The 114783-nt window shown below is 38.6% G+C and overlaps 2 protein-coding genes across 2 annotated transcripts; one reads left to right on the plus strand and one right to left on the minus strand.

The window, feature by feature from the left end:
• Nucleotides 1-17700: 17700 nt before the first annotated feature.
• LOC127617885 (tumor-associated calcium signal transducer 2-like) lies at nt 17701-20326 on the plus strand. Its single transcript, XM_052090024.1, has 10 exons — nt 17701-17862; nt 18003-18069; nt 18514-18615; nt 18722-18980; nt 19105-19170; nt 19284-19347; nt 19436-19534; nt 19620-19817; nt 19914-19958; nt 20040-20326. The coding sequence occupies exons 2-10, from the start codon at nt 18015-18017 to the stop codon at nt 20064-20066; spliced, it is 915 nt and encodes a 304-aa protein (XP_051945984.1). The 5' UTR covers nt 17701-17862; nt 18003-18014; the 3' UTR covers nt 20067-20326.
• Nucleotides 20327-22094: 1768 nt separating this feature from the next.
• Nucleotides 22095-81507, minus strand: LOC127618206 (pleckstrin homology domain-containing family H member 2-like). The gene is made up of 30 exons (XM_052090526.1): nt 81362-81507; nt 80321-80458; nt 67510-67572; nt 64351-64500; nt 61113-61196; nt 58561-58642; nt 57993-58181; nt 55286-56097; nt 54726-54801; nt 51659-51753; nt 51284-51461; nt 49795-49931; nt 49602-49715; nt 48754-48840; nt 48492-48650; nt 44932-45012; nt 44689-44841; nt 43489-43597; nt 43238-43350; nt 39486-39665; nt 39213-39310; nt 38932-39109; nt 33788-33943; nt 33600-33697; nt 32702-32843; nt 28916-29061; nt 28698-28827; nt 27839-27925; nt 27571-27720; nt 22095-27043 (listed from the first exon to the last, which is right to left on the minus strand). Exons 2-30 carry the CDS (start codon nt 80438-80440, stop codon nt 26858-26860), a joined length of 4353 nt encoding a protein of 1450 aa, XP_051946486.1. The 5' UTR covers nt 80441-80458; nt 81362-81507; the 3' UTR covers nt 22095-26857.
• Nucleotides 81508-114783: the final 33276 nt, after the last annotated feature.

A 114783-nucleotide genomic window follows, 5' to 3' on the forward strand; every position in this document is an offset into this window, starting at 1 on the left:
GCATATGAAATATACTATAGAAAACTATAACCAAATTCTATCATATTAAAATCAAAAGGTCTTTCAGCTGCCTTTTAAAGACAAACAAGGAAGACATAGATCTTAGGGACAAACTTAACTTACTCCATAATTGAGGACCCCTAAAGCTGAGGTCAGTTTTATAGCCTGAAGTTCTAGAGAACGGTAAGACAAGATTTATTTCACTATGCTTGTTTGATGGATATGAGTATCAGAAATAAAAGTAAAAAAGTGTTGTAATGTTGGTGGAAATTCTTCTCTCTTGTAAATAAGCTTATGAATAAATATGCATGATAAATAAACATTGACTTTCTCAATTGGTAAAATCTTGAATCTAAGAAATAGCGGTGCCGAAGGAGCATATTTAGACAAGTATGAAATCATCCGCAAGAACTTCTTTTGAATTTTAGAAATTTTTTCAAGATAAGTGGGAAAAGTAGCACCCAGACAATATTGCAATAATTCATAAAGGGGAATAAAAAGCTATAATAAAGCGTTAAATGAGCAGATGAGTGAATTGAAGGTAAAACAATTCTTAGAATATTTAACATTTTAGAGGATCTTGTACAAACTAGATCAAAATTGATGAGGTTAAACCCTCATCAATCAGGACACCAACAAATTTTGTTGAAGCCACTTGGATAACTGGAGCTCCATCAATTTCTATACAAGCATATTCTCTGGGATAGAATTTATTAATATTGTGAAAAATCATAAAGTTACATTTTTTGACATTTAGCGTTAGCTTGTTAGTGCGAAACCAATTTGATAATATTTTTAACTCGTCATTAACATGATGTATCAAGGTGACAAAATCCTTGTGCACTGCAATGAGATTGGTGTCATCAGCAAATAATATGGGTAAGAAATGTTTACAACAAAGGAATAAAGCATTAATATAAATTAGAAACAATAAAGGACCCAAAATAGAACCCTGAGGAACCCCCAATGAAATTTTAGAAGTTTTAGAAAAGAAACCATTAAATAAACAAATTGTTCTCTATTAATAAAGTAATTGCGTAACCAAACTAAGGCAGTACCCTCCACACCATATCTATTAAGCTTTGAAATCAAAATATCATGTGAAACAGTATCAAAAGCCTTACTTAAATCAAGAAAAACACAGAGAGCACATTTTTTTTTATCAAGGGCATTTGATATATAATTTACAAGTTGTATTAATGCATGTTCTGTTGAATATTTTTTCCGAAACCCATATTGGTGTTTATATATTATGTTATTAACAATTAAATGTTTATTTAATCGTTCATAGACGAGTTTCTCAAATATTTTAGAGATACAGGGCAGAATGGATATAGGGCGATAATTGCTAAACACCTTTGTATCACCTGATTTAAAAATGGGAATAACTTTTGCAATTTTAATAGCTTGTGTTGTGTACATGGTGTTTGAGCCAGCACTGGAGAGGACTCATGTGTAGAAGACCTAAGGGTATGATGCTATAAGATGCTGCTGCCATAAAACCCAGCATTTTCTGAAAAGACTATAGTGGAAATGCTTTCCCCAGTTGGAACTCAGACAGACACTGGTGAATGGTCTGGACACATTCTATTCTTTCTTAGTTTGGTGGCCTTGATTTCCTTTTGTTATGTAACTACAAAATTGAAAAATGACCAGCAACATTATCAGCTTTTCATAAACAGACTCTTTTGGCTTGGTCTTTATATTTGATATAAAGACCATCATATTTATTTAATATTTTATTTGGGATAACTGTAATAATTTATACAAGAATAAATCTATATTTTGTTCAGAATTGGTTTGATAAAAATATGTTGTTAGTTAGTCAATTAATTTATTCTCAATGGTTGTTGTTTTCATATAAGGAATTTCTAGATCATTTTCAGTTTCCTGTTTCTCCTAAAGAATTGTAAATAGTTATGCGTTCAATCCCATCAGGTGTTCTTGTTTTATTGAGAGATGCTCAATCTCAACTTCCAGTCTCTTTGAGTGTGGTTAATACTCCTTATGGTAAATTGTGTTTTGCTTCATCCTACAAAAATAATAATAGCTCAGTCCATAAATTTTTCTAGCAGGACATTGTTACTTTACCACCTGTGACTGCTTACTGGAATAATGCAGTAGGTAATATCTGTTGGAAAAATGTGTGGATGCTTCCACATCTCTTTTGTTTAACCAATAAAGTAAAAGAGATTTATTTTAAAATAAATCATAAGTGCTACCCTGCAAACTACTACTTAAAAAAGTTCAAAAAGGATCTTCCCTCCAGTTGCTCTTCCTGTGTCAACTCTGACTAAACTGTAGTTCCCCGTCTGTCGCTCACTTCGACGTTGTGTCGAAGAAGCGACACTAGGGGTCTCTCTTGAGCGCCGAATATGCCTCTGATCTATGAAAAAAGGCCAATGAGAAGTTGGCTGATAATATCTGCATACCCCGCCCCCGGACATACGGGTATAAGGGGCAGTGGTGGCTCAGCGGTTAAGGCTCTGGGTTACTGATCAGAAGGTCGTGGGTTCAAGCCCCAACACCACCAAGACACCACTGTTGGGCCCTTGAGCAAGGCCCTTGAACCTATCTGCTCCAGGGGTGCCGTATCATGGCTGACCCTGCACTCTGACCCCAGCTTAGCTGGGATATGTGAAAAATAAATAATTTCACCATGTATATGCAGAAATGTATGTATAATGTGTGACAATTGGTCAAATTAAATTAAAATTAAATTATAAAGGCGAGGAAATATTATGAGTTCATTCAGAAATTTTCTTGGGAGCCGATGGTCATGTATGCAGTCATCTGTGAGTTACACACCCGTTCCTGTTCCTCTGACGCTGCCTGCTGTTGGATTCTACGGCGCATTACAGCGGCTTTCTCCTTCTCTGCACGGCAGTGCAGTTGCCCCTGGGTGCATCGACAGCGCAGTTAAAAGAGTTATTTTCTCTAAAAGAGCAAATACACAGCTGGCGTTGAACGTCCTTTTCAGGACGCATCTTTTTCTACACCGCATCTGTGTAGTTTCTGGATGCGGTTGATATCTCCCCTCCTCTGACGGTCATAAAAGCTGCCTTGCGTGCCTGAGCTGCAATTACACGCAGGCAGCGTTTTATGAATGGTCTATGTTCTCATTGCGAGAACCGGGTAAATCCCCTCGAACCACCCGCCTCCTGGGAGTTTGGAGGCGTGGCTTTCACTAACCAACCCGTCTCACTGGCTGGGCCGGACCATTCGACTCTGTTACGCAATTCCGTTTGCCAGGCCCCTGCCCCCCTTCGCGGCCGTCGGTTTTTCTGCAGTACACGCCGAACATGCCAATTTCCTGCGCACGGAAAACGCTACTCTTTTACTCAAAGACGTGATAGAGCCTGTCCCTCCAACCGAAATGAAGAAGGGACTCTACAGCCCTTACTTCGTTGTACCCAAGAAAGATGGCATCCCTTGCCCCGCTCCGAGAAGCCGGCATCCGCATACTCAACTACCTCGACGACTGGCTCTTCCTGGCCCCCTCGCAAGAGTTACTATGCGTGCACAGAAACCAGGTGCTCAGGCACCTCAGCCGTTTGGGGCTTCGGGTCAACTGGGAAAAGAGCAAGCTCACCCCGGTTCAGAGCATCTCTTTTCTTGGCATGGAGTTAGACTCAGTCTCAATGACAGCACGACTCACCAACGAGCGTGCGCAGTCAATGGTGAAATGCCTCGCTTCCTTCAAGCCAGGCGCAATGGTCCCTTTAAAACTTTTCCAAAGGCTCCTGGGGTATATGGCATCCTCAGCAGCGAGGATGAGTCCACTTCAGCACTGGCTTCAGACTCGAGTCCCGAGACCAGCATGGCGCCGCGGCATGCACTGTGTGATGATCCCCACCGCCTGCCGCTAGACATTTAAAACCCTGGACAGACTTCTGCTTTTTACGGGCAGGAGTACCCTTGCAGCAGGTGTCCCGACGCGTCTTGGTCACGACCGATGCCATTGGAAAGGGGCTCCGCTGTGCTGGCACATCAACTGCCTAGAGTTGTTGACTGTTTTCCTTACCCTGAGGAAGTTTCTCCTACTAGTTCGGGACAAACATGTCCTAGTCAGGTCAGACAGCACCGCGGTGGTAGCATACATAAATCGCCAAGGCAGCGTACACTCCCCCCACATGTCACGACTCGCCCGTCGTCTCCTCCTTTGGAGCCAGCAGTGACTCAGGTCACTGCGTGCCACTCATATCCCCAGCGACCTTAATGTGATAGCAGACGCGCTGTCATGACAACGCTTGCCCAGTGGAGAGTGGAGGCTTCACCCCCAGTGGGTCCAGCTGATTTGGGAACGGTTCGGCAAGACCCAGGTAGACCTGTTTGCCTCCCAAGAATCCTCCCACTGCCCGCTCTGGTATGCCCGAACAGAGGCTCCCCTCAGGGCAGACACACTGGCACACAGCTGGCCCACGGGGCTGCACAAGTATGCATTTCCCCAGTGAGCCTTCTTGCACAGGTGCTGTGCAAGGTCAGGGAGGACGAGGAGCAAGTCACCCTAGTGGCTCCGTACTGGCCCACTTGGACTTGGTTCTCGGACCTTACGCTTCTCACTCTCTCTCTCACTATCTCTTTCACTCACTCACTCACTCACTCACTCTCTCACTATCTCTTTCAGTCACTCACTCACTATCTCTTTCACTTACTCACTCTCTCACTATCTCTTTCAGTCACTCACTCACTCACTCACTCACTCTCTCTTTCACTCAATTCAATTTTCAATTTTCAATTCAATTTCAAATTTGCTTTATTAGCATGACTGTGTAACACAATGTTGCCAAAGCATCAACGTATTATATATAAATAATAAAACAAACAGACAAACAAACAAAACATATATGTATAAATCATGTCACATGTAGCATTGTATATAGATGGATAAATAAATATACACACACTGCATAAATAAATACATTGGGTCAATCTAGAGAATTAGCTGTCTCTGGCGTTGTGAATAGCTAGCACATATTTAGCCGCTAGTGCAGCTGTATTATCATCTTCTCCGAGTAAGAAGGACTTTTTTTCAGTGTCACTCAGTTCATAGAATGATGGGATCAAGGCTTCAAATTTGGGCAGAAACGTTTCTCTTATATTGTTATATTTCGAGCAAAAGAGCAGAAAGTGTTCCTCATCCTCTATGTGCTGTAGATCACAGTGTCTACAGATCCTCTGCTCTCTCTCTGTCCATGTTTGTCTACGTCTTCCTCTCTCTATCTCTAGGTCATGGTCACTTAATCTGTATTTGGAGAGGATTTGTCTTTCTTTAAAATGTTTAATAAATAGATAACTGGCCAATTTAGTGGTTCTATTGAGGGTCGAGTAACATTGGAGTTTATTCTGGAGGTCAAAATGTGCTTTTAATGATTTATCATGAGTGTCTTTTAGATTTGTGTGGATTTCTTTAATAATAATTTTGGGGCTGTAGCTGTGGTCAATAGGGAGTATAGTCTGATGGACGAGTTGAAGAGCGAGTGTGTTCAGAGGATGAGGTTCTGCTGAGGATTCATTGGCGAGGAGGGCTTTATATTGCACTGACTCTGGATCAGACTGATGGAGGTGATGCCAGAACTGAACACATCTCTTCTGGATCTCAATGTTCAGCGGGTACAGGCCTAGCTCGGCCCTGCAGGCGGCGTTGGACGTGTTTCTGTGGACCCCTAAAATATTTTTGGCAATTTCCAATTGTAATTTTTCTACTGGTGTTTTATCCCAATTTTTTAAATTTAGTACTGGTCCCCAAATTTCACATCCATATAAAATAATTGGTTTTATTATTGAATTATATAATTTGATCCAGGTTTTAATGGGTAATTTTAAGTGTCCGCGATCGTGATTTTATGGCATAGAAAGCCCTCCGTGCCTTTTCACTCAGAGTTTTAACAGCCAGACCGAAGCGTCCCGAGGCGCTGATGTCGATACCCAGATAGCTATAGCTCGTGCTGTGCTGCAGGACCTGGCCTTTATACAGGAACTGGTGTTTGTGTGCCTGAGATCGGGCCTTCTTCTGGAACACCATGACTCTGGTTTTGTCCAGGTTGACTGTCAGGGCCCAGTCTTGACAGTACTGTTCCAGCAGGGACAGGCTCTGCTGAAGGCCCTCAGGTGTGCAGGACAGCAGGACCAGATCATCTGCGTACAGCAGACATCTGATCTCTGACCCCTGACCCCTGGCCTGTGTGTGGTGTAGAGTGAGACCGGGTACAGTCGAGCTCTCCAGCGCTGATGCCAGATCATTGATGTAGATGTTGAATAGAGTCGGGCTCAGACTGCAGCCCTGCCTCACTCCACGGCCCTGCTGGAAGAACGCACTTCTGTGGTTACTGATTTTCACAGCACTTTTGCTGTTGCTGTACAGAGATTTTATAATATCAAATGTTTTTCCGCCGATGCCAATTTGTAGGATTTTGTATAGTAGACCATCATGCCAAATTGAGTCGCTTTTTTAAAGTCTACAAAACATGCAAATATTTTTCTTTGTTTGTCCTTGATGTTTTTGTTGATGAGAGTGTGAAGGGAATAGATGTGGTTGGATGTGCGGTGTTTTGGTAAAAAGCCAATTTGTGCTTTATTTAAAATGTTGTGGGATGAAATGTGTGAAACGATGCGTCTGTTTATGATGCTGCAGAACAGTTTTCCTAAAGCATTGCCCACACTGATGCCGCGATAACTATTGGGGTCGAATCGATCACCTTTCTTGAATATGGGTGTGATGAGTCCCTCAGACCAGCTCTCAGGGACGCTTCCGGACCACAACACCAAATTAAATAATTTGGCTAAAGTTTGAATCATGCTGGGACTGCTGAGTTTAAGCATTTCGTTTCTAATGTGATCTTGTCCACATGCTTTCTTTAATTTAAGATTTTTAATATGTTCTAATATTTCAGATATTGTTATATATTTATCTAATGGATTTTGATAATTCTTAATTGTTTTCTCCAAGTCTTCTAATGTTTTCTTTATTTTACTCTGAGGTTGGTTAAGGTCAGCTGGTGCAATTTTTCGATACAAATTTTCAAAGTAAGATTTCCAAATTGTGCCATTCTGGAGTGACATCTCTAGTTTGGGTTTTTCTAGTTTTTTATAAAGGTTCCAGAAAGTATTTTGATCTACCGAATCATCAATTTCATCGATTTTGGCTTTAAAATATTTTTCTCTTTTGTTCCTCAAAATTCTTTTGTAATTTTGCAGACAGTCTGAATAAGAGAGCCGTAATGTCTGGCTGGATGGATCTTTGTGCTTTTTGTTAGAGAGTCTCCTCAGTTCTTTTCTGAGACCGGCACATTCATCATCGAACCAGACATCCTTTCTCATTCTCTGTTGATGCGTTTTATGTTTGCTTTTGCGGTTTAATGTTAGATAGAGTTATCAATGTTTTGAATATGTAATTTACGCTTTTTGTTGCTAAATTTATTCCATTAATATCTAAAGTGAAATCAATGGACATAAATTCATCCAGCATTTTTGATATAGTAGGACTGTTCATAATTTCTTTGAATTGATCCAAGTTGGATTGATTCCATTTAAGTTTAGGTTTCAGAGGAAACAGTTTTCCAGATTCAAGTGGAGAAGTTTGAGTTATTTCATACGGGGGTTTCAAATAAAGCACAGTTTGGCAGTGATCGGAGATCGGGAGCTGAGGTCTGACTGTGAAGGCATTACTCACTCACTCACTATCTCTTTCACTCACTCACTCACTATCTCTTTCACTCACTCACTCACTATCTCTTTCACTCATTCACTCACTCACTATCGCTTTCACTCACTCACTATCTCTTTCACTCACTCACTATCTCTTTCACTCACTCACTATCTCTTTCACTCATTCACTTTCTCACTATCTCTTTCAGTCACTCATTCACTCACTCTCTATCTCTTTCACTCACTCACTCACTATCTCTTTCACTTACTCACTCACTTTCTCACTATCTCTTTCAGTCACTCATTCACTCACTCTCTATCTCTTTCACTCACTCACTCACTATCTCTTTCACTCATCACTCACTATCTCTTTCATCACTCACTCACTCACTATCTCTTTCACTCATCACTCACTATCTCTTTCAGTCACTCACTCACTCACTCACTCTCTTTCACTCACTCACTCACTCACTCACTCACTCACTCACTCACACACTATCGTTTTCAGTCACTCATCACTCACTCACTCACTCACTCTCTCACTATATCTTTCACTCACTCACTCACTCACTCACTATCTCTTACACTCATTCACTCACTCACTATCTCTTTCACTCATTCACTCACTCACTATCTCTTTCAGTCACTCATTTACTCACTCACTCACTCTCTCACTATCTCTTTCACTCACTCACTCACTCTCTCACCATATCTTTCACTCATTCACTATCTCTTTCACTCACTCACTCACTCACTCACTCTCTCTTTCACTCACTCACTCACTCACTCACTCACTCACTCACTCACTCACTCACTCACTCACTCTCTCACTATCTCTTTCAATCACTCACTCAAATTCAAATTCAAATTCAAATGAGCTTTATTGGCATGACTGTATACAGTGTACAATGTTGCCAAAGCATTGAGTAATAAACACATTACAAACATAAAATCAACAACATGTATATACAATAAAAAATAATAATGATAATAATAAACAAATAAAATAAATACAAATGACAAAGTAAAAAACAGAGCAATGAGGAAGGGAGGAGAAAAAAGTCAATTAAAATATCAGTTTGAATAGAGCTGTAATATGATGAGGGGTCAGTCTCTCGCCCTCATGTGATGACAGGACGACACATACTGCGCTGCCAGCTGAACACACTCTACTTTCTCTCCCATTAGATACTAGAGTTTGTCTAAGTCATTTATGTCCAGGAATTCAGGTAGAATATGAGCTATTTTTGTAAAGTGTGTGTTTCTAATGGTCTCATATTTACTGCAGTGAGTGAGGAAGTGAAGTTCATCCTCCACAACTCCTTCAGTACAGTCTGTCCTCTCTGGGTCTCCGGTTCTGTCTGTGTCGACCCGTCTCTACAGACAGACTGTGCTCACTCAGACGATACTTTGACAGTAGCTTTCTTTGTCCATAATCTTTAATATGGATCAAATATGGTGCCAATTTATAATCAGTCTTAATTATGTGGAAGTAGTTTAATTTATGTACTTGTGTGACTTTGTGCTGCCAACCATGAATTTATTCTTCCTGGGTTATTCTTTCTGTCTGTTTCAGTTTGGCCAATCTGAACTGGATGGATGAATTTAGCTGATATTTTTCTACTATATAGTGCATAGGGTCACTCTCTGGGTGTCCTGTCCTGTGTGTAAAGGCACAGTGATGGTAATTATCTGGAGGTGCATCTGACAAATGGAACCAGAATTTAGCTGCTCTCTTCTGGATTTCAGTGAGGAGAGGGAACCGGCCCAGTTCTGATCTACAACCCAGATTCGGAGCACTTCTGTGAATTCCCAGGATGTTTTTGCAGAATTCTAGGTGGAAAATTTCAACAGGGCTTTTGTCCCAAGATTCATAATTTAATTTATATTTGAGGCCCCAGATTTCACAGCCATATAGGAGTATAGGTTTGATGATGCTGTCGAAGACTTTCAGCCACAGTTTAATGGGGGGGTTGAATTTAAATAATGATTTTCTTATACTATAATATGTCCTATGGGCTTTGTCAGTCAGATCTTTTATTGTCAAATCAAACTGTCCTGAAGCAGAGATTGTAAGACCCAAATAATTATAGTGGTTGGCATGATGAAGGATTGTTCCCCCGATTGTGAATATAGATTTATTGCTCATAATGCGATTTTTTTTCTGAAAGATCATGACTTTGGACTTCTCCATGTTTAATGGTAAAGCCCAATCACTGCTATATGTTTCTAAAATGGAGAGGCTTTGATGTAGTCCCTCTTCATTAGGGGACAGCAGCAAGAGGTCGTCAGGAGGCATTTGATTTCTCTGCCATCTAAGATCAGTCCAGGGCAAGATGACTCTTTCAGTCACTCATCACTCATTCTCTCACTATCTCACTCACTCTCTCACTCACTCACTCACTCACTCACTCACTCACTCACTCACTCACTATCTCTTTCACTCACTCACTCACTATCTCTTTCACTCACTATCTCTTTCACTCATTCACTTTCTCACTATCTCTTTCAGTCACTCATTCACTCACTCTCTATCTCTTTCACTCGCTCACTCATTCACTCACTCACTCTCTCACTATCTCTTTCACTCACTCACTCTCTCACTATCTCTTTCACTCACTCACTCACTCACTCACTCACTCACTCACTCACTATCTCTTTCACTCACTCACTCACTCACTCACTCACTCACTCACTATCTCTTTCAGTCACTCATCACTCACTCACTCTCTCACTATCTCTTTCACTCATTCACTCACTATATCTTTCACTATCTCTTTCACTCACTCACTCACTCACTCACTCACTCACTATCTCTTTCACTCACTCACTCACTCTTTCACTATCTCTTTCATTCACTCACTCACTCACTATCTCTTTCAGTCACTCATCACTCACTCACTCTTTCACTCACTCACTATCTCTTTCACTCATTCACTCACTATCTCTTTCACTATCTCTTTCACTCATTCACTCACTCACTCATTATCTCTTTCACTCACTCACTCACTCACTCACTATCTCTTTCACTCACTCACTCTATCTCTTTCACTCATTCACTCACTCACTCACTCTATCTCTTTCACTCGCTCACTCATTCACTCACTCACTCTTCACTATCTCTTTCACTCACTCACTCTCTCACTATCTCTTTCACTCACTCACTCACTCACTCACTCACTCACTCACTCACTCACTATCTCTTTCAGTCACTCATCACTCACTCACTCACTCACTATATCTTTCACTCACTCACTCACTATCTCTTTCACTCATTCACTCACTATCTCTTTCACTCATTCACTATCTCTTTCAGTCACTCATTCACTCACTCAGTCACTCACTCACTCTCTCACTATCTCTTTCACTCACTCACTCACTATCTTTCACTCACTATCTCTTTCAGTCACTCATCACTCACTCTCTCACTATCTCTTTCACTCACTCAGTCACTCTCTCACTATCTCTTTCACTCACTCACTCACTCACTCACTCACTCACTCACTCACTCTCTCTTTCACTCACTTACTCACTATCTCTCACTATCTCTTTCACTCACTCACTCACTCACTATCTCTTTCACTCACTCACTCACTCACTCACTCACTATCTCTTTCACTCACTCACTCACTCACTCACTCACTCACTCACTCACTATCTCTTTCACTCACTCACTCACTCACTCACTCACTCACTCACTCACTCACTCACTCACTATCTCTTTCACTCACTCACTCTCTCTTTCACTCACTCACTCACTCACTATCTCTTTCACTCACTCACTCTCTCACTATCTCTTTCACTCACTCACTCTCTCACTATCTCTTTCACTCACTCACTCACTCACTCACTCACTCACTATCTCTTTCAGTCACTCATCACTCACTCACTCACTCACTATCTCTTTCACTCACTCACTCACTATCTCTTTCACTCATTCACTCACTATCTCTTTGACTCATTCACTCACTATCTCTTTCACTCATTCACTCACTATCTCTTTCAGTCACTCATTCACTCACTCAGTCACTCACTCTCTCACTATCTCTTTCACTCACTCACTCACTCACTCACTATCTTTCACTCACTATCTCTTTCAGTCACTCATCACTCACTCTCTCACTATCTCTTTCACTCACTCAGTCACTCACTCACTCACTCATCACTCACTCTCTCTTTCACTCACTTACTCACTCACTATCTCTTTCACTCACTCACTCACTCACTATCTCTTTCACTCACTCACTCACTCACTCACTCACTATCTCTTTCACTCACTCACTCACTCACTCACTCACTCACTCACTCACTCATCTCTTTCACTCACTCACTCACTCACTCACTCACTCACTCACTCACTATCTCTTTCACTCACTCACTCACTCACTCACTCACTCACTCACTATCTCTTTCACTCACTCACTCACTCACTCACTATCTCTTTCACTCACTCACTCACTCACTCACTCACTCACTCACTATCTCTTTCACTCACTCACTCTCTCTTTCACTCACTCACTCACTCACTCACTATCTCTTTCACTCACTCACTCTCTCACTCACTCACTCACTCACTCACTCACTCACTCACTCACTATCTCTTTCACTCACTCACTCTCTCTTTCACTCACTCACTCACTCACTCACTATCTCTTTCACTCACTCACTCTCTCTTTCACTCACTCACTCACTCACTCACTCACTCACTCACTCACTCACTCACTATCTCTTTCACTCACTCACTCTCTCTTTCACTCACTCACTCACTCACTCTCTCTTTCACTCACTCACTCATTATCTCTTTCAGTCACTCATCATTTATATTTTTTATATACTGTACAACTTCCTTTATACAGTTTAATGCAAAAAGTATTGTGATGTATATGATCAAAGTCTAGAAAATGTTCCTTCATTATTACAAGGAAGAAAATGTTCAAAAATTGCTTGTTAATAATTTTATTGCAAAATTTTCAAAATATCATTGGTATTGATTATTGGTATCATTGGCATCCCCATTTCTGAATGTAATAGCAATGTTCTCTAATAATATCTTTTTCCATTAAATGTTCATCCAGCCTCTTTGGGTATTCTTTGAGCAGCTTTTTTTAGTAGTTTAGAGGGATGTATGGATGCGACTCTCCCATTCACTGTTATAATGCTATTTTCAGGTATTCAGAGTATGACCAAAGTTTTCCATTATATGTCCAATTTTAATGTTTCCCATCCCCCAGTTTTATAAAGTTTAAAACCAGCAGATCATACAGAAAAACACTTTGTCCATACCACCCTGTCACAGTGAACCACCCCGCCACATCAGCAACCACCCCGTCACAGGGTCATTTTGTTAAAATTTTATGGAAAGGAAAGGAAATGTTACATAAATGAATGTTAAATGATGTTCTTGTTGTGTGGACTAATCAGAAAAATGTAACTTTATTTGTATTTTTTAAGTGAATTAGTTTTTTCAGTACAAACAATGAGGCCATTGAAATGTCGAATTCATATTTCAAGATTAAAAATCTAAGAATATTTTTTTTTATTAAAATACACACTTTGTATTGATGGTTTCCAATAATAGGGACATTTTACTATTAGGAAAACATTAGATTTAAAAAATCTATTTCTTGTTTTACTACTCTAATGGCGCACATATTGTCCGTAACGGGGTGGTACAACAAAGACCTGAATAAAAAGGATAATATTAATAAGGATTTTGTGAGGTGGGAAAATATGTTTTTTTGGAGGATTAACATATCTTTCAAGTTGTACATTTTTGTTCTTAATGAAAATTTTGAAAATGGCGAAGTGGAAATGGCACCTGTTTGGTAGAATGACTCATTATCTCATATAACAAGTCTCTTTTCTTATTTATCTGGCCCACCATGTTAAAATAAATAAATGTATATGTACTTACATTTTTATCTGAAATAAGTCCTCCTGAACAAAGCAGGCTTTAAGTTTACCTTACAATGATTGTTTTTATCACAAATGCCTTATTATACTGACAGAACGTTACTTTATCATTCAGATGCTTTTTACCAATCTGCAAAATAAAACATTTATTTGGATTTATACCAGCATCTTAAAATCTTGCACCTCTGCCACAATCGTTCAGATTTTAAGGTGTCTTCCTCAAGAGGACGCTTATCTGCCGAAAAAGCAGAATACCCCAAAGGGCTTCATGCAAGACTTTTTTTTACAGGTAACGTTTTGTACACAAAAAGTATGCTTGTTTAAATCTACTAATTTCAAGAATTGGATGTATGATGCCAATGGAAATCCGCCTGCGTAATCTCCAGAAAATAATTAAAATTCATAAAAAATAAATAAAAAAAAAAAACAGTCCTCCCAAAGGACTGTGATTACAGCGTCCTCAACAGCGCTGAGAAAAGTAACAGGTGCCACACGACTACACATTTTATGCGCCGCTTCAGAAGAGAAAGGGTAATCATTTACACATTAATAATTATACGAATGACCAATGAAATGATGACCCAAATGAAAATAAAAACACATTATAAATTTAAAGTATTTTCTGTGTGGCAAAATTGCCCAATGTTGGTCGGGACATTTTCGATTACCTGAACGTTTATATCAGCCCTACCTAAAACTACGCCAAAGGCGATTTGGCGCGCGCGCGCGGGGGGATTTTGGGTTCAGCATGAAGCATTAACATGTTTCCGTTGATCATGGTATAAACATTTTACTTGCTAGTTTTGATTGTTGGCGGGTATTATCAAATAATCCATAAACTCTGTTGTTACTTAAGAGATAACTACAGAGAGTATGACGTCAGTTTCGATGTTGTTGTGGGTATCAGTCTGGAAGGGTGCGTCATTACCCAAATTGCTGAGCTTTGATGGTGCTGTGCTTTACATCATTGGTCATCATGATGATACCTGTGGCCTATATGCATGTGACAAAGATGTAATTTTCAGCATAGTTACAAATCGGACAAATATTTGATAAAAAAAAAAAAAAAAAAGCATAAATAATTCAGTGTAAAGAGTTTCCTGGTTGTGAAAAGCTCAGACAGTAAGGACAGGGGGTTGGGCCACCTCTGTCCAAACCTGTTCACCTGGTTTTCTCTGTATACTTACAGTAAGAGAAGTGTTGATGCCTTATTGAACGACTTTACCTGTAACATTGAATGCTCCATAACTGAACACATATAACACCCGTATTGTTTGTTTATCTTTCATCATATTGTGCTTCTCATTCACTACCTGTCTACTTTAAAAGATTCAAAGAATCTTTATTGACATGCTTTTGTAAAAATAAACATTTATACTCACGTATACTTGTATACTCACTCTGTACATATGATAACGCAATTATAAGTATTTGAAATATTAAATTACTATGTAGACCTACATAAAAGTATTTTTAATTTGGTCCAAAGTTTTCAGGTCTCCTTCAATTTGGTGCTTGTGTCACTCTGGTTGCCTTTGGCACGTCATATAGAGTACAACAGGGTCTTAAGGCACATTTTATGGAAAATGTGCTTTTTTTCTGGTCACAGAGTGTTTTAGGAGTGAGAAAATACATTTGATGTACACTCGACAACGGTTTATTGCCCATAATCCACTGTGGGGAAGATGTACGAGCTGGGAGTTTACTGCTTCCTTCACTCCAGCAATGTTTTATTTTATGTTGAAGGTAGTAAATTACTTTTTGACAAATCATTACTTGATTAAAATAACATAACAACATATAGAGACAAAACATACAGATACATTTTAAAATGTACTCTATTTATATTTATACAGAATTTTGCCATTAAGCTGAAGAATTATTTATTTACTAAATAATTCACTGAGGTGATTTTATTTTTATTTAGGAGACTGCACACTGTGGATGATTGAAATATTCAGTTTAAACATGTAGGTTATGATAACTTTGGTGCTGTTTATGGTCAGATTAGAAATGCTACCTAGCTTGAATTGGAGTTTAAAGATACTAAAGTATAACATATAAATACAATAATGTGCATTTTATTAAATGTGTTTACAATTTATATTAGCATATATTAAAAATTACAAACAGAATGAAGATTTATTGTATTAATATATTATTTATAAGAATAACAACTAAGGCCCGTATTTTAAAAGTTCATATGTGACGTTGTTTCTGTGACAGCCCTGGTGTTCTGTGTATATGTCAGCGTCCAAATTCACTCACACATTTTGTTCACTCACTACTGAGATATAGTCCACTCACTGCCATTCACTATATAGGAAAAAGTGAATGAGTGAACGATTTCAGACACAGTTTATAACTTATCCATTGAGATGTGCTTCAGGCTGTAGTCTGTAAATTATGTTATAATTTTCATCTATAACATGTCTTCTGTAACATTGATATCATAAAAATGTTGTAACACATGTTTATGTGAACCCAAAATGATTATGTTGTATTTTTGTATCAACGCTAGTATGAATCAGTGGTGCCTGCAAGTGATAAAAATTTATCTCATTTAATCTGAATGACTGTTTTTCAGCACTTTGGTGCAGAAATCTCATCTTCCACTAAACATAAACCTAAGGGCGTAAGTTTACCTTGAAAATGCAGCATGAAGCATTAACAATTTTCCATTGATCATGGTATAAATATTGTACTTGCTAGTTTTGAATATTTGGGGGGAGGGATGGGGGGGTCAAATAATCCATAAACTCGGTTGTTGAGATAACTAAACTACAGAGAGTATGACGTCAGTTACGATTTTGTTGTGGGTATCAGTCTGGAAGGGTGTGTCATTACCCAATTTGCTGAGCTTTGATGGTGCTGTGCTTTACATCATTGTTCATCATGATGATACCTGTGGCCTATATGCATGTGACAAAGATGACATTTTCAGCAGTTAAAAATCTGACAAAGCTTTCAAAACAGTTCAATTTCAAAATTAGTTAAAATATGTCTGAAATCATTCAGTGTAAAGAGTATCCTGGTTGCGAAAAGCTCCGACAGTAAGGACAGGGGGTTGGGCCACCTCTGTCCAAACCTGTTCACCTGGTTTTCTCTGTATACTTACAGTAATAGAAGTGTTGATGCCTTATTGAACGACTTTACCTGTAACATTGAATGCTCCATAACTGAAGACATATAACGCCCATATTGTTTGTTTATCTTTCATCATATTGTGCTTCTCATTCTTTACCTGTCTACTTTAAAAGATTCAAAGAATCTTTATTGACATGCTTTTGTAAAAAAAACAATTTATACTCACTTATACTTGTATACTCACTCTGTACATATGATAAGGCAATTATAAGTATTTGAAATATTATATTACTATGTAGACCTACATAAAAGTATTTTTAATTTAGTCCAAAGTTTTCAGGTCTCCTTCAATTTGGTGCTTGTGTCACTCTGGTTGCCTTTGGCACGCTCATATAGGGTACAACAGGGTCTTAAGGCACATTTTATGGAAAATTCATACTGTTTTAACATTGAGAAAATACATGTATTTTTATTGAATATTGATAGAGCAACATTGTATGTTTGAAAATAAGTTTTTAATAGGGCCCTTAAGGCCCTGCAACAGGGGGGCCTTTTACCCCAAATACTAAATGTGATAATTTCAGGGATTTCCATTAGCTACATATATTTGCAACATTTTTAGAAATATAAGATCAAATTTCCTCAAAATCAAACTTGAGACAAAACACACAGGAATATTTTGCAGTGCATAGTGAAAAACAGGTCTTTAGGTAAGTCATGTGGTAGTTTTTGACGCTGTTTAGTATTTTGGGAAAAATTAAAACTAAAAGTATATTTTACTCCAGAGAGCCTTAGACCTTTTGTACCCTACACCTTGCAGATATATACTTGCTATTGCAGCAGTTTCACCAAGGTATTCTGAGTCTGTATGCTAAGTGTTTAACGTCAACCGAAAACCTTGTTTAGTTGTTGACATTCACCAAACAAAGAGCGGAAGTGTCTATAATTGGTTCGTTGGCTCTCGATGCGTCAAGTGGTTCTGCCAAATATGGCCATGGGCGGAAAAAAGGTGAGTCGGCCTCCGAGTTAATCCCGCCCACACCGTAATGCCACCTGACTTCCCGTTTCTCAAACAGGTATACATAATTTGTCACCTGTGTGGAGTTTACAGTAGTCGTTTGGCGGGGTTGTGAGAACATCTCTGCCTGATCTATCCTTTATTAGGTTCCTGGTTGGATCATACTTGTCTTTGTATTTTGTGGACTGTCTTTCTGGGTAAGAACAATGCTCAATGTTGTGTGGTTAAATTGTAGTTGAACTGCGCGCAACGGAGCTCGCGGAGTAAACGCCACTTCGCGTCAAATCTTCGCACTAAGTGTTTTATAACGCTGAAACATCAATCTCTTGTTTTCCAGTTCTTCCCCACGATGAAGGTTTTAATCGCCTTGTTGGTTGTGACTTTTTTGGACGTGGTCGCCGCATGTAAGTGTTCATTTTATCTATTTAACTTTCAAATTGCGAGAAAGGTGCCTCCAATTTAAAATGGAGGGGAATTAAATTGAATAAATGGTGACCTTCAACCGTTTATGCCTTGTTTTGTATTACACGGAATATTTGAAGGATAACAAAACAATGAGATTCAGGGTGTGGTTCAGTATGTAGGGGGATGGGGCAAACTCTCTTTCTCTCTGAGGAGAGGAGTGGTTTTTAGTCTACATTTGAACTTGTTCCCGTCCCGCTGAGGTGGAAAAAATACTGCTTAAACCAGCCATAGCTGGTCTCCCAACCTGGTCTGTTGCTCGTTTTAGAGCTGTTTTTTGGTACATTTAGGTGTTAATATTGTTCCTTCAGCTGGTGCCTAAAAAAAAAAAGTTTGTTTTTACCCAAGCTATTGTCTTGATATACTTTGGTGTTTTAATCGAACAGGTGAATGCCCCACCATGAAATGGGCGGTGTGTGATGGAACACCATGCAAGTGTACACTTGCGCTTGGTGAAACTAATAGGCAGGAGCTTGATTGCACAAAGTGTAAGTTTCCCCTTGTATGCAAATTGTTAATTTTGAACCACACAGTGTTTCTATGCTAGTTTAATTTGAAGTGCATTAACTTTATAATCTCCCTTCCTCCCCACAGTGATTCCCAAGTGCTACCTCATGAAAGGGGAGATGTATCGTGCCAGAACGGGCCAGAGCACACGTTCAATTGGAGGGAAGCCAGTAGAGACCGCCTTTGTGGACAACGATGGCATTTATGACCCTGAGTGTGAGAACAACGGGAAGTTCAAAGCTGTCCAGTGTAATGGCACCGATGTATGTTGGTGTGTCAATGCTGCCGGTGTGCGCCGAAGTGACAAGGGAGACAAGAACATCAAGTGTGAGCCTGTGGATACTTAGTGAGTGCACCTTGTGATGTTCAAGTGTTTTAATGCTAACAGGACACACCTGGTATAATGTGGTCAGTGTGTACCATAGTTTGTTGAAACAACTCTGTTCTGACAATGCTTTTTTCTCTCTCAGTTGGGTTCGACTTGAATTGAAGCATAAAGAAGGTGTTGGAGCTTTGGATCCTATCAAGTTGAAGACGTATGTTAAATTTTATGTCTGACCCTTTGAAGTGTACTTGATTGCTTGATGTTTGGCCATTGAGATTGGAGTTCCATTTTGCAGAACCTTTATTCTCTTGTTCAAATTTGCAGTGGGATTCAGAATGCATTGCTTGAGCGTTACCATCTCAGTAAGGCACTTGTGACTGAGGTTGCTGTAAGTAAATTCACCCCTCTTTTATTTTTTATTTTTTTTTGAGCCAGTTGGTTGCTTTTGTGTAGACCTAATGACACTTCTTTTCCAGTATGATGACAAGAGCCGTTTGATTATCGTGGATGTCCAGAAGCCTAAAGGAGACAGTACTGTAGACCTGTCCCTCATGACCTATTACATGGAGAAAGATGTAAGAATTTCATCACCACAATTATCCATCCTAATAGTACAGTTTCTCAATGTGTTTTAATTTGATTTGTGCACTTATTTTCTAGATCAAGGTTTTGCCCCTGTATAAAAACCCCTCACCATTTGTGGTCAAAGTTGAGGGAACTGACGTGTCCATGGAGAACATCCTAGTATACTATGTAGATGAAGTGCCGCCCACCTTCACCATGCAAAAGCTGACTGGTGGTATAATCGCTGTCATCGTTGTGGTCAGCTTGGTTGTGATTGCAGGACTTCTTGTTCTTGTAAGTGCATATATTTGCTTTATTTGTATTTTCTTTGTACACAACCTAAAATGTGCATTTCATGTTTGGATCTAACTCCCGCTCCTTTTATATTAGTTCTTCTTGAGGCGACGAGAGAAGGCCAAGTACAGCAAAGCACAGGTAATTCTCAATTATGATGTTTGTATGTGTTTTCCCAGCAAGGAGCAAGCTTATGTTTAATTACTTTTGTTCATTTTTCAGCCAAAAGAGATGGACACCATGTCTTAAGCCATGAATCGCATGTACTGAAGTCTAACACTGGGATGTACCATATGCTAAAGCACAGACCTGCTGTGAATTTTCTTGACAATTTGTCATATTGGGGAAATTAAGTGTCTGTTACATGAGAGCACATTTTTGTTTTAAATTGTTACTGTTGTTTTTTTTTTTTTTGCCATTTTAATGTGGGCTCATTTTGAATTTGACATTTTAACATTGTACAGTTTGTGTGTAACTTGTAAGTTTTAATAAATTTTGTTTGTTTTAAACTTTTGGCTCATTACTAAAACGAGACCTTTGCCATATGCATGAAAGCAAAACCTATGGACCTACGTTGGTCAGTATGATTCCAGGAACATGATCTGATGTTCGACGGCACTGCATTTACTTAACTGCACTTTTGGCATTTCATGTCAATTTGAAAGTTGTTTCAAACTGAAGATGACTTAAAAACAAGGAACAAAATTACAGCATTTCAACCAGAATGGCTCATCACGAAAGCACCCATAAGATTGGAATGTTTTGTCAGCTCTGCAAACAGGAATCCGTAGTGCCACACCTGTTCCCCTGGCATATGAGATTTGAATAAGCTTGGTTTTTCTGTGGTAAAGTGCATGAAGTCATGGCAACACTTTTGAAAGACTAGTTTGAATTATTTATTTCAGCTTTCTCATTGCTGCTTGCATTAAGGTTGAGTAAAAATATTTTAATTGTAGCTGAAGTCCTTTTAATTATTGACTCTCTAAACCTTTTAACATTTGTTTTTAAATGACAAAGGGGGTGTTCATTAAACTCCAGACCAAAATGAGTGCTTCACCGTATAAGACTAATAATTAAACCCTTGAGAGCCCAATGCATAGGACTGTTCTAAACGCAGGTCGGACCGGTTTCTCGAGTTTCAGGCAACAATGTTACTATACTTGTGCTGTGACTAATACAAAGACAACCTTTTCCCACAAACTGGGAAGTTGTGTTTTGGTTCAGTAGTTTGTCCTGTTTTAAAAGGCATATAAATGAATGGCCAGCTTCTTCGCAGTTATGCAAAGCTTACCCACATTTAAAAAGATAGTCACCCAAAATTGAAAATTCTAATTTACTCACCCTCATACCATCCCAGATAAGTATGACTTCTGCAGAACAGGAATTATGATTTTTAGGTTATTTCTGCTGTGTCTATGCAATGTAAGTGAATGGGTGCCAAAATGTTGACGCACTTAAAGTCACAAAGATAGGATAAAAGTAATCCATACGACTCCAGTGTTTGAATCATATCAGAAGTGATATGATAGGTCTGGGTGAGAAACACACATCACTTCTGAACACATCTATTTAACCATTGGAGTCTTATGGATTACTTTCATGCTGATTTATGTGATTTTTATTTGGAGCTCCAAGATTTTGGCACCCATTCACTTGAATTGTTTGGCACCCATTCACTTCAAATTTTTCAAAAAAATCTTCGTGTTCAGCAGAAGAAAGAAAGTCATACACATCAGGGATGGCATAAGGGTGAGTAAATGATGAATTTTCATTTTGGGGTGAAATATATCTAACAAGGTGGAAACTCCACATATACAGTATATATACTAGTGCAAATGAAGTTGCTGTATTTTCCATGATCCAATCAAGTAAGCCATATTACACAAGATTTAATAGAAGCAGATGGGGAAAACACTGCTTATGTTTTTGAAATGGACAGGCATTTCAATGTAATAAATCTGACTTGAGAAACCTCCAAACAAAAGATTGGTCAGCACTCCCTGTTTTATCCAACTGCGGTTCTTTGTTTTGCCATTTAGTCTAGTTTTCCAGTCATTTTCACAGAGAGCATTTGTTCCTCAGACTAGTTTGGACAGGTTTGGGTAGATCACATTTAGCCCTCCCCCATCCGCACACACACACCTGAGAGTCTCGCACACAACCAGTATGTTTCCATGGAGGGATTAAATAACAAAGCCTGTCACAGGAGGGAGGACGTTTCTGTGACGATGGTTTCCCTCGATGTGCATATTATCGACGATACTCCAAAGCCAGTCTAAACCTGTATGACTTTCTTCCATGGAACATAAAAGGAGATGTTTGGCAGTCACTATTCACTGTTAATGCATATAGAAGAAAAAAATGAAGTAAATGGTAACACACTAGAAACAAACTTCACACAGGGTTTGGAACGGCATGTAGTCAGCATTTGTATTTTTTGGTGAACTATCCCTTTAAAGTGTGGGTTTTACAGAAGCTATAATAAAAATGACTATATTTGACAGGGAAATAACGCCATATATTTTAAAATAGTTCTCTCATATCATGTATTCTTTATTGAGATCACGTTCACATGGCCATTTGCTCTGCATTCCTGCTGTAATAATAAAATGAGTCAGGGCTGGTGAAAAACATACCAAAGTAATTGAAATAAATACTTTGATTCTGTGTAATGATTTGAGGCAATCTCTCAATAGAACCAGATGAAACACTCATAACATGACAAAAACAACTCTTTGCCAAGTGGGAGGATATGGGATTTGCAAAATACCTAGTTCTTAATTTCAGTGAATTGGGAATTTAAAGAAACTTTGGAACAAATACAGAAAACCTGCCAAAACAGACATTTGGATAATATAGAAAAAGAGTTTGCGTGAAGAAAATACTGATTACAAGAAACCCAGTGTGAAAGCGAATCCAATATTCATGCAAAAAGAGCAAAATCCTTCATCCAGCGCAAAGACAATTTCAGGATTTCTGGCCTACTGATAGGTTGAACTGTTTAAATATGATATGGCATACGGACAGAGCATACATAATCATGCTAACCAAATCTATTTAGTATTCACGATAAAAGATCAATATATACAGTATATCTATAATGTGATAGAAATTGTGGAATAAGTGTAAATTTTTTATTCAAATAAATTACATAAAATGAATTGCATGTATTAATATTTACTGAGAAAAGCCCCCAAAATCAAGATAATTTAGTATATAATAATATAAATATAACATTTTAATAAAATCATAATGAATATTTATAATTATAATTCAGATATTTCAAATACATTACATCATATTCATATATTGTTTGTTTTATTTCCATTTCATTAAACTTAACCCTTTTATTGGCCTATTTCCTTTACGCTATTTTTATTGGTCTATGTACTCATGTTTCACTTTGGTTGCATCGTGCTTCGCTAGTTTTCACCGTCTCGCGATGTTTTTAGAATGATATGCCAAGCTATATGTAGTTTGAAATGTAAAAAAACACATTCTGTAGTGCTCAGTCCATCTGACTTTAAGTGTAAAAGTGTGTCAGTCAAAGACGATATGCTGCCCGATGCTCGTGTTGGTTTGACGAGGCGTGTTCATTGTACAGCTGTAGCGCTGACTGCCCCCTGCTGCGACATCAAGGTGGTACATCAAGCTTAAATTGCTTTCATGGTAGAAACATTCTTATTACAGAATTAATGTACAGTTCAGGGGTATGATTCATGTTTTAACATATTCTTTTTCATAGGCTTAATTGCACTGAATTAAAGTGTTAAATCGATAACCCTAATTTAAATGTATTTATGAATGTTATACGGCCTGTCCAGTATTAATCATCCCATTGAAATCTACCAGCCAACGTATAATAACCTTAAAACCATCACTAGACTCTTTCGTTTTTCCCCCCACAAAACCCACACATTCTGTTGTTACAATGCACTTCCTAGATTACAATCCTTACATTCTCTCTGTACATGCTTAAACATGCTCAAAAATGTGTGGGGAGAATTCTTTGTGGGAGGTTAAATAACTACGGAACTGCTCATTCTCTGATCAGAGTTCACTTTCATTTACTGGAAACACATCTTTGCTGTTTGTATATCAAGAGAACTGATGATAAAAAAAATAAAAAAAACGTCTTTGTGTCTTTTCATGAAATTAGATTGCTTAGGTTCTTACACAGAGCCTGAAAAACAAAACTTTTTTCAGTCTAATAACATTTAACAATAACTTTAAATAGAAATAATACCAGACCATATTAATATGACAAAGTGTATTTGGGCGAATCTCACAAAAGCTGTCAAAAACATCATAATAAAACCAAAAAATAGAAATAAGAAACTATGTTTTGTTTAAGTCTATTTTATGACCATTATGGCTTTTACATTTTGATATTATTAACACTACAATTAAAGAAAAATTTAAAAACAAAACAATTATATATTATTTAAATTGTAAATATTTATACATCATGGATGTATTTATTGTTTGCCCTTTAAATTATACTGATTTCAAAATGTATTAGTCATTTTGTGGTTTAGTTGTCAGAAAAATAATGTGCAAAAACTCAAATCAATGTTCGGGTTTAATACAAGTTAAGCTCAGCTCAACAGCATTTTTGGCATAATGTTGATTACCACAGAAAATTATTTTGACTCGTTCCATGATTATTTAAAAAGTAAAATAATCTGTGTTACAGTAAGGCAGAGGCCAGTTCATGGACGCTAAAATACTCACTGTTAAAAAAGTATAGCCACAATACGTAAACAATATACTGTACATGTTAACATGATTTTAGAGTGATTAAACCACTTACAGTCTCCTGGTGGTGCGTCATCATGGCAACAAAGTTGTAATATAGAATACATTTTTTTATTTATTTAAAAATCACCCAAAAATAATGTTACAGCAAATAATGTTTTTGTCTTGTGACTGCACTTTTGAAACTGGCCTTATTCACTTCCATTGTGAGCTCCTTCCTGTCTCCATGATTTTTGCTTTTTTTGTTATAAATATTTTTTTGTATTAATCAACATAATACCACTAATGCTGTCGAATTATGAACTTAACTTGTATTGAACCCTCAACAATCCTTTAGAGCAGGGGTGCCCACACTTTTTTGTGTGATGATCTACTTTTAAAGGCACCTATTATGCAATTTTGAAAATTACCTTTCATGTAGTGTGTAACATAGATTTAAGTGAACAAAAACATCCTGCAAAGTTTTATATATGAAAGTTCACCGTAAAAAAAGTTATTGTCTCTCAAAAGTAGGAGTCGACTCTGAGTCAATTTAATGAATCGTTTTTCCAGTGAGTCATTTTCCTTTTCGTTGTGACGTCAAGCGTGCGCAGACACCAGGGAAAACTTGAAAACATTATGTCGACAACAAGACGCTGTGTTCTGAAGTGCATATCAAAAGCGACCTTTTTTCACTGCCCTGGGACGAGCATGTGAAGAATCAGTGGCTAGAGTTTATATTTACAACTATACCACACAAGTATAGCCCGAACCTTGTGCTGTGTTCGCGTCATTTTAATGACGATTGCTTTACGAACATGAATGCTTTCAAGTGTGGATTCAGCGAGCGGTTGATACTGAAGGAAGGTTCAGTACCAAGTTTATTTGGATCAGCTTCCTCCTCCAAATCACAACCTGTAAGTATTATTAATAATTGTTGCTTTTATGTGTTTTTTAGCATGCTTAATAAGTATTTGTGTGTGTTGTGTAAGTTACGCTCAGCGCAGCTTCTAGGTCTCCAATGTCAATTTTTTTGAAATATGTGAAATGTTTGTCGATGTTATTGGAGTTGTCATAAAGAATAGAGCAATAACTTGTAGTAATGCAGTGCTTTACCAATATGTTTATGCGTTGGGCTAACGCAAACAATAACTGATTGGGTGTTTACCACCGAACTTTGGGCTATGATTGCTAACATAAATCAACTCAAATTCCTTCTCTGATTTTGATTTTTTTACTACAAAGCGGTGATGGGCGTTCCGTTTCCGACAATCTCTGCACAGAGTATACCAATCACAACTGACTTGGTCATCTGACCAATCACCGCAGATTAGCGTCACGCAAAGGAGGTGTTTGGAAAAATGAGTCGTTGAACGAATCATTTGGGAGTCGGTGAGCAAATCATGTGAACATAAATGCATATTATAAGACAACAAAAGTGTTTTTTGTCATTGCATGCATGTAAAACTGTTGTTGGGGACTCCCAAAACAATATTAGGAACATTTTAAATGCCATAATAGGTGCCCTTTAAATGACCAACTCAATAAGATCTACCAACAAAAAAAAAAACACAGTTTCATTTAAAATAAGAAAATGCTTGTTGGGACTACTGCATGTATCCCTACATGGAATTAATCTTCTAATTAATAAAAAAAATATAATAATGTTCAATGTTGATATCATTCAGTTTTAAAACTAAACCCAAAACAACTACAGTACAATAGATTACAATAGTCAGGTCATTTGCGATGCTACTGCCCGGATTAGGTAAAACTGTCTGATTCCATTCAGTTTTGCCTAATCTGGGCAGTAGCATCGCAATTTTGCGCTCTGTTCTCAGAAGTCCTTGGAAGGTGTGTATGAGCAAACCTAGTTGTCATGGCAACTGAATAAACAAAACCTTGCCTGGTCAATATTTACTCATCAAGTGCAAGTCAGACAGAAACTAAAAGAAGGAAAGACATTATATTTATTTTTATTAAAATTTAACGAAAGTACATTTACATTTTGTGCGATCTACCAGCATTGCCTTTGCGATCGACTGGTAGATCGTGATCGACGTATTGGGCACCCCTGCTTTAGAGGTTTTAAGATCAAGCTTCATTTTGTTTATGCAAAATATAATATTTGATTTTGATTTTGGGGTGAAATGTAACCTGGACAGGCTTTTTTGAGATTCTCCCAATGTTTGTGTTAAGAACCACTGTCCATGTCACTCTTGGCCCTAACAGGAAGCCACAGCACAATCCTTCAATATCTGTAGTCCAGCCGCTAACACACAAACAGTCCACTAATAGATGTATTACAGGAGGGTGGGTGCTTTGCTGGGTCTGCAGGCTGCTGGTGGAGACTTACTCCTGGACTCCTTGCTCGTCAGCTCTCCAGACTGGGCCAGCAGCAGGGCTGGGGCGGACAGGTGGTGGGCTGCTGCTTTTTGCTGTTGGGCACTGTTAATGTAACTGGCTATGAGCAATGTCAGGTCTCGAACCTGGGGAACAGAATAATGAAAATACAGAACTAAGGAACACGTTGTAAAATCTGTATGTATGTTTTAGTGAATTCTGAAGCAGTTTGCCATTGCAGTATTTCCATTCTCTAGCTTTGTAAGAAACAGGGATGAACTGGACATAGGAAGCACCAGGATTTTTGGTTGAAACCAAATTCATATAAAGAGTAAATCTACAAAGACATAAAAGGAGAAAGTGTTCCAAAAACAGGTGCCAGCCTGCACAAAGCACTCCATTACTCTACATTATTGCACAATCACAGTCATTTTATGGGATTTAGCCTAAAACTAAGATCCACCAGCCCCTTTCATTGATTCATTTGTGTCCTTGCAGCTCCGTATGCTTTATTTTCTTCAATAAATAATATTGTACTGTGAAATATGATGGGCTGCTATGGGCCCTGGCTGCTTCTAGTCCTAGTCTATCGGTTGAACGACATCCTTTCATATTTAAACATAACAAATAAAAGGTATTTTAAGAATACAAAAGGTACATCTAAGAAATCTACCTTAGAGGGGGCCATGGCAAAGAGATGCTTCTCAGTGGCCTCATCTTTGGACATATTGGTGCCAGATCCCAGAACTACTGCCAGCATGAAATTCTGTACACACGCCCCAAATTTCACAATGTTTTTATGAGCGTGAGATGCTAGGACTTTCTAACAGAGAAAAGAGAAAAGATGACAAGTCAACTTAGGGCTTCAATAACACCTTAAAATGGCTTGAAATTATGTGGAAAACTGCTGTAGTACTGGAGGTAATACTATGTTCACTTACTACAGAGTTGAACTCCAGTATGCTGACACCATCTTCATTTACTGCCAGCCACACACGCGTGTTCTGCTGTGGCGATGAGGTTACAGGCTACAGGGAGATTATGAAAAATGAATCCTAGTGTACATCTTATAGCACACTATTATTGCACAGTATACTGTGCATCAAGTGTAGTTATTAATCAGAGCCCCTGTGGTGCATTCCTGTTTTATTAATCTGTTATTTACTATTTGACATATTTCATGCTATTCTGTTATATCTAGTTATGGGTTTAGTATGGGTTTCAGCCTGATCTCATGGAAATTATATTACCATTGCATTACCAGTGAAATGCCCAGTGGGGGCGCCAAAAGCGAGTGGAATGGTGTCGTAACCAGACTAGGTTTTCAAGGTGAATATTTGATAGAGGTTTTAATGAGTAAAACGTACATCCTGAATCTGAAACTTGTAAACTTAATCAATAGTGATCCAAAATCAATTGAGATTGATAGACAAAATAGACAACCTTAACCTAAACCTAACTGATAGTGTCCAAAAACAAAATGCAAAATGAAAAGCACATATTCTGAAGCAGCCATGTCATTTTGTATCGTTTCGATGACACATTCGTCTCACGTGTCAGCTTATGTGCTTGACTGGTCTCGACCCGCATACTTCAGAGTCCAAAGTACAACACTCTATGAGGTGAGCTACTGCGCAGGCTAATCATGTTGGAATAAGTGTGTAAATGTAGGCGGGTATGTTATACAAGTGTTCAAATGTATTGTTTAATTGACGCGTTAGAGTAAATGTGTTTCGATATCATAGCATAGCAATGTGGGATATTATTATAGGGTTGTTTTATAGGTAATATTTCTTTCACCTCAGCCTCAAACAGTTTGGCTCCAAAAAAGGACCACTTCCGCGCTACGGTCAGGTAGATTCGTATACATTCTGATGAACTCCGACCTCTTAGAGATGCCCAGCGGGTAGAGAGCCTCAGCAGTAACTGCCTGATAAGTATATAAGATGTCAGTGGCATAAGGACAAATGGATATTTTGCATTGATATGGCAGTTTGTGTGACTGGAGGCATCAGTACCTCATGTGTTCTTCTGTGCAGGTGTGTCTGTAATGTTTGGGGTAGAAGCGCTCTAGAACCTGTTTCAGGGTCTGATTAGATTTAGTCTGTGCAGCTCCTGAAGCACCTGGACTAGAGAAAGGACGCTCAAAGTCCCCAAACTCCACCTGCATAACAAACGAAGGAAGATAATAGCATGCTGAAGTATTTTGCATAAGGAAATAAAGCCCATTTCGTTTAAGCCTAATAAGATTTTTTTACAGTGTGATATTCATTTTGACAATTAAGCACATTTCCACTGCAAATTCTGACTTTCCTTATGTGTCTGGATGTTTTTGATCTTTTTTAAAATAGTATTAGTCTCAATGTTGATCCTCATTACCATAATGTATGTATATATTACTGTTTTACATAAACTACCCTACTACCTTACAGATAACATGAAACAGGTGTCATGAGAAATCACACCTGTATCTGAAAGGCTCTATAAATAACAAAATAGAGTCAGGAGAGGCCCACACATGTTTAGGCAAACAGAAATGCTCTCAGCAGCTGATCCATTTAATGGCTGATTCATTAAACCAACTGCCTTGCTACCTAATCTGTCAATGGTTTATCCAAAATAATTTTTGTATTTATTGATACCGTTTCCAATTCTTCTTGACGATTCTGGTAACTTAACGCTTCTATTAATGATTATATTAATGAAGAACTTGAGCACATGGCATTTAACGACGTCAACGCTGACTTTGGTTAAACTTTTCCCTGAACTATTTTCTCAACTTTTTCAGTTTTACAGCATGGCTACAGACATGGCCGTAGAATACATGCACGTCCCCCTCACCTTCAATAAAACCAAAGTTTGTACCCCACACTTTTTCACAGGGTAAATGTGTTTACACACAGTCTTTCATACATCATATGTCTAAATGTATAAATGCAAAAGTAAAAATTCACTGGTCAAGCATGTCATTAATTCAATAAAAACATTTCAATCCACTGAGAGCCTTAAAAATATATCTTATATATTTATGCTAATCGTTCTGTCCCCCTCACTTTTGAAATGATTGCTACGGCCCTGGCTTATGGAGACCCAAACCTGCATAAATAATAAATATATAAATGTAATAATAAAAAAATAAATAAAGGAATAAATGTCTTGATAAAACAAATATAATTAGTTTTTAATTAAATGTATTCCTGAATTTATTATTGTATGACTTATATTATTATATATATATATGTATTTGTAACTTTATTTTTATTCTTTTTAACTTTTAATTATTTATTCATTTATTTTGCATATTTTTTTTAATTTATGTGTTAATTTATTTTTTATATTTATTTATTCCCACATATATTTATTTATTCCCATATACATTTATTTATTTATGTATTTATTTTTACTTTTCTGTGTGCAACATGGAAATGAGGGAGGCGGTCCTTGCGTAGCTCCAGTGTATCATTGGATGAGAGCTCAATAGTACTTATCAGAAGCAGATGGACGTCCCACCTTAGCACCCTCTGACTCATACAGATTTAGAATATGCAGGGAAATGTTTTGCAGAGAGTTTAACAATCCAGGATGTGCTACGACATTCATACCAGCATACAGCTCTCCTAAAACATCAATAAGCACCTCTACTCTAAATGAAACATAGTTATTTGATGTGTGGTTATCGACTTCATTTGCAAGTTGCGCAACTCTCTAGATATATGTGAAGCGTTAGCTTTTTTATTTTTTTTATTGCAGAACTTATATATACACAAACATACATAAACAATCAGGGAAATGAAGCATGGTTGTATCTTTTACAATGATCAATCATAACAACAGAAAACAATATTATGGATTTGCGGACATCAAAATATGAAGTTATATACACAGAAAAAAAAAAAGCATAAGGTTAAATCATATCATTTTTGAAACTTGCTCATTTTGTGGATTTGTTGAAGAAACAGCTCCCCATTTATTTTGTGATTGTAGTATAACCAATAAATCTTGGATTGACTTAAGCTCTTATGTTTTTAGCCCCACAAATAGCTATAGTTTACACGCGATATGGCTATGACCTAACGTCACATCAAAACAAGTCCAGAGTAATCTAGCACACGATTCAATCTACAATAAGCCAATGGTAAGCAGGACCCGCCCACATCATTATCATACAAGAGACAGAAATGTAAGAATAAATACAAAAATAAATAAATTTGGGAATATTTAAATATAGAAATAAATACATGTGGGAATAAATAAATACAAAAATAAATAAATGAATGCATAAATAAATAATAAAAAACAAATGAAAGAATAAAAGTTTTAAAGAATAAAAATAAAAAGAGAAAATAAATAAAAAGAGAAAATAATAAATAAAGGAAAAAAAGTCATACAAAAATACATTCAGGAATAACTTTAATTAAAAACTAATTATATTTGTTTTATCAAGACATTTATTCCTTTATTTTCTTATTATTACATTTATTTATTTATGCATTTATTTATTATTTTGGCATTGTTTTGTCCTCCATACTGGCTACAGACCGGTAATGCACCTGTTGGATGTCTGTTAGAAGGTAAAAGTATTGCACAATTCGAGCAATAAATATGTAGAAGCAATTAATACATATTATGAAGTAAAAGTTTCCTTTTGCTTCGTTATGTGTATTTTGTATCCAAAGACGAGACACAGGCACCCCATTTTCATTTCATGTCTCTTTTAAAATCCGTTCTGTTATATACAGACAGTTGGTGATCAAAACTATAAAAAATAGACATTAATTCTAATCATACATTGCACGGACGAGGGAAAAACCGCGTACAACTTCTCTCTCTCGTTAATGTGCGCTGCGCTCAGTCAACCGTAAACAATTGCTTACAGAGCTGATTTCTTAAAGACACAGTACCAATTTAGCGCTTGTTATCCACCTTATTTTGCAACGCGGAAGTAAGGAGGCAGCTGTGTTTCCGGCAAGAGTGACAAAGTTCCGCTGTAACTGACTGCAATGTAAATAATTAGAAGGATAATAAGACCAGAATTTAGTGAAAAAGTCTTGTAAACTATTACACAACCACAGGATGTACAGCCGAATAATATCCTAATGTCCGATATTTTTCTAACATCAGCATTTATAGTAAAATAATACCTGTAATTATTCACTTGTTGCTGCGTGTTGTTATTGAAGAGATGATAATAAAATCTGCTTCTAACTTTACAGAGATCGTGATGATGCAGTTTTTAATGTGTCGATGTAAACCTCCATTCATATTTATCTGCAAAACCGACAATGTTGCCTTAATTTATTTATTCCAAAAGGCGATCAGCACCTGATCTCTCATTCATTATCATCAGTGATGAAAGGATGGCAAAGTGTGATAAACGGTACAACTATCTGCACTACAAACTAATACGTTTATGAAAATAATGATTAATGATAATAATATGATGACATATATGGCCAGTCTGCAATATACAGTAAAGCACATTTTATAAAAATGTTCTCAGTCTGTACCCAACCTTATTTGAAAGGCACCATATTTCCATCCGACCTCCGTATACAGCCTCCGAAGACAGAATTTTGGCCAATATGTTCTGATATGCAAACATGTCTTTGGAGGGTGGGGTTTGACAAAATGGTATGTGGTTGAAGTCTGGTTGATGTTTGCAAAATGGCTGAAATTACTTACAGCACCCTTAATCACAGTCTAATTTCTTATTTTGATTTTGTGGTGCAATATGTCATGTGTTCTTGACATTTTTTGTGAACTTAAAATTTTGAAAATATAGTAAAACACAGAGCAGCGTATACCTGAGCCAGCAGGGCGGCCATCTCCAGAGCAAGCTCTTTGTTGACAGGGAAGTGACCTGCTGTGATTTCCTCATTTGTCTGATATGCCAAGAGCAATCGCTCTCTCTCAGTCTCTCCTCTCATCTGCTGGGAGAAATATAACCTACAAGGAACAAGCAATGATTTAGATCCAAATTACAGCTTGTTTAAATGGATTTTAAAAAATCCAAAAAATTGAAATTCTGCATTAATTTACCCACCCTCATGACAACCAGTATAACTTTTGTTCTTCCGTGGAACACAAAATGTGTGTTTTTGAAGAGTTGTTCTTTCCTATTGTGATAAAGAGGAGGGCGGGGCCGGGACGTGAGTGCGCATGGCCGCCCCCCCAATCGGGCTTTATTCCTCTCCATGGCCGATTAGCCCGATTGGGGGCTGGCTGTGCACACTCACAGCCCGGTCCCGCCCTCCTCCTCATCACAACCATCTAATGAATGTAAATGGGGACTGGGGCTCCAAGTTCCAAAATGACAAACAAAAGGCAAAAAATGTGGTCCACGTGACTCTATATTCTAAATCTTCTAAAGCCATACAATAGCTTTTTGTATTGAAAAGAATGACATTTAAGATGCTTTTCAGAGACACTCTTGGCCAACTGCTGGCTTAAATTTCGGTCTGTTGCACACAGGAGCTTTTTTGTCATTTTGGCGCTTGACCAACCCAGTATCCTTTTCACGTTTCTTATATGGAAAATAATGGCCAGGATATTCATCAAAAAATGCCATTTGCTTTCCATAGAAAAGTCATACTGTTTATGTATGGGTGTATGTACTAACAAAAGGGTGAGTAAATTATGACATAACTCTTTTTTTTTTGGTGAACCATTCCTTTAAGAATAAAGTTGTGATCTACACTCTACCTGTTCTTATATGCAAGTTTGACAGTCTTGGCGTTCTCTGATTTGCCTGTGTGTTGCTCCTTCGAGGCCTGCTCCCATTTCGCAATAATGTCACAAATCTAAAAACACAACATGTTGCATTTAAGACAAACTGCTTGGCAGTGCATTTTCAAGAATAAGTCACTGTTCTGTAATCGTGTGTGGCTGACCTTCAGGTTTGCCTGCAGACAGTGTTCAAGGTCTGTGCCCGTGGGGTCATCAGAATAAAGGCTGAAACCAGACTGACCAGTTTTCCTCATGCCAGTGTCCTGGTTTAGTCGGCTCTGAAACTCCTCCACTGTGGTTGAAGCATCAAAACCAACAACCTGGCACACAAAGGTAGATAAAATAGCTGTATCACAAGATGCTTCACCTATTTATTGTTCTGTAATGCATTTTTTGAGGTATAGTTCACCCCCAAAAAAATAAAAAATCATGTCATTACTTACTTATCCTCATGTTGTTCTAAACCGTTTTGCTGTAATTTTTTTCATGGAACATAGAAAGCAGATTTGACTTTTTCTTTCTTTTTATTAAAATCAACCAATATTTGTATTGATTCCAACAGGAGACAAGAATAGATTTAACAAACAGAATTATACATATAACCATTTATAACCCCCCACCAGATCTCTCAACAAGTCATCTTCTCAAATGCCGCCACTCTACCCAACTCGGTGCACCACTCACGAAATGAGGGTGCATCAGCTGACTTCCATCCCCTGAGGATTACTTGTCTGCCAATCATCACGCTTGTTAAGACCCAGCTTTTATATATTTATCACCTATATTCAGGACTGCCCCATCACCCAAAATACACAGTCTTGGACAGAGTGAGATTTGAGTGTCCAGGACCTCACAGGTAAAATCTTGGGCTCTCAGCCAAAATTCTTGAATCTTGGCACAGAACAAGTAGGCATGGGCCATGTCCTCCTCCACCAACTGGCATTGCCAGCAGGTAGGTGTATCCTTCAGACCAAGCCTAAACAATCTAAAGGGAGTCCAGTAAAAGCAATGTAGAATCTTAAATGAGATAAGACAGACCCTTAGTAGTCTATCTTGATGTTGTTAAAAATTCTTCCCCACTCCCCATCCACCTGCACCAAATTCAGATCTTTTTCCCATTACCTTTTAAGAGATGTTAATTAAGCTCCTTTCCCCAAGAATCTGAATCAACAGGGAGTAGTACACTGATGCTTCGTGACCCTTTCCAAAGGCAGTAATCACCACACTGAGGGTGTCTGCCTCTTTAGGGGGCTGTATTCTACTCCCAAATGTAGCACAAAGGAGATGGCGCAATAGTAAATATCTGAAAAAATGAGACCTAGGAACCCCAAATTGCTGAACTATATTATCAAAGGATCTCAACACTCCGCCAGGTCTCGCCAGGTCACAGGTCCCCAAGCGTGGCAACACCCCTCCCAATCCAATATTCCAGCAAAAAAGGGGACTTGTTAAGGCGTAATTTGCGGATCCACCATAAGGCTTGAGGCGACATTCGGGAAAATATCTGACTTAAACATGTGGGAAACGTTTATCCACACTGACTGTAACTGTGATATAACAGGATGTTTCTTTATTTCTCCAGGATGTTTGAAGAAAGGCATTGCATAAACACATCAGTGCATGATCAGAAACGAAAGTATTCCCAACTGAGCAATTAACAGGAATGGAATGAGTGATTTAGATATCAAGAAAAAATATATGATGACTGATGAAAGAAATATGTAGTCCCTCCCAGATGGATTCAAAAGTCTCCAAATGTCTGTTAGGCCAAGATTTTTACATATCCTCAGGAGTGTCAGTGTTGCTCTAAGAGGTCTGCACATTTTTGCTTCACTTTGATCAAGAATCTGGTCCATTAAAAGGTTAAAATCTCCACCAAACATTATATCACAAGTAATACCCTCAGCTTGTAACATTCCTTCAAGATCTTTAAAAATGCACCTGTATTTCAACCAGCACAATAGTAACTCTTCCTGACTTATCTTTAATCTGCTTAAGACATTTGCATTGTAAATGCTTACTAATCAATGCTATAACATCCCTGCTCTTACCCGAGCCTGCCATGCAAAACATGTATCCACCCCATGCCCTCCCAAGTTTTTCAGCTTCTTGTAGAGAAAGATGAGTTTCTTGATGGAACACTATATCACATTTCTTGCGTTTAAGAAAAGATATAACCTTTTTTTAGGGTGACACAGCACATTCACGTTCCATGTGGAGAGAAATTCTATCCATATTAAGGTGTGACACTTTGACATATTAAAATAAACCATGTGCTTCAAGCTAAATTATATAGATCACTTTACAACATTACTGTAACAGTCAGTTCCTGAGAGAGACCCCTAAAACTACAAAGAGAAGGAGAAAAAAGAAGATCATGAGCTTTAACCCCACGCACAACAGCGCCAACTAGCGCCTCCACCCCGAAACTCCAACCATCCATGCACGCCCATGAGAGCTCCCGCAACCCCCTGCTGCTGGATAACTCAGGTCCAGTGTTTTTGCACAGATTCAAAAGTAAATATCACACAACAACAAAATATTTAATAATGCAAAATGATCAAATTGACGTAAAAGAAGCAGATGGGCTCTTCCATTAGTCAATCGTGAACGAAAAACTCGATCGAGTGACAGAGGGCCACCAATTAAGAGGCACAACCATTCAGGTCAGTGAAGAAAATGACTTATAGTCTGCAATGTTAACTGAGTGTAAACAAGATAACCCACTCATATAATAGACTTAACGAAGGACATAGCCTGCTGTGAGTACGTAAATGTCTTGTGGCCATCCTCGGCATCAGTCCTCAACTTGGCAGTAAAGAGCCAAAGAATTTATTACGTTTTTCTGTGTTTGTCTCCAGGGAATACCATATTGTTATGATTCAGCTAGGACCTCGCCGTGCGAAGAACAAAGTCTCTGTCGGATGACCGCAAAAATCTTGCCAGGATGGGACAGGGCCTGACCCGTCACCCTCCACTGGTAGCCCAGCCCTAGAGCTGCCCATGAGGCCTGTCACCCTCCACTGGTAGCCGACTGAACACTCTGTGAGCCTGATCTATGTCTAGTCGATGGCCCGCCGTATCGATCAAGCTCTGAATGAGCCCATCCAGGAACTTCACCTCATCTTGCTGCACACTGGTGGTGGTTGAGGAGATTCCCCCTATATACTATGTAAAGTGCTTTGAGTGCCTAGAAAAGTGCTATATAAATGTAAGGAATTATTATTATTATTATTATCTTGTCATTCTCTTCCCTCTGGCATGCCGATAAAATGACATTATTCCACCTGCTATGATTTTCCAAATCTTCCCATTTTTCCCACACACGCTCCAGCTCAGAACCTTAGACACCGGAGCTTGTAGCTCCCTCTCAGACGACTGCAGAAAATCAACCCGTTTTTCGACATCACCTACTCTTGTAACCAGAGCAGAGAGATTCGCCTCCATGGAAGTGATCGCCGGTGTATCTCGGCAAGATCCTCCAAGTCAGCAGCGACTTTCATCAGCATTGCAGACATGTTCAGAATCTCTCGCAGGTCTTTGACATCCTCCACCCCCGGGCCCACACCATGACCAGAGGCGCCTGCTTGACCTCGTAAGTGTCTTTTAATATCTCCAGGGGGCCGGTTGCACCAGCTATACGTAAGTTGCAACTTAGCTTAGTTGTGGTATAAATAGGCACTAAGTCACAATTTACGCACTACTAAATATTTGAGGGTTGCACCATTAAATTTAGGTAGGATGTAACCCAATGTAGTCACTACTTATAAACTAAATATTTACATAAGACTCCGACCAGGCATAACGGATGGAATAAAATAGCAGACTGATATTTTATGACATCAATGAGCTCATGTTTTGCATGATAGGCTTCAATCCTTTCGACATACAGTATGATGTTGACATTTACATTTGTTTACATTTACGAGAGAGAAAAAAAAACATACTTTTAAGAGGTGCTTCAGCATGAAACTGATCAAACGGTGCAGTTTTTAGGGTGTGTCGCCCAGTGTCAAGTTTCAACACATTCAAAATATATATAAGATATTAAAATTAATAAATGTCTATTTTTCCAGAATGTTGTATTAATATTTATTTATCACCCCTTATATATTTTAGATACAGTTCCTAACTATTGTTATTTACACAGGGAAAATATACTATTTATCAAATTTACTTTTATACATATCGTATTTTAATGGGGATATAATTTATTATAGCTAACATTTATGTGAGCTGTAATAAATGTAATAAATGTAATAAAAAGGTTTGAACATCAACCGTAACAACATCAAATTGACTTCTGTGTAAAATAAAGTGGCTGTTTATTGGACCAATTAAGGTAAACGTCATATTATTCAACTATGCATCACCACTAGCTAAGTCTTGCCTTAAGAACAAGTGGTGCAATGGGGGCTTGGTAGAGTATTGACGCTGACTACCACCCCTGGAGTCACGAGTTTGAATCCAGGGCATGCTGAGTGCCTCCAGCCAAGTCTCATAAGCAACCAAGTTTGCCCGGTTGCTAGGGAGGTCAGAGTCACCTGGGGCAACCTCCTTGTGGTCACTATAATGCGTGGTTCTAGCTCTTGGTGGGGCGTCTGGTGAGTTGTGTGTGGATGCCGGGGAGAATAGCATGAAGCCTACACACGCTACGTCTCCGTGGTAACACGCTCAACAAGCTGCGTGATAAGATGCATGGATTGACGGTCTCAGATGCGGAGGTTCATCTTCCGCCACCCAGATTGAGGCGAGTCACTACACCATCACGAGGATTTAGAGAGTATTGGGAATTGAGCATTCCAAATTGGGGAGAAAAGAACAAGTGGTGCAACCAAACTGAGATCTGACTTAGTTACATACTAGCTAGTAGTTACTAAGTCCTTAGTGTGAATTTTACATCCCAACTTACGTGAGACCTTATGCACAGCTGGTGCAACCCTACCCTGAGCTTGAGGACTTCAAATTTTTCGACATGTTGATTTAGCAGCACAGTTCAGAAACAAAAATCTAAAGAACCTTACCGGTTTATATTATTTGAAGTATTAATGGCAGCCAATTGTGCAGAGATCGAGCTTTAAACGACCATCTCACCATAGTGTCACGTGACTAATCAGCTCTTTTTCAAAACAAAGACCAATCAAATTGGGGTGATTCTCATGAAACTGAGCTTGAACCATGGCAGTGAGATTTTTTTTTGTCTTCCCAGGAAAAAAAAATTACAGCAAACAAGTCTGGAATATTTTGAGCGTGAGTTGTTTTTGGGAGAACCGTTCCTTTAAATTATGGCTGTTGTGCATGTGTGAACCTGGTATGTGTTGTTAAGGAAGTGCACCGGCACGCTGAATGGCAAAGAGTGATGATATGGGTTCCTCAATAAGATGGACAGAATCTCCATTCGTGACGAACGAGCTTGCCGATCCCCTTTCTGCTGCGTCCGCTCCAATGAACGCTGACAATAGATGGCATACTTTCCCACTTCCGTCCTGAGAGCAATGCAGAGACTGAGTAACTCTGTAAGTTACAGCTAGTGTGGGATGTGTTTGTGTTTTTCAGAAGTGTCTTAAATAACTTTCAGTTTTGATTTACCTTGAATCTGCATGCCTTTTCAGATGCACCTGCAAAAGCCAAAGAATAGGGTGTGTGGGCAGGAAGAGGCCGACACACAGAGCCATGAACTGCCATCCCTGTGTTGGGAAGGGGAGGAGATTGGCATCAGGAAAATGTAAACAAGCCTTTCAAGTACCCCTGTGGCCTTTTAAATTGCTCCCATGTTAGCTAGCACTCCCTCTTGTGGTGTGTGTTCACATTACCACATTAAAAACTACCCAGTACAGAACGTTTCAGATATTATCATGTCACCTGTAGGGGCCCAGGCTGTCCGTGTGGTTGTCTCTTGCATGTCTGCTTTACAAGCTGACAGTAAATTTCATTCTGCAGCTCTGGATGGGTGAGACACACTTGTAGGGCACATTGAGCCAGAGTCACATGATAATCTATGGCTGGAGTGTCAATGGCCACATTAATGAAGAGCTGACATGTCTGTAAAGGAAGAAAGAGAGTTTTTCTAAAAGATTTTTCTAGGTTAATACCTCCACAGACATTGAGGGGGAAATATCATTATATTCAGATTAGTGGTTGATCAGTGTAGGCTTTCAATAGTTGATTCTTAAATCTTAAGTATGTAACTTTTTCTGTTAAAATGTTCTCCTATCCCAGCTTAATATGGCAGAGACAACTATAATTAAGCCAATCATAGGTTAATTTTCTCAAAACCGGTAAGCTCTTTGTTTCGGTGGCACTTTGAAAATGTATCTATTTGTTTTGAGAGGATGCTTAGACCAGCCTCAACAACGTTACTCAACCAATGATGGGAGTTGGGGGCGGGACTATCTCTTTGTTTGACCACTGGCAGATGGGGTCTTATTCAGAAAGTTTATTTTTGCAATGGGGGGAGATACTTCAGATTTAAATCATTACATTTAAAATATTACATAATTACATAATAAATTATAATTACAATCAGCATAAATTATTGGCAATACAGCAAATACCACCATGATGCATGACTACTTTACAATTTAATTGATATTTTATATTAAATATACATCCTATAATGTATATCTCCATATAAAAATATTATTTACACTTGAGTTTTTTGTCCTTCCAATTCTCAATGTTAATTTAAATCAGTTTAATTTTAAGTCAGCATAAGTTAAAGGTAGTACAGCAAATAGTATTATAAAGTATTAATACTTTACAAATTATTAATATATTATATATTAAATATACACTCATCGGCCACTTTATTATAGGCTCACCTGTACATCTGCTTATTCATGTGATTATCTAATCAACCAATCATGTATCAGAAGTGCAATGTATAAAATCAATCAGATATGGGTCAGGAGCTTCATTTGAATGTTTACATCAACCATCAGAATGGTGAAAAATGTGATCTCAGTGATTTGGACCTTGGCATGATTGTAGGTGCCAGATGGGCTGGTTTGAGTATTTCTGTAACTGCTGACCTCCTGGGATTTTTACACACAACAGTTTCTAGAGTGTAAAGAGAATGGAGCGAAAAACGAAAAATATCCAGTGAGTGACAGTTTTTTCTCTTTCTCTTATTTTTCCCAATTTGGCATGCCCAATTCTCAATGGGCTCTAAGTCCTCGTGGTTGCGAAGTGACTCACCTCAATCCGGGTGGTGGAGGATGAATCTCAGTTGCCTCCGCATCTGAGACCTTCAAACCGTGCATCTTATCACATGGCTTGTTGAGCGCTTTACTGCGGAGACGTAGCGCATGTGGAGGCCCATGATATTCTCTGCGGCATCCACGCCCAACTCACCACATGCCCAACTGAGAGCGAGAGTCACACATTATAATGACCATGAGGAGGTTAACCCATGTGACTCTACCCTCTCTAGTAACCAGCAAATTTGGTTGTTTAGGTGACCTGAGTCACTTAGCATGCCCTGGATTCGAACTCGTGACTTCAGGGGTGTTAGTCAGCGTCAATACTCACTGAGCTAACCAGGCCCCCCACGAAAATGCTTTGTTAATGACAGAGGTCAGAAGAGAATGGCCAGACTGGTCTAAGCTGACAGGAAGGTGACAGTAACCCAAATAAATGCATGTTACAACTATTCTTCGCAGAAAAAAATTTCTGAACATACAACATGTCAATGGGCTACAGCAGCAGAAGATCCCTCCGGGTACCACTACTTTCAGCTAAGAACAGGCCTCAGCTTTCTGTTTTTGACTGACAGAAGTGGAACCCAACATGGTCTCCTGCTGTTGTAGCCCATTCACCTCATTGTTCGACATGTTGTATGTTCAGAAATATTTTTCTGCAAAGAACTTTTGTAACGTGTGTTTATTTGGCTTTCTGTCAGCTTAGACCAGTCTGGCCATTCTCCTCTGACCTCGGTCATTAACAAGCCGTTTTCATCTACAGAACTGTCGCTCACTGGATGTTTTTTGTTTTTCGCACCATTCTGTTTACACTCCAGAGACTGTTGTACGTGAAAATCCCAGGAGATCAGCGGTTACAGAAATACTCATCAACAATCATGCCACGGTCTAAATCACTGAGATCACATTTTTTCCCCCATTCTGATGGTTGATGTAAACATTAACTGAAGCTCCTGATCCGTATTTGAATGATTTTGTACATTACACTGTTGCCAGATGATTGGCTGATTAGATGATTGCGTTTTATATATTTGCAATAAAAAATGTCAATATTGATATAAATAATCTTCAATTTAAATCAGCATATATTCAAGGCAATACAACAAATGCTACCATGATATAAATTGTAGAAATGTGATTAATATGTAATACACACACACACACACACACACACACACACACACACACACACACACACACACACACACACACACACACAGTATATACTGTATATATATATACATACTGTATATTCATCCATACTAAGTAAATATAAATATACAGCAAAATACAATCAATAAAATATGACTTAAACATACAATTTATTGGGTGAGATTTACTTGTAAATCTGATCTTTTTAAGATGGTTATTGTATGTTTGTACTAGTAGTGGACCGATATGGGTTTTTTAACGGCTAATGATATCCAGAGATCAGGGTGGCCAATAGGCCGATATAGAACACAATTTAATTAATAACAGTAAATAACAAACATAAACTTAAAAAAAAAATTATAATATATATATATATATATATATATATATATATATATATATAAATAAAAAATTATATTGTATTTTAAATGGTAGATAGCAGTTTCTACAGATTTCTGTTCAGTCATCAAATTTTTGTAATTTGTTTGCACATGAAGACATTGTAGGCAGCTGACTTGCTATTTGCTGCCTAATCAGTTATTGACTTAACTGACAGCTGTTTTGAATGAATGGAACTCTTAAGGAAACTGGTCTCCGAACTGTTTGAAAGGCACCTTATTTTCATCCTACCTCCGTATACAGCCTCCGGAGGCAGCCTTTTCCTGGTTTCGGATGCAACCTTGAAGATGCACTCACACACTCATGCGAATGCATCGCAAGCAGCAATCTCTTGACAGTTTAAATGGCCTGGATCACCTGCTTGGAAGAACATGGAGTGACCGTCGTGATTTGTGAATGAGAGGGACGTTTGATCCTGATCCTGAAGTTTTTGATTCTGGCTGATGGAATACACACTTCAGAGGAAGATATTATATGAGTGTTCGACGGGAAGAAAACGCTGGATTTTCGTGAGGTTCGTGAATTACACCCGTTTAAATTAGTTATCTGCATATTTGCAAATGGTATATAATACAAGTTTTATTTTTTTAGAAGAGGAAGTTAAAAGTGACAGGGAACTGTTGAGGAGAGGCTGATAGAATGCGTGCTTTAGAGGTCAATAAATGAGCGCTCTAAGTTCTGCTCAAGTTTTGTGAGCTTTTGAGGAGTGAGAGGGAGAATGATGGTGTAACTGTGACAATGACTCCAGGTCGTTGCAGAACGGCACGGTTCCACAACAAGCACCATTCGAGCCAATGGTAGAAAATAAGCTTTTCACAGACATCTCTGCGATGTACGTCTGCTTACTGGGATTAATATCCTCACCTTAAAGAGCTTTATGGCTTCAGTCTGTAGAGCCTGAGAGGGCAGGGTGCTGAGTGGAGAAGACAGTCCTTCCTTAGTGTAGCACAGTGTTGAGTGTCTCCAGATCTGAGACCCTGATAAAGCACAGGACAAACATGGCCATTAAACTATGTTTACACTGCTGAAAGGGCAGTATACATGATCCTCCACTACAACCATTCAATAAATGAACGTAATAATAGGATCACAGCATGCAGCTGTCAGATTGTTACCTGGATCTCCCTCCACATTGAGCAGTTTACCAACCAGCTGCTCAAACTCAGTGCCCACCTGCCCCACTGCAGTGCCTGCTGCCACACACAGATGATACAGCCATGCCATCTACAGGAAAGGAACACACACAGATATCCACTGGAACATATACATGACATGCTGGTAACCCACAACAAGTGATTCAGTAGAGCTCTCACATACTGTCAATGTTCTGGAGTGAAATGCATGCAAATTCTGAGTAATTCTTTGGCAGGAGGGGGTTTCAGATAAATTACACATTTTTAGTATATATATTTGATTAGAATATTTAATTTTTAAATTATAATAAAGCAAAAATAATATTAAAATGTTTAAACAACAGCTGTCTTTCTCTGAGGGTAAAGCAATGTTTCAGCCATTTCTTTTTTTTAGTAAATAATTTTTTTATTTTACATTTGATAAAACAAAACAAACAAAATAAAATACTTTTCCAGGTTTGTGTCTACTACTTAGCAGCAGTCACACTTTTCAATATTTATCATTTAAATTTGTTTGAATTTTAAATTAAATTAAAAAATCTGAAACTCACACCATGCCAAAGTCACACAACATGATCACTGCCTACTGACATCACTGCTGAGTGTATTGGATTACATTTAGCAATCTTCATTGTAAGTATTTCACCAGTTTTTAGTTTTTTCCCAACATGTTGAATGACAGAAGCAACCTCCGGAAATGTTTTCCTGTTTAGTTACTCATAAATATTCCAAAATATTTTTACATAGCAAAATAAAACTATAGTCTCAGAGATGAACCTATCCAAATTTCTACCTCTTAACGTGGTGAAGACTTCTCAAGAAAGTAAAAGTTTACGTGTTTGAATACTTGAAACCAAAGTGGCAGAATTTTGCTACTTTGAAAACACATAGTTGCAAATTTTGCTACATTATTCCAACATTCACCACAGAATTCCCTAAGTATGCATAAATATTATGATTTATTTATTATATTTTTTTTTTATAACCAATGTCTTCCTAATAACACTTTCAAGAAGAAAAAGAAAATACACCAACAATATCAATGCTCGGGACTCAAAAAGCTCACTTTTTGGGGTTATTTTCAGCTGAATGTCAATTGTTTAATGTAATAAACAGCTGTCAATAACCTAGAATATTCCTTTATGGAAAATGTTCAGCCTTGGGAGGTATTTTACAGCCTACCTTCTCATGAGGTGAATCGATAAGCAGGTATGTTGGGCCTTGACTCACTGGCTGAATGGAGAGAGTGTACTGAGCAGAGACTTCAGCGGAGTCACTTGACTTATCAACTTCCTCCACACAAGCCTCCCATAATTTGATTTGACCCAGAGGAAACTGTAGAGTAAACAAAATATACAGAATATACTGTATGTGCGCATACAGATGTCCTTTGTAAGATGACTTTGATTTAATGAGACAGAAGACCTTATCCTCTTGACTTCTGAAGTAATATAGCGTCTTCCCAAACAGCGCACACCACACATGTTTAGAATAGCCATGGTTCACCTTGAAAAGTCAAAGACATTAGAAAGCACTTAGCAAACAATGTTCTTAATTATTTAAGTAATAACTTTGTCTCAGATGTTTCTCCTAAAATTCAATAGGAGAAACAGAAACAAATGAAACAACTGATTGGGAGGCACTTAAGGTGGTTCTTAGGGGCTGGATTATACAGTATGCCACTTTCACCAAAAAAATCCAAAGCACAAGAACTCGTGGAACTGGAAGGGAATATTAAAGGTGCCGAGGCAGAGCAGCGAATTGACCCAATTGAAATAGAGATATAATACTATTTTGTCACGGAAGGAGGAGTTTTGGCTATTCAGGGCAAGACTTTGAGTCGGGGGACAAAGCAGGAAAACTTCTGGCAAGATATATAAAACAGAGAGAGTCTTTTTCTACCATTCCCTAAGTTAAATCTGCTAGTAGTGAAATATTTACCTTGGCCATTGATGTTAATAATGCTTTAAAAGAATTCTATCTTGATCTCTATAGTTCCATGTCTTCGTCTACTGATAAAGATATTAGAAACTTTGTGGAACCGTTAGAACTTCCTAAACTGACTAAAAAATATCTTGATTCTGAGATAACTTTGAAGGAGCTTGGTCAGGTAATTAAGGCCTTGCCCACAGGCAAGGCTCCGTGTCCCGACAGCTTTGCCGCTGAATTTCTTATACAAGTTTATACAGAATCATTAAAGAATGGAAAACTTCCACCAGCCATGACCCAAGCCCAGATCAGTCTGATTCTTAAAAAGGACAAAGATCCAAGCGAGTGTAAGTGTCACAATTCCCTGTTGTCTGCCCTGTGTTTCTCCCTTGCCATTTCTCCCAGACTACACTTCCCACAATTCCCTGCCCTCATCACTGCCAGCTTGCAGTGTCTCTTCCACAAAGTTGAGGCGCGTCCAGCGAGGAGTCGCCGGTGGCAACAGCTCCCTTAGCGAACTGTGGAGACTTGCCCTGAAGAATACCACCAGGGAATATTCTGGGAAGTCCACTATATTTGCCAGCTCCAGAATATTCCTTGGTGGTATTCTTCAGGGCAAGTCTCCACAGTTCACTAAGGGAGCTGTTGCCGCCGGTGACAAGTATTTATTTATTCCCAGTAAATTTGTGTGATTTATTTAAAGTTAATTTTGACCCTTTAATAAAACGATTTTCAAGCGATGTGGGCATGTGAGTTTCATTACATTTATCTTTGATTAGGAAGGTTAACGTCATTAAAATGAATTGTATTCCAAAATTCAACTACCTGCTACAATCTACCCTGTAGATGGCATGGCGAAGTCATTTGGTAAACGTCCCAGATTACGTTTCAGTAAATTGCACAGGCCGATTGACAAAGGTGGGCTAGGCCTACCCAAGATTTTGTTTTATTATTATGCATTTGGTTTCAGACATTTGTCTCATTGGTCGCTTCCACCTGAGAGAGCCCCTCCCTGGTTTTGTATTGAACAGGAAGTTCTTGCCCCTATTTTGCCATTGCAAGGGCTTTCTATCAAACTAACCAGAGAAGTTTAGTCACACTCCTTTATCTCGCATTCTCGGTTTGGACAAAAGTGTCCAGAGTGTTTAATTCGGACATTTATTTAATATGCCTCGAGCATATGGCTGAACCCAAAATTTGAGTGGATTGTGAGAGAGGTTAATGCACTCGGTGATCTATATGAGAGTGGAGTGTTGAGATCCTTTGAAAATATGGTTCAACATTTTGGGATTCCCAAATTTCAGTTCTTTAGGTGTTTACAGCTGCACCACCTGCTTTGTACTATTTTTGGGAGTAGCATACACCCCCCTAAAGCGGCAGATACTCTGAGAGTTGTAATTACTGCTTTTGGAAACGGTCACGAGGCATCAGTGTATTACTCCCTGATAATTCAGACTCTAGGGGATGAAGCTTCTGCTTCTCTTATGAGATTATGGAGAAAGATCTAAACTTGGTAATGGAGGAGGGAGTGTGGATTAGGATAAAAAAAAAATTCAAGTCTACATCTAGAAATGCAAGAGTGCGATTTATACAATTTAAGATTTTACACCGATTCTTTTGGACCACCTCTTGATTGTATAGGCTTGGTCTGAAAGACAGACCCACCTGCTGGAGATGCCAATCAGAAGATTGTTTTTTGGTGGTGTGTTAAGATCCAAGAATTTTGGTTGAGGGTTCAGAGTTTTATGTGTGATGTGTTGAGCACTCAAATTTCATTTAGCCCCAGACTCTGTATTTTAGAGGCGGTCATTAAAACAGGGGATAAATATCTAAAAAATTGGGTCCTAGCCAGTGTTATGATTGGCAGACAGATTGTTCTTAGGGGATGGAAGTCGGCTGAAGCGCCCTCATTTCAAGAGTGGTGCACAGAGATGGGTAGTGTGGCGGCATTCGAGGAAATGTCATGTAGAAGGCTAGGCAAGTTAGATTAATTTCATAAAAAATCAGAGCAACTACTTGGCCTTCTTGGAGGGCTCTTGGGGAGGGGCACTGGAGAGAGAAGTGTAGTTTTAAATGTGTGTGATTATTTTTTTTATTTTTTTTTTGCGTGTGTGTTTATATTCAAGTGCGATCACAAGGATATTTGTTGAGGGTCAGGTTGGGGATTGAGAGGGGGAAAGGGAATAATGGGGGTTAAATGTTGATTCTGTGAATAGATGTTTTCCTTATCTTTGTCAATTGAATGAATCAATAAAAACTGTTAATCAGAAAAAACTCTTTCTGATAATAAATGCAATGAAATTAACTGAAAAAAAAAAAAAAAACTGAAACAATTGTTTACATTGTGATTTAAGAGCTATGGATAATGTTCTTAGTAAAATTTGATAAGAAATGTTTGAGTTTATATTGTAATATTTGACTTTTGATAACAGACTTAGTTAAATATAAACCTTAATGGTACTGTGTAGCCATATGGCAACTTTCTTGTTATGAATGGAAAAAATAAATACATTAAATGGGTCTCCAAATGTGCACTCGGTAATATTTTGTTCATGTCGTCTTGGAATTACACTGACACTTAGTGGTGTAGGTGCAGCATCATTCAAATGTAGTTATCGATGCAATTATATAAATTCACAATTCAAAGTCAGGCATGATCAAATTAAAGGAATATTCAGGATTCAATACAAGTTAAGCTCAGTCGACAGTATTTGAGGCATAATGTTGATTACCAGTTGAATAAAGGAATAAAATCTAAGGGAATTTTTTAATGAGGAAAAATATGATTATTTTTGCCACTAGAGTCATCATTACAGGGAGAATATACACAATAAAGTGCTCAGATAGCCTTATTGTTAGTGTAAACAATTTTTTTTTTATCATTTTCCATTGTTGCAGAGAATTGTCAAATGGCAACGTTCCCCGAATTTTTTCCAAAAACATCTTTATTTTTTTGTTGTTTTGTTATTCAAAGTATTTCATGTCAAAAATCAAATGGGGAATTGAATTTTTTTTTTTTTTAAACAGATTTGTGATTATTCTTCCCAATGTGATACCTTTGTCATGTGTCCTTTCATGATGGGCCTTAAGTCAGGGTTGGTAAAGAGCGGACTAGCAGCTTTGATTCTCAGTACGCTTTGCAGAACCCTCAGCCACTCCTCCAGGAGGTTTGGAGAATCTGCTTTAAGATTATTCACACTCTTACCTGTCACCACCTGAGGGGCATAACATCAACACGGACAGTCATGTGAAAAAATACGGACCTGTACATCTGAGACCTCAGAGATATGTGAGAAAATTCAATAACACACACAATACCTGAAGCATTTGTTTCCCATCACCACGAGCTATGCTGCTACAAGCATTGAGCTCAATCTGACCTTGGGGTTTACGGATGACATCACTCTATGAAAAACAAACGTAAAAAAAACAACGGAAGCCAAGTTACTTTTTATTAGCAGTTTGCCCACTATATGTTTAAAGGAACATTTCACCCCAAAATCTAAATTCTGTCATTATTTACTCATCATCATGTCACTTCAAAGAATATGCTGTTATTGTTTCTGTGAAACACAAATTGATGAAACTGATGAAATTGAAAGACTCAAGTCTTCTGAAGCCATACAATAGCTTTCTGAGAGGAATCGTGTTTCTTCCCTGATAATCTTTACTTCTGGTGCAGCTCTGAAAACTCATTCTACTTTCAGCATAGTTGAACTGGCACAGTTCAGTTGCAAAACATGCGAGAGCTACTGTAACAGTCTTAATGACATCAAATGCAACATGGTGAATTTACATTATATTTTTAATCTGAACATGGACACAAATGACATTTCAAAGCTTCATTGGAGGGAAAGATTATTGGTGAATAATGACATAAATGTTGCTCAGTTCCTCAGAATAGACTCAGTAATAGACTCAGTATAGTGCATAAGTCAAATGGACTACTTATACAGTACTTTAATTATTATTATTTTTTTTTTATTTTTTTTTTTACTTTTTAGAGCTTGACAGACATGGTCACAATGAACCATCCTTGTATCTTCAAAATGTCTTCATACAGGTTTGGAATGACATGAGTGTGAGTAAATAATGACAGAAGTTCCATTTTCTGGGAGTACTATTGCTTTAAGAAGGTCAGAAATACGTGAGCCATTTAAACTGACAGGTGACTTGTAGTACAAAAGCTCCCCGTCTTTCAAAACGAACCAGCGCCTCTTCCATGCTTTCTTCCAAGTCTTGACCATCTTCAGCAGGTACCCAGACTTCTCCATTGACTCCTGGGACACAACATATTTTCATTTGGTCTTGTACATTATGTGTGATTTATTGAGAACTGTGTGTGTGTGTGTGTCATACACTCTTGCCGTTGTCAGTGCTGGAGGAGCAGGTCTTGGCTAGTTTATTCTCAGGTTCAGAGCACTCAGTATCAATGGAGTAAGCATCAGGTGGGATGGCGTAGTCACTCTCAGATGTCATAGAAGACAACGACACAGCTGAACACGAAAGGAAATTTTCATACAGTTGTTTTCTATGTAGTGAAAGTGAATAGAGTCTGGTGCAGTGAAGCTTTACAAATAGCACAAAAAAAAAAAAAACATATATATTTTTTTTATAAAAACAGGCCAAGTATTTCCAGGTCATCTGAGGCTGTAAAAGAGCCTTCTGTCAGAAACACACAAAATTAAAGACGAAAATATTCCCCTCCACATTATCTCTTAAATCTCATTCGCACTTAAAGGGATAGTTCACCCAAAATTGAAAATTCTCTCATCATTTACTCACCCTCATGTCATCCCAGATGTGTATGACTTTCTTTCTTCTGCAGAACACAATGAAGATTTTTAGAAGAATATTTCAGCTGTGTAGGTCCATACAATGCAAGTGAATAGTGACCAAAAAGTTGAATCGCCAAAAAGCACATAAAGGCAGCATAAAAGTAATCCATAACACTCCAGTGGTTAAGTCAATGTCTTCAGAAGTGATATGGTAGGTGTGGGTGAGAAAAATATAAATATTTAAGTCCTTTGTAGCATCAATCTCAACGTTCACTTCCACATTCTTCTTCTTTTGTTTATCTCATGAACAGTTAAAAACTATACTATATTTTGTGATTTATATGTGATTTAAGACATCCTACCTCTTCTGCATTACATTCCCTTGCACTGTATATAACAGATTATTATTATATTTGTACAGAATATAAATATATATATATATATATATATATATATATATATATATATTTTGTTTTTGTCTTATTGTGTATTTCTATATTTTTATTCGTATCTCTGTCTTGTTGTATTGTTTGTGCACTGGAAGCTTCTGTCACCAAGAAAAATTCCTTGTATGTGGAAGCATACATAGAAATAAAGGAGTATGTTTTATTTTTATGCTGCATTTATCTGCTTTTTTAGGAGCTTCAAAGTTTTGGTTACCGTTCACTTGCATGAATGAACTTACAGAGCTGAGATATTCTTTTAAAAATCTTAATTTCTGTTCAGGAGAAGAAAGAAATTCACACATATTTGATGGATTAAATAATAAGACAATTTTCCTTTATACATATTAAAACTTTGCACGTCAAGACACATCGTGCCAGGTCTGATATCAATGAGTGTGTTTACATGTACAATATTACTGATTACAATATGTTTAATGAGCCAAAATACAGTAAGGTCATGTAAACACCTAACTCCTTTGTTGGGATAAGCTCATAAACAGCCTAAGCAAAAACCGATTAACACAGATAGAGTTTGTTGTATGGACTACTTTAAAGGTACTTTTATGGTTTCTTGTTCTTTTTGGAGTTTAAGAGCCCATGTCCTCATTCTTTCATTTCCTTTACCTCTGTTGAGGGAGCGGGGGCTTCCGTGGCTGCTGATCTTGTGTGAGTCTGATGCATTTGTATAAGAGCTGCACACAGAGCTGTCTTCCTCTCCAGACTGACACTCCTCTGAACTGTCCTCCTCCTCAGAACTAGACGACTCTTCAGAGAACTGACTATTGCTTAACAACGTGGCCCTCTATGAGAGTACAAACAAATACAGTACACTGCCATAACTATGTATCACACACAATGCACACCCTTAACAAAAATGCAGCCATTCTGCATTCACATGTGTTAACAATTATGGCAACGAACATAGTTTAGCACCATGGTATGCTAAGTAGGCCAGACAGCCACAATTTCAAAAATACAACTAAAAACAAACATATGTACCCCTTTGAGTGTGGCGAAGACAGGCGTACTGGTGTTCCTGTAGATGAGGGATGTGTAGAGAATATGGGCGGAGTATGATGATGGGTAGGAGGAGTCTGAAGGAGGAGGAAAGGACATTTAGGGTCAGATTTACTAGCTGTCAGCAAATCCCGCCAAAAAGGAACATTTCTATAAAACAATGGTAGGCCAAACACCACATCTAATTTAAAACTATGAAGTAAATCATAAGAAAGAAAATCAGAGGGAAATTATGGTTTAATAAGAATGTTGTCCAAACCACTAACCCTAGTCCTAAACCAACCCTAACATTAACCCAAACCCTGAAATCTGACTGGTTGATAGAAATGTCATTCCAGGTCCAACAAGGCTGTTGATCCAGGAGTATCCTTACATATTTACAGTATCTACAGGTAGTGTCATTAAACGTGCACATGCATACGTGGCATGCACATGTCCTTCATTTTAGAATGAGCTGGTGGTATCTCCCAAGGTTGTTTGTGATGAAATGGACAGACGAGGGCTGATGAAAAATGCTCAGTGTTTGCTCTTCCATATGGATTTTCCAAGATTTGTCTCGTTTCAATTCTAATTCAATGTTTCAATTTTGAAACAATGTTTCTCATAATGTTTTTTAGTATAAATACAAATAGACCTGGGCTCTTTTAACAGCTCTTTTATTCTACATGGGGCAGGGGCGCCTCATGGGGCAGCCATGTTAGCATCACATGTCCAGCTGAATACTGAATAATATGGACTAAATGAAGCCTGGCATAGTGAATAGTGAAAACTACTGTGTTTGAAGGATGCATCTAGGCCACTAGGTGTCAGTGTATGCCAATGTGAGTCACTGAAGCCACAAACTTCAAAAAAATCACTGAGTGCACCTTTAAAGGGATAGTTCACCCAACAATCAAAATTCTCTCATCATTTACTCACCCTCGTGCCATCCCAGATGTATACTGTACAAACAAATATTTTTCGGAAAACATTTCAACTCTGTTAGTGCATTCAATGCAAGTGAATGGTGACCAAAACTTTGAAGGTCCAAAAGGCAGTATAAAAGTAATCCATAAGACTCTAGTGGTTAAATCCATATCTTCTGAAGCAATATAATAGGTGTGGGTGAGAAAAAGATCAATATACACTCACCTAAAGGATTATTAGGAACACCTGTTAAATTTCTCATTAATGCAATTATCTAATCAACCAATCACATGGCAGTTGCTTCAATGCATTTAGGGGTGTGGTCCTGGTCAAGACAATCTCCTGAACTCCAAACTGAATGTCAGAATGGGAAAGAAAGGTGATTTAAGCAATTTTGAGCGTGGCATGGTTGTTGGTGCCAGACGGGCCGGTCTGAGTATTTTACAATCTGCTCAGTTACTGGGATTTTCACGCACAACTATTTCTAGGGTTTACAAAGAATGGTGTGAAAAGGGAAAAACATCTAGTATGAGGCAGTCCTGTGGGCGAAAATGCCTTGTTGATGCTAGAGGTCAGAGGAGAATGGGCCGACTGATTCAAGCTGATAGAAGAGCAACTTTGCCTGAAATAACCACTCGTTACAACCGAGGTATGCAGCAAAGCATTTGTGAAGCCACAACACGCACAACCTTGAGGCGGATGGGCTACAACAGCAGAAGACCCCACCAGGTACCACTCATCTCCACTACAAATAGGAAAAAGAGGCTACAATTTGCAAGAGCTCACCAAAATTGGACAGTTGAAGACTGGAAAAATGTTGCCTGGTCTGATGAGTCTGATGGCGTAAACAGAATGAGAACATGGATCCATCATGCCTTGTTACCACTGTGCAGGCTGGTGGTGGTGGTGTAATGGTGTGGGGGATGTTTTCTTGGCACACTTTAGGCCCCTTAGTGCCAATTGGGCATCGTTTAAATGCCACGGCCTACCTGAGCATTGTTTCTGACCATGTCCATCCCTTTATGGCCACCATGTACCCATCCTCTGATGGCTACTTCCAGCAGGATAATGCACCATGTCACAAAGCTCAAATCATTTCAAATTGGTTTCTTGAACATGACAATGAGTTCACTGTACTAAAATGGCCCCCACAGTCACCAGATCTCAACCCAATAGAGCATCTTTGGGATGTGGTGGAACGGGAGCTTCGTGCCCTGGATGTGCATCCCACAAATCTCCATCAACTGCAAGATGCTATCCTATCAATATGGGCCAACATTTCTAAAGAATGCTTTTAAGGCAGTTCTGAAGGCGAAAGGGGGTCAAACACAGTATTAGTATGGTGTTTCTAATAATCCTTTAGGTGAGTGTATAAGTCCTTTTTTAACTGTAAATCTACACTTTCACTTTCAGCTGTGGAAGTGACTTTCACTATCACATTCAGCCACCTAGTGGTTGGGGCTGGTCAAAGTTGGAGATTGATAATAATAATAATAAAACCTAACTTGAATATTGATCTGTTTCTCACCCACACCTATCATGTCACTTCTGAAGATATGGATTTAACCACTGGAGTTTTTGTCATTTTTGTACCTTCAAAGTCCTGACCAACATTCACTTTCATTGTATGGACCAACAGAGCTGAGATATTCTTCTAAAAGTCTTTGTTTGTGTTCAGCAGAAGAAATAAACTCTTACACATCTGGAAAGGCATTAGGGTAAGTAAATGATAAGAGAGAATTCACATTTTTGGGTGAATTATTCCTTTAATGTTACTATAGGAGCAATTCAAACGTTATGTACCACCTTTATACAGTAGGGGGCAGAATTCAGGGATCTTGAGAGGTGTTTTTCAAAGTTTCAAAATACATTTAACTTGACACAGCTTCATAAAAACACAGCGCTTGTACCTAGAGGTGCTGAAAACTTGTGAGGTCCGAAGCAACCAAAGTTAACCACTTCTTTAAATGACCTTTGGTTGGGGGCCTTTCTCAGTAAATACTATTATGTGATTAACTGTGATTAATTAGTCAGCACATCATGTAATTAATTCGATTAGAATTGTAATTATTTGACAGTCCTAAAATATACACAAATAAGACATTTTTGACATAAAGAGTATAGCACAGAAACTAAAACACACCTTTATTAGCTACATCTGTGCATGACATCTCTGACAGACGAATTCCAGATTTTGCCACAGCATAGATTCTGCTCTCCTGCAGATAATGTGAAATCAAATGTTTAAAACATCAATTAAATCAACATCAATTCTGACGGTCCAGGGAATAATATTATATTTATACAGTTTGATATTATGAGTGTTTGTAAGGAAGAACTAATCACTGGATTTGTTGAATTTAACCATATTTGTTGCTTCAAATCTTTTAAAGATATTCAAAATTTAATTCGAGGATTTAAGCAGCAAGCAAATGGTCTAAGCAATTGTAAATTCCACTTTTTTCTTTATGTGAACAAATCAGCTTTATACTTTTGGATGGACAGAAAACGTGATCACAAAGTCTACACACATTTTTGCTAATATCATCAGTGTTTTCTGTACAAGTTTGCGGAGACTACTGCACCAAGTTTAATGTCTGTTTCTGTCCAAGGAAGCATTTCCAGAAAATGTGCAGAAAAAGATGCAATATGGACCAGACTTATATGCTGCATGAGCACAAGACTATTTCTTGCATGACTCACCCAAGAGGGCAGCCTGTGCAGGGGAGGAGTTGGGGGTTTACTCCCAGGCATGGCTGAAATGATGTCGAGTGTATCAGGTTCTTCAGGTGGCACTTCAGTTGGTGGTTCTAAAGGCACATCAGGATGCTCTCGTTCACCTGTCTCCATCTTCTGTTCCTGGTCCAAGTCTGTTTCCTGAGGCCAAAGAGGACGCAGCATGCTGATGGCGTTCCGTGTTCTCCCATGAGCGGCTTCGCTGTACAGCGGAGGCTGGCTTAGATGCTTCTTGACCAATGCCAAACTAACGTTAAACGTGCTAGGATTGCGTAGACGCGGCTGTTTGGGCGAGGCTGGGGTGTCCTGAGAGTCCTGAGAAGGGGTGGGCCGCTTTGGTGTGAGTGCTGGTGTTATGATGGGACTGAGGGTCGTGTTTGTCTCACTGGAAGACGACGAGGAATCAAGACATTGGGACTGGAAGCGTTTATTGAGATCATTGGAGCAGCCATCTTCAATGTCATCTTTCTCACCATCTTTCTTCGTAGAGCTCTTGGGACCGGGCAGGAAAAGTTTGGAGTATTCCGCATACTGCATGTCGTCATCGAACAGCGAGCTACTGTCATCAGAGGCGGTGAGGTACGTCTCACTAGTGGGTCGGCTAAAATGCAAACCTCCAAACAGAACACTGTCCCCTTCAGAGGCAGCGCTGGAGAGCACAGAGGAGACCCCGCGAGAGAGTATGCCGCCCGTAGTGTCACTCTCACCCTCATCCTCCAACACCACCTTAGAGCAATGGCCAACACGCTCAATTTCTGGGTCTTGTTTCATTCCACAATCTGGATCACACCAAAGACACAAACTGTACTTAGAATCAGAAATCATCCAAAAAAACTTAAGGAATAGTTCAACTAAAAATACTCACCTTCATGTAATCTAAACACAAAAGGAGATGTTTTAATTAATATGATCGCAGTTGACTCACTTTAAAGCTTACAAAAGACTCAAAAGTATCATGAAAGTAGTCCATATGGCTTGTGCATTATATTGAAAGTTTTCTGAAGGCATACGGTGTGAAACAAGCCAGAATGTAAGTAATTTTGCAGTGAGTCCATTACACGTTCTTGATAGCATGAGAGTAGCTCATTCACAGTGGCTTGCATGTTCAAGCAAGCGCTTAGCACTAACGAATGACGTGGAACAGCATGAGGGTGAGTAAATTATAACAGAATTTTCAGTTTTGGGTGAACTATTCCTTTAAGCTAATTAGGGTGGTGCGATAGTATATTCAATATTGTATTTTTGCTTGTATAAAATTAACCTACCAACATTGTAAATATCGCACAAAATAATGTGCTTTACAATTACACATATAAAGTTAGGCAGCGGCTATTTGCACAAAGTGCTATTAACAATAGATATAAATTTAACTACGTGCAAATCGTGATAGATGTTATTTACACTAAGTATAAACAGCAAAAAATATTCGATGCTATTTGCGCCCCAGTGCACATAGTGGCAGATAATATTAGCACTCCTAAATAAATACTAACATACAGTATACGGGCATCATTACAGTGTGTTTATTGTGTTTACTTAGAGTCCCACAGACACCCTACACCAACCCCTAACCCTATCCTTCCCTTACAAAAATTAACCATTGTTTTACAACAGTAACCATAGAATCAATACGGTATTTTTTTGGTAAAATCATAGTAACCACAACATGGTTACTATATTAACACCATATTACTGTAGTAAAACCATGGATACTGCATTAAAATGTGGCTTCCACCAAAAAACATGGTTACTACAATATCACTATATTAAAATACTGTGTAATTTAACCAGCTCAAACTTTTTCTCTCAACTCCCTGACTGTCATGCGACCAAATCACTGCCAAATCACTTTATATTAATTTTAATTTATTATTATGAGTAGTATTAAAGGAAATATTAAGAGTGGAGACAGGAAACAGGATGGAAAAAAGTGGGACAAAGGTGGGAATTGAACCCGGGTCCATTCACATGGAAAATACACTGCCACACCATCTTTATACACTACGCCATTGTATTGACACTAGGGGGTACACTTTGTCTTTAATCTCTGTGCTTCCATCAGACTGTTTGAGTGCAAATAGCCGTTCTGTGTGGGTAGGTGCTATTTACACCTAGAGCAAAGTCACAAAAGTTAATAATGGTCCGACTCAGATAATTTAAACCTCTGTATCAAAAACTGCCGATACATTCTAAACTTTCATTTTATTTCAGTGAATCAAATATTTAGACTGCCAGCATAAATTAATTGTTCAAAACATTACTCAAAAATGTCCCTGCGTGTAATTCTGTATGCTTTAAAATGTTTATAAAAATATATGTTTGTAAATATTGCAGTATATTAACATAAATTAATGCATTTCTAAAAATATTATTAAACATAATTCTCCATTTTATTTATTTTGTGAAAAACAGTGTAAAACAAGCTTTCTATTTTAACAAGATTTTTACTGTTTTACCTCTTGCATTAAACTTTTGGAATCTGTTTGGCAACAACAGTTGTTTGAATGAAGTGATAGTTCCTCTAATTTCAAACCCCATATATACTTAATACATCACATTCAATCTTATAACTATATTGCCCAGCCCTACATGCTACATCTACATTAACCATTACACACATTATTATCTAATGATTTTAGTTAAAAAGCTGAAGATCTGATATCAGTTTTCTGACCAGTAGAAGGTCTTCTACAGTCCTGATCCAGCAGGGTGCTGATGCTCTTCTGGGATGGCCCTAGGCCTGTCAGTATCTGAGGGCTTTTCCCCCTGATTTGGAAACAACCAAAGGTCAGGCTGCTGAGCCGCTGGGCCTCACCCACACTGGCCTGGACTGAGCCACCAGAACACGCAGTCTGCTCCATGGCTGAGACACAACACAATCACATGAAACTTAACAACTAGAAAGTAGTATGTGTCAAAACATATGGTTCCTTAAATATTAATGTTACATCAGTTAAGATATCTTATGACCATGCAATATCACATTTTCAGCATATTAAAACATTATGATTACTTATGGAGCTGAGAGTACTACTACACTCCTATTGGTAGCTGAAAGCATGATCAAATTTGCCAAAATATGAAATAAACATGCAATTTTGTTCTGCTGACAATCTTAGCAGAAAAATCTGCTGACAGGTCAATGGAATTGTGTTGGCACAGACTCCATGCATGGCTGGAAATAAGGTATTCTAATTATATATACATTAACCTCCATTGTTATGTGTAGTGAATATAAATACCTTGCAGTTGTTTTTTCAGGTCTTTTATCTCAGACTCCTGTTGCTGGTTGATCTCTCTCAGAGAAGCATTCTCCAAATCAAACTTCAAGAGTGATGGTTGGCCACAAACAAACATTACATGCTTCATGTCTTTCCAAAACACAAACTTGCAAAGAATATTAAAGGAGTAGTTCATCCAAAAATTGTAATTCTGTCTTTTTTTACTCAGTGTCGTTCCAAACCTGTATGCGTTATGTTACACAGCTCTTGCCATACAGTACAATGACAGTTTATAATAACAATGACTGTCAAGCTCCAGACATGGACAAAAAAAAAAAAAAACAGCATAGAGGTTTCAGTAGTTCGTAAGTTAATGTTATCTTGTGTTGAAGCAGTAAACGTATTTGGATTGCTGTCCATATACTGGAGGGCTCAGAGACTCGACTGGAGTCCTAATTACTGCCCGGACTTTACTCATTTAGATAATGAATCTAGAGAACAGGTGGAGATGGGGTGGAGGTGGGATGTCAGGAAAGTTGTCAGAGGAAGGAGGTCAGCAGTGGTTTATATACTCCTGCTCGCGGGCTATAATTTGTCAGAATAAATTTAACATGCTCCTCCCGAACCTCTGTTAATTAACTCCATTTCAGTAGTTTGTAAGTTCTTGTAATCTTGTGATGAAGCAGTAAACATAATTGGCTTGCTGTCCATATACTCGAGACTCGACTCGAGTCCTGATTAATCCCAAAAAGGCATTAAAATGAAAGATTGGTACCACGACTAGGGCTGGGCGATATGGAGCAAAAAATATATCTCGATATATTTTGCTATATCTCGATTTACGATATATATCTCGATATCTTTACAGGAAAAATAACCCCCCAAAAACTACTGCAAAAACAAATATGCCAAATACCACAGTCTTTTTTTTATTAAAGTGCAAAGAGGTAGGCAGTTCACATAAGAACAAAGTGCTTCTTATTATTTAACTGTAAAATAAAGGAAATACATATTGCCTTTTCATTCAAAAATGAAACAACTCAACTCAAGGTAGGCAGTGCATATATAAGAACAAAGTGCTTCTGCGACGTTCAAGGAAAAAAAATCCCTGATTACATAAATAATAATAATTTAACTGTAAATTAAAACAAATAATACATATGGCCTTTTCATTTAAAAATAAAACAACTCAAGCTCATCTTTGCATTAACTCTGTTGTAGCCATCAACAAATAGCCAAAAAACAAGTTTGCTAGAAGCTTTGGTTGGCACCAACTTTCGGCATTCACGGCAGTAGACATCTGTCTGCTGTTCATCCGACGCCTTAAAACCGAAGTATCTCCATATAATGGAGCCAGTTGTCCTTTTTTTGAGACAAGTTCTGCCTCCGGGCTGGTTATGGGCGACGCCATGTTGAATGAGACAACACGCGAAGGGAGGGGGAGCAAAAGCAATGAGGCGGGGGCGAGCGGAGGCGGGAGCGAGCACAGCACAGAGAAAGCAAACGAGCAAAGTGGCGAAACCAGAATTGAATATAAACAATATATCGATATATACGATATGTCAAAATTCATATCGTGTTTAAAAAATATCTCGATATATTTTAAATATCGAGATATCGCCCACCCCTAACCACGACTATGGCAGGAAGTATTTAGGACAGCAAGCCAGCAACAATTTTATTTGGTAAATTGGCTTGGCGAATGTTTCTGAATTGTTCTTCCCCCCAAAATCTGTAAAGGATCCCTTTACATGTTTGTTTGAAGGTGCTTTCTTGTACGATGTCTGGTTGAGAGGGCGTGAGAGGGTGAGTGACGGTGACAGGTGGTACTGGTAAGGGATTAGCTGGTTAGTGATTGATGAGCTTTCCTGACGTGGAAACGATTGGATCCGATGAAGCTGTGATATGTGTCTGAGGACCAATGACCGAGAGATTGAATTTGTTTTCTGATAAACCCTTTTTGGGCAGCTGTTGTTGCTGCGCCAATACGGAATGAATAACTGATGATTTTGATTCATTTTAATGACTTGATTCATTTGAGGGGATGGTCTATAAGAATCTCAGCTCCTAACAGGGAGGTACCGAGTCCGCATCTGGAGCTAACGCTCGGGAAAAGCAGGAAAGTGAGTCAGAAATTTGATTCTTTTATCCTGGTATGTGTCTAGCAGAGATAATGAATTCGTTACTGACTGAAATCCAAATTAGAGGTCTTAGAAACGGGATGATTTCGGGAGCACGAGAACAGCCTGTAGACAGCTTCTGTTGAATAACAAGATTGTTTGGATGGAAGAGCTGTTCTGGTTGAGCGGAATACTTTGCAGTGAAGTTGCATCCTATGATCCGACTGCCTGGGTCTGTTCGTGGGCGGGCGAGGCTGAATGCCGTAAAGACTGACATGTCAGGAGAGTTGTCACAGGAAGCATGTAAGCAGCGGCTTGTTCACGTGCTGTGATTTGTCAAATTAAAATTAACATGCTGATCCCGAACCTGTTAATTAACTCCATTAAGAACGACATGAGGGTGAGTAAAATGACAGAATTTCCATTTTTTGGGGAACAATTCCTTTATCATACCTCATTTAGCTTTCGCATAACCCATTCTTTGATCTTGGCTGCTTTTTCCTCTACGGTCTTGGCATCTTGGATCCGGTTGTGTTTCTGCAGGAATCAGTGAGGTAGAGGTAGAGTTGACATAAATAGAGACTTGTTTTTACTGAAAATGTGATGTTGAGTGTTATTCAAAATAAACACTATGTTTATTTAGTTAATTCTCTTCATTTAGTCCACAGGTAGGTTTCACATAACCACCATCACCGTTCATCTCACTCAACTACAGGCAGTATCCAAAAGTGTATAAGCACCATATTCAATTGTGTATAAGCACCTTGTGCCGAGGTGAACAGAGTAGAGGAGAAATAACATGTTAACATTGAGAATCAGGGTATGAAATTAATTTTTTAATCAAATGATATTCAGCCACTTTGATTTTTTATATATATATATATATATACATATATATATATATATATATATATATATATATATATATATATATATATATATATATATATACACACACATGTATTTTAGGGCTGTATAATTATAATTGCATAATGTTTTGTAGTTATTCGCAATATTTTTATAATATTGTGGACAAAATATGCTTCATCCAGATGTATTTTTCAGTCATCCACACAAAACCTACCCTAGAAACAGGTATTGTACAAAATACAGTAGTTGTAAGTGTATTATGACAGGATTTATTTACTTCTTTTTATGGAGTTTTGACAGACATAATCTTTCCAGGAGCACAGTGGAATTAAATACCTCTGGTCATGTGACTATTGGCACCACTCATTCAAAACATTCTGCACAGTCATTTACAATTGACAACAAAATACATCAATAACTCCTTTTAGACCCCATCACAATTTTAACCAGTGGGATTAAATGGGTAAATCTAGATTTCCTGTATGGTTCCAGCAGTGTCTCCAACTTCTGCATTGTCTAGTGCTAAAAGTGTCAAAAAGAGACACTGTGACAGAACCTTGGAGACAGCAGCAGCGTTTCCGTTAACCGGTAATCAGTACTGCCGCTCCCTATACACATATTATACAGTCTGCGTAGGGCACCAACTCCCTTGGGGGACACAAGAAAGGCACATTATATGTTATTCAAGGACTCGTAGCAGTCGCGGTGAATGTCTGCATAGTGAATGTCTAGACGCTTCACTATTTGTAACACTCCGATTCTGTTCATGCCTTTTGAAACTACAGTGTAAGAGCAGTGCAGTTGTTCAAAAGCTAGATGGGTCTCTTACATTTATTTTTGTGACACTACAGATTTTAGCCAGCAGGTGGAGATAAAAGACAATTTTTTTGTGTGTAAATGAGCCATCTGAGGTGACGTGAGACAGCTTTCAGTCAGTATTTTCATTCATCAGTACTCTGGGATTTCTCGGATTACTATTACACTACTAAAGCTGGGAAATAGCTTTAACCCTTGTGCATCCTTGTGGACATTTTTGGCTTTTTCAGTTTTGTTTTTTTGATAACTTTGTATGTGTTAATGCTAACTGCATAACATTTTCCACAGGTGTGAATTTTTATTGGAATTTTAATATTTCACCCTATTTTCTTTAAAAAAATATTTTTTGCACTAGTTACACAAAATACTACCTCTTAGCGTCGTTTTGAACAAAAATGGCACATTTAAACCCATTAAAACTGCGATTTTTAATCCCAGTGCCATTTAACTATAAAATTATGCAATCTTGTTTAACATGCTTTCATTATGTTGGCAAGGCTTCAAAATTTACATTTTAAATATGTTTTACCAGATCGTGCCATTTTTTCAGGTTTGGCATATTATCGCTTTTGTTGTTGTTTTCTGCTGTTTTTGGCTTATGCATATTATAGAGCCAATTAGATACATTATGAATATATAATTGTGTGAGTGTGTTGGTATGGATTTCAGAGTGTGGTTTGTATGTGTCTGAGACTCTAATAATAAAAATAAAAAAAATTCTGTTTAGCATTTATTAAATTGAAAATAATTATAATTATTATATTTTTTATAAAAAACAACAGTGGCATTATGTAAACAAACCGGAGTTTAAAGTGTTAAAATTCTGAAAATAAATGAATGTTTGGTAACTATGATTAGAACTGATTCTGGTTAAAATATAAGTCAGTGAAAGTAGAAAAAAATATTATTCTATAATATTTTTATGACACTTTTTTGACATGGCCATTTTTGTCCATTATGGAACTAAGTGGTAGCTTTTTTTAAAATCTGATACTGCATAAAAAATATGAAAGCATCAAAATGAATGTTGTTGTTAATCATTGACATATCCGAGGCTCTAATAATCAAAGAAAAAAAATTCTGCTTAGCATCTATTAAATTGAAAATAATTACTATTTTTCATTTTTTCCTAAAAAACAACAACAGTGGCATTATGAAACAAACCAGCGTTTAAAGGGTTAATATTCTAAAAATGAATGAATGTTTGGTCATTATGATTAGAGCTGATGCTGGTTAAAAAAATTATGTCAGTGAAAGTGGAAAAAAATATAAATCTATAATATTTTTATGACAGTTTTTGGACATGGCCATTTTTGTCCATAATGAACCTATGTGTAACTTTTTTTAATTGATACACAAGGGTTAAACAGCTTTAAACTAACAACTGCAACATTAAGGCTCATCACAAACATAAGGCGCTTACCTCTTACCGGAGTTTTTACATTGGAGAGAATAAAATGGCAGAGGAGATTGCGGTGTCTATAGTAAATGACCCTTGCGCACCAGCTACCGCAAAATAGGCAGGAATACCCCGCTTGGACAGCTATTTTTCCACAGAGAAAATAGGATGCATTTGACCAAAATGACATTATCTTCTGAAAAGCTGACAAACACACTACAGCATATCTGCTTGGGAGTGGCAACAGACACAGGTACACATATGGTCAATCTGTTTTATGTGACTGTATTCAGTTTTTCCTCATTTTTTTATTTACTTGTTCATTGAACTGTTGTATATAAACAATATCACACTCGTAATCATGCTATGTGGCCCTAAATCAGCACTGCTGTGATTACCTATGGCACTGGGCCTGTGACCAAATCACAGCAGTGTTGATGTAGGGCCATATCACACTCTTACTTCTGTGGTATTGCTTAAATACACACACACACACACACACACACACACACATTTTGGAATGAGGTAATACTCGCATTTGGTGGGTGGGGGGTGAAAATTTCATTTCCTGCTGAAAATGTATTTGTGGTCTGAGGTGTGACTGACCTGCTCCTCCAGTTGTTGCTCTAGGGTAGCGATGAGTTCATCTTTCTCCTGCAGTGCCGCTTGATGATTTTGACAGCGTCTGAACAGCCTCAACTCTGAATCTGCTGATGGGATATCTGATGCCTTTAGACGTTCTTCCATCCATTGCACCTTCAAAACAAACATGCACATGCTCAGTAATGCTCAGATCTACCCCTGACCTGCCATCTACTCCACAACAGTGGACATCTCATATAGCCATGGGATCCACAGACAATTCCTGAAATGTGAACAAAAATCAAAAAACCCCAAAATATGGCAAGTGTTAAAGAGTTAAAATCAGCAACTATAAAACTATTGAAATGTATTTAGAATAAAATAGGATATTAAACGTCATACAATGCATGCATCTCTCATATTTACATACAGTATCACATGGTCTCCTATTCTATCAGAAGTCATATAACGGTTATATTTAATTAAACAGCAAATTAGCCATCATTATCATTAAAGCTATATGGCTGTATTGCATCTGGTCAAATATAATTTGTATTATGAAAAGGGAACTAAGCCCGTGGAGCCGATCCCAGTACAGAGCACCTGTGACTTGTAGTGGGTCTGGCCGAGAATTACTCCGCTGATTTCGCCGGCCAGAAGGCTAGGGAGGAGAAAATCAGGGGAGCGACGCTTAGTGGCTAATCTGGGATAGAAGGTGCACTGGATCAACTTGGTGAAGGGCGCAGTGTGCAAGCGGAACACCCGGTCGGTTGTGCCGCGTTACCGAGTTCTACCTGCTAGATGTCTGCTAAGTAGGTGCCATAGGCCAGTACCCACTAGGATGCCACACTTCTCGTAGAGTGTGCTCGAACCTGCAAGGGGGCGGGCACGGCCTGGGTGTGATAAGCTAAGGAAATAGCATCAACGATCCAGTGAGCTAACCTCTGTTTGGAGACGCCGTTCCCTTTCCGCCATATGCCGAAGCAGACAAAGAGCTGCTCAGAACATCTAGAGCTCTGTGTGCGGTCCAAATAGATACACAAAGCACGTACTGGACACAGTAACGAGAAGGCTGGGTCTGCCTCCTCCCGGGGCAGCTTGCTTGCAGGCTCATGACCTGGTCCCCGAAGGGGGTCGTAGGAACCTTGGGCATGTAGCCCGGTTGCAGCCTCAGGATAATGTGAGAATGTGCTCCAGGCAGGTGTCGCTGACAGAGAACGCATGCAGGTCCCCAACCCTCTTGATGGAGGCTAACGCGATCAGAAGGGCCGTCTTCAGGGAGAGGGCCTTGAGCTGAACTGAATCAAGCGGCTCAAAGCGTGGGGGGGGGGGTCTCTGAAGGCCCGAGAGGACCACAGAGATATCCCAGGAGGGGAACAGGCTAGGCCGGGGAGGGTTTCAGGAACCTGATAATCAAGTCAAGCTTGCCATCTACTGCGTCGTGGTGGGCTGCGATAGCAGCTACATACACCTTCAAGGTGGGGGGGGGCAGCCTCCTCCAGCCTCCTGCAGGAATGAAAGCACTGACCGAACTGCGCACCTCTACGGGTCTTCGGCTCGAGAAGAACACCAATTCGTGAACAAGTGCCACTTTAGGGCGTAAAGTTGCCTGGTGGAAGGAGCTCTGGCTTGGTTCATCGTGTCTAGGACTGCAGGTGGTAGATCCACTAGATCTTCCGCATCCCATCCAGGGGCCAGACGTGGAGGTTCCAGAGGTCTGGGTGCGGGTGCCAGAGGGTGCCCCGACCCTGAGAAAGAAGGTCTTTCCTCAGGGGAATTTTCCAGGGAGGTGCTGTCACGATGAGCATAAGATCCGAGAACCAGTTGCCCTGTCCCGAGGAACCGATCGAGTAGCCGTGAGGGGGGGTGGAGGTTTCCATTCCAGCCTCGCGCTCACGGCGGCCCGGGAAAGCATAGCGGACATCTGCGCGTCAGCCTCAGACTGGGCGAGCAGACCCGAAAGTGGCAGCCCAGATGAGTCATCAGCATCAGACGCCGCTGTGACGCTCTCTGATGCAGTGGCGATGTCGTCATCCAATTCTGAGGGCTCAAGGGAGAATGCCGGATGGCCGCGAGGTGAGCTGCACTCATCCTGACCTCGGACGGAAAAAAGCAAGCATGCCAGGTGGCGGGTGGTTCCTGAGTATTTACCCGGCGAAACCGAGCCTGTTGTCAACCCCAAACCGCCTTCATAGCCATGCGGGTCGTCCTCAATGGGGACGTGACGCGGGGGGCGGCTGAAGTGAAAGCCGTTCTCGCACTGAGAACATGAACCATTCATAAAATGCAGCCTGCGTGTGATCGCAGCCCAGGCACGCGAGGCAGCTTTTATGACCGTCAAAAGTGGAGAGAAATCAACCGCATCCAGGAACTACACAGAGACGGAAAGACATCTTTAAAAAGACACGTCCTGAAAAGGACGTTCAACGCATGCTGTGTATTGCTCTTTTATGAGTGAGAACTAAAACTCTTTTAGAGGAAATAAACTATTTTTAGGAGGAGAAACACTCTTTCAGGCAATGAAAGCGCTGTCGAAGTACCCAGGGCCGTGGACTGCACAGCATGCAGAGAGAGAGAACGCCAGCTGGAAATGCGCCGTAGATCCAACAGCAGTGCTTCTTGCCAACAGAGGTGAGTGGAACAGTGGTGAACTTAGCTTTGCTGTTGCACAACCGTTCGTCTCTGAAGAAAAATTCTGACTGGCACTTGCTGCCCCGCTTCCCTTTATACCCGTATGTCCGGGGCATGCAAATTCTGTCTGCCAACTTGACATTGGCCTTTTCTCAGGCTCAGAGGTAAGTTTGGCGTCCCAGGAAGACCCCTTGTGTCACTTCATTCGATACAACGTCGTGTGAGTGACAGAAGGGGAACATATGTTGTGTACAAATTGCATAAATATATTGTCATGCATCAGTCTAACAATGAAACATCAATGCATCCTTTACAAAATGTAACAAGTGATTATAATTACTTTTAACCACACTTATTACAAATTAATATCTACAGTTTCTTTGATGGTAAAAATACAATTTTATACCTATTTTCAGCTTTAAAATTGCTATGATAAAATTTTTTATTTTGATAAGAATAATAACTGAATAAAATGTTGCATGCATATTACATGTTTGATCAATATTGGTACTTAATAATACTTAATACTGCAAGAGTGTGTTCAGAATTTACCTGCTGGTTAGCTTCATATGCTCGACGCTCTGCTTCCAACACCTGCGTCTCCAACTGCTGCATCTGAACAATAACAAGAGGGAAGAGTTTGCCACGAGAAGCCAAAATCCAGTGACTACAACATAATCACATGGGAAATCAGCATGTTGCTTTGGAAAGGTCACATTCCCTGAAATCGACTATTCTGCTGAATTACTGACAAGCCTCATCTCACATCTCCCGAATAACTGACAAGCACCATGGAAATTTTGCGCTCAAAATGTTAATGTCCCTGGATGCATAACACAGGTAAATGAGGTATCATTTGAAATCTTAGAAAATAGCTTAATCTTTTCATAGAATACTAGCACTTCTGCATTTATGTTAAATAAAAGAAAATAAATACGGTCACGTTGGACGTTCACATTGGCCATGTCTCTTCCGCAAGAAACAACAGCGCCTCTGCGCAGAAAATAAAGTTATCTATGGGGTCCTACGCCAAACCTTTTCTTTAATAAGGTCATAAAAGCTGAGGTTATTGCTACTTCAAGGTCAAAAGCGGTCAGTCACATGTACTTCATCAAAGCACACTTGGTTGTGATTGGTTATTGTTGCATCAATACTGTACACTTATGCACAGAATGGCAAAAGGTCTGGCAGTTTATTCATTCTTCCTTTATTGAGATATTTTATTGAGTTTACTTGCATGCAGACATATAAATTGTAGTGTACTACAGGTTTGGTTTGAATAAATTTCATTAAAATTTTTGTGTCTTTTCAATAATCTCCTGAGATTGTTCTGCTTTAGTGTTCTGCTGCACCCAGAGCCGCTGAGCTCAGCGTAAGCCGTGCGGCAAAATTATGCTCAACGGTGAACCTATCTGCTGACTGCTGTGTCTGGAATGATTCTGGGACCACTCAAAGGCCAAGATATTCTATAAAATAATGAGGGTGGTGCATAAACTGAAAACTAGACTGAATGCCTATGGACGAGCACATCTGTGAGTGCAGAAATACATTAAAGCCCCACCTATATTTCAGATCTGTATATTGTGATGAAATGTGATAAATAAAATATTATTTTTCTTAGTACTTGCTTGCGGAGTGAAATAAGAATTTTCAAAGACTGACTGAGTAAAAAGAACCAGATGCACAAGCATAACAAGTTAAAATTGTAATAATAATAATAAAAAAGTACTTCCTGTTTATAATAAGAATGTTAAAATATTATTAAATATTATTTATGAATATTTGGAGTAATTTATTTTTATTTGGGGGGTTTCTGAAATATTAGACCAACAAAAAAATTGCAGATGGCAGCCCAAAACTACACCTGAGTTTAAGGGGTTAACACCTTGCAGTCAAATGCGTCTCTACTGTGACCGGATAGACACCCGATCAAAGTTACCTGCTCAAAAAGGTAAATACTACTTACTATTGAAAACACTATTTACATCAGAGGTTGTGGTGACTGAAAATTCTCTCTCTTTTAGTAAATGCAAAAAATATTGATGGATAATACAAATGTTTTACATCAGTGTCGTAGCTAGATCCTGGCTGATAGAGCTGAAGTTCTGGATCTTTTGTTAATAGCCCCGAATATTTTTTTGTGATGAGAGAAAAAAAAGAAAAAGTAAGGCTTAATGTTAATCAGGATAAAAAAGGTTTCCTAAGCAACCAAATTGGCCTGGTTGATAGGGAGGGTAGAGTCACATGGGGTAACCTCCTTGTGGTCGTGATAAGTGGTTCTTGCTCTCAATGGGACGTGTGGTAAGTTGTGCGTGGATCGCGGAGAGCAGCATGAGCCTCCACATGCTGTGAGTCTCCGTGGTGTCATGCACAAAGAGCCACGTGATAAAATGTGCAGATTGACGGTCTCAGAAGCGGAGGCAACTGAGACTTGTCCTCTGCCACCCAGATTGTGGCGAGTAACCACGCCACCACAAGGACATACTAAGTAGTGCGAATTGGGCATTCCAAATTGGGAGAAAAGGGGGATAAATAAAATCAATGAATACATTTTAATGCATGCGCCAGCCAACTTGTTCGGTTATTCTGGTTTAGTCGGGACTTGGTACTTGGGAATAAAGAATGTTTATTGCAATGTAATTTCCTCAAATGCTACTTAAAACAGCAGCACAGTGAGCTATAAGCCTAACTAGTGCAATACATAGGTCTTAAAATGATAAAGCCAAACACAAATGATCAAACTGTCAATGCCTGTATATGAGCTCTGCCCATGCTGGTTCACATTTCCATGTCATGTGCGTGGAGTTAAACTGCTGCGTTAAATAGCCTCTTTGGGGTACCTTGATTTTTAAATAGTTTTAAATGAGATGACATTGAACTTGTCAAATTATTGTATTTAAGTCTGCACACCAGAGCAAAAGGGGAAAAACTACTTTCTTACTGCTTATCAAGCGTTGAAACTTTGCTTTGTTAAAAACAACCTGGAATCATGTTTAATAACAGTCATGAAACCCAACGCAGGTGTTTCGAGATGCGTTTAGAATTTTTATTTTTATTTTTAACTTTCCTCAGTGATCCCACAACGATGTTTTATTGCCACGTTAGATTTCGATAATAAAGTCCTAATATTTTGCAAATAAAGTAAAAATTACAAAAATAAAGTTGCAGTATGAGATTAAATTAATATGAGAATTAAATCAAAATTATTAAAGTCAAAGCATTTTGAGATTTTAGTCATAATATTTTGAGAATAAGATAAAAATTATCAGAATAAAGTCTTAACATTGTGAGATTAAAGTAGTATATTGTGTGAATAAAGTAGAGACATTAGAGAAAAAAATCTCAATATTAGGCCGAACAGAGCGCCATTATCATCACAACGATAGAATGGATGCCGAACCAGCAGCTTCGTTGATGCAAGAGATGGATGTGGAGGACGTAGTTAAATGCAGTTTTAATATATTATAGCTTTATTAAAGTTAAAATAATGCAGAAGCAGATCATGTAATTAACTACAAACTCAGACTCTGGCATTTCTCTGTGCAGTCAGCACCTCTTCTATGAGTTGCTCAAATGTCCCGATCTAAGGGGGAGAGATTTCAACTGCATGCGGCTGATGCACACTCTGTCACGGGGACGCTTACCCCTCAAGCTCACTCTTAATGCAGCTAGATTATAACGTGATGGCTCGCGACTTATTGAACCATAATATATGTCACTGTGCATTTCTTATTGTGAAGAAAATTGGCAATATGTAGATTTATTAACGAGAAAGTAATTTTTTTTGTGAGTTAAAGATGGATTGAAGTGAACAGAAAGGTGAGGAAAGATTTAACCCCATTATACACTGCAACAGAATGTGTTTTTGAATTGTTTTTGCTTTGGCTTGTTCTCCAATAAAAATATCTAAAACTCCTTTAAAACTATTTATTTTAGCAGCTATACTGTAGAAGAAAAAAAAATATTATCTGAGAATGTTGAATATAATATTCAAAATGCAAATATTTTAAAATTAAAATTAATTACTGAAGTATTTGTATCCAGATAACGAAAACACATTTGCATTGAAACCTTTGAATGTGGTCAGCATCCGCAAAAATGCATGTTAATGCAAGATGTAAATGGGGCCTCAGAGGTTCTGATCCTGTGGAAAACAGGCAGAAATTGTCTTCACATAAACACTGATAAGCATGATTTGGAGGTTGCATATTCGCTCTAAAATAAACATTTTACCACACTGATGGTTAGGTTTAGGGTTGGGGTTAGAGGGTAGAGTTAATATAAAATGCTTTCCTGTTAACTTTAACATCATAAACCTAACTGGACAAATAAAGCATTTTTTTTCTCAGTTTCAGTGTTGGTGTAGTAGCTTCTGTGCTTTGCTATCGAAGGGCAGTAATTAAGTCAATCTTGGTTGAGCTGGTTGTGTAAATACATTTCCTTTGAGTTGGCATGAATGGATTTCAGCTTTATTAAATAGGTATTCCCCCAGACCCCCACCGCATAAAATTTTAAGGAATGCTATATGTCAGCTTCCAAATATTTTTTCATAGCAAGAATGCCATGCTATATTACTGTTACATTCCTCAAAGAGAATAAATTGTATATGCTTCAAACCTTTTATATTTCTGTTTTGGATGAAAAGCCACAATTCCTTTGGACATTTAGTGTGTTCGAAAACCCTCCAATCAAAGAGTCCTGAATCTTTGTTGTATTGTATGAGCGACATTTCTGAAAGTCTAAACTATATTTTATATATAAAACAAGATTTCTATGTTAAACCAAAGTTAACAAATGAATGTCTACTGTCATCACATTTTGTAAAATTGTAGGGGTTTTGACCAATGTATTCCCAGTCTGCATATTTTCTAGTTTTTCCTGTAATTTGTAATCTCTATAGTAAATTCCCTATTTCTTTTGCCAATCGCACACATACATGCATCTCACACATTCATTGACCTAGTTGTGGCCAGTAACCAGACTGGAGTTTTCTGAATGACTTTTGGATATCTAACATACAATGGAACAGAAGGTCAAGAGAAAACAGTGAGGTTTTGTTAATGTCTTTCCAGCACTTTTGAGATCTTCACACTATCCTCAATCTGAATTGACCCTTTGACAAGGCCTGCTCCCCAAAAGCTCAAAACAACTACATTTTTATCAAGGGTGTCTCAACTTCCTACTATTTTTGCACAAATCTCGCCCTATTCTGTTGGAGGTCTGTCACACACACAGCAATTAACACTAGAAAAGACTAAAAGGTCCTGCACACTTCATAGGAAATGGAAGAACGGATGGGTGTGATGTAATTTAGAAATCTGGCCAAAATGAAGGTGTAAAAAAGTTTGTTTCGTGGTTTGTTTCAGCTTGCCAGGGCAAACTTTCCGCAAAACTTTTGACTTTCCGCAAAACGTTTTAGTTACAAAACCAATGTAACAGGGTTCGCAGAATAGGCAAGGAGGAGGCAGGAACTGGCAGAACAGTCAACATAATTTTAATGACATAAACAAACATAAACACACAGACAGTGTCTCTCTCTCTCTCTCTCTCTCTCAAACTGGCACCTCCCTCTCCTATTTATCCCCCTCCTGGCTGATTAGAACAATTCCGTGCCAGGTGTGCGTCCTCAAGGCCTGACCATGACCTCTTCCTCATCACATGGTGCTTTAATTTGACAACAAAAGGAATTGAATCTAATCAAATACACTTCTTGATCTTAAGTGCCCATTCACTCTTTTGTTTGATATGCTGCTTCAGTCATGTGTCCTCTGCAGCCGAAAGACGTTCACACATCTGGCCGAAGATATGCCTATCATCATTCTTTTGCCTGTATTTTGCCCATTAACACTCTTTTATACACCCATCTGTGCAGTAGTATCAGTGTCACCATAAATTACAATAACAGAGTATAATCAGCACATATTATGGCTGTGTATAGCATGTTAGTGCACAGTATTAGCACCATGAATGCAAAACATAAACAAGACAATTACACATTATATATTATATATATATATATATATATATATATACTACTTTAAATTCCTGCCTTCAAGTGGTAAAAACAGCTTCTTTTACTGATTTCATTAGAATTCTACTCGTAGAATGAGGCATGAAGTCATTGATAACACATTTTAATGCCATATTACTTGTGGTCTGTATGTTGTTCTCAGCTGTTTCAAACTTCTTTTTGGCTCTGAGCGATGAAGCACTTTGCTGTGAGTGTGCTGGGGCCTAAACTAACAGCCTCTGACATTTCTCTCCAATTTCCTGTCACGTGAAACTTGCTGAAATAAGAACAGGATCACGATATGATTTATTGCATTCAGCTATTGCTCATGCAGTGTAGTAAGTTGGCAAACACATACAAACCTACCCAAAGCACTGCAGAATCTGTCTGTGGTGAATATGTGTACTGTACGTTTTGTGTGTGTGTGTGTGTGTGTGTGTGTGTGTGAGCGTGTATTTATCACTTTGTGGGTACCAAATGTCCCCATAAGGATAGTAAAACCCGACATTTTTGACCTTGTGGGGACATTTTGTCGGTCCCCATGAGGAAAACAGCTTATAAATCATACTAAATTATGTTTTTTGAAAATGTAAAAATGCAGAAAGTTTTCTGTGAGGGTTAGGTTTAGGGGATAGAATATAAAGTTTGTACAGTATAAAAACCATTATGTCTATGGAAAGTCCCCATAAAACATGGAAACACTACGTGTGTGTGTGTGTGTGTGTGTGTGTGTGTGTGTGTGTGTGTGTGTGTGTGTGTGTGTGTGTGTGTGTGTGTGTGTGTGTGTGTGTGTGTAATAATCAAATAGTGTGCTTGTTTCTGCTTTGGAAGAGGCTTCCATTGACAGCATGTTTTTCTTCAGAGATTTCCCAAAGGAGAAAAGTCAAATACTGTATGACCTAACACATTACTAATAGTCATTGGTGCTGCACTAATATTTTCCACTATACACCATACAAAAGTGTTTTTATGTATTTGTGTGTGTGTGTGTGTGTGTGTGTGTGTGTGTTTATGTGACTTACTGATGTTCTGATCATTCTAACGTTCTTCTTTAAGAGTTCTTAGTCTGCCTTATTAAAGACATATTGTAGCACAAAAGGACTACAGACAAAACGTTAATTATAATAATTTGGAATAGTTTAGTCTATGTTCTCTTTTTCTGCTCTAGTTCACTTGGACTTATGTTAAAGCACATTTGGTTGGACTTGGTAATGGTGCATCAGTGACAGCTCAATCAATGACGTAAATGTCAAATTCTTTGATGGAAGTTAAAAAGATTGAAAAAGACTCTGGTTATTTCCATAAACCTAACGATATAAAGCAACTTGCAGTATCCAAGGATGCCTTCCTGTTTCACTGAGCTAAAGAACTAGACCAAAGGGTGTGTCCCAAAAGCACACTGAGCATGCTCAGAAACAAATCTTTAAACTGTACATGCTATACAGCAGCAATAATAAGAAGAGTAGTATGGTTGTGTGCCTTTTTTGAACATATAGCCAACATACAGTACACTGCATTCAGACACTGAAATCACATTCCATACACCAGGTTAAACTTCAGGTATACTTTTATGACAATCACAACACAGATGCACATACAAACTGACAGGCACATAAACACAAGTACACACTTGCTTTATCTGAGGCCAAGTTGGTCTGCAAGCCACCACTGCCTGAACGGCACAGATATAGAAGAGAATAAATAGCAGCGTAATAACAGACTTTTCTGAAAACAGCTACATAAACTCAATTACATTTTAGCCACTTCAGCCACAGGTTGGAAACATCTGTTTTTGCCTTAAGTGCACAAGTGAATCTGTCCTGGTGAAGGGATTTGGCTTTCAAGGCTTTCTCTTTTCCTGAAACGAGCTCATAGACGTTAAGGTTACACGTTGTTTGAGGCACGTGGTCATACAGACTTTTTATGCCCAAGTAGGAGCTTCTTTGCCAGAATAAGCTGCAAACTAGAGCAGACTTTCTGCCAATACTGAAAAGTCTGGTTAAACAAGTAGTTTACACCCAGCTCATCAGTACAGTTTGGTTACAGATACATTGTTGCTGGATCAGAGACAAATGTATTTACCACATTGTTAAAAACATACATGTAGTCAGTTTTTTTTACACTCAATCAGAGGAAACCCCACCCAACCTCAACTAGGGATACTTCTTTATTTATAGCCTTAATCATTTTTGTGGCTGTGATTTAAAAGGAATCTATTTAGAAACTAACTTTTCTATGTTGCAGTGCGCCATCACCTTAAAGCACCACTTTTACAGCAATCAAAGCATCACCTTTGTATCATATTCACTACTTTCTAAAGTAGTAATTACTGTTGGACTTTAAATGCAATATAAGAATAGTAATGCTATTGTTACTATGCATTATCATAGTAGGACAATGATAGTTTTGTGCAGTTGAAGGTTACAGATATTTACCCTATATAGTTATTTAGATTTATTGGTCTGAATATAAGTTTCCTATTCAAGGTATGCACTTAGCATCCATGTATATACTGTATATAAAAAAAAAATTATTATCAGTGTCTGGTGGCCTAAACCAACCTAAACGCACAGGGCTTGCTTAAGGCTGACTATAGTCGATAAATTGTTCAGACAACCCACCAGTTAAATTTTTTTTGATTTTGCTCATATCTAATCCCAACCTCCTCTATCATTATTATTCAGCATGATCACAAGAGAAATTAACATGTTGATTCTCAAGGTGCATGTATTATGAAATTAAGAATCAGAAAGTAATTGTATCCCCATAAACAACGGTGAGCGTGATTCTGATGGTGCATTTTTGCTCAAAATATTTTTTTTACCCCAGTGATGGCTAGGTTTAGAGTTGGGGTTTAGGTTATAAAATATGCAAACTAAAAATATAACTCGCTTTTGGCGCCACCTTGTGGATATTTTACCTCAACAACACTTCCAGCTTCGGCCATTGGGGGCAGTGGTTTCCAAAACAAACCAAATAACATTATAGATACATCTGCAAACTCCACATTTTCAATCAACGTCTCTTTAAATCTTGTACGATTCCACCCCCACTTCTCTGCCCCATATGGTCCTGGCTACAGTCAGTCTTCCATTCCATTCCATGCATTCCATCCTCGGCCTTCTGTGGCCGGATCGCCCTGCACCCCTCATCCAGCCTCCCTCCATCAGGCCAGCTCACAAAGCCTGTCTGTGTGACACCCCTTACTGCACCACAGCTCCAAATTCCCCAGCTTCACCTTGCCTTTGCTCTCAAACTCCACTTATCTATGTCCTACGCACTCAGAGGAAGCAGAAGGATGCCATGGATGGAAGCCACTGACAAACTTATCACTGAACTTAATTCTATGAAGTCTATTATAGAGGGATACACTCTGGAATAACCAGGAAAAGATGAAACTCCAAAGTATAGGCTGTTTCTGGTTACAGCCTTCAGAAAAGAAAAAACACAAATAAGGGCTCTATAATGTTTGAATTGTTTCTCCTAGACAGCATTGAGATTAAATGGAGAGCAATCAGAGTCTTTTGCTTAAGATTCCTGCTTCTCAGCAATAGAAGAAGAGGAACGCTAACCTGAAACAGACTCCTACTTTGCACAATGTGCTTTCAGTGTGAGAACATGTATTTGACTTCTCTTTGAATGCGACTTTGAGTGAAAGTACCCTTTCAGGCTGATCGGTGAACATAATATTCTTGCTGTTCTGATTTTACATCAGAAATACTATAAACATCGACAAAGGCTTCACAGGCTCCTTCGTGATGCTCCTTCCTTTCTTTGAGGATGACTCACAGTGAACGTTCGTTACTGAGTTTCTATGCATTCTGCCCAATGCCTAGTTTGTTCATTCATCCTACAAAACAGGAAGCAAACTTGGAGAGAACATGACCTACATGACCTCTTTATCAACTTCAAGATTTTAGGTTAATATTTAAATCTTGTTAATCACTTGTTAATTTTAAATAGTGTTTAATGTGGTGTGACAAAGGATTTATTTACAAAATATTTCATGCAGTCTCTCAATTAATATGTTTTAAAAGATATAGAGTTATAAAAGATGCATAAATTAAGAACAGTTAGTAAAATGCTGTTTCAAAAATGTTTTATGTGTATTGGCAAAATGTGTTTGGCTCAAATACTGTATGCTCAGATTCAGAGAAAATGGAGTGTGGAAACTGCAGTAACTACAAAATACTCACTAAAACTAAGCCATTATTTTTTGGTAATGGTGTTGGTATAGTTACAGCGTATTGCCTTTGTGGGGTAGAAAAGCATGTCACATTGTAGTACATGTCAACTACCCATATTTGTGTGTGTTTTTATCTGCATTTCATATGTTAACTTCCTGCATAGCATACGCCGTGTTTACGAACACAGGCATTTCCTCCCTGGGGAGTCTCTGTGTTTAAAGGATTCTGACAACTCTGTTCGTCAATCTCTCTCCTCCTCTTGTACTCCATCTCTTTCCCTTTCACTCTCTTATACCTTCTTAAATTTCCTATAAGGCTCACTTTATCACTTTCTCCATCCTGTGTCTTAGTTCTCCCCATCCCCTTCCTCTGATAAGGGATGTGTTGTGTTCCACAGGACTGATCGCTTCCTCTGACTGATCTAGTCACAGTAAATTCAGAAATAGTAGGTTGACTTTTCTTTAGCTATAATTGGTCTGTGCTTACCGAAATGTGAAAACACTGCCCCCAGTGGCCAAAGCGGTAAGTGTTATCGGGCTTAAGGGCACGAGTGAGCTCCATTTTTTGCTTGAAATGTCCATGGAGGGGCACCAAAAGTGAGCTGAGAAGCAAGTAGTTTTTAGCTGTACAGGCAGTTATACAGTGAAGAGGAATGAATATTTTATAAACTGAACCCCCAGCCCAAACCCTGAACTTAAACCTAAACATCAGTGAAGTAAAAATTTAATGTTAGAGGGGCACTCCTTCTGAGTTGAAGATGGAGAAATTTGGCAGATCCCAACATGGTTGCTTTATATCCCCTAAAAAAATCATGAACAAAAGTAAATAAATATGACCCAAGCTACATTAAATATAGGCTGAAATCAAGATATACATGATTTGTGCTGACCACAATATGTTTTCTGCAATGAATTATTGGCTGCTGAGAGCATGAAACCACTGAAATTTATGAGAAATGTATAAACCAAGCATTCAATAAATGTGTATATTTTTGGGCCTGTGAAGCTCTTGGTAATATTAATAAATGTTTGATTTTAAGGACATTTTGTGTACTTTTGTATGATAAACAATTTGTATACTGTGTTGGGTCACCACTTGAGGTCCAATGTTAAATTTTTTCCACAAGCAAAACCAGTTGAGAACCACTGTTGCAGACCCAACAGATCTCCCCAGCAATTTATTTCAACTGCCCAACTGACCCAGGACCTGCAGTGACAAGAAGAAATAGGCACTATTTCTGGCAGCTTTTAATTACCCCATCAAGAAAATGCATCCATGTTTCAGTGGAGGAATAATGGATTCTGCCACATATAAGTGAGTCCAGACACTACCCAGCTGCTAATAACAACATCCACTGACACAGGAATGAGATTACAAAGAGATTCTTCTAGGATGAAATCATATGCATGGCTCAGCAGTATAGGGGTCAGAGGTTACACTTACTGAGACTCAGAAATGAATAGAGTTGACATATAGAGGAGTCTAATGCTTTATCATTTAGAGATATCAAATTTGCCTTGGATTTTTAAGCAAAACATATTTCAATGCAATTAAAAAAGTACTCTATATTACAGAACTCAAACATTTTATTGAAATGTACCTCCAAAAATGGCTTGTTTCAAACCTTCTGATGTCAAACTAATGTATACATTACCACATCATGATCCTCTATATTGCATATACCTGTACTTTATTACATGTATTATGTACAGTATATTACATGTCAACAAGACCTATTCGCTGGGAATTTCTAGCTATATTGAACCTGACAACAAACCTGCAGCCTGTGTATAAGTGTGGCAAATCACTGTTTTGAAGTCGTCACACCAGACAACCACTCACTTCTTACAGTGAAAAAACATTTTGAGAAATACAATATAAATGTCACAGATTGACCTCAAGGCTCAGTACAAAGAATAAAAATGTCCAAGTTTCATATTGGAGAGTGGAGTACAGTAGAATGCACATTGTTTAAAATGTATTATTATTTGTAATTTATACTTTATTTATACTATTATTTGTGTCATTGACAATAAGATTGTCCGAGATGCTAAAAATGTTATGTTTTAATAATACATGGATCAGCCAAAACATTAAAACCACCTGCCTAATATTGTGTAGGTCCCCCCCAAAACAGCGCCAACCCGCATCTCAGAATAGCATCCTGAGATACTGTTCTTCTCACCACAATTGTACAGAGCAGTTATCTGAGTTACCGTAGACTTTGTCAGTACGAACCAGTCTGGCCATTCTGTGTTGACCTCTCTCATCAACAAGGCGTTTCCATCCACAGAACTGCCACTCACAGGATGTTTTTTGTTTTTGGCACAATTTGAAGAACATTCTAGAGACTGTTGTGTGTGAAAATCCCAGGAGATCAGCAGTTACAGAAATACTCAAACCAGCCCATCTGGCACCAACAATCATCCATCTGATTATCTAATCGGCCAATTGTGTGGCAGCAGTGCAAAAAATCATGCAGATACGGGACAGGAGCTTCAGTTAATGTTCACATCAACCATCAGAATGGGGGAAAATGTGATCTCAGTGATTTTGACCGTGGTATGATTGTTGGTGCCAGATGGGCTGGTTTGAGTATTATTAGAATTTTACAGAGTATCAAGAAACAACATCATCACAACACAAAGCACTAATCCCTAAACTTGACCACTCCCCAGGCACAGGCCATTTTAAGCACAGAAACGCATCTCAAGTCTGTAATGCCAAGAAGATTCTGCTATCCCAGAATGCAGCAGTCTGGAGCCCTGTGGTCAGGCGTCTGTTTATATTAACCTCTAATCTGCTCTCCCTCGAGACAGGTCAAAGAAATAGGCCGTGGCACGCATGTACACACACACACACACACACACACACATCTCTTTCATGGAAAGAAAACCAAACATGGAATAGAGCAAATACTTTACTATGTAGCTTCTTCGCCTTCCCTAGAATCCCTTCAATTGAGTATTTGACCGAAATAAATAGACAGGCATCAGAGGGACCATGATGGTTACCGACTAATCATACAGTACGTCTGTTCTGTTATTAGTCTAATGAATGGAAGTGTAGTTTTTACATACTCAGCATGCGGTCAAACATAATGATTTTTAAAGATCTAGGAGCTACAGTGTAAAAGGCAGCTGGAGAAAAGATTTTGAGGGCTGACCTTTTCTGCCGTGAGCTCCCGGATCACACTCATCTGTCCCCTGAATTTGACGAGCAGGGTCTCGAGGGCCATATACTTCTCCTTCCATTCCCCACCTGAGCATTCATCACCCTCTGCCATGCCGTCACCCCTCAGGCCCTGCAACATCGAACGCACAGCATGAGACTGAAGCAGAAAGACAGACATTAAGGAAAACATGCATACAAACTAACAGTTAGATATACTGTACATGGTATATCCAATGTGGAGAACCCTTTTAAAACCAATAATGAGTACAAGCACATTAAAACTAACAAAACTAGTACATTATTACTCTTAGAATTTACTGGGGCATTACTCTAGATCCAGTTATAATATGCATACTCACAAAGGCGGAGCCAAATCTATTTCTTTGAAGATCTCCCCCACTTTCTCCTTATATCTATTTTTGGCCCTCCTAATTTCATATGTTATTTCTCTTTGCAAATCACGCTTCCTATCCAAGTCACCTACATGAAATGCCCTATTTCTCTCAATCAAAAGAGACTTTATAGATTTGGTTATCCACGGCTTTGTATTAGCAAATGTTTGCATAGTTCTTTTAGGGATAAGCATATCCTCACAAAAATGTATATATACCTATGACATCTGTAAGTTATTCAATGCCAGAACTTGAATTAAATGTTAAACTAAATGATACAGTGACCCTTTGTCTGTATGTGTTTTTTAATCTTTTAACAGAGCTACCACAATTGTATGTACAGATATCTCTCCTTGTGGAGAAAAAATTGCAGTTTTAGAAGAATATATTTTAATAAGCTTTTTTTTCACCTCGAAATGACGTTAAAAGCATTCATACAATTACAAGAAATATCTGGATCGTAGTATTTATTTCATCTAAAAATAAAAAGGCTCACCCAAGTGATATTGGTAGATAAATATTACAGATAAAAACTTTATAATTAAGTTTTAATAATTAAGTTTTATTCACTGCTCATTTACCAAGAAACTAAACCGACCTTTTTCACTTAGCAGCTGAAAATTGACAGTTATAATCCTTACCCTCCAATGAATGTTATAATGCTGTAGATTCCACTGGTTTCACACCATGATCAAAAATTATATTCCGCGTTGCCAGAGTTGTTATTGCCCCAATGAACTAATTATAATGTAAAAAAAGAAACCGTTTTTCCAGCTCAAAGTTTTCGCTCCAGCGTCACATTCTGTGGAAGTGGGCGGAAACAGGGGCGTGACATTCACGAGCATGTTCAATCAAACCATTGTAGGTGTGGTTAGGACGTTTTGGATATAGATGATGTCATGAAGGAATGACTTCAGATACACCAATCAGAAAACAGATATAAACAAATATGACCAATCAACTTTAGTTGGGCGGGCTTTAATCAGGACTCCGGTATTGATGTGTCACACATGTGTGAAATGTTGCAGCTATGTGTTGCGGTGTACAGAAGTCTTCATGTAGCATTGAGTATTTTACACTGTGTCTGTTTTATTAAAAGATATGGCGATATATTTTAATCACTCGAAAAGTCATTATTAAATTGAAAATAATCGCAGTTTCGATTTGGAGTAGAAGACAACTGGTCCACACAAATGTATTCAAATTGAGGTGTAAAATATAGTATATAATTTGAACGGTAGTTAGTTTATACAGTCTATAAATTGAGCTGTAGTTTATACTGTCTATAAACTGAGCTGTAGTTTATACAGTCTATAAATTTAGCTGTAGTTTATACAGTCTATAAATTGAACTGAAGTTAATACAGTCAGTATATTGAGCTGTAGTTTATACAGTCTATAAATTGAGCTGTAGTTTATACAGTTTATAAATTGAGTTGTAGTTTATACAGTCTATAAATTCAGCTGTAGTTTATACAGTCTATAAATTGAACTGAAGTTAATACAGTCAATATATTGAGCTGTAGTTTATACAGTCAATATATTGAGCTGTAGTTTATACAGTCTATAAATTGAGCTGTAGTTTATACAGTCTATAAATTGAGCTGTAGTTTATACAGTTTATAAATTGAGTTGTAGTTTATAGAGTTTATAAATTTAGCTGTAGTTTATACAGTCTATAAATTGAGCTGTAGTTTGTACAGTTTATAAATTGAATTGTAGTTTATACAGTATATAAATTGAGCTATAGTTTATACAGTCAATATATTGAGCTGTAGTTTATACAGTTTATAAATTCAGCTGTAGTTTATACAGTCTATAAATTGAGCTGTAGTTTATACAGTTTATAAATTGAGTTGTAGTTTATACAGTTTATAAATTTAGCTGTAGTTTATACAGTCTATAAATTGAGCTGTAGTTTATACAGTCTATACATTGAGCTGAAGTTTATACAGTATAAATTGAGCTGTAGTTTATACAGTTTATAAATTGAGCTGTAGTTTATACAGTCTATAAATTGAGCTGTAGTTTATACAGTCTATAAATAGAGCTGTAGTTTATACTGTTTATAAATTGAGCTGTAGTTTATACAGTCTATAAATTGGGCTGTAGTTTATTCAGTTTATAAATTGAGCTGTAGTTTATACAGTCTATAAATTGGGCTGTAGTTTATTCAGTTTATAAATTGAGCTGTAGTTTATAACATCTTAAATTGAGCTGTAGTTTATACAGTCTATATATTGAGCTGTAGTTTATACAGTTTATAAATTGAGCTGTAGTTTATACAGTCTATATATTGAGCTGTAGTTTATACAGTTTATAAATTGAGCTGTAGTTTATACAGTTTATAAATTGAGTTGTAGTTTATACAGTTTATAAATTTAGCTGTAGTTTATACAGTCTATAAATTGAGCTGTAGTTTATACAGTCTATACATTGAGCTGAAGTTTATACAGTATAAATTGAGCTGTAGTTTATACAGTTTATAAATTGAGCTGTAGTTTATACAGTCTATAAATTGAGCTGTAGTTTATACAGTCTATAAATAGAGCTGTAGTTTATACTGTTTATAAATTGAGCTGTAGTTTATACAGTCTATAAATTGGGCTGTAGTTTATTCAGTTTATAAATTGAGCTGTAGTTTATACAGTCTATAAATTGGGCTGTAGTTTATTCAGTTTATAAATTGAGCTGTAGTTTATAACATCTTAAATTGAGCTGTAGTTTATACAGTCTATATATTGAGCTGTAGTTTATACAGTTTATAAATTGAGCTGTAGTTTATACAGTCTATATATTGAGCTGTAGTTTATACAGTTTATAAATTGAGCTGTAGTTTATACAGTCTATATATTGAGCTGTAGTTTATACAGTCTATAAATTGAGCTGTAGTTCATACAGTTTATAAATTGAGCTGTAGTTTATAACATCTTAAATTGAGCTGTAGTTTATACAGTATAAATTGAGCTGTAGTTTATACAGTTTATAAATTGAGCTGTAGTTTGTACAGTCTATAAATTGAGCTGTAGTTTATACAGTCTATAAATAGAGCTGTAGTTTATTCAGTTTATAAATTGAGCTGTAGTTTATACAGTCTATAAATTGGGCTGTAGTTTATTCAGTTTATAAATTGAGCTGTAGTTTATACAGTCTATAAATTGGGCTGTAGTTTATTCAGTTTATAAATTGAGCTGTAGTTTATAACATCTTAAATTGAGCTGTAGTTTATACAGTCTATACATTGAGCTGAAGTTTATACAGTATAAATTGAGCTGTAGTTTATACAGTTTATAAATTGGGCTGTAGTTTATACAGTCTATAAATTGAGCTGTAGTTTATAACATCTTAAATTGAGCTGTAGTTTATACAGTCTATACATTGAGCTGAAGTTTATACAGTATAAATTGAGCTGTAGTTTACACAGTTTATAAATTGAGCTGTAGTTTATACAGTCTATAAATTGAGCTGTAGTTTATACAGTCTATAAATAGAGCTGTAGTTTATACTGTTTATAAATTGAGCTGTAGTTTATACAGTCTATACATTGGGCTGTAGTTTATTCAGTTTATAAATTGAGCTGTAGTTTATACAGTCTATAAATTGGGCTGTAGTTTATTCAGTTTATAAATTGAGCTGTAGTTTATAACATCTTAAATTGAGCTGTAGTTTATACAGTCTATATATTGAGCTGTAGTTTATACAGTTTATAAATTGAGCTGTAGTTTATACAGTCTATATATTGAGCTGTAGTTTATACAGTTTATAAATTGAGCTGTAGTTTATACAGTTTATAAATTGAGCTGAAGTTTATACAGTCTATAAATTGAGCTGTAGTTTATACAGTTTATAAATTGAGCTGTAGTTTATACAATAATTTGCCATTGTTGTTGATGACAGATCTAACCTTGGTTGTGAAGAAGAAAGCTCCTAAAGTCAAGGCTCTGTCCCTGGATGATGTTAAGCTGAATAGCCGGAGAGATGCGTATGAGTGTTATTAGCTGTGGTGCCTATCGTTTTATTTAATATTTCATTTTCTTTGTCTCTCACATGCTTTCTCTCAGATGCCTTGTCTGTGGCAGGGGAAATTAAATCCACACAACTCGCTCAGGTGCTAACATACAGTTTATCCTCCTCTGACCCTGTATAGCAGTTTCAGCTCATACCTGTCACAGTTCCTCCTGACACTCCCAGCACTTACACTCCACGTTCTCTCTCTCCCGAATACTAATCACCTGCACCTGAAACTCATTCGCATTCGGAGGGGAGACAAATGGAAGACGGCATTCGTTACCCCAACTGGCCTCTACGAATAACGGGTAATGTCGTATGGCCTGGTCAATGTCCCATCAGTGTTCCAGGGTTTTATGAATGAGGTTTTCCGGGAGTACCTCAATCAGTTTGTCATAATTTACATTGACGATATTCTTGTTTACTGCGCAAATGAAACGGACCATCGTCGGCACGTCGAGCTTGTGTTGGGAAAACTTAGGGACCACCATCTATTCCTCAAGGCCAAAAATTTTTCCTTTCATCTGCGCACCCTCCAATTCCTCGGTTACAACATTAGTCCTGAAGGTATCCAGATGGATGAGGGTAAGGTAGAAGCTGTGCGAGCCTGGCCCACTCCTACAACTATTAAGGAGCTCCAATGCTTTCTGGGTTTCTCCAATTTCTACTGCCGGTTCATTGAGAACTTCAGCTCCCTCTCTTCTCCGCTGACATCACTCCTGAAATCCAAGCCCAAGTCCCTTGCCTGGTCCCCCTTGGCCTCCTTAGCCTTCCAATGACTCAAGGTAGCTTTTACCACGGCACCCCTTCTCTACCACCTGGATCCTAACAAACCATTCCTAGTTGAAGTAGACGCCTCCACCACTGGCGTGGGAGCTGTCCTCTCCCAGCAGCAGGGGAAACCGTCCAGACTTCACCCTTGTGCCTACTTCTCCAAGAAACTCAATCCAGCGGAACTTAATTATGATATCGGTATCCAGGAGCTTCTGGCAATCAAGTTAGCCTTAGAGGAGTGGCGGCATTGGCTTGAAGGAGCCAAACACCCCTTTCTAGTGCTAACAGACCATAAGAACCTGGAATATCTCCATGAGGCTCGCCGCCTAAACCCTCGACAAGCACAATGGGCACTTTTCTTCTTCCGTTTCGACTTCTCTATCACCTATCGCCCAGGTAACAAGAATTTTAAGGCAGACGCGCTGTCTCGTCTCTATGCTCCATAGGAAGTCCAGGAAGTCCCAGATACCATTCTTTCTCCCAACATAGTGGTTAGCCCCATTCAATGGTCCCTGGACGAGGACATCGCTGAAGCAACCGTTACCGACCCAGCTCCTCCTAACTGCCCTGCAAATAAGACCTATGTTCCCTCTTCCCTACGTATAATCTTCATCGATTCTCTTCACTCCTCCTTGGGCACTGGTCATCCGGGGAGTAATAGAACCCTCTCCTTTCTCCAGGACAGATTCTGGTGGCCCCACATTGAACATGACGTTCAAAGGTTTCTCCAAGGATGTGTTGAATGTGCCATCTCCCGAACCCCGCGCCGACTTCCTGCTGGCAAACTCCTCCCTCTGCCTGTTCCTCGTCGTCCCTGGTCACATCTAGGAGTAGATTTCATCACTGATCTACCCTCTTCCGAAGGTTATACTTGCGTCCTGGTCACAGTGGATCATTTCTCCAAGGCCGGCAAACTACTTCCTCTCAAGGGAATCCCCACCACCCTAGAAACTGCTGAGGCCCTTTTCAATCATGTGTTGCGCAACTACGGAATCCCTGAAGACATAGTTTCCGACCGCGGACCTCAGTTTATCTCCCGAGTCTGGAAGGCCTTCTTTTCTCTCCTAACTGTCAGTCTCACCTCAGGTTATCATCCTCAGAGTAATGGGCAGGCTGAAAGGAAGATACAGGAGATCGGTCGCTTCCTCAGAACCTTCTGTCTTCACCGTCAAAATCGCTGGAGTCGTTTTCTACCCTGGACAGAGTACGCTCAAAATTCCCTACGTCAATCCTCCACCAAGCTTACCCCTCTAAAGTGTGTTTTGGGCTACCAACCTCCCTTATTCCCATGGTCCGGTGAACCTTCTGAGCTGCCAGCAGTCGATCACTGGTTCGAGGAGAGTGAAAGGGTCTGGAACTTGGCTCACCACCACCTACTACGAGCAGTACACCGCCAGAAAGGTTCTGCTGACACCCGCAGAGCTCCCACTCCGACCTACCATCCTGGGCAAAAGGTGTGGCTATCCACGAGAGTCATCAGATTGCGCCTCCCTTGCAAAAAGCTAAGTCCCAGTTTCATTGGTCCCTTCCCGATCTCTAAACAAATTAACCCTGTCATCTTCCAACTCCAACTCCCACCAGAATTCCGTATCCATCCTGCCTTTCATGTCTCTCTATTAAAGCCTCACCACCCGCCCCTCTCTCTTCGCTCCATGGAACCGGACCCTACTGATGCTCCTTCCCAACCATTACTCCTGGAAGACGGCCCGGTTTACGCAGTCCGAGACATCCTGGACTCCCGTCGCCGCGGAGGTCGCCTAGAATACCTCATTGATTGGGAAGGATATGGCCCAGAGGAAAGATCTTGGGTCCCTCGTGATGACATCCTGGATCCCACCCTTCTTTCTCACTTCCACGATACCCACCCAGATCGTCCTGCTTCTCATGGTCGTGGGTGTCCTCAACGCCAGATTGCACGCCCCTCGGGAGCGGCCCCTGGAAGGGGGGGTAATGTCACAGTTCCTCCTGACACTCCCAGCACTTACACTCCACGTTCTTTCTCTCCCGAATACTAATCACCTGCACCTGAAACCTGTTCCCACATCAATCAGCTTCACAGCATATAAGCTCTACTCTCCCGTCACTCTTTGTCTGGTCTCCCATGTTGATCACAGACTCACTTACCTGCTTCCTCTCCTAGACGTTTCATGGTCTTCGTCCAGAGCTCCTCGCTCCTTCGTTCCAGCAACGTACTACGTAGTTCTCCTCTCCAACGCTCCTGCGTGTTCAAGCGCCTCACTCCATCGCTCCATCGTCAAGTTCCCGTGATCTCCTCTCCATTGCACTGCGGTGTGCACTCAGGTTCACCAGCTCCCCTTAATCCCTCAATAAACTACACCTCCGGGTTTAACACTACCATCGAGTCTGAGTATCTGTTACAATACCTAGTGTTTGTCTGTCTACCTTCATCGAGACCTATAATGGACTCAAAAATGCTTGATGAAGCATTCTTCTGATAGGACATCACTGAATTTTAATGAACAAAATAATAGTTTGTTAGTTGGCACATCAAGGTTATATGTTAAAATGTTTATGAATGCAATAGGGAAAGTGTATATCTTCCTGTAACTGGTCACCATTTCTTTTAAGATTTTAATGATTTACAATAACTTTTTGCCTTTACTAGTGCATTTTAAATGGACTTGCGGTATATCAAATACATTTTTAAAAGTACAAATATTCCATGTAGTCTCTCAAATAATATGACCACATAAAATATACATTCATAATAATTGTTAAAGGTACGTATATCTATATTGAGTTTGTAGCTTGTCACACTGCAGGACATGCAGCTTGCGTATGGCAACATATGCACTCCTTATGATTAGTGGTTCATACTAGTGGTCAACTTATATGTTTTTTTCAATGGCCGATATGATATCTAGAGAGCAGGATGGCCAGTGTAAATGCCAATAAACATAACACAATTTAACAACAGCAAATCAGATGTACACAACACTGATGCAATGTTTATTCAAATTTACATAAACTTGAAAAAACAAATAAAATCTTTGAAAACAGAAAGTGTTGACTATCTATTGACAAATCTGTATGTAGATTTTGGAACTGACAAGGAAAAGATAACACTTCTGTTAATTAGCCAATCAAATGCGATTAATTGGCCAATATTTGGCTGTTTCATTATTATCGGTGTGTCAATAGTTCATACAAGGTTATAGTAAATTGATATTTGAATGCAACCTGTAAGCTGGTGAACAGTTATAACACATATTTATTGTACACCTTTTGATTGTTTCAGATTTTTTTCTTAATTTCATCCATGTTTTGCTAATGGTAAAGTTATTTGCCCATACTGTTGGTTTGCATGTGAAAAAAAAAAATATTATGTTCATATATGACTGCATGATCCCAATTCCCACAAGAATGGAGCTAACATTTCAATCTAGACCTGCAATTCTTTTGAGTTTTTGTTTCGTTCAAGCTGTGTATATGCTGTTAGCCATGAGATGTGTTTTTAGGTTGCAGGTCTCCTGTGCAAGGATGGAAATATGGTACAATGGAGACAGGAAACACTGCCCCCGAGTGGTTGAGCCAGAGCTGTGCAGGACTGTTTGAAATCAGCGGGCCTTCAGCAGTAGCTCTGTATCTGAGTCATGGAGCTCTGGCTATGCTCAACTGGAGCAGCAACTGCAAAACCATGCAACTAAAAGTTTCTAATTCGTTTCTTCCATGAAACACAAGAGGAGATGATGCTTAATTAATGGAAAATTAATCTAGATGACAATTACACCTGTCGTAATTAACTAACTGCGAACATATTTTGGGCCTCATGCATGAAAAACGTGCAGAACAAATAATTATGTTAATCATTCGTAAAGCTGTGAAGTGAAATTAAATAAATTAATTAAGAAAATTAAATATTAAATAAAAATTAACCTGAAAAATTTAAAAATTGTAAAAAAAAAAAAGTGGTTTGCTGTTTTCTATTTAAATCATATATTTTGTATATGTTTCTTTGATGTTTGAATTTATTTATTCAAAGTATGTTTTATTCCCAACTCTGGTTCATACATTTTATATAATTTTTCCAGCGTAAGTGCTTGGCATTTTCTCGAGAAAAAACTATTTCTAATAATAATCTCTAACTTGACTGGTTGGACAGTTTCTTCATTTGATATGAGCTCTATAATTTAGGTTTCACTAGTTTTGGACTATTCGGACTATGGACAGCATAGGACATTTGAGGCATCTATTTCTCAAACTAGAGACTCTGATGTACCTCTTGTTTTGTTGTACATCTGGCCTTCCACATCTCTTTCTGTCCTTCTTAGAGCCAGTTGTCCTTTATCTTTGAAGACTGTAGTGTACACCTTTGAATGAAATCTTCAGTATTTTGGCAATGTCAAGTATTGTATATCCTTCATTCCTCAAAACAATGATTGACTGATGAGTTTTTAGAGAAAGCTGTTTCTTTTTTGCCATTTTTGACCTAATATTGACCTTAAGACATGCCAGTCTATTTCATAATGTGGCAACTCAAAAACAAACACAAAGACAATGTTAAGCTTCATTTAACAAACTAAATAGCTTTCAGCTGTGTTTGATTTTGTTGACAAAGTAGAAAAACATTGTAACATAAAAGTCAAATAATTTTTATTTGTGTTTTTTTACTTGTGCTTTTTCAAATACAGATTGTTCCAAAGCATATTTTTAGAAAATCTGTTGTAATGTTTTAACATGAATAACAAACTCTCCTGGCAACATAATACAACATTTTATAACACAAATCTGGCTTTTTATAGCTTAGTATTATTAAAAATAGGACAAATTAAACCCACTATCCAAATATATGGACACAAATGTTTTATTTTATATGTATAATAGTTACAAATCAAAAAGGGAAATGTAAAATGCACACAGCAGTCACAATCGGGTCTCTGGAGGTTAATACTGTTAATGTATTTCTTTATTCTATTTCATTTTTATAGTTTCAGTTTTCATTTTTGTAGTTCTGTTGAAGGAACCAATTGAGGAACCAAAAGAGCATTGCCAGAGAGTAGATTTTATTCAATTATTTTGACTTTTTCCAACAAGAAACCACCTGCATTGCCTTGGGATGCAAAAAACTACTCAGAACACCATAGCAACTCTGTAGCAGCGTCCTGGCAACCTCACAGATCACCCTGGCATTGTGGCAGGCACAATGAATTTTACAAGTGTAGGCACCATTCATATTTGTGTGTGTTTCATCAGGAGTTCCTGCGCTGGTTCTGCAAGACCCTGTTCCAAGTTCTTCACCTTTTAACAGATGTATTTCCAAGCCTCTCCTCCGACACAATGCACACTAGCCTGATGATGGGTTTATATTAATTTTGGAATGTCCAATTCCCATTACTTACTAGGTCCTCATGGTGGTGCTATAACTCACCTCCGGGTGGCGGAGGACAAGTCTCAGCTGCCTCCGCTTTTGAGACAGTCAATCGGCACATCTTATCACGTGGCTCTTTGTGCATGACACCGCAGAGACTCACAGCATGTGGAGGCTCATGCTAATCTCCGCTATCCACGCACAACTAGCCACGTGCCCCATTGAGAGCGTGAACACTAATTGCGACCACAAGGAGGTTACCCCATGTGACTCTACCCTCCCTAGCAACCGGGCCAATTTGGTTGCTTAGGAGACCCAGCTGGAGTCACTCAGCACACCCTGGATTCAAACTCGCAACTCCATGGGTGGTAGTCAGTGTCAATACTCGATGAGCTCCACATTCCTTTAAATTAGATATAAAGTCTGCATGGGCTGCACGCTTTAGAATGAGTGGTGCCGCACTGCTGTCATTCTACACTCAAAGAGTGTGTGTGATGCTCATGATGTAGTTATTTCAGAACTGCTTCTCCACATTTCATTGTGTTGGGAGCTTATTAATACACACAGGAACTCAAAGTTCTTTCACCAGAAATAAAAGCCATTTATTCACAGTCTGGAGCCCTGAAATGAATTGGCCAAAAGGTGTGAGAACATTGACATAGAAGTGTTGGTAATTTTAAGTGTAGACCTGCTAAATTTACTGCCTGCTTGCCATTACAGTATTTGCATTATATTATGAGATGAGTGGTGGTGGCCTAGTGGCTAAAACACAGGGCTGTTAAACAGATGGTCGCTGGTTCGAACCCCATGGCCACCACCATTGTGTCCTTGAGCAAGGCACTTAACTCCAGGTTGTTCTGGGGGGGATTGTCCCTGTAATAAGTGCACTGTAAGTCGCTTTGGATAAAAGTGTCTGCCAAATGCATAAATGTAAAGGAAGAGATTGTGAAGGCTGAGTCGTCTCTTCTGCAGACTGCTGCCTCCTGTCCTTTATATGGCAGAGGTCACTGTATCACTGCAGTCCTGCAACAGCTCAACACAGGATAGACATACAAACATAACAAACTTTAGTCATCTGCCTGCAGCGAGAGATACCCGGATGAGCTACCGTTTGCAGCGAGATTCTAAAGTGTGGATCGACCGGACACTTTACGATACCATAATGCCACAGGAGCTGCAGAGACAGCACTTTCAAAATGCTGAATTAATAAAACAAAACAAAGAAAACAGCGGATATCAATGAGTCCGGTGTCACTTTTCAACTTTAAATGCTATATATACACCACAAAATATACAAAGGTATTTCTTATGGTTAAATTGTGCTTGTTTAACAAAACCAGAGTAGATGTATTTTTGCAGTTTTTGTCATTGTCATACTGTATATTCGGCACAATGCCCACGTTCCAGGATGAAGCATATCCGGAATCTATTCATACTACACACTTGCATACCTAAAAAGCTTACGTTTTTACTGGCCGAGAAGTGCGTTCTTCATCAAAAGCAGGGCTTTATGATTTTTGTATGCAGGGTTTGTTATAGATTGCAACAGTCTGTAGGTCTTGGCATGCATTTGAACTGATATATGTGCATGTATATGTATGTATGTGTGTAATATATATATATATATTAAATAGAGGCAAAAAAAAAAAATAAATAATAATAATAATAATATATAATTTAATTTTTTTGCCTCTATTTAATTACTGGGATTGAAATAATTCCTTGAAAAGCTTCAATCAACATTTCCAAAAGAAACACTGAATGCTCCATTATTTTAATTTAATGAGGGGTTTTTAAAAGCATATTTGCATATTTATTTTCCAGTGCAACACCTAATGCTCAGGTTTTGTACATCACTGAAATAATTTTTTCTTAGAATAAAGATCATGATTCTTTTACGATTTTTAAGCAAAAAAACACTGATTCTCAATTCATCCAGAATCATGCAGCTCTTATGTAGACCGATTTGTTCATTGTACTGGAAGCGATTTCATTTTAACCCAGGGGTGTCAGACTCATTTTGGGTCGTGGGCCTGATTGGACCAAGCGATATTGCTTGGAGGCCTCATTCAATGCAACATGAGATTATTTGAATTGCTAATGATGGCACACGAGAGCAGCTCTTCAACTTGACTGTCAGAGCGTTTAAAAAGGAAACACCCCAGTGTTATATACTGTATTTAATGCATCCTTTATTAAAGTTCAAATAATAAGGAAGCGGGTTGTATAAATAAGCACAAAATCCGAAAAACTGGTATTTCTCTATGCAGTCAGAGTTGCTTATATGAGTCGCGTGAGAAACAGGACGAGTTTCTCCTGGCTGATGAACCCTCTCGCTCGGAGATGGTCATCTCTCGCACACTGGCTGCAGCTAGATTATAACGTGATGGCTTGCAACATATTGAATCATAATATATGTGTCATGGTGTGTATCTTATTGTAAAGACAATCACCAATTCAAGCAATTAGCCCCATTATACACTGCAAAAAAAAAAAAAAAAAGAAAAAAGGGAAAGAAAGTTGAATATAATATTTCATATTTCATTATTTTAAAATCCATACAACAGGTTTGAAGAGTGATTTTGTAATGCATAGTAATCTTAAATTTTTTGTAAAAGAAGTTGTTAAATTATACAGTAAATTGATTAAAAACAGTCTGTGAATCAGAATCAAGGCAAATGATTATTACAGTCACTTGAAAAGAGAAAAACTTAATTTAATAGCAATTACACATATAATAACATAAGCCTTAGCAAACTGTGTTTATAACATCTCATACACTCATTTTGATGCTGTGAACTGTTTATTCACTATCGTTTTTAACTATGACTTGAATCAACACATAAAATAACTCAACCATCAGATCTTTCTCTCCACCCTCTCTACTCTGGGCATCAGAGGAACTGTGCTTGACTGGTTGACCTCCTATCTCTCAGATAGGTCCTTCAAGGTAGCCTGGAGAGGTGAGGTATCCAAGCCACATCAGTTACTTACTGGGATACCTCAGGGATCAGTGCTTGGGCTACTTCTCTTCTCCATATACACAACATCAATAGGACCCATCATTCAGTCACATGGTTTCTCTTACCACTGATACGCTAACGACATGCAACTCCACTTGTCTTTTCAGCCCAACGACACCACAGTGACTGCTCGAATCACTGCCTGGATGAAGGAACACCACCCGCAACTCAAACCAGCCAAGACCGAACTCCTTGTCTTTCCAGCCAACCCTTCTGTTGAACACAACATCACCGTGCAGCTGGGTCCAACTACAGTGTCGCCTTCCAAAACGGTCAGAAATCTAGGGGTAACCATCGATAACAAGCTAAATTTCACAGATCACATCTCAAAGACCATAAGATCATGTAGATTTACACTCTACAATATCAGGAAAATAAGACCTTTCCTCTCTGAACATGCCACACAACTGCTTGTTCAGTCACTTGTCATAACTAGACTGGACTACTGTAACTCTCTCATTGCAGACCTCTCTGCATGTGCACTTAGACCTCTGCAAATGATCCAGAATGCAGCTGCACGTCTGGTCTTTAATGAACCAAAGAGAGCACATGTTACACCACACTTTGTCTGTCTCCACTGGCTGCCGGTTGATGCGCGTATTAAATTCAAGGCTCTGATGCTGGCATACAAAACATGCACTGGGTCTGCTCCAACATACCTAAAATCATTTATGCAGAACTACACTCCTGCCAGAAGCCTGCGGTCGGCTAAGGAACGTTGCCTTGTTGTACCAACACAAAGAGGCACAAAAAAACTTTCCCGGACTTTCAGTTTCATCATACCACGTTGGTGGAATGACCTTCCCAACTCCATCCATGAAGCTGACTCACTCTCTGTCTTCAAAAACGGCTAAAAACACATCTTTTCCAAAAGCACTTAACCAGTCACTAAAATAAATAAATAAAAAATAATTATTGTTGCACTTAAATCTGTTTTGAATACTATTCTGATGCTAGTGAAACTTTGTAGTATGGCATTTTTCACTTATGCTTTCCTCTTTCGTAAGTCGCTTTTGATAAAATGCCAAATGAATAAATGTAAATGTAAATGAATTCACTTTCAGTTATTAGCTTTAATTTAACTTTGAGCAAATGTTGGTGTCTTTGCCGATGTTCATTTGGGAATCCATAACATGCTCTTCTTCAGATTTAGTTAAAGACTTTTTTTTTTTAAAGAAAGAAAAACGCTGCATGTATCCTCAACAATGTGTTTTACATTACTTTATTATTTTGATAAAAGATTAAGAGTACTCAAACACACATTACTTCCAAAGGATGTCATTGGAACATAGAAAAAGCGTGTCAGAGTGACAGGGTAACAGTTGCTAAGACAGGATTGGTCACAATCGCTTTTAAGGCGGGGCTTAGTGAAGGGTCAATTAACCGACAGCAGCTTTGAATGCTTTTTAACCGCGCGCAGAGCGCAGTTTTTGTGTCGTCCTGCGGCTCGTGAGCAGCCGGTGAAGGACAGCTGCTGAATCTTTTCTCTCTTTCCCCACATGAAACACACGAGACACACATGTACAGTGCAGCGCGTCTCTCACTGTACACGACGCAATTAACAACTAGTTGTCCAATACCATTCCGTTCACACAGCACAGGTTTGCCAAGAATGCGATTGTGAGACCTGAAAATTCAACCGCATTAAACACTCAAAACTGGTCTGACAACCGTAATACATATTCTGTACACGAGTGGCCGATGTTTAATCAGAAATGTACAGGTTCTGTATGTTCTTTGGGTGTGTTAATGTAGTCCAGGTAGTGGTGATGGAGAAGGCTAAGTAGTCACTGCTCAGATGGTGTTGGTGTGTTGCTGGAGGACCATGAAAGAAGTGTCCATGTTACTGGGTCATGTGTCTCAGAGCATGCCTCTGTGATCCAATCACACTCATACTGACGACCAAGGAGTCAACACAGAGTAGCAGGTCAGCTAAACACAGACACACTCAACTGGTGTAAAACTACATATTCTTAAAAATCAACCAATCATTGGGTTGCCTGAACAAATAGTCAACTAATCTGTCTTCTAGGGATGGTTGAACCAAAAGTAAAATTATGTCTTCATTTATTCACCCTCATTTTGTCCACAAGACATTCTGTCTTTCTTCCATCTAGCACAAAAGAAGATAATAGGCAGAATGTTAGTCCTCAGTCACCATTAACCCTGATTGCATCTTTTTTTTTTCATGCACCAAAAGTGGTTTTGGCTGAGGCGAACATTCTGTATAACATCTCCCTTTGTGTTCCATGGAAGAAAGTCAAATGGGTTTGAAACAATATGAGGGTGAGTAAACGATGACAGAATTGTCATTTTTGGGTGAACTATCCTTTTAAGTACCCTCCAGGGTATGCAGAATTTTTTTGGGAGTCTGACGTGCATACACATTCTCATCAAAGGGAGTCTCTTGTGATGGAAGCCAGTGGACCCTCCCCGAATCCAACATCTCCGTTACATAAGCATGTGAGATATAATGGAGAACTGTAGCTCATACATTGAAGTGGAGAGTTTTTCCAGTAAGCTAATCTTTAAGAGCTTAAGGCCAAGAGATGAGATGTCATGGTAATAGCTTATGGAGACATAAATTATGGTCGCGCTAACAACCCCTAAAGAGGAGAGAAAGGGTTGTTCGGAAATGTGATCACATTGAATACAGCTTCATTTGCCACAGCGCTGAGTCTGCTTGAGATAAAAAAGAAAATGTCGAACACATTTCCAGTACAGACACTTAAACTCTGTTCCAAACCCCGGGGAGCTGCCTCACTGTCTACAATCTATTGTCCGCTACATTCCAAACACCACATCCATATTTTAGAGCTCCTTTTTCCTAACCTTCAGGATAATTCTCACTTCACAAATAACCTGTCAAGAATAAGTCCAAGTTACATTTCACCCCTAAATCAAAAGACAAAATATTATAATTAAGTTTTCATGTAATGTTTAAATTATACTAAATTATACTTTGCACTAATAAGATGTTGACATTTATTTCATGGCAAATATATTTTAATAAATATATTTTATTATATTAATAAAATAATTATTAAAATTATATTTGTATTATTACAATGAATAATTAATGATTAAACTATTATAATGAATAATTTATGATTACATTAATTGTAAATATAAGCCAATTACATTTATACATGGAAAACTGTATTACAGTAATTGACTGTAATACAGTTTCAGCATTGAAAATCCAATGAGAATGGGAAAAATCTAAAAAGTTAAACATTATGAGAATTTTGGGGATTTTCATGAAGATAATTTCACCATGCAAAATATAATTTCCTATTTTATTTTTTATTTAAGAGTGAATTATGATGAGCATGTTCTTGACAGATGAGATTCACCCCTTAAAGGGGTAGTTCACCCAAAAATGAAAATTATCTCATCTTACAGAAGTGATATGTAAGGTGGGTGTCAGTGACAGATCAAGTCCTTTTTTTTACTATGGCAACATGCATGAAGAATTAAGATCGCCAAAAACAAAAGAGGAATGTGAAAGTGGAGATTGATAATAAGCAAAGGACTTAAATATTGATCTGTTTCTCACCCACCCTTATCACATCGCTTCTGAAGATTTAGATTGAACCACTGGAGTCTTATGGATTACTTTTACTTTTATACCTTCAGTATTGTTTAAAATATAAGAATATGCAACCTTTCACCACAATGCATTCTGTTATTGACCTGTCTGTGAAAGATACATGTGATGCTGCCTTCTATTTTGGCCAAATTGAGTTATCTTAGAAGGCAGTGTAATTTAAAGTAGTCCCTACTGTTTTGAACATCCTTCACATCAGAAGCATGCCTGTGATGCCTTGAAATGCTGCCTAGGTAGATCACTAGAGTTTTGAGTAGAGCTGTACATTCACACTCACAAATTCAACTTGATCAGTATGTACCAGCTGCCTGCCCTTAGTTGGTATTTTTTTCATAAGCGGTAGTACAAACCATGTGAATGCATATGTTGTCCCCTGCCGTGCCAGCCTTCAATTAGCATCTGCCCTCTTAGCACAGCACTTTCATATAAGACCAACCTGCTGTTTAACTACCTTCCCTGTCCTACATTCTTTCCAAATAGCTTCCTCTTTCCCTGAAGAGCTGGACCACTTCACACACAACTCATTCACCAGGTTTGTACACCTGAGACTTTGGGAGTAATTTGCAAACAGTTGTTCTGGCAGCATCTCAGTCCAGTGTGCCGCTATGATACATAAACAAGAACATTTCCTGCATATGGGTATGTGTTTGAAACCTCTTTGAGTAATTTAAAATGTGAGCACTAGGGGTAGAATGAGGACAGTGGTTGTGTATGTTCATCATTGAATGAAGTTTTTTTTTTTTTTAAGCATAAAGTGAACATTCCCTCTTTCAAATGGGCCTTGTACTGGATCCTCATGCTCTTACCTTAGAGGAATACATGGCCCAAAAAAATTTGTCAGAATGTTTGCGCTGCTCTTTTCGCTTCAGTCAGTGATGTGTGATTCCGGGGCACCCTCTAGCTGTTAGCTCTAGCGGCACATGTTGAGCAGTGCAGCAATTTTAGATGATGTTTATCATATTACAATTGAAATGTTCTTGCCTTATTTTTTTTGTACTTTTATTGTGCTTTTGTAACCGGTCCTTCTCAACTCGCTCCGAGCAGGATTTGTCAGCATTGGAAAGGGGGACACTAACGAGGATGCTAAAGGCTAGTGCATCTCTTGAGGCCAGGGGAGTGAGGTTTATACATACCGCACAGCTATTACATACCAGCTGGCTCCCATTACACTTTGTAATTTTTAGAGCTCAGCAGTCTGTTCCCATTCACTTTTCTTGTCTCAGCTGCTCTTTTCCATATAATCAGCTGAAGTTTTCCTTTTGTGTTCCATGGGAAAAAGAAAATCATACAGGTTTGCAACCAAATTATGTTAAATAAATGACCGAATTTTTATTTTTGTGTGAACTATTCCTTGAATTAGGACCAATCTGACAGAATATTTTTAATTTAGACTCTGTTTTTAGTACATTCCTTGGAGGGGTCTGAGATAGCAGTTGTCAACTGTTGGTATAAACTCTTACTTCTCTTGTTGATGTCTTAAGCTATGAGTATAACTGGCAGATACCAGACCACTTGATCAAATGTTCACACTTTGTTTTCTGTGATGGATCACTGTAGTTCCCAATCCCAGTAATTAGGACAGGAGTGAGCAGACCTTGCAACATCATTCACACTTGCACAAAAATGAAGTAAATTGTTTGAACTGTTAAATGATTTCTGTTTGAAGCTTTCAGAACTGGAATTTTGGATTGATCAGCCAGCGGACTTACTGAAAGCATTTTAAGTGTTAGTCCGATTGTTATTTTCACTGCTCTGGCCTGCGTGATGACCTCAGCGCTTTAACAGATGGAGTGGAATGATTCTGTGATGTCAATGGTGTGGTTACCATGGCACATTCGCCTGTTATGTAAAGGATGATCTAATGATGTTGCCGGGGTCCACATGGCTTGTGTTTGCGGTTTGTGTTGATGCCTCATTCTACATCTTTTTCCAGACCACATGTCTTTGGAGGGTTAGCAGCGAGCATGTATGTTTATGACTGTCAAGGTTTATTTTTCCCGAACGTTTGTGTCCGGCATCCTGTTATGGACTCCATCGCCATGGAAGTTCGGAACATGTTTTCGGAGTGTGGAGTCGCTATGGCAGCTGCAAACAGTCACATTTCGATGGTGTACAATTCCTCGTTTTCATCACCCGTTCTGGATACTGAACCATGTGTAAGAGTGAATACGTTCACAATAGAGTTTTCTGTTATTTTTCACCATCATTTTAGTACCCAAAGAAGTTATACTCTGGTCAATCGAAAGCCATGCACTTATTTTTTCTTTCCTTTTTCTCCCAATTTGGCATATCCAATACCCAATGTGCTTTTTAAGTCCTCGTGGTCATGTAGTGATTCGCCTCAATCCAGGTGGTGGAGGACGAATCCCATCTGCCTCCACATCTGAGACCATCAACCCACACATCTATTAACGTGGCTTGTTGAGCACGTTGCCATGGAGACATAGCACGTGTGGAGGCTTCATGCCATCCATTGTAGCATCCACGCTCAACTCACCACGTGCCCCACCGAGAATAAGCCACATTACAGCGACCACAAGGAGGTTACCCCATGTAACTCTACCCTCCCTAGCAACCGGGCCAATTTGGTAGCCAGCGTCTTTACCACTGAGCTACCCATGCCCCTTGTCATGCACTCTATAAATTTTTGGGTAAACTTTTCCTTTAAAAGGAATTTTAAAGGAATATTCCAGGTTGAATACAACTTAAGCTCAACTGACAGCATTTGTAGCATAATGTCGATTACCACAAAAATTTATTTAGACTTGTCCCTCCATTTAAAAAAAAACAAACAAAAAAAGAAGCCAAAATCTAGGTTCTTCACTGTTACCTTGTTTTTTTTTTTTATAAAGAAAACGAGGGACAAGCAAACATTTTTAATTTTTTATTTTTTTATTGTGATCAACAAATGCTGACAATTGAGCTTAGTCCATGAAAGACCCTTAATAGTAGTCCATACAACTCATATGCTGTATTCTTGTGAAGCAATACAAGTAACTTTATTGTGATGAACAGGTGGAAATGTAAATCATTATTAACTGACAATGTTCAGCTCTGTCAAAGCTCATGACCAGCTCACGGTCATGTCCAAATTCAAACATGGCATATCGATGCCATTGTCGGCAAAATGAATTGCTGCTTGCTTCTGTAATAACAGAATTACATTTTTAATTCTGGATATGAATGCAGGCTATACGTGAGCTTCATCGGAGTGCAATATTACAGTATCAGTGAATAATGACTTAAGGTTTTGTCCATTCTAATCTAGGGCTGAAATGATTAGTTGACGTTATCGACAACAGCAACAATAAAAAATTTGTGATACAAATTTTTGTTTTCGAATATTTGTTTGATGTCATTTAACAACATGAGATCACATTAAACTCTAATGATGGCGCGCGACAGCAGCACTGCAGCTCGTGCCTGACTGAGAGTAAGAATTACACAACTCACAGTCCAGATGCACTCTAAACTTTCCAAACAAGTTCATGTGATGTAGATTGCAAAGTATGAGTGAATTATAATGTAAAAATACACAAGTAAATACAGAAGCTCTCTCGTTGAGGAATAAGTATAGCTGCCGCTCCGCTGAAGCAAAACTATGGTGTTGAGCGACTTAAAAGGAAACACATCGGTATTGCATCTTAAATTCAGTTATATTTAATGAGATATAGCTTTATTAAAGTTCAAATAATATGGAAGCAGATCATGTAAATAACTATAAACTCTGAAACTGGCATTTCTCTGTGCAGTCAGCACATCTTCTATGAATTGCGTGAATTTCCCGAACAAAGGGGGAGAGACTGAATCTGCACCCGACTGAGGCACATAATATATGTCAATATAATATATATTTTATCTTTTAAATAGTAGTGAGTGGACAACATAAAAATAGATTGGGGACAACTTTTATGATACTTGGCCTGTTTACTGTTTATAATTTTTTAATTGTTTTAATTTTGGAGCTTGGCATCTGTGGTCATTTTGAACTGTCATTCAACATTTGAAAGGCAAGAACTGCCTAAAAATTCCTCAAATTTCTCCTGTTGTGAATAGAAATAACATGATACAGATTGGGAAGTAATAAGGGTGTGTAAATGTCAGCAGAAGTGTCATTTTCGGTGAACTATTCCTTTTACACTTTAGGATAACCATTTGCCAGTTTCCTTTTGAGTAGACCTCCTTTGGGAAAGTTGGTGGAAAATTGTACTACTCCTTTGTCTAAAGATCTGATCTTGCCTGTTTGATTCGGATAGAGGGTGTAATCTGGTGCTAAGGAAGTGCGATCTGTCTGGGAGTCTGGGCTGGGGCCTCCCATCCCCTTTGCACTAATCTGAGAGAGTTGTGACTAATTTGGATAATCTGGGGGCACCCCAAAGCTTTCTTTAAATACCATTGGGTACTGCTTTCTATTTTTAAGTTGGCTGCATTAGTTTTGAACTGTTTTGAGAGCTGAGAAATACTGTATATGAATGTGAGAGTCTCTGAAGTACACAGTTAAAATGCCTTATGGTGGCTTACTGCAAGACAGGGCACAAATCTTGGAGGCATCTCTAAACTTGATCCACTGACCTCAGCCAGCCTCAAAATAAACCTTTTCCTTCATATAATCTTTATAGCTTTCCGTGCTATTTTTGTAAATTGCATATAGTACGCTTGGCCATATCAGATCTGGTCCTTGATTTAGGTCAGTGGCTCTCTACTGGTTTTGCTTAGGGACCCAGATTTTACACAAGACATTATGTGGCGACATTAAATGGCGACAAATGTCCTTAAAATCAACACTGAGATGTATTAATAGGACCATGATCAGTTTAGGCCCATCAATATGTGCAATTATTAAAAATGTTTAGGCCGAATAGGAACATTTATAATTTTGTACATTTAAAAAGGATTGGATGAGACAACATTTTGCAAAATGCAAAATTTTTGTTTGCATTTAACTTTTTTATTTTTATTTATATAATTGTACTATTTGCATTTTAACATTGCTTTTTGTTTTGCATGCTATGACCAAACTGTGACCAATTTTTAGGTCTTGACCCACCAGCTGTTTAAGAAAACCACTGGTTTGGGTAACATACATTTTGAATTTGTCTAGCGACACCCTGCATGCAGTCATTTGACATCTTGCAGATTTGAGATCAAGCATTTGTGGAACTTGCATTCTGATTTGCACCCCCCCTGTAAATCTCTATTTAACCAGAATTGCTTAATTATCAGCTGGTTTAAGTAAACTGAATAATGACAACCAGCAAACATCAGTATTAGATTTTGATTAACCACTAAGGCCTTGTTCAGACTGCCACTAAATATATATATTTTTTTGCATATCCAGATTGTATTCAGATTAGTTTTTGATAGTCTGGACAGCAAAAAAACAACTCTGATTTTCCCACATAATGATGACGTCGAAAATCGGTGACTGAAGCACGGAACATCACATTATTTACAAGCCTCCTCCATCGCTGAGTTTTTCTTGTGTGACGGAGGAGTTCTGCAACACGACTGGACAGGGCTCTTATTTGGAGAGCGAGATGATGCATCTCCATTTTTCCCGCATCTGTTTTGAAACCATTGTCACGTGGGTATACCTACGTTGTTACCAAAGCAACCCATACAGATAGGTTGGTTATGTCTGAATGCACAAATCTGATTTGATCTTTTGCAATTAATAGTGTGGACAGTCTGCCTGAAAAAATCAGATTTGCCTGCAGTATGAACATAGCCCAAGTCTCTAGCCACATTGGAAAAGCTGCTGTTCAGGTCACTGGCCCTGACGTGTAATTTGCCGGCTGCATTGAGAAATTTCTTGGCACAAGTGGAGCAGAAGCAAAGTTTATCACTGGTGATAAAGGGGGTTATAAACAGGAAAATCAGGCTAAATAAAGACGGGCTGAAGCTGCAGCATTTAACCCCTCATTGGTCTTAACGGTATCCCTACTTTTGGTCTTAGATGTGGTCTTAAGCCATCTAAGATGTGACTCAAAAAAAAACAAATGCCTACAAAGCCTTAACTTGCTGCCTAGTTAGTCAGCTCACTGGGTTTGTAACAAAGCTCTTGTGTTCGTAGTATGGGACTTTGAAGGAGTTCTTACTGACTTGATGTGTTAATACACAAGAGTTAGCAGACACCAGCTTGAAAAGATAACACCCAGCCTAAGTGTTTTATATTGCTTTTTTACATTTCAGTCATTTCATCTGTGAGAATAAGTTAAAAGTGTTGGATAGGACAAGGTCGTAGGTTTAGTCTTGGCAAACTAGATCTGCTTACGCTGCTGCTGCATAACATGTACAAAGATTTGCTACTATTAAAAAATACACAGTCATGCTGTTTTGAGCATGTAAGACATGCTACTGCTGCATTTTTAGACATATATAAGAAATGCTTCAACAGTCATGTAGAACATGCTGCTGCACTACTAGAAATACAATCTGGGGAGGATGAGGGTGTACAAGAGAGAACTCTTGTAGTGTTCAGTTTTAAGACTGGCTATCTGCAAACAATTGAGGCAGTTTAAATGCTTGAGTTTTTGTATCTACAATCCACACAAGTGAAAGTTAGAATGGTGCTGTCTAGGTATGCAGTGGAATGATACTCTTACAGGTGTAATTTTATTTTTCAATGAAAATAATTTGAATGTTAATTTATGAAAACTAGATCATTTTTTGCTAAATTAAACAAATGCTTTTTAAGCTAATCAAATTGTTTTGCCAGGCCCAGCTGTGGTGTTATAACAATTTAAACATACATTTAGACTTTTCAACAAGATAGTCCCTTGTCATTCCTCATTCACAGTTACCCATTCAAACCCAAGCTGCTTTCAACCCGAAGGCTTCAGTTAGTACAAGTGTGCATCTTTGTAGATCAGGGAGTCATAAGGACAGCTCCACCGGAGCCCCTGATGCTGTCCTTGGCAGCTGCATTTCATACCTTAATCAATCCAGCCCCTCTCCTCTTCATCCCTGCCTCCTTGCAGCTGCTGGGATGCAAACCAGCAGCGCTTCTTAAGGACAAGCTTCAAATAATCAGGACGTTTCAAAACATTTAACATCTGGAAATGCAAGATGTAATGAGCTCTGGAATGTGGTCTCTTAATAGAAGTTAAGGAAATGGATTCGCTCGCTGCCACAAGCGTGACATGAATGGGACATTAGTTCTGTTCTGCTGTACGGTTGCTGAGGGAGCATCTTTAATGATCTGATTTCATTCCAGCACTCTGCTTCTTTTCACAATTTCCTCTCGTACTTTTCATTCAGCTCAATGTGGTCTCATTTTGTTTGTTTAGATCAAATGCATGTGATTGTTCATTTGATGTTAGATGACTGAGAAAGCGGAAAAACAGAAAAAGGTGCAGGCACGGAAACACGCAAACATGCCCACAATTTGGAGCTGCAGTCTTGGGGTTAGAGCATGTTCTCTGACACTTTGGCTGCATTTACACAGCAGCGGAAGATGGTTGCCAGTCCTGTTTGGAGTGCTAAATAACATTTTTGTAATCAAATTGACTTCAAGGTTAAGGACCACATTTTGTGAGTGAATTTGGTTTAAATGTGCTGTATGAATGGAACCAGTCAACAACTAGTTGTCTGCTACGTCACTGACATAATGCATGAGCTGCATGCATTGCAGGTTATTTTTTGCTTTCAATCACTAAAGTTATGGTCAAATTTAGGCCTGTCATGATAATTACGTTTTCGACTTATCGTATGATACATGGACACCACCTCGATAATTATTCCTGACCTCGATATTGCCCATGTGTTTACATATGCCAGCAACATTTTAGCCAGTCACTCTGCTGCTGTCCTCTCTGTGTCAGAGGCGGGGTTAGGCAGCTCCACACACACCTACCCTGGACAGCGACAGGTGAAGATTACATGTTCCTCGAGGCTAATAGGTGTTTTTCCTGATGACTGCATAATTCCAGCCAGAAAGTTTGGAAGAATAAGTCCATATGGACTTGGTTTCAAAGCCGCATTTCAGAGCTTTTAGGCTTTAAGCCGAAAGAGAGAGGAGAGCCCATTAACATGATCGAGCTGGTATGTCGACTTTGTTAAAAAATATGAGAATGAAAAGTAACTAGGGCTGAGCTATACATCAAATACCCATGATATTGTCATGATTTGATTTTGCTGAAGATATAAAATTCTGCAATATCGGGATGATTTTAATGAGCCTTTTATTTGACCATTAAGTTTCTTTCAGGGCTGTGTAATTAATCAAAATGATTTTACTCAGCTACTACAAAATGGAGATCTGATCATTTGTGATTATTTAACTGCCAAATGCTGCGATTAAAGACTGATAAACATGGTCTGCATGCACTTCAGGATGAACCTGCGACACACTGATCTGTGTGCACGTGCCGGGGCTTGTGTTTTTTGTATCAATGTTCAATGTTGCAGTAAACATATCTCCCATTCCATTTTGCGCTGCACGCGCTGGCACTGCTACTGCCAACAACACAAATAAACTGTTCAGAAAGTTTGTGTAGACAGCCTCAAGGCATTGTGTCCCGTCAACGGACATGCCCGGTGAAGGCAAATTGGCTCCATAAACTATAAAACAGTCATGACATTTCAAATATTCATGAATGGAGCTGTTTACTTTTGTTTTTGATTGGGTCCAATAGAATTTTTAACAGCCCTATCCTTCAATGACAATTCCTTTGCAAAGCTTGAATCATTTTATGACTATTTCACAAGAAATCCACGCTGAACATTCATAGACCAAAAGCATAATGAAGAGACACCCTCCAGTTTCCATTATCATCTTGTACTGAGATGTACAAATGTAATGCAAGTGATCAATAATGCTACCAAATAATTATTAATATTGATGATAATAACACTAATAAACATGATATTAGTCTACAGAGGTGCACAGTTAAAGACATCCAGTTAGTGGGTGTTTAAATACACCAACATTTAAAGACCGCACAGATGGGCAAAAGAACAGTGTGTTTAACAGTTTGTGCACACAAGTGGCAGCAGCTGAATGTAACAGAATCTTTTAAAAGCGACGCCAGAGATATGACAACAGTGAAAGACGTCTATATAGTCCATGTTTACAGTATATATATAAAAAAAAGTATTCAAAATTATCCAGATGGGTCCCATTTGGTGTTAAGGAAGTTAGACCACACTAGGCCACACTGTTTGCCCTGCATGCTCTCTCTCTCTCTCTCTGTCTCTCTCTCTCTCTGTCTGTCTGTGTTTACGAACTGAGCCCCAGGGCCAGTGGGTGGGGCCAGTGATGTTAAGTAGCCGTTGATGTTGCTGTAGGGGCGATCATTAATTAATTAGTAGTTGTGACATCACAATATTACAGAAATGAATAACAAGGCATTTGGCAGCTTGGTTTCAGTAAGTGCTTTCATTGCATTGGGGATTAAGGTTTTATTTCTGAAATTTACCATAGGTTTTTATAGAAGACCCCTTATGTCAAAAAATTGTCCAGATGGGTCCCATTTGGTGTTTAGGAATAGTTAGACCACACTAGGCCACACTGTTTGCCCTGCATGCTCTCTCTCTTTCTCTTTCTCTCTCTGTCTCTCTGTCTCTCTCTCTGTCTGATTGTGTTTACGAACTGAGCCCCAGGGCCAGTGGGTGGGGCCAGTGATGTTAAGTAGCCGTTGATGTTGCTGTAGGGGCGATCATTAATTTATTAGTAGTTGTGACATCACAATATTACAGAAATGGAGAACAAGGCATTTGGCAGCTTGGTTACAGTAAGTGCTTTCATTGCATTGGGGATTAAGATTTTATTTCTGAAATTTACCATAGGTTTTTATAGAAGACCCCTTATGTCAAAATATCAAGGAAATTTTGATTCCACATGACATGACCCCTATCAAGGAAATTTTGTTTCCTCATGACATGACCCCTTTAACATTTTCAATAACTTTTTCCAATAATTAATTTTTTATTTAGTAAACACAGAAGCCCTTGAGCTTGACATCATATCTTGTCCTTTTCGCTGGGACACCTCTCTCAGGTTATGAAAAATGACAGAAAATAGGAGTTTTGTACATATTTAAGGAGACTTAAAGTCTTTGTAATGTTTTTGAAGAGAAAATGGGGTGGGGGGAGACTGGACAGAACCAGAGAGCTTTTTCGCAGCATATTTTTAAGAATGAATGTGGTGGAAGTTACCCAAAATAGTTTTAAATTAAAAGACAAATTTACATTTGAAATCCTTAAAGACAAAAATGGAAAGTCTTGGTATAAACCATTATTTCACAATGGTGGTTACTGGCATTACTCAAGGCTATTCAAATTTAATGAAGTGGATTGTCTTAAGTAGCCATTATTCATAAAACAGGAGTTGAGAAGTACTCCGATGACCTACTACATCCTGTGAGATCCTGAAGTGTGCATCCACTGGACACTTTATGCCCATAAAGCCTTAGAGGTTAGAGTCGGGCAGCTCTTTTCAACTATAAATGTTCTAGGTACCAGTAAAATTTGTTCTTTGAGGTTAAATTGCACTTACATAACCAGAGAAAGTATTATTTTTTATTAGTATTTTTTCTTTTTTTTTTGCGTTAGATTATGTAATCTATTTTGGTAATAGAACAGTGCCCACGTTCCTAGATGAAGTGTGTCTAGGAATGTATTCATACTACTCACCATCATACCTAAATAATTGTAAAGGGGTTCAATGGGAAGGAGGAGGCGAGAACCGGTTTGGCAATATAAATTATATTTTAATTGGTAAACTGAAACAAAAGACAAAACACACACACGACGGACATGTCCGTAAACTATCTCTCTCTCCTGCACAATCCTCCGCAGTCGACCTTTATCCCTCTCGGAGGCATGATTAGCCTGATAAGGGACCGCGTGTGTATGATCAAGATCCGGCCCTGCCCTCTGCCCTGCCACATTCCTCCCTCGTTCTCTCAGGCAGGGGAGCCCCCGGCATGACGTACACCCCCCTTTCCCTGGGGAGGGGCGTGCCTTTTTGCCCCGTCTGCCGGCAGGTCATCCCAGTCTACCTGGACGAGGGAGGGGACAAGGGGAGGGAAACAGAAATAATTAAATGGGGGGGGGGGTACTTCCTGTAACAGTGTAGTACCCCCCAAAAAAACACTGTAAAATTTAAACGAGAGGGAAAAGGCCGACGCGGCGCGGCAGTGAGAGAGAGAGAGGAGAGCGAGACACTTACTCGCCAGTTCTCCGATACGCCGTAGCTTGTTCCTCGGCCATTCCTCCACCCTCTAACGGACAACCACCGCGCCTCTCCGGGCGGATTGAAGGCAGACCTCCGGCCCCTGGCAGACGGAACGCCCTGCCGCGTTCTCGGGGAACAGAAGGGGTCTCCCCCGCCCCTGGCAGCGGTTCTCCCGCTCCAGGCGGTTGGCAGTGAGCCCCTCCCCGCTCGCGGTCGGCGGTCTCAGACCCCGGCGCGTTTTGGCGGCTGTAGGGGACTCCTCCGCCCCTGGCAGCGGCCCTGACCGCTCCAGGCAGTTGGTTAGGAGCCATTTCTCCCCTCGCGGTCAGCGGCCGTCATCATCTTCCAGGCGGCCGGGCTCCTCGTCCCAAGACAGATGGCCGCGGCTGCTCCGTTGGGGTGGACGGTAGTGACGAGAACTCTACTACGGCGTATCCCTCCTCCTTCCCGGATTTCGGCACCAGTGTAAAGGGATCAATGGAAAGGTGGAGGCGAGAACCGGCTGTTCAATATAAATAATGGTTTAATATAAAACTTAAACAAAAGACAAACACACACATGACGGACATGTCTGTTAATGATCTCTCTCTCCCGCACAATCGACCTTTATCCCTCTCGGAGGCTTGATTAGCCTGATAAGGGACCAGGTGTGTATGATCACAACCCGGCCCCGCCCTCTGCCCTGCCACAATAATGTACTTTATTCTTGGAATTGAATGTAGTTTATTAATGGATGAGATGTTTTTCATGAAATGCAGTACATACTCTGACAGTACACAAATTTGTACACATCTATTATTTGATCCACTATTGTCTGCTGTTGTATGAACAGGATAATTTGAGCGTCACTGTTATCTGTAAATACGGTTGTTAATCCCAAACACTGACTGTGAATGTAGCCATTGAGCTGTGACACTCAAGGGATTGAAGATTGATAAAGTCTGACATGCGTCATTCCCTGATCCCATTACCACCTCTTCTCCCCATTCCTTTCTGTCCTTTTTTTTATTCCAACCAATAAAAGCTGTAAAAAAAAAAGCATTCAAACACATGCTTAGTCCTACGGCTCAGACATGTATTGTAACGGGCTGAATTTTCAGTCACTGAGGAAGTGGTCTGTGTGTTTGTGGTGTAGAGACCTGATTTAAAGTTCTGTCAGTATGGAAGCTTAGAGGTGCTTCTGTCTGGAGGAAAAATGTAACACGGCCCCACCAGTAACCAAAGAGCCTGTTATGAGGTGTTGATTGTGGGGCATTCATCTACTGCCTTTTTAAGGTTTCACCTCATATTTATGGTGGTATGTTCCTGTGCAAGTTGTGTGTGGTGCTTGCTGTGTGGTTTGGATTGTTTGATCTGGTCTGGTTGGTCCAGTGCTCCTGGAATAATGACACTTTTCAAAATGAATGCCTTGCATTCTTTTCTGCTTTCAAAGTTGGCGAACTGCACATGCTTGGGCGGCATATGCTATGTGCTTATATGTATGCAGCCTAGCTTTTCAATGTAATTAATGGTGCGTTCGAACTTCAGGATAAGGATTATTACAATGTGCTGATAAACCTGCCGGACTGATTAATTGGGTGAAATTTTGAGATTATTGTGATCGACCAATAACTGATAGGATATACCATCCAATGAATGTTAATCACACCCTGGATTCGAATTTGCGACTCCAGGGGTGGTAGTCAGCGTCAATACTCGCTGAGCTACCCAGGCCCCCCATGCAAAAAGCAGGAGCAGGAATTTATTTATTTCCTTTTAAATGGCGGAGTTTCCTCACGTTTTTGGATAAGAGCGCTCTTTCTGACACTCATACACATGATGTGCAAGAGAAAATGAGGAACAAATCTGTACCTCCGCAAACATGGAGAGAGAAACGATCACACAGACTCAATTAACCTATAAATTCTGAAATAAAGGACACTTTTGTGAACAGTGCATTTATATATTGGCTGTATAGTTAAAAAAAATTTTCCCGGAACCAATGGAAAGCTAAAACCAAAACGGAATCAAAGCAGCTGATATTCAAAAAGAGAGAAGCCTCATTTTTGGCTTGAAGAGAGATTCAATTTTTTTTAATTGAAAAAAACAACCCATAATATATAAAACAGATCCAATATTATTTTAATATTTATTTACTGATTGAAGTTTTTTTTTTCCATTGCAATGGACACGATTAACAATAGAGCCGACCGATATGGAATTTTTGAGACCGATACAGATTTTAGAGGAGGACAATTTTAAGATATGGTGGCCGATATAGTTCATTTTTGAGCTGGAATGAAAACAGACTTTTCTATGTGGCTTGTTTTCTATGTGGCACCGGTATGACTATGCAAAGGTACTCAAAAGGATGCTTTCATTACATTATTATTATACATTGTCAACAAATTCTAGAAGTGAACACAGAGAAAATAAAGAATAAATAAACTACAATAAATAGCTTAAAAAACATCAGTACTCTATGATCAGTATCAGTCAGTTGTTGACCATTAAAATAAAGAATAAATAAAAATGCAAGAAATCGTTTAAATGTCAGTAATGTTTAGGATCAGTCAAATGTTGATCATTTATATAAAGAATAAATAAAAATGTAATTAATAGTTAAATAAACATCAGTACTGTTTAGTATCAGTCAAATGCTGACCATTCAAATTAAAAATAAATACAAATGTAAATAAATATCTAAATAAACATCAGTACTGTTTAGTATCAGTCAAATGCTGACTATAGTCAAGAGAAACAGCGGCAGCGGTGTTAAACCGTATTCTGATATACAAGTTTAGGGGAAACTTTCAACGTTGGAAAACCAGACTTCTAAATGTTACATTTTATAAATGCACCGACTGGAATTGTTCGGTTGAAGGGGGCACCAAACTGTGAATCCTTAAAAGTTTGGTGACCACATACGTGTCTGAAAATTAGGCTGCATGCAGACATTTACTTAAAAAAAAAGACATGTACAAATGCACCATATGAGGTTTGTGTTAAGAAGAGTAACCATTTAGATAGCTGGTATGCTTCTGGATGTGTCACATTAAAACTTTTTTGACCACTCCTACAAGTAAAATTACAGCCTCGTAAAAAAGATAACAGTTGATAAATCCTATTCCGATTGGGTTTGCTTCGATCACTACCACAACCCAGGGTTAATAAGACCTGAACCTGTGGTTTAATTCTTTAACCGTTGTATCTGAAAGTGGCTTACCACAGTAGATTGAAGGGTTAATTCACCCAAAAATGAAAATTCAGCCAAACACAATTGGAGTTATATTAAAAGATATCCTGGCTCTTCCATGCTTTATAATGGGAGTGAATGGTACCTTAGATTTTGAAGCCCAACAAGCGCATCCATCCATCATAAAAGTAATCCATACGGCTCCAGGGGGTTAATAAAGGCCTTTGAAGCAAAGCGATGCATTTCTGTAAGTTTCTGTAAATATAAATATTTGTAACTTTATAATCACTGACTTCTGGTAACGGCTTTCTCAACGGCATATGACGTAGGAGTAGTGTAAGCTCTGGTGAAAGTGACAAACGTGGAAGCGCGCGTTGTTTACAGTAAAGGAAAACGGCGAAAAGAAGTGACATTTTTTGCTATACTGGTGCGTTCGTGCATCTATCCAGTCATTCCAACGTCCATTCATGGCAGTAAACACTCTCAGACTCTGTTGGCATCACCTCGCATTTCCTGCATGAGCACCACTACATCTCCCCATACTCTCCGTCTAGTAGATTCTTTTGTTCGTGCCGCCGCTGCAGCCTCCATCTCCCGGAGTTCCTGGTCGGTGTACTCCGGTTCAAACAAATAGGGCTGGGCAAAAAAACTCAATCTCCTCTTCTCTTATATCGAAATCCTCCGACATTTTTCTTTAAATTCGCGTTGTTGTCTTCTAATTTGAGGTGGCATTTTTTTTTTCTTCTTTGCTCTATCCTCTACACTTCCACATTCATCAATGTACATTCGTACTCTCTCGTGAATGCGTGGACGGCCGTTACCGGAAGCCATTTACATTTATGCATTTGGCAGACGCTTTTATCCAAAGCAACTTACAGTGCACTTATTACAGGGACAATCCCCCCAGAGCAACCTGGAGTTAAGTGCCTTGCTCAAGGACACAATGGTGGTGGCTGTGGGGATCGAACCAGCGACCTTCTGATTAACAATTATCTGATTTAACCCACTACACCACCACCACCACTCCACCCATTAAGTGGAGCAGGCATTAAAATGAGTGAATTTACCATTTAGATTTGATAATTTATTGTTTTATCGATTCTTTTAAGCAAATTCAGGTCCATTCTTTGAACATACTGCAGTGTCTGAATCGAGATACGAGTCTGGGTGAGAACCTTTTGTGTCATAGGGCATTCAAGCTGCAATCCTGGGTTTCACCTCTCCTGTGTGGGCTGTAAGTGTCTGTTTTGGTCATATTATAAACCTAATAAACCATCCAATTTTTTCTGTACCTCTTTTTTATGTTAGGTTCTTGACTAACCCAAAAGTACAATAGTATTAAAGGAATAAATTCAACCAAAAAATTAAAATTCTTTCATCATTTACTCACCCTTATGCCAGCCCAGATGTGATTTTCTTTCAGCTGTTAAACTCAAATTAAGATTTTTAGAAGAATTTCTCTGCTCTTTTGGACCATTCAATGCAAGAGAATGGGTGCCAAAATTTTTGAAGCTCCAATAATCACAAGCAATCATAAAAGTAATCATACTACTCCAGTGGTTAAATCAATGTCTTCAGAAGCCATAAAAGTGTGGGTGAGAAACGGATCACTTTCACATTCTTCTTGTCTTTTGCAAGAATTTCAAGCAAAAAAGGACTTGAATATTGATCTGTTTCTTACCTACATTTACATATCACTTCTGAAGATATTGATTTAAGCATTGGAGCCGTGTTGATTACTTTTATAATACCTTTGTGCTTTTTGGATGTCAATTTTGGCACCCATTCACGTACTCTTTTAAATATTCTTCTAAAAATCATAATTTGTGTTCTGCAGAAGAATGAAAGTCATACACATCTGGGATGGCATGAGGGTGAGGAAATGATAAGATAATTTTCATTTGTTGTTGTGAACTATGCCTTTTAACTTTTTTATTTTTAGATTTTAGTTTTTTTGTAGATATTACTAGGTATTATTTGGATTACCTTGTAAATGCAAAGTAAATGAACATGGTAATCATTCATTTCCAAAGTATATTTCAAAGTACCATGGTATTAACATCTGATGCCATCATTATTCAGTTGTACCACATATAAAACACTGCTTTTAACAGCTAGCAGACATTATCTCATACCCAATGGCATTCAAGGAAATTTGCATTTCACTGGTGCACCCATTCTCTTTACAATTTTTTGAGCCGTGGCAACCATCCAGGTGGTACAGGTTCGAGTCCAGTCTGCAACATATCCTTATAGTGTTCCCTTCCCTCCCCAATTACTCCTGCCACTTATCACTGGATATGTCCAATAAAATATCAAAATAAAAATGACATACAGTGTCCTAAAATTTATATTTGAACATTTAGCCACACCTGAAATTGTATGAATGTCATTGCATTAGATAATCAAATATTAAAACAAGTGCAGCACAGATTTCAAGCAAGCCATTTTTATACAATAGAAGTGTGCTTTAAAAGATAAAACAGATAAACTGATCCGAAACTATGAGAACTTTCTGGCTGTCAAATGTTCATTGAACATGTCCATAGTTTATGTGATGATCTACACCTGTGTGGACAGATACATTACTGAAAATCACTTTTGGACGAGTTGGTTAATAGTATATTACTTTAGGGCCACTGTACATACACATGGATTGCACAACTAGTAACTAAATTGCATTAAATTAAAGCACCATTAGTGGTCTTATTGATCTTTATAGGGGGCCTAGATCAACGTAACTCCCTTCCCTGACACTTACCTCTCTCCTCTCGTTCTCACACTGATTTGTTCACAGTTTTCCTCACGTGCTCTAACTAGTGCTCTTGTACAGGCAGTAACTGTTGCTGGGGCACTGACAGTTTAAGAATTAAAGTAAATGAGAACACGCCTGGGGTATAGGAGCCGTACATACAGACACACATACAGCTGTGTGGTGGTCCTGGCCTATTGCCCTGGATTGGTTG

The sequence above is a fragment of the Xyrauchen texanus genome, chromosome 24 (genome assembly GCF_025860055.1).
Source record: "Xyrauchen texanus isolate HMW12.3.18 chromosome 24, RBS_HiC_50CHRs, whole genome shotgun sequence".
Lineage (NCBI taxonomy): Eukaryota > Metazoa > Chordata > Actinopteri > Cypriniformes > Catostomidae > Xyrauchen > Xyrauchen texanus.

Excerpts from the sequence above, each read along its gene's own strand:
- LOC127617885 (XM_052090024.1), top strand. The coding sequence starts at position 18,015 with ATGAAGGTTTTAATCGCCTTGTTGGTTGTGACTTTTTTGGACGTGGTC. Across the intron at positions 18,616-18,721 it reads GGAGCTTGATTGCACAAAGT|TGATTCCCAAGTGCTACCTC; the intron begins GTAAGTTTCCCC and ends TCCTCCCCACAG. Across the intron at positions 18,981-19,104 it reads TGTGAGCCTGTGGATACTTA|TTGGGTTCGACTTGAATTGA; the intron begins GTGAGTGCACCT and ends TTTCTCTCTCAG.
- LOC127618206 (XM_052090526.1), bottom strand. The coding sequence starts at position 80,440 with ATGGCAGAGGGTGATGAATGCTCAGGTGGGGAATGGAAGGAGAAGTAT. Across the intron at positions 67,573-80,320 it reads GGGAGCTCACGGCAGAAAAG|ATGCAGCAGTTGGAGACGCA; the intron begins GTCAGCCCTCAA and ends GTTATTGTTCAG. Across the intron at positions 58,643-61,112 it reads TTATGCGAAAGCTAAATGAG|TTTGATTTGGAGAATGCTTC; the intron begins GTATGATAAAGG and ends TCACTCTTGAAG.